The sequence below is a fragment of the Mustela putorius genome, unplaced genomic scaffold (genome assembly GCF_011764305.1).
Source record: "Mustela putorius furo isolate JIRA1106 unplaced genomic scaffold, ASM1176430v1.1 tig00003972_pilon_pilon_pilon, whole genome shotgun sequence".
NCBI classification, from domain to species: Eukaryota; Metazoa; Chordata; class Mammalia; order Carnivora; family Mustelidae; genus Mustela; species Mustela putorius.
The window spans coordinates 26,544,929-26,683,680 of NW_025422115.1; the positions used below are offsets into that span (position 1 = coordinate 26,544,929).

Genomic DNA, 138,752 nt, shown 5'->3' on the forward strand with positions numbered 1-138,752 from the left:
CCCGGAGTCCTGCCCACGTCCCGACCCTCAGCAGCCCAACCTGCACACTCTTCCCCTTGGACCGACCTGCGCACTCTTCCCCTTGGACCGTCGGGCTGTCCCTTGCTCACCGGTTGTGCTGACTGGGGGCTTCCCTGGAGGTGTGCTGACATTCAACCAGTCACGGGGCTGTGAGGGGCTGGGGTCTAGCTGGCTCCAGGACAGCGAACCCTTACTGGACCATCTCTTCCTCCAGCCGGAAGGCAGCCCCTGAGTGCTCAGGTCCCGTGCTGGCCTGAGCACATAGATGGTCTTCACCACCAACACCAACAGCCTTTGCTTAAGTGGGAGTCTGTGAGGATAGAGACTCAACCCCATCACCTGAGAGGCCAGCTTTGAGGCTTTCTGCTCTAGAGGAATGCTCTGGCAGGGCTGGGGCTCCATCTGACCCTCTCTCCTTGCAGTGGTCCATGCTTGGGGCCCTTCATGGCATGGAGAGCCCCACTTGGCCCTAGCTTCCAGGCCTGCCCCAGAGTCAGTGCATATGGGACTCCTGAGATGGGCCTTCGCTGCCCCACACAGCACCAAGGCCTCTCCCTGTGGGGGGCTGGACACGGGCCAGGAGCAGGCCAGCACCCAGAGCCGATGGTGGGAGGGGGGCCTCTTCTGGGGGTGAGAGGAGCTTCCTCCCAGCATCGGGGGAGCCTGGTGCAGAGGATGGCCAGGCTCGAAGCCAGGAGTGTCCAGCCGGGTCTGCTCATCTTTCCGAAGGGCACTGCTGGGCAGTGAAGAGTCACGGACAAGGAATGAGGCAAGGGAGACCCCCCCCCCCGCTCCCGCCCTCCCCCCCCCCCTCCTCCTGGGGGCAGCTGGAGGTCTGAAGCCAAATTCTTCCCCTGTCCCTGCAAGTCCCGCACCTCTTCACCTTCCAGATTCGTAGCGCAGGAACACGAGGTCCGTCCCCTCGGCAGCCTTTGCTCAGGGAGAGGTAAGGACTCCCCAGAGCCGATCCACCCCACCCCGGCCCATCTAGACCCGTCGCCCACCGGTCAGACTGGCCTGACTTTGTCTGGAGAGCCGCAGAGAGAAGGCGAAGTGGGAGGAGGGAGGGGAGGTCGGAGGCGGGGAGGAAGAGTCCGGGGGAGGGGAGTGGGGGGGGGAGGAAGAGTCCGGGGGAGGGGAGTGGGAGGGGGAGGAAGAGTCCGGGGGAGGGGAAGTGGGAGGGGGAGGAAGAGTCCGGGGAGGGGAGTGGGAGGGGAGGAAGAGTCCGGGGGAGGGGAAGTGGGAGGGGGAGGAAGAGTCCGGGGAGGGGAGTGGGAGGGGGAGGAAGAGTCCGGGGAGGGGAGTGGGAGGGGGAGGAAGAGTCCGGGGAAGGGGAAGTGGGAGGGGGAGGAGGGAGCATCTTTGGGGAGAGCCCCTCCCCCTCCTTGGTTTGGGCACCGGCGAGAGGAGGCTACGCCTTCCCCCACCTGCAGGAGGGGCTCATTGTCCGGGGGTCCCCAGGCCATTGTGTGCGGGAGGGAGCCTCATTGGCAGGGCTAGCGTTTGTGATTAACTGCTCCCCGGCCCTCATTGGCTGGATGCGAAGGAGGCTCCGCAGGGCCCCGGGACACAGAAGTTTGTGGAGCAACTTTTCCCAGCATGGTGTGACTGTGTGTCCAGGCTTCCGAGCGAAGGTGTGCCCGCCCAGCCAGGATGACGCTCTGCGGGACCTTCCTGGGTGCGTACTTTTCCCCAGCCCTGCACACCCCTCCCTGGGCCTGCTCACACATTTCTGCTAGGACACCGAGGGGACTAATTAGCTGGGTGGCCGTCAGCGCTCAGTGTTCTTTTCTGGCAGCCGCAGAGGTGATAGACAGTGCTCCCTCCCGAGCGAGGCCAGGGTCTCTGGCCTGACGCCTCTCCTTCCAGCTGACGGAGGAGTGTGGGCAGAGCCGCCAGGGCTGCCCTGTTTGTGGGCTTGCCTTCAAAGGTTGAAGGTGAGGACAGTGGGTGGGGCTGTATGTGCCCTGAGGCCTTGAGTTCCCGGGGAAGGAGGGGAGGCTTGTGTGGGACCAGGTCCGCCTGAGACTTGCTGTCACAAAGGGGCTATGACAGGGACGACTGCTGTTTGTGTTCCCCGCACTCGCAGAGCTGCCGTGCATGTGTGTCTGTGTTTGCAACGCTAAGGGCAGCAGTCTGTGTGCGAGCCCCACAGCACACTCCCAAACACACACGTCTGAGTCTGCGCGTTCACACAGTGTCAGCGGGTCGGGACGTTTGATGTCCCAGCATAAAACCACCCCTCAATATGGCCCAGAGAGTGTGCGTGTGCGTGTGCATGTGTGTGTGTGTGAGAAAGGCTCACAGCCCTGCAAGTGTGAGACGGGCACACAGAGTCAGCCCAGGGAGTTGGTAAGAGGGGCTCTCGGTTTTGTTTGCTCCATCTGCCAGAGCCTGCCTGGGGCAGCGGCCCCCGCCCTCAGCTGTTCCTATACAATATTAATGCTGACCATCTCGGCTCCACACACAACGGCCCTAATTGTCGTCTGCAGCTTTAAGGCGGGCGCCCATCTGCAGGGAAGCTTTCAGAAGGAAACAAGAAAACTCTCACCCCCAGCTGCTCACCGGAGAAGGCGCCAATTACAGATGCAGAAAGTTTAGACCAAAATTACTTGAAAGAGTTTTTATGAAGCAAATGAACTGACACTTGGAATGTCTGTGTGCAGATTTGCACAAGTAATTACATTTTGCTTGGAAGGACCAGCAAAGCAATCATTGAACCCGCCTCGCCCAAGTCCCACAAAGCACTTCCTCAGCAAGTGCGGCAGCCACAAGTCTGGCTTTGCAAATCTCCCCCTTCTCTCCCTGTACAGGGCTCGGGGGACCCTCCGGTCAGACTGAGGTTGTTTCCCTGTGTGTCTCCCAAACGCAAAAGTCACACGCAACTTGCCCAGATTTTTATGAAATAAAGCTTAAAGGAACAGTGTACTCCTTAGTCACGGAAAAGAAATCATTTTATGACTGAAAAAATCCTGACAGCTTTTCACCCTGTATCAGAAAGTTTTCGGCCACACCTTGCAGTTGTTCTTCCCGGCGTGGGTGGGAGCCTGGGTCGGAAACCGCTTCCCCCAGCCCGGAGTCCTCCCAAGACGTCAGTGTGCGGAGAACAAAGGGCCGGGCTCCGGGGGAGGGAGCGCTGTCCAAAGTGCTGATCAGACCAAGGCGCGTCCGCACCCACCGCCCCGGCTGGAGCCAGCAGCCAGACCCCAGGGAGCTGCCGGGACAGTCCCTTCCCTGCTCCGCACCTAGGACCCCTCTTTGTTCTCTAGATGGAGTCGGCTAAAGATCTTGAACCTTTACCCATCAAAACCCATCTTCTGAAACGGCTCATTCAACTGCAGCCTCTCAGTGGGAGTTCCCGGGGCTTCTTTCCAGGTTCTTAGAACAGGGACCGATTTGAAATTTCCAAGCACATTCAGAAATGCCCACCCGAGGAGCCTCAGGTGCCCGACCCCGACCACTGGAGCAACGCTCCCGGAACGCTCTGCTTGCTCCGTGGGGGAGGTGTGCAAGGCTGAGAGGCAGAGGTTTGCACAAATAGGATTTATGTTACCTGGAAAACGAATTATGTAGAGCAGGGCTGTGTGTTGTCCACATACTGATCTTCCCCTGCTGTCGCTCCTGCTAGTTGTTGTCCCCTAAGTTTGACTGTCACGTAGCTGAATTAAATACTTTCATGAAACACTGGGCATTGTTGGGGAATACGGCTGATTCAGCAGGGCCCTCCCTTTGATTCTATCTTCCTCGCGGAACAATGGCGTGCAAGGCTGCCTCAGCCTGCAGCCTGCCGATAAGAGTTTAATAGAATTTCTGAATGCCAAAGGTTTGGGATGTAAAATATCCCAGCACTCACAGTGTGTCCAGAGGAGACAGAAAAGAGCTTTTCAGGAGAGCTCTCAACTGAATATGTCCTTCTATGCTAATGGATATGAGCTCACAAAAGAATAAAAACAACGGTAGGCAGTCATTGTAGGAGCCTCAAACAGTTCTCATTTGGCTAATTAATATTTCATCCTCAGTTTGACCAGTGAACGCCTGTGTTTATTTCCTTTTACTCAATCTACAATATTGCCCTGAGCACATTGTGCATTTCGTGTGTTGAGAAGAATGTGTGTGTATGTAAAGAACTGAGCATACTTGCTCCCGGAACGAAGCTCGTGGGTTACATCAAATGTGGGCTGCAGCACTGCATGTTGGAAATCGTTGCTTGTGGAAGAGTTTCAGCTGATTTTTCAAAACATACTTTCTTAGAGGAAGCTATATATTTTAAGCCCAATTCATGCTTCTGGTGGCCTGAGCCGTTTGGCTGATTCAGTTGGGGGGCTTGTGTGCCTAGATAACATGGCAGGAAGCTATATTTACTGCGTTGAAATCTCTGCCCTGAACTTTGCGGTGCTGGCCTTCTTCTGCACTGGTCCCAGACAGCCGCTCGCCAGGGGTGTCCAAAACCCAGCCTGTGTCCTGTCTCACGGTACAGTTTCTGACAACCCGAAGACGAGCATAGACACTCGTTTGTCTGACCTATCAGGAAGAAAAGGAAGTTTGGAGAGCGAGTAAGAATTTCCTGGCTCCTAGGTACTCTTGCCGGACGGTCCTACATTTATCCCTGAAAGTGGAAAACAATCCGGCTGCTTGCAGTGTAGCTGGGCAGTTCCATTGTGTGCGTGATGCCTTCTCCTCCTCTCGATTTTCATTGGGTGGCCCCTCGCAGGCAGTTTAGAAAGGCTGAAAAGCCAGAGCCGAGATTTTGAGCCCTGTGTTTCCCTCTGGCTGGGATACACTAACTTAGAGGTTTTGGGGCAGAGAGGACTTGTGTCCAGGGCCTCACTGAGAGGGTTTTATTATTTTAAATCTTAAGCCAAAGAAAGAGTGTGTGATGAAAGATCTTTTTCCTGATCTCTCCTCCGTGTGTGTGACTTCAGCTTTGGGTCTGTGGCCATGAGCATCTTTTACGAATTGTAAAAAATATATGCTTGTCCTTTGAAGTCAGTGATTCTTGAACACGCAGATGAGCCACGGAGCACCCCTCCCGTTCGTCTGAGTAATAAATTCTGCAGTCCGTTCTTTATGATGGTGGGTCATATTCCTAACCACCAATAAATATTGTAAAGTACTTTCGCTGCAGCCGTGCTAACCCAGGGCATCTGTCATTCCGGTTGCTGCTATTAGGAATTATTGGACTGAACCACTGGTGGAGACAGCACGGGGGGGTGAGTATGGCGGTGGTGACGCTCTCTGCCCTTCTGTGTGTCTGGCATAAAAAAACCCCAATCGTGCTGCATATTAATTATGATTCGGTGTGGGCAAACACAGCCACCTTCTGTGGGCTGAAGCTCGGAGCAGGAGACAGGGGCTCTGCCGGGCAGGGCACCTCTCACTTTCCGAGTCAGCAGACCCATCTTTCTGATGCTATACTGTAAATTTATTTCACCTCGGAGAGTAAACAGATATATTGGAGCCCCAAGGGTTCATGGGTAGCGTATTTACAAAGGAGCCTCTCCGCCAGCCCGTGCCACCGCTGCTAATGAGAGCGGTCATTAAGTAAATGAGACGTCGCCTTTAGCTGGCTTAGGAGTCGCACACTAAGGGGAGAAGATATTTAATTGAAACCCGCACACAGGCTTCCCCACATGTGACCGCTGTAAGGGAGGCAGCTGCCTCCCCGCTGCCCCCCCCGTCCACCCTGCACCCCCCATGTAAATTTCATGATTGCTTTCCGTGATGTCATTTGGAAGGAGGACAGACAATAGCTGTGGGGAAAGGTAAGTCCGTGTCATGCTCTCTCGCTGACAAAGGCAGACATCCAAGTGCTTGGCTTTTCCCCTTGGACCGAGACAGGGAGAGGGCGCACGAGCAGAGTTGATTTCTAAGATGAAGGCGTTCTATGCGGGAAAGCAGGTCTGGGGATGGCTTTTTAAAGCTGCTCTGTTGGACTGAGGCTTTCTTCTTCTACTGGGTCTGCCCGTGGCTGTTTTCCTTCTCTTTTTCTGTCCCTCCCTGGCTGGTTCACGGGCTCGGCCTCTCTGAGAGTCTCGTAGACATGTAGTGCGTCGGACAGAAAAGACACTGGGGGGACCGTGTGCCGAGACAGGAAACTTTATGTGCATTTCTGGACGAGGAACACAAATAGATCGGCAGCCGTGGGACCCAGACGCTATGTGGTGGGGGAAAACGCTGCCTCCTTAAGCAGAAGACCTCTCTGGAGCGGGACTCCGAGCTGCTACCTCGCGCGAGCCCCCATCCAAGACGCGGAGGAGAGATGGTCATGTGAGCATTTTGTCTTTGCGTGTCACGTATTTCTAAACTTAAGGAACAGCGTTTAGGGTGCATGTGTCTGTGGGAGAGGCGCACAGAGCTAAATGCTGGCTGCTCATCTCCGCTGATTTTCCTGCGGTGACGCGGGTCACTGGTGTGGCTGTTTACAATCTTAGTGTGACTGGATTTGTGTATTTAAAGCTAGAGATCAGGCTTGGCCAGGATGATGGCAGAAGCTTCGGACTACATAATGTCATTGCCTGTGGGATGATGTGTTCTGGGGCTGGGGACTTTGTTCTGTCCTCTGGATTCACTTCCTTCTTTGTGAATCAGGAAGTAAATATGCCTCCGGTGGCTCTGGTGTGTGGGGGTCCCCACCACGAGGATCCTGTTCACTGTGTCGAGTCACAGAGGGCTATTCTGGTCCCACTACTACCTTTGCATCCGTGGGACCTCATCCTGGCCCACTGGGGTATGTAATTTCTGAAACAAACCTCCAAGAGGTGTGTCTGGTTGTGGCCGTCACACTGCAGTCCCTCCATGGTGCTAGTGATGGTGATTATCACTATTATCCTTTTGGGAGAGGGAAGTGAGAGATTTTGCCCCAGGCGTGTAAACTGCAACAACTACAACAGCCGGAGATCAGACACAGCCGAGGACGACTCTGAGGCTAGTGGTTGAGTGAACAAAAGACAGGAGGAGTGTTGGGACCAACCTGGAGGAGGTGAGCCTCAGTCTGGGTGAGAGGCTTGGACCCTGCGCCTTGTGATGCTGAGGGAGCTTGCCCAGCCCTCCCTCCAGCCTGGTGTGTGTGTGTGTGGGGGTGTCCTTGCCTGGGGCTGGGCAGGCGCTCGGGAGAGGCCCAGGTTCCTGGCCACCAGGGCTCCCTTCCCATTGGTCCTTGGCCGTGATTATCATGTCCTTCCATATGGCCCCGTTAATTAATGGTAAACAAAAGAGTGGGGGAGCCGAGACTGGAGTTTCGTGGTGCTGGTGGGGAGGGGTCACCCATAGGGCAGGACTCTGCCTGTCTCCCCAGACCTGCTCACTGTGCAGACGGGGTTGGTCAGGGTTAGAGGGTACTTTGTCTGCAAAGAGGAGGTGGCAGCTCTGTGACCCCGTCTGTGCCCTGGAGCTGGAGACGGAGGCCCCACAGCTGGGTGACCCTAGATCTCACAGGATGTTGAAGGATGGAGGGAGCTCAGTGGGGGCTGTGAGTGACATGGGGGGCCTGTCCATCCTGGAAGCACCTGAGCTCTGACTTCCTTGGACCATCGGCCCTGATGTGGGCCTGGGAACTCACCAGGGCAGGGGAGCTGCTTCTGGCTATAACCCAGGGGTCCTGGGGGACCCTCAGGCATTGGCCGCAAGTCTGGAGGCAGCCCCAAATATTCAGAGCCAATGCTCTGGGTGCTCTTGGAAGATTCTGGGCGAGGCAGCTGTCGCCCATCGCCCTGAGTGCTGCTGGAGCCCAGGGCGGGGAGCATGTGGGCAGAGACTTCAGGACTACAAGCTGCTGGGTTCCCGAGGTGGGGCAGCGGGTCACAGCAGCGTTTCTGGGGAAGACCAGTCAGTGCCAGGAGGCATCAGGGAGAGGCTGGCCGAGTGTGTGCTGCCGTGGGGGCCCTCTCTGGGCACTCGGACCCATCCCGGGCCTGTGGCAGTGCAGGTTTGCCTGGCCCTGGCTGCGGACTGCACTCTCCCTGGTGCTGCCCAGGGCCCAGACCCCTCCCCTCTGGGCCCCGTTATCCTCCTCTGGGCTGGGGTCGCTGAGTGGGTCCATGAGGACCCCCGGGGGGGGGCTCTGCGTGAGTGTGTGGGGTGGGGCGGGGAGGATCTGTGCTAAGTCTGGCTGGGGAGGCGAGAGTGTGTAACACAGAGCTGGGCCACCCCCACTCCTGATGCTGCTTGGACCAGCGCTGGAGCGGGGAAGTGCCCCCTGGGCCGCCCTCCACAGCCCAGATAGCAGTGGGCAGGCTGGTGGGGCTGAGCGGCTCCTGGATGGACTCCACGAAGAGGCGAGTCTGCTGGGTGAAGAGTGAGAAAGGGCTAGGGCTGCCCAACCCCCGCCTGCCTGGGGACGGTGGGACCCGGAGTGACCAGAACACCGCGGTCAGCCTGGGCCTGTAGAGGACCGGGAGGCAGGAAGCTGGCCTGGCCCGCTGGGCTGAGCCGCATCTGCCAGGCCAGTGGGGACTGTCAGTGGTCACCTGATCCTGGGGCAGGCAGGGCACCAGGCAGCCAGGCAGACTTGCGTGTTACTCAGGCATACGGGAAAGGTAAACCCAGCTCCTGTCCTGGCTCTGGAAGACCCATCCCAGACCTTGTTTTTTGTTGGCTTCAGAGGGTAGGACCCCTTCCTCCAAACCCCCACCCCCCTGACTTCTAGAGCCATCCGTCTGCTTTGGCCTTGTGGGCTCACTCACGAATAAACTAGAATCGGGTTGTCTATTGATGTAATTTTAACAGGAATTTTGTGGTGTGAGTTTACAGGAAAATGGTCTTTGGAGCCAGCAACATTTGGAGATTAGTCAGCTGGAAAGATGTTGTGTTTCCCAGAAGGACGGAGCACGGCTGCCGCAGGTCCTGTCCCCCCAGGTGGGCTCTGTGCTCCCTGAAGACCCCAGGACCTGTCCTCCCTGGGAACCCCTGACCAGGGGCCGCCCACTGTCCAGCCCACAGCTCTTGTTGGAGGCTTTGGTCTCAGGTTCTCAGGTACTTTCTGTCTTCCCCGAGTGTCACTTAAGAAAACCCTCAAAATGAAACGAGGGAGAATTTTCCCCCCTGACTTAAAATGTTTTTGCTCTCAGGCTTGTATCAAGCTTCACAGAGGAGAGAGTAACACTTGCAGTCAGTGTCCTTTTCTTGTCCGCGTTGCCGAGGCTGGCCGTGTGCCTCTCGCACACCTTTCCCCTTGTGGGCCCAGGCAGTCGGGAGCAAAGGCACTTTTCTTGGGAGAACGGGGCTTTGCCCCTGTTTCAACCCCCTTTCATTTTAAAATCTGCACTTAAATTAATGCAGTGTTATTTCAATCAAGCAGAATGAAAATAACTCAGCAGACTGTTCCAATCTGCCAAGCCGGACTGAGAACCCCTGCGTCTGTGGGGTTAGTCTAGAGGTTTGGGGGTCGGCGAGCAGGAACGAGTGTCCCAGACCTGTGGTTGCCTTCAGATGAGCCCTGGAAGCTGGAAGGGGCTGTGTGCCAGGGGGCTGTTACTGGGAGCCGGGGGTTGCTGGGGGGCTGCGCGTTGGACAGACTCTTGAAGGACCGGCTAGCTGAGTTTCCCTGCGTCGCTCATGGTGGTGGGCAAAATGTGAACGTGTGTGTGTGAGAGCTCGCGTGTGCCTATGTATGTGTGCCCACGTGTGCTCATGCGCGTGTACATGCGCTCTCAAGCATGCGCGTATGTGCGTGTGTGCCAACCTGCATGCATGTGTATGCGTGTCCTTGCAAGTGCATATGTATGTGTGTGTGTGCGCACGCCTGTGTGCATGCGTACATGTGCATGTGTGCCTGTGTGCTCATGTGTGCGCGTGTGTGCTCATGTAGTACACGTGTGTGTGCATGTGTACATGTGTGTGCCTGTGTGCTCACGTGTGAACGCCTATGTGCATGTGTGTGCACATGCATGCCTGTGTGCATGTGTACGTGAGCCTGTGTGCTCACGTGTGCGCTTGTGCGCATGTGCGCTCAAGTGTGTGTGCACGCCTGTGTGCATGTGTATGTGTGCCTGTGTGCTCACGCGTGTGCATGTGTGTGCATGTGTGTGCATGCGCACGCCTATGTGCATATGTGCGCGTGCGTGTGTGCTCATGTGTGCACTGTGTGCTCATGCGCATGTGCCCGCACATGCATTTGTGTGCACGCCTGTGTGCATGTGTACGTGTGCCTGTGTGCTCACGTGTGTGCGTGTGCGCTCGTGTGCATGCACACACATGTGCATGTGTACGTGTGTGCATGTGTACGTGTGTGCCTGTGTGCTCACGTGTGCAAGCCTGTGTGCATACGCACGCCTGTGTGCCTATGTACGTGTGTGTGCTCATGTGTGCGTGTGTGCTCGCCTGTGTGCATAGGTACATGTGCCTGTGTGCTCACGTGTGCACGCCTGTGTGCATGTGTGCACACGCATGCCTGTGTGCGTGGGTGTGCGCGCATGCCTGTGTGCATGTGTACGTGTGCCTGTGTGCTCACGTGTGTGCTCGTGCGCGTGTGCCCGCACATGCATGTGTGTGCACGCGTGTGTGCATGTGTACGTGTGCCTGTGTGCTCGTGCAGTGCACATGTGTGTGCACGCGCGTGGGTGCGTGACGCCTGTGTGCGTGCATGTGGTGCAGACGTTGGAGGGCAAGCGGACGCACCATATGGTCTGAGCTGCTGACAGATTAGCCTGCCCGGCTCCCACCTCACCCTCACGCCTGGCTTCACACCTTGATCGTGTTCGACATCAGTCCGAGGCTGCCGGCAGAAGCCATCTGGGTCCTCTTGTTGTTTCCCATTTTGTTGCCTAAAAACTACACATCAGAGGTGTAGCAGAAGGAAAAGGGTCCCAGAGCTCCAGGGCTGCTTGGCCTCTGTCTGGGAGGGAGGATCTGAGGTTCTCTCTGCTGGGCCGAAGCTTAGAGCTTCTTTAGGCCTCTGGTGCCTGCTTTAGGAGAGCTCAGATGTCGGGTTTGAGGCCCCGGGTCACAGGACAGCAGACCCACAGCTCTGAGGGCCCAAGGGACACCCTGAGTCCAAAGCACTTCAGTCTCTCCATCCGTAGGCCTGTGGGGTCCTGACTTCAGACGGCTTCTGCAGGCAAGCTCTGTGTGCCGAGGGGTTCCCAATGGGAAGGGAAGCCTGTTCTCCCAGAGGGATTTCGTAGACCCAGAGCATCGCCTGCCACATAAATAAGGAGCGTGGGCACGAGGGTCCCCTCGGCCCTGGGTTTCCTAGGGCTCCCCACACTTGGTGGTTCAAAGCGACCCGCTCAGTCATGGACTGCTAAGTGAACAATTAATTGGTTCGTTAATCATCGTTTTGTGCATGGAAAACTCCGGTTTTCCAAAGTAAACAGTGCCTCTTGTTAATATTCCCCCCCCTCAAAGATTTTATTTATGTATTTGAGAGGCAGAGAGCACGAGCGGGGTGGGGGGCGGGAGAAGCAGACGCCCCGCTGAGCAGGGAGCCCGACTTGGGACTTGATCCCAGGACCCCGGAACCACGACCTGAGCTGAATGCAGATGTGTCACTGATGGACACCACCCCCCCGCCGGTGGCCCGTGTTAGTACTTTCCGATGGTCTGACGTTGACGGTTCAGGTTTTCGTGGGATCTATTTTGTGTCCATGTGGCCCAGGCTCAAACCCCAGCCTCAGGGGCTTCTTGATGCCCCCTTGGCCCCGAAGCAGGTTAACGGGGCGGGGGAGGGGGAGGTGTTGATGCAGGTTAACGCTGTCCTCCCCATGACACACAGAAACCAGCAGTTTCTGCTGACCCGGAAGGGCCGTGGGCCTCTCATCCCACCATTCTGATGTTCCCTAGGGAAGGCCACTGGGGCCATCGGAAAAGCTCACAGAGGCCCCCAAGTGCTGAAGGCGTCGGGGGCCTAAGTGCTGGGCACATCCCCCGCCCCCGAGGGAGGAGAGAGGGGATCTGTTATGGGAACTGCATCCTCCTGCTGCCTTCATTCCTGGCTGGGGCCTGGGTGTGTGGGGGCGGCTACCACCCACTGTGCCTCTCCGGGGACACTGGGCGCCCTGGGGCAGGGCTCCCCCCCTCTCCCCCCCGGGAGCTCCTCCCTCCCCTCCCCCTGCGGCTCCCTGACAGGCTCCTGGAGAGCTGTCCTGTGATTTGGTGCGGAAAGTCATTATTACCGCCAGGCAGTGTGGCTGTTGTTTTTACAGTGTTGGTAAGGTTAAAAGAAATAATAATAATAATAATATAAGAAAGACTCAGCTCGCACTGCTGCAACGTGCTATTTGCATTTTTAAGGAAACACTTCTTTGAGACAGCCTGGGTGAAAGGTCACCATTTGCATATAAATGGAAGAGAAAGTGTATGAAGCTGCAAGTTACATCTGTATTATTTTCTCAGCAGTGAGCTGCTGTTGGAGAGAGTAAGGGACGGGGCTTGGATGTGGCTTTTATAGAATAAAGTACCAGCGAGGCTGACTCAGAAGCAGAATGACGAGAGAAGCGTGCAAGGCTCTGGGATTGCCACTTCCCTGCCCCACCCCCTCTCTCATTTTCACCTAAACTCAGCAAAAGCAGGTCGGCTTTGCTCCACTCAGCAAGTCTCCATTTTACTTCCCTCTGAATTCCAGCTAAAATAAAATAGGAAAGAGAGAGAGGAAAACTTGCCCTCGGTTCCCCTGGGCCCCGACTGTGTTTCCTGCCAGAAGGTGGTTCAGTGGGTGGGGGCTTCCAGACGCCCCAGACCCAGGGCAGAGGCCCCACTACAGTCGTGCTGTCTTCCCCAGCCCCGAGCTGAGACGGGCCCGCAGGGGCCCCCCCCAGGGGTGGGTGCTGAGGAGAGGTCGCTGGACCTGGGAGCTGCTGGAGGCCATGAGGGGTCTCCCGGGCGCCCCGCCTTCCCAGCAGCCCCTCCCTGAAATGTTCAGGGCACTGGTGCCTCCTCCTTTTGGATTTTCAGGGTTGTTAGACTCCCCAAGGGCCCACCCTGCCCCACTGTCCCTGGGCTCTCCTAGGGGACGCCAGGCCCGGCTGGGGCAGGGCTGAGTTGGAGTTGGCTTTGGCCCAGAAACGCTTTTGCCCTTGTGGGCTTCCCGCAGCAGCACTGGGGACTGTGGAAGGTGGAAGCGTGCAGCTGGGGGGGGGGGCTGGGGTCCTCCTCCTGGGTTCTGACTCGGACGCCCCCTCCCAGGAGCCTCCACTGACCACCTGTTACCGAGACCGCACCCCACACCCTGTTATTTTGAAAATGTACTTTGAAAGTAGCTCCAGCTCATGGGTACGTTTCAGATACAGGACAAAACCCATTTTCCCAGCCGCTTGAGAGTGCATTTGCCAGGTCTATGTCTGTCGCCCAGAGCGCTTGTTTGGGTGTTTCCGACGACGAAGGGCTTCTCCTCCAGAGTCACCGTCACGGTGTGGACGCCTAGTCCCTGGACTGTGTTCAGACGCCTCCAGCTGTCTCGAAGGACGGGCTCAGAACCCTGCTGTTTGGTCGTGATCACGACCTTCGCCTTCTGGAAGGATGCTTGTCTGCTTTGTAGGGCGCCCCTCGGTTTGGGTTTGTTGGCTGCGCCCGGTGACTGGACTTGGCGTATGTGGGACCAGTAGGAGTCAGGCTGTACCCCCTGTGCTGCGCGGTGACTTTGCTCGCTGGGTTGGGTGGGGCTGTCCACTCTTGCTGCAAGGGCACTGCTGTTTTTTTGCAATTAGTAAGTATTTGGGAAGGGAATTCAAAGCCATGGAAATACCTCATTTCTCATCAACTACCAATTTACTTGTTTTTATTGAAACCTGTATTGCCTCATGATTTTTTTCATCCAAAGATTTGTAACTGTTATTTCGATGCTTGTCACTGTGGGCCAGTGAGGTCACCCCAACTGGCCGCGCGCGCCCCTGCCTCCCTAAGGCTTTGCCTGGATTCTCGCTCAGCCCAGGCTCCTGGGCTGTCTTCCTGGCCGGAGCCTCGAGTCCTCCCCCAACGGCACGTTTCCGTGGGAGACCTGGTGCTGGGCGGGCCCCCAGCCTCTGAGTGGACCCGTGTGCAGACACACACGTGCACACGCTCACAGTTACGCGCATCGGTGCACCTGCGTCTGAACTGAAGTCTCCATTTTCTCTCAATATCAAGACTGCAAGTCTGCACAGATACTCCAACACTGTTCCCCCACAGGGTACATTTGAGGTTTCTGCCTTTCTCTGTGTGTAACTTCTTCCCCCAACAGTGAGAAACCTGGTTTCCATCATCCTTAAAATAAGCACTGATTTCATCAATCCCGGTTCCCACCTCATCCGCCCTCCACTTCAGGCCAGGCCTTCCCCAGGGCTGTCTTCTCCTGCTTGGGATCTGACATTAGGGGGACTCAGGCCTACTTTGCCCAGGCTTGCAGATCTGCAGGCTGTGCTCCAGGACAGACCCCATGCAATGGATTGCCTCACGACTGGATTCCTCGAGCTCTTACGTCGAACAACATCTTTGTTCTTTTATTTTCACTGCTGGGCCAAGTCCTATGTGCCAGGATTAATTCCTATCCAAGTTTTTGTTTTTCTTGTACATAATCACACACAACCCTGCCCCCTGGCTTACTCAGTGTCCAGTGGCTGGCACGGTTTTGTACCTATGTGTCTCCTGAAGTATTTTTATTCTGTCTGCCTTGCCTGGTGTTTTGTCTGAGCAGAGACAGCACCCTGGTTGATTTTCTTCTTCTTCTTCTTCTTTTTTAAAAAAAGATTTTATTTCTTTATTTGACAGACAGAGATCACAAGTAGGCAGAGAGGCAGGCAGAGAGAGAGGAGGAAGCAGGCTCCCTGCTGAGCAGAGAGCCCGATGCGGGGCTCGATCCCAGGACCCTGGGATCATGACCTGAGCCGAAGGCAGAGGCTTTAACCCACGGAGCCACCCAGGCGTCCCCTTAACGGGTCTTTTAATCTAAAACTATAATTTCCTTTAGTTCTGGCAAATTATTTTTTATTAGTTAATTCATACTTTCCCTCCCTTTTTTTGATTCTTCTTTTTTGGAACTCTGGAGTCAGGTGTTAGGTCTCGCCTTGTTCCTCTCCTTGTTAGTGCCCGTCTTCATCTCTGCCTGCCAGGTCTTGTACTGCATTCTCTATGTGCGCTTTACATTTTATTTCCAAATTGGGAAAGAGAGACACAGTGGTGTGAAGCCTTCCCAGGTAACTCATATCAGTCTCCAGCTCCCACCCCTGGCTGGGCCAGGCCATGTCTGCTTGTCTGGCCATCCTAGGCTCTGGCCGTCCTGGGCTCTGGCCGTCCTGGGCTCTGGCTTAGCTCCTGCTCCACCGTCCACCCTGTGGAGGACGGCGCTTCCTAAGACATGGACGTGTCTCTCTGGCACAGGTTCCTAGATGCACTCCCCTCGCCCCCTAGCCCAGGATTTGTGCACAGGCGTGGGGAAGGTCTTGGGAGCAGGGATCTGGGACGGGAATCTTTCTCTGAGCTGGAAGAGGGGCTCGACTGCCTCCTGCATCTCCAGGGAGCCATGGGACATGGGCCTCTTTAGGGCCTTGTCTTCCTGCCTCTGGAGGGACCGTCTGGACCTCACGGTTTTGGGTTTGGAGAGTCTCTGGGTCTAGAGGGTGGGATTCTGGGCTGCGGTCCCCCCAGGTGTCTCCTGTGACATGTGGTTGGTTTTCTGTGGGCCTTAACCTATGTCTACATTTTTATTCTAACCCTTTTCTTCTTGACTTCCTGGGCTTTGCCTTGAGTCTAAGCGGCAGGCAGGAAGACCTAGGAGCTGAGGGGATGGAGGAAAATCAAGATGAAAAACAGGAAAAATTCATTTTATTTGTTTATTTATTATTTATATTATTTATTTATTTTCATTCCATTTATTTATTTATTTATTTTTAATTCTTTCTGTTTTTAAAAGATGTTATTTATTTATTTATTTATTTGACAGAGATCACGAGCAGGCAGAGAGGCAGGCAGAGAGAGGGGGAAACAGGCTCCGTGCTGAGCAGAGAGCCTGATGCGGGGCTCGATCCTAGGACCCTGGGATCGTAACCTGAGCCGAAGGCAGAGACTCAACCCACTTAGGCCCCAGGCGCCCCATGTTTTTCCTTTTAAATGGCAAAACGTGTTCTTACGATTCCATGGCCCAGCTTTTCGGTGGATAGACTCTGTTCATGGCTTTGAGGGGATGTGGGAGACATGGGGAGGGTTAGGGCCCTGCCAGGGTTTCGATCTGCCTGAGGGCCGGGAAGCCAAAGGGGCAGCAAGGCCCTGGGCTGGCGTGGCTGGAGCTCGCTGGCCTGGGGCATGGAGGCCCCCGTGACACACAGGAAGAGGTGGGACGGGGCCCAGATGGGGGAGAGATGGACCGAGCCAGCAGTGGAGCACCCTGAGGGCTGAGGGTATCTGTGCCGCATCCGCCCCAGTGTGCTGCACAGAAGCTCCGGTCCTTCTCGCCAGGTGGCTGGGGGCTGCGTCTCCCGTCCTTGCCCTGCCCTTCATGGCCTCCAGCAGAGAGGGGCTGGGTAGCCCGGGCCCTACCAAGACATGGGCTCAAAGCCCAGGCCCAGGCTGGTAGAACCAAAGGCAGCCCACTCCAACCTCTGGAGCTGAGAGCCACGTGGTTTCACTGAGCTGGTTTTGCTGAGAGCCACATGCCTCCTGGCCAGGGGCTCACACATCACGGTGGGAGGCAGGGCAGCCCTTGTGGTCAGAAAAGTGCTTTCGATCTGGGCACAATTGTCCCCCTAAAGTTACCCAGGACGCATGAAATCCTCCGCGCAGGGCCCCTGACATGCGAAGTTGTCCTTACCCACCCCTAGCTCAGCTTTCCTCTGGGGGCTGGTGCTCGGTGGGGGCACCTGCTCCCCTGGCCACCCTCAAGATTCACGGCCCTGGGCTGAGCTGGATGCTGCAGAGGGCATCTGACCTGTGCAGGCCTCTCCTCCATTGAGCTGGCCATTGTAGCCCCGGTGGGGAGCCCTGGTGAGTGAGCGCTCCAGTGGGTCTGGGGACTTATTCCGGGGCCCTTCTGTGTGTGCCACAGGCTGCTAGAGGACAGCATTATGGGAATATAATCTACATATCATATCGTATAATCATATAATTCACCCATTAGAAGCACACAGCTCAGGGGTCTCAGCATATCGAGAGCTGTGCATCTGTCACCACGTCTCACTTCTGAACGAAACCCTGGGTCCACGAACCACGGTCCCCCACTTGCCCCCGCCCGGCCCGTCCGGCAGCCGGTCTCCTAACCTACTCTCGGTGTCTGTGGATTTCCCATTTCTGTAATGGGAATTCTGTACATTTCGTTCCACAAATATGGAGTTGTACAATCTGTGGTCCTCGTGTCTGACTTTGAGGTTCGCCACCTCGTACCGTGTGTGAGCACGTGCACACTCTCGCTGCCTGACAGCAGCCGTTTTATATCTCCCATTCAGCAGCTAAGTGCACCCTTGGGCTTTCTCCATTTTCCGACTAGTTGGAATAAAGTGAAATAAGTTGTTATGCACAAGACTTGGAGTGGACGATTGTTTCCTTTTCTCTCGGGTCTGTATCTAGGAGAGGAGCTGCTGGGTCATATGTTTTTCTGTTTAATATTTTGAAGAATTGCCGGGCTGTTTCCCAAAGTAGTTGTGCCATTTTGTGTTCCCATTGGGAATGTATGAGGGTTTCGTTTCTCCATATTCTCTCCAGCACTTGTTGTTGTCTGTTTTCTAAAATTATAGCCATTTCAGTGGGTGTGAAGTGGTGTCTCGTTGTGGTTTTGCTTAACATTTCCCTAATGACTAGATGTTGAGCATCTTTTCTTCCTTCGTTCTCTCCTCTCTCCCTCCCTCCTTCCTCTCTTTCCTGCTTTCTTTGGTTTGCCAGAGAGAGAGAGAGAGAGAGAGCGAGCAGCAGCACAAGCAGGGGGAGTGGGAGATGGAGAAGCAGGTTCCCCACCCAACAGGGAGCCTGACACAGGGTCGATCCCAGGATGCTGGGATTATGACCTGAGCCAGAAGACAGAAGCTCAGCCAACTGAGCCATCCAGGCGTCCCGAGCATCTTTTCATGTTGGTTGTTTACGTGTTGTCTTTGAAGAAATGTCTATTCAAATATTTTGCCCGTTTTTAAAGTGGGTTATTTCTTTGATTATGAAGTTTCAAGATTTTTAATGTATTCCGAATGAATTAACTACTCATTTGTAAACGAATTAGATATATGATTAGATTCATGATTTGTAAATATTTTCTCCCAGACTATGGGTTGTATTTTCGCCCTATTGATGGTGTTTTTTTGTCATGCAAAAGTTTTAAACTTTGACGAAATCCAATTTATCTATTTTTTTCTTTTATTGCTTATGCTTTTGGTGTTGCATGTACGAAACCACTGCCTAACCCAGAGTCAGAAAGAGTTACTCCAATGTTACATAAGAGTTCTAACTTCTACATTTATCTCTGTGATTCATTGTGTGTTAATTTTTGAATGGTGTGAGAGGGGTCTGACTTCATCGTCTTGGTTATCCTATGTTCCTTGAATTGCCATATGAAGTGTAGAATCAGTGTGTCAGTCTCTGAAAACAAGACAACAGCTGGAGAGGTCAGAAGTGGTCAGATTCTGCAGAGATGCAAGGGCAAAGGCCGGATTTGGGACCTGGAACGAGCCCCGTGCTCATGCTGGAGAAGCTGATGGCTGCGCTTGGGGAAGGAGAAGCAGGAGTCCCGTGAGAAGCTGATGCTGTGAGCAGGGATGGAGTTGGAAGAGGCGTCTGTGGGTTCCTCTGTGAGCGCGAGGACGGCAGAGGGAGAGTGGGTGGGGCAGAGGGAGCTGCACGGTGACGAGGGGAGGCTCGGGCGCAGGCCAAGTGCGGGAGCCCCCAGCAGACAAGGAGGGAGTCAGTGTAGTGGCGCACAGTGGGGCTGTGGCGTAGTCAGTGTAGTGGCGCACAGTGGAGCTGTGGCGTAGTCAGTGTAGTGGCGCACAGTGGGGCTGTGGCGTAGTCAGTGTAGTGGCGCACAGTGGGGCTGTGGCGTAGTCAGTGTAGTGGCGCACAGTGGGGCTGTGGCGTAGACATTGGTGGTGGTCGTCCGCCCACCGCTGTGGTGGAGGGCAGTAGGCGGAGGCCAGTTGGAGTGGGGAGTGAGGAGTGAAGTTAGGGGACTTCAGTCCCTTAAGAAACATGGCTGTGCAGGGGTGGAGGTGGCATGGTAGCAGGGCTGGCGTGTGGGGTCCAGACGGAGAGTGTTCTTGAAACGTGGATGCCTCAAGCCTGTTGAAGAGTTGAAAAGCCCCAGGAAGGGTTCGGTTTAGAAGCAGTGATCAAATATTCGAGAAGAATATGGCTGATACTCTAGGCACCCTTTAATCAGTCGTGGGAAGGAGGGGGATCAAGCCCAGATGCAGAGGTTAGCTCAACTAGCATGCAAGACCTCCCTCCCTGTGCTGGGGACAGAGCAGGGACAGAGAAGGGCTGGGGCTGAGGAGCTGGCATTTCCTCCTAAGTGGTGAGAACTTCTGATAAGTGTGTGTTGGTGCTGGGGGAGCGTAGGAGAGCCCGGATGTGGGCTCTCTGCGTGAAGACCATTCCCCCTTTGCATGCTTGCTGAGGGGTGAGCGCTGACACCCTCTGGTTCCAAAGGCAGCCCACGGTCACCAGAGACACAACACCTAGTAAAGACTCTAAAAACATTTTCACTTTTTGCAACAGCCCCCTGAACCCTTGCTCAGGTTTCTTGTCTTCTGTTCTTATCTTGGGGAGGGTCAGGGAGGTTTTGAACTGAGGAAGGTACTAGGCTGTCAGTGCTGAGGCAGGGCTAGAGGGAGAGTGGTCTAGGAGCCCACTAGGAGGACTTATCATTCTGTGTGGGGCCCTCCAAGAGTCTGTGGGGTTGGGAGTGGGCACAAAACACCGTGTCTGGAAGGAGAAATGGGTGCCCAAAGTTTCCCAGGTGGGCTTCCTGGTGGTCTCCCCAGATACGGGAAGGAGGGCTTCATGCTACATTTTCAGGGGCCTGGCTGGGCTCCTAGCAGGCCTGCAGTGTTCTGAGTTGGGGTGGGCAGGTGTCATTAGCAGACAGACCTGGGTCTAGCCTGGGTCACGGCTCTGACCCAGTGGAGGGAGATGCCAAGTGAACTCTCAGGAGAGTCTCCTTGCCGAGGACCCATGTGTATCTGCTAACAGGTCCTGGTTGCTTTCCAGAGCTTATCTGTCCACTAGAGTCCTGTCAAAGTGAGTTTGGGGCCTCTGTGGGGACAGAGGCTGAGCAGCATGGAGCAGGCAGGGTGTGGAGGGACAGGTCATGGCCAGTGTCCCTGTCCTTGCCACCTGCTCCAAGTGGCTTGTTTGCTGTTTGTGTCTACAGGCAGGGTTTCAGAAGAACCCACTGGAGACCTAAAAAGGGAACCTGTCTTGAGGAAAACGTGCTTTTCTCTTGCAACTCCGGATGATAAAGGAAGTGATATTCTCATGCATTCCCTGTGCACCTGCACGGGAAAGGTCACTTTGCACACATGCTCTAATCCCCAGATGGTTCTTTCCTCCCCCATTGTGTATGGATGGAGAAGGTAGCTTGCTGGTCAGACGTGGGGCCAGGAGCCGGATCTGCATTACCCCTGCCTCTCCGCCGCCACACCACACCATTACCACACCTCTCCGTCATGTCAGCTGGCTGTAGGACTTCTAGAAGTGGCATCTTGATGGGACCCCCATGTCTCTGGCCTGGGGGCTCTGTAGTTGTCTCGGGGGTGTGGGGGTTTCCTCTGTGCAAGCTGGAGTACTAGTTGCTCAGGACATGCCGGCAGGAGGGGTCTTGCCTGTGGTGGAGCCTGGCCACACACACTTCCCAGTGGGACAGAGGGCCGTGGGGGTGGGTCCCAGCAGCAAGCACAGCTGCTCTTTACTGGGCTCATAATGACTAGAGTTCGTTGCCGTTTCCCAGGAAAAGAAGGAAATTGCATCAAGGTATATCTGGGAGCTCATAAGAGAGGTTCTGGCCTTGGGGATGTGTGTCTTGTTTCCGTCTCCAACCCGGGACAGGGCACTAGTGCATCATGAGGGCGTCTGAGGCCATTAGACCCTCTGTTAGGAGGCAGGAGCTCTGTTTGGAGGTGGTCATGCCGGAGCAGATGTGAGCAGGTTGCCCGAGCTGCCGTGAGGCTCCGGAGCACCGGCTCTACCTGCTGACCCCCCGGGGCAGGCGAGAGGGCACACAGACAACCAGACGTCCCCTCACTGGCACTTGCAGCTCACCTTGGCTGGGCTCCCCAGGGAAGCAGGTGAGACCGAGGGCAGAAAGAGCTTTCCCCCCCTCGGCTTCTAGGGTGCCCTGCTGGGGTGTGAGGAGGAGGGAACTGTCCCGCTCCTGCTAAGATCTTAGGGCACACTTCCTCTCCTGGAGCTGCTGGGGAGACGAGCTGCAGTTACCTCGTGCATTTACCTGCGTGATGGTGACCGAACATTCCTCCCGCGCCTTGCAGCTCAGCCCCGGGGGTAGGTTCTTCCTGGGAGGCCCGTGTGGAAGGTCAGCCCCATGCACTCTGCAGCCTGGGGTCTCCCAGCTTCCGCCTTCTCCAGAGCTGACAGGGGAAACTCTCATCCCCTTGTAAGTGTGACGGGTGACGCCTGTGTCTCGCCCATGGAATTTCCTCCCTCCCCCACCGGGGGGCACCCCCTCTTCCCCACGCCTGTGGCATCTTCCTGGGGAGTTCAGGGCAACGCCCCACGTTTCCAGCAGAGGCTTGGGAATGTGAACACCCAGTGGGTGGCCTGGTCCCATTTGGAGCCATTGACTGCTGGGCACCCACCAGGAAGATCCACGCTGCTCACACTTCCCTGGAGGAGGCCAGTCCTCACAGGGTCCCCTGCAGGGGACTCAAAGCTCAGTGAGAGGGAGGCACACAGTAGGTGCACACAGTAGGTGTCAAATCCCGGTGTTTTTACTCATTCGTTTGAAGACCTTGCATTAGGCCATCTCCTTGACTACCAATCTGTTTCCCTCTGTGTTTGTGCTCCTTGAGGTCACAGGAGGCCCTTTAATGGGATAGAGACATTTTCAGACGAGAGGATGCTCTGGCCGGAGCCACAGGGCTGCCTGGGGCAGGAGTGGTGGAATTTTAGGGAAACTGCCTTTGGAGTGCGTGTCAGAAGCACGAATGATGGCCAGTGCTGACCTACCTGCAACAGGGCTCAAACTCACGTCTCAAGAAGAGCAGAGAGCGCAGCGCAGGAACACTCATTTCCTGTTTTTATTGTTGGTACTTAATGACCTTCCTTGAAACGCCACCGCCACCGTGGTAGAAAGCTAGTTGTCATGGAAACAGGGAGTGCCGTGCAGGGAATAGGCATTTCTTTGTCATGTCCAGCTGATGCCTTCAGCCTCTGCTCAGACATGTGAATTTATGTGTGGAATTAAATATTAACTGGAGACATTGCCCTGGAGAGGGACGAAAACAGGGGAAGGAAAGATGGCGGGGACCAGGGCAGAGGTGGAGGCCAAGTGCCCCCCACTTGCGCCAGCCCCCTGCTGCGGCAGCTGTTAGTGGAAACCACACCCACTCTGAGGCAGGTTCTCGGAAGACAGAGCAGGGGCACGGGATGCTGGGGGCCTCTGAGGAGCATCCCAATCGGAGACCAGTTTTCCTCAGAGAGCTCCTGGCCCTTGTCTCTGGAACCGACACAGGACCACGACCTTGCACATCCTTCTGGTGATTCCAGAAAGGGGGATTGCATAAATGCTGTGGAAAAGAGCAGTCCAAGTTTCCCATGTCCCTTCCACCACACTGAGCTGCCTTCATTAAGCTTTCTTTTTCTGACCCCTCAGAAAATGAGTTCCGGGGTGAGCTGCTGAGTCAGAGGTGGACACAAGGAGACAAAGCCAGCAACTGCAGGACCTCGAGGCTCCTCCTGGGCAGACACGGCAAGGTGAGGCGCTTGGAAGGCAGCCGCTTTCCTGCCACGGGCTCCCCCACCAGGGTCTGGGCAGGGGTCCTTCTCTCTTCCAGGCATGAGGCATGGAGGTGACTTTCTGTCTGGCCACCATTACTCTTGAGCAGATAGAAGGTTAATTGGAGGGTAGACCATCAGCGATCTGGTCATGGCAAACTTCAAAGAAGACCTCAGGCCAAGTCCCTGCTCTGGGTCTGGTGACACCTGGGCTGCCTCCGGAGCTGTTCCCCGCCGGACAGACCGAGGATCGCTAGGAGACTTTGTTGCAGGAGCTCCTGAGGTCTGTCGGCCTTGTTTATTTCCATCTTCTCAAGTGGAGGCAAATGACACACGCCTGCTCATACCTGCTTGGGTCTCACTGCTGGAGGTGTCTCAGGCTCCGTGCCTCGCCAGAAATGCTCCAAACCCAGGGTATGCCATGTGCTTACAGCCACACCAAGCCTCCAATTCTAAACCTCCCAGGATGCACTCTGGGTGAGGCTGGCTTCCCAGGGTCTGGTGACCTTCAGAGGTGGAGGGAAAGGTGACAACAGGCTTTTGGGCATTCCTTTCCAGACCTCAGAGTCCTGTCTCCATTTTCTTCACATGGAGATGGTCCTCATCAAGGATCCTAGCCCTGACGCAGGGCATGGCCATCCAGATGTGATGGCCCTGGGTGTGGACAGGAAGGGCTAGAAAGGCTGAGGCAGCAAGATTACTTGAGGATGTTTGTAGTTCCCTTTGAACCTGGTGACTAGAATATACTTTCTAATGGGCGTCTCCTGGCACCTTGTTAAGCACCTTCACTCCCACTTTTTTTTTTTTAAAGATTTTATTTATTTATTTGACAGAAAGGAATCACAAGTAGGCAGAGAGGCAGGCAGAGAGAGGAGGAAGCAGGCTCCCGCTGAGCAGAGAGCCCGATGCGGGACTCGATCCCAGGACCTCGAGATCATGACCTGAGCCGAAGGCAGAGGCTTCACCCACTGAGCCCCCCAGGTGCCCCTCCACTCCCACTTTTGTTCTTGTAGGCTTGTTGGCGTTCTACCATGTTGGAGCCTGAGGCAAAAGGAAAAGTCAGTAGTACCGATCCTATCTTTATTATGATTTAAAAATCAATAGATTTTTGGCATTAATTTTGATATTTTGAAACCGTCACTAAACTGTTTATCTTGATGACTGAGTTTTTGTTTCCCATCTTAAATTTACACCTTGGTGCAAATGCCTCACTCATCTCTTCCCAGTGTTGAGCGTTCAGACTGAGATTAGGAGCTCTGGATGACATGTCTTGACCATTGTTGGAGGTGTGTGATGTAGAGCGCCGGCTGTGAGCAGCCTGGTGGTCCATGATCAGGCTTTCCTGGCAACAACTGCTCTGTTACAGTCTTCCTTCTAGTTTCGGCAGATAGGGCCTGAGTTACTGTTCTGAGCAGAGACACTAAGAGGTCGGAGAAGGAGGGAGGATGTGCCTTTGACAGGGTGGGTTTCCAGAAGGACTGCAGGGCTGGCCCCAGTGGTATGAGCTCACTGAGCAGGCTAGGGGAGTCCAAAGCAGGAGGTAGTGGTGGCCACGGGAGAGCAGAACATCACATAGCCAGGGTGGGCTGACTTTCTATGGGGGCTTGTTGATGTGGACCTCTGTGTCTGGAGGGTGGTGGGAGTGTAGTAGTCACGGCCGGCGGTCGGCCTTGGGTTCAGCACCAGGCATGCGGACAGCTCAGAGGTGGGCGGAGAAGGGCTGAGCCGAGACCGTTGTGGGCTTGGGGAAAGTGCGGGGCATTGAGCTGTTTATTTTTATTTTTTAACTTAAGAAGAAAAGAAGTAGGCATTGATGGTAGGTCCTTAAATCACTTCTTGACCTTAAGAATGAAGCACTGGGGCTCCAATCATGTAATATTCAAAGGAGGAGTCCAGATACGAATCCAGGAGAAGGCTGACTGCATGGAGGCCACTGCATGGGGGCCACTGTGCATGACCTTTCTGGCCTGCTTCACTGGGTGTGACTACACTCCTATCCTCGGGTAGAAATCCCATTTATGTTGGAGTTTCAAACAGAGGGACCTGACATAGAGATGTTGTATCAGGGTGTCTACCACACAGCTGCAATTTCAAAAGAAAGATTTATTTATTTGTTTGAGGGAGTGAGAGCGAAGGAGAGAGTGCATGTGAGCGGGGGAGGAGCAGAGGCAGGGAGAGAGAGAGAGAGAGAGAGAGAGAACCTCAAGCAGACCCCCTGCTGAGCATGGGGCTCAACTCAGGGCTCCAACTCAGGACCCTGAGACCATGACTTGAGCCAAAGCCAAGGGTCGGATGCTCAACCAACTGAGCCACCCAGGTGTCCCTACAGCTATAATTTTAAAAAATTCATTAATTAGGGGCGCCTGGGTGGCTCAGTGGGTTGAGCCTCTGCCTTAGGCTTGGGTCGTGATGTCAGGGTCCTGGAATCGAGCCCCGCATCAGGCTCTCTGCTCAGCGGGAGCCTGCTCCACACCCCCACCCCGTGCCTGCCTCTCTGCCTACTTGTGACCTCTCTCTCTGTCAAATAAGTAAATAAAATCTTTAAAAAAATAAACATTTATTAATTAGATTTTAATTTCCAATACAATGAACACAGTGTTATATTAATTTCAGGTGTACAGTAGAGTGATTCAACAATTCTATGCCTTACTCAGTGCTTATCACGATAAATGTGCTCTTCACCCCATGACCGGTCTCGCCCGTGCCCCCAACCGCGTTTCCTCTGGCAACCACCAGTTTGTTCTCTACGGTTTAGAGTCTGGGTTTTTGTTATTTCTTTGTTTGTCTCGATAGAACTATCATTTTCAATTTGGGGTTGGAGTGAGCCCTAATCCCCTGCTCAGAGATGTTAGGAAAACCTCTCCCAAGACATGTGTTAAATAATACTCTCTGGGGTGTCCTTTCTACAAATCAGGGAGAAGCTCTATTCCATTGCCAGTGGGCCGAGCAGTGGGTGGAATGTCAGCAGAACTTCAGAGACACAGTCGGACTCCCCCCAGAGGGGGCAGGACTATCATTTCAAGGAGCCAGGGGTGCCGTGGTGGCCGCGGTCGGGAGTCAGGTGTGTGGGCATGCGGTTTAGCCTCATGGAGCAGGGAATGGAAAGCGGAATGTGTGCGGAGGGTTCCTGAGGTGGTAGAACTTGTATGTCTTTGAAGAAGAAGGCTGCCCTTCAGGCTGACCTTGACCAGGTTTGCAGGTGCATGTTCAAAAACTGGGAACCAGTGAGGTTGTGTAAGTAGACAGTATATGGGACTGGGGATGGGGGCTCTGAAGGGCTCCACCGGAATGCTTGGTGGGGAGAGGCAGCAAGGAGCACCCTTGAAGGCTGGGCCTAACCCCTTCAGTGGTGGGAACATGGGTCTATGGAAGGGCTTCCTAGCGGTGCTGTGCGAGTGGGCATTGCCCCTGCTCACACTTCAGAGAATCAAACAAACCCAGATGGCTGCTTCTCCCTCACCCCTTCCCTCTCTCGGAGAAAATGGACCCTGGCCGACGCTGCTGCAGCCAGCATGGTGGGTCACAGCCAGTTCCCTGCCACTCCTGCTATGTTCCTCTGCTTCCTCATCCCATGTCATCCTTCCTTCTAGGCAGGTTTGCGTGTGGTCTCCTGGGAGTCAGTGGATGCCCCCTCTCTTTGTCTAGGTCTTCCAGGAGGGAAAACACTGAAACTTGCCCACAGGAACTCTACAATCCTTAGAATCCTATGGATTTAAAAAAATGTCCTAGGTTCATTCTAATTTTCCAGCTATGCTAGCTGTTGGAACACTCTCTTTTTTCCTTTTTAAGATTTATCTTTTTTCCCTTTTCTTTATTTATTTGACACAGAACGAGACACACACACAGCGAGAGAGGGAACACAGGCAGGGGGATGGGAGAGGGAGAAGCAGGCTCCACACTGAGCTGAGCAGGGAGTCTGATGCGGGGCTCGATCCCAAGACCCTGGGATCATGACCTGAGCGGAAGCCAGACGCTTAACCACTGAGTCACCCAGGCATCCCCTGGGACACATTCTAAATAAAATGGAGCCCTAACCTCTTTTTCCTCCAGCCCAGGGCTGGGATGAATGTCCCCCATGGTCAGGGGTCTGGAACCCCCACCCAGCTTCAGGCTCTGGTACTTGTTCAGCCCCTTCTGATTGCTCCTGGCCGTGTTCCCCAGTTCCAGGACCTCAGAGACATTGCCCAGGATCACCATCTGTCTGTTCATCCTTACATGACGCGTACTGAGCAGTGAATGAAACTCTGTAGGAGGGGTGGTGATCTTGAAAACATGACTGGATGGGCTTGTTTCACACTGAGATGAGGACCACGCGGGAGACACACGGGCACAGAGTGGAGCCTGAGCGGGAGAGGGTGGGAAACGGGAGGCCCAGGCCACCCAGGGATGCTTCCTGCTTCCCAGGGCTGGAGCACCTCCCACTTGGAGGCCATCAGCCCTAAGACCCTCAGGCCCTCACTGACTCCCTGAGCCTCCTCACTCCCACCCTCTCCCCTGGGGTGCGGTCCCCGTGGTCTGGCTGCTGAGGCCAGGACAACCTCAGCATGAATTCTGTTCTTTGTCCCACTCTTAGTTGTCCGTGCAGAAGAGTAGGGACATGGCACAGGAGAGGATCTGTGAGGGCCTGGGAAGAGCCCCGAGATGTGAGAGAGGGAGGGAGAGTGCACGACAGAGGGGGAAGGGCCTCCAGACACCACGACGGACGTCCCTGACTTGGGGAGGGTGGGGGGTCGGGGGCAGACCTGGCCTTGGAGGGTAAAGGCAAAGATTGGCATAGAGTCTGTTGGGCCTCATGGAGCACCTCGCGAGAAATCTCAGCTGCAGGTTGTCGGACGCCGAGAATCTGTCCTCTCTGCCATCTTCCTGGCTTCTGAGTGTGTTTCTGAGAACTCAGACAAATCTATGGGTTTCAAGGCTGCATAATTAGGGCATTTCTTTTTTGGTTCCCGAGTTTGTAAATGTCCCACTTAGGGAACCCAGTTTTGGCAAGGGTGCTCCGCAGATGGGTTCGAAAAGGAGCTGGTCTTGGGTGTTGTGGGAACCGTTTGTATTTAAAAAGAGCTTCTGTGATGAATCTTGACCTTTTGAAAAAACGCAAAACAGAACAAAATAGTAACAGCTCCTGAGTGAGACCCGTCACATGGCACTAACAGAGCCAGTTAAAAGGAGGGCTGAAGAGACAAGTCTCTGGTTTGTGGCTGTGGCAAAGGGAAGTGTTTGCATCCTTAAATGACTCCCCTCTCCATACTTTTCCTGCTGAAGACAGAACTCGTGAAATATTAATTAGAGTGCAGTGGTGCTGTGAGGGGCACAGGGAAGCTGTAAGACGGGCTTCTGGCGGCAGGACGGAGGTGGCTCACAGACACAGCACAGAGGGCGCTCCCGAGAGAGATCCCTGCCCCACAGAGAACATGGGCATTGAGGCCAGCCTGGCTGTGACAAGGGGCCTTTTCACCCTCCAGGTGTAAGGTCAGTCAGTCCTCTCTGGGTCGTGCAAAAGCAGAGAAGTGATTGGGTTGTGTTTGGAAAAAGCGAGGGTCCTTTAAGTAAATCCGTAAAACGTCAGAACGTGTCAGTCTTTGTGCCGATGAGGGACCTGTCTTGGTGTGGTTAGGGACAAAAGGCCCTGGGGGGCTGCCAGGAAGCCAGGCAGTGCCATACCTGTGGTGGTGCGGTGGCCTGAACCCCTGTGGCGCTCACGCCGGGGCCTTGGTCTCTATCTACAACACGGGGTGGGGGCGAGTGGAGAGCGCACCTTGGCAGAGTGCTCCGCTCTCTGGGAAGGAGAACAGGGATGCGGAACGGAGCTGGTTTCATCGTGTGTTTGCCCAGATGCTCTGAGGCAGCCACCGCCACTACTTCCCAACAGCCCAGAAGTCAGAGTCTCCCTGCTCCATCGCCGATGTCCCTTGTCACCCGCTCACAGACTCATCTCGTGTTAAAGAGCTAACCTGTGTTTCCTCCTGGACTGGGCTCCTTCTTTCCTTTTAGAATCAAAGCTACACGCACTGAAGAGAACTTCTCACTCACTGACCATCTGACGCAGATAAATCGCAGATGGAAAGGTGCTCGGCAGAGTGAGTGTCCCAGCTCTGCGCTGCATCAGTGGGAGCGCCCAGTCGCGCCCCTGCAGCCCTTTCTGTTCTCTGCTCTTGAATAATTTATCTGCAGGAAATCCGAATTGCCAAGGCATGCTTTAACCTAGCAGAATGATTGCCAATTTCCCTGGGAAAACTGACAAAAAAAAAAAAAAAAAAAAAAAAAAAAAAAAAAGAAAGAAAAAAAGAAAAAAGAAAAAGAAAAAAACAATAGAAAGAAGGCTGCCGATTGCATTTCAGCTGAAAGCCGGCGCCAGCCATCAGACGCGTGAGCTCCATTGTGCGGCTGGCATTGGAGGGGTGTGCTTGGGCTCCGCGCAGATGACAGTTGAAGGCTCGTGATGTAATGAAGTCCCTTTGACACCTGCTCCTCTCTTCACTTTATATGTGAGTCATTGGCCCGTGGGGAGCCTCTGCTTTAAAAATAGAGATTATAGTGATTCCGTTCCATGCTGCCGGAGAGCTGTCACTGGTCCGGGGGCTCCGGACGCCGGCTCTGCCACCTGGGCCCGCAGCTGCGTGGATCACGCCCGGGTTTGAGTTCTGGTCCTTAACAAATCACATAAAATGTTGTGTGTGACCACTGCCTGTGGGGAGGCTCACTTTACAGATTTCATCTTCCTAACTGGGGGGATTCCTTCCCTCCTGCGAGGGGACTCCGTACCTCAGAGCTCAGGCTTTCCTCTCGAGGGCCTCCAGGCTTGGAAGCCTGAGTCTGTCACCCTTCCTTTCTCCCTTCTGCTGTTTGGCCTTGCCTTTGACAAGCCTTGGTTGTGGCCTGGGGACAGGTGGCATCACTCTGTCCCCTTCCCGACCACAAGGACAGGTAGTGAGGCCGGTGGGGCTCATGGGACACCTCCTGCCAGATAGAGGCCCCTGGCCCCCCACCTCAGAGACAAGGGACATTTCCACTGTCCCACCCACCTCCTACCGCGTCACTACCTGTCTGGCCAGATGTGTCATGGGTGACATCCGTCCAAGATTCTACGTGAGGACCTATGGCCCTGGGAAGATCCCCTCCTTGGGCTTCTCCATGATGCTTGTACCCTGGCTTCACCCTCCTGAGGGCTCTTGCTCGACTCCCCGACAGGACCATGTGGACCATGTTCCCCATGGGGATTAGGCAGGGTCGGGGAAAGTGGGGGTGCACTGATGGGCTCAGATGGGGCAGTCAGAGTGGTGAGGGGTCTGCACTGTGCAGGGTGCCCTGCCCCCTCAGGAGGACCCACTCACCCACTCCTGGGAGAAGGGACATCCCTGGGAGGGTGGCCTGTGGGTCCTGACCACGTGGCCCCTCGGCCTGTGTTCTTGCCTGAAGCTGGCTCCCACCTCTAGAGCCACAGTCTCCAGCATGGGGGCCATGGGCCCGACTCAGAGGTGCTGTGAGTCCAGCAGACATGCAGGGTCTCTGCGAGTTAGCACAAAACAGCCTCCCACTCAGAGGCTTTTCTATGGATTACTGTTGAAGTGACAATGGTCAGGTCAGGTAAGGTTTTGTATATTAAAATCCGTGTCACGCATCCTTTTACATTTGTAGTATGGTTGCTATCATGTCACTGTGCCTGACGTGCTCTCTGTCCCCACTGGGTGCTGGTGCCCAACTTCTGGGGACACACCCTCAGTGAGCACGTCCTGTCCCTGGGTCAGGCCACTGGTCCCTGGGCTCCCTCCAGGATGGCACACGGTAGAAATCGAAGTAATTCATTTTCTGGACGCTTTGTGGAGACCCGTTCCAGTCCCCGCCATCTGTTTCTAAAGAGGGTGACCCCAGTGTGTTGGGGCCCTCACGCCTGTGGGAAGCTGGGCTCTGGGGTCCAGTGGGGGACCGGTTGTGATGCCCAAGTGAGCAGGGGTGGAGCTCCCCAGACTGGTCAGGAGCCCGTGTGCTGGGAGCCCTACTGTCCACAAGCATCCGGCAGATGGGGCAAGGGCTCCTGCTGGAGGTTCCTGTGGGAGGGGGAAGGTGGGGGCAGTGGGAGGGCTGACTGCCGGGCCGGGAGCTGGGGTTTCCCCACTGAAACCCCTGCCCCACGCTTGCTGGCCTGGGTCTCAGGTCTTCTCTTCCTGCGAGCCTACCCCTTGTCTGGCTGTGTCACAGGCTCTCCGCAACCAGAAGAGCTGGGGCCCTGTGCGGCCCTCCAGAGGGGAGGTCCTGGGCTTGGCCTCCATTAACACCCCAGTTGTTTTTGCTTGCAGATGAGCTTAGAAAATGAGGATAAACGGGCTCGCACGCGCTCCAAGGCCCTCCGAGGTGAGTGCACCCCCTCCCAGCCCAGTGTGGCTGTGAATTCCAGGTCCTAAAGTAAAGACACTACGTTGCTCAGGAAAGCAGAAGCCCACATTGGTGGCCAGGCCCTGGGAGGCTCCTCCCCTGATGCTGAGCACTTGGGGTCTGTCCATGGTGTCTGGAGCCTGTGAGGCCTGCGGTGGGGTCCAGACCAAACGGCCTGGGGTGTGGGTGAGCAGGTAGATGGCCCCACAGAGTGCGGAAGGCCAAGGTCCTTCAGGAGACCTTTCTGTTTGGAGCTAGAATGCTTCCAGGCTTCTGTGACAGCCTCCTGCCCTCCTGGGAGGTCAGTCCTAGTGCAGGAGGACATGGTGGGGGGTGGGGGGGCTTGTCAGATTGAGCTGGCAGGGGGTGGGGGGGCCTTTGGCTGGCTCACCTCCCTGACTCCCTAAGTACACACTGGGCCGGGGCTGCACGTCTGGTGTGGGGAGGGGCCAGAGCGCCGAGCTTCCCACGTGAGCTGCTCAGCTAGACCCCGATGCACTGTTGCCCAGTGTGGCCCCATCACCAGGGACCAGCTGCTTGGTTCTCTCCGCCCAGGCTTCTCTGCTGGGTCAAGTTTCCTGTTGGAAGCTGACTTCCCATGGCAATTTGAGAAAGAGACACTGTCCTGGTGCTGAAGGCTTGGAGAGCAGGGACTGGTTGGGATGCCTGACCCCTCTGTAAGGCCAACAACGTCTCGCGGGGAGATCTGGGGAAAGCATAGGGGGGGCGGCAGCTCGCCCCCCTGGTCCCGCCACACATTCTAGGAGGTCAGGGAGGGATGGGGTTCCCTTCTCGCTGGGATTGTCTCCGCTTCTTTTCCGTTTGTGCCTTTTTAGTTCGGACTGCCATATGTGTTTCCCTGTTTCTCTCTTTCTCTCACTCAGTGCCCCCAGAGCCCACAAGTGCCGACCTCAGGTAAGAAAGGCTTTCTGCTAGCACCCAGCATTGCCCATGCCCGTGACCCCGAACACCCCACTGTCCCACACGGGGCACTTTGGATGGCTCAACCGCCCCCCGGGACCCCGCTCCTCCTTGCCACGAGTCCCGCTATCTTCCGCTTGCCTCTGCTCTCTCCCGCCTCTGTCCTGACCCCACCACGCAGTCAGCCTTGGCACAGGGGCAGAGCTGTGCTGACCTGTGGTCACCACCAGGCCTGCCTGTCCCCGTGGCCCCCAGCCAGCAGCAAGGTGTCACTAGGGGCTCTCAGGAAGGGTTGTGCATCTGCTGGCCAGAGGCCCCATTGGGCAGAGATGAGGAAAGGCCTGTGAGGTCCCCAGCCATCCACAGACTCCAGGCGCCGAGCGTGGTTGGTGCGCTGGTGATCTTGCGCTGGCTGAGCTCTGTGAATTTCCAGATTCTAGGTCAGGGCTTACCGGGAGGGGCATCCTGAGGAGGAAGAGAGGACAGCCCACAGCAGGGATTTGCCAGGTCCAAGCAGGAGGGGCCAGGTCGACTTGCCCCCACCTGCCGGCTTCTGTCCTGGGATTGGCCCCTGGGATGGCCAGAGAGGAAGCCCCCCCTAGTCCCGTGCGTCAGGGCTGTCCCAGAACCACCCACACGACCTTGGAACTTCAAACTCAGTGGGCCTGGGCCCTCAGTGTTGTTTTGCTTAGACAGGGCTGGTGATGTTCAGTTTCCAACAAGGAAAACCAGCCCTCAGACCCCCCTGTTTCCTGAGGAGGGGCAGTGCCAGGTGTCCTGGCTCTGACAGGAAAGGGGAAAGGGAAGTGGTGCTCATGGATGGTCCCAGAATGTCAAGGGGTGTCAGGGGCCCCCTTTAATGGCCACAAATTCCCCATGAGACGGAGCTGGGTTTGGACTGCAGCTGCGCTAACCTGCCAGAGGCTTGTCCTTGGGGGACAGAAGGGCTCCAGGCCCACCCTCATTCCCACAGAGCCCCCAGCCCCCAGCCCTTGGCCATGTTGGTGGGGCGCCGTGCCCATGCAGAAGGGCCAAGGGCGACAACCACACCTCAGTGAGGTTTCTGTGACCTTCTGGACTCCCAGCAGGGGACACACAGAACATTCCAGTTTCTGAGGGTCCATGCTGTCCCTGCCCTGCCCAACCCCCAGCCTGGAGCAGACTTTCCACGTCACTGCACATGTCCGGAGCTTAGGGGGAAAGAATCTTACCGAACGGAACAAGTCTGGGGCCGGGGCTGTCTCATTTCTCACCAGAGTGGCTGATGGCTGGTTTGCCAATCAGGTCGCTGAGAAGACCCCGGAGTGGGCAGCGTCCCTCTAACCTTTGAGGCTGTGAGCTGGGGACAGAAGGGAAGGGACTGGAGGCCCAGGCTTGCGACAGACTCTGCGTTGGCTGCCTGGCCTAGTCTAGCTCTCAGGAGACACGGCTGCTGCTGTTTTCACCCTGTGTGGGAAGTGGGGAAACTGAGGCTTGGAGGACTGAAATTTGACCAGAAGAGCTGGGTCATACGCACCCCAGGCCCCAGCCCAGCTCACGGGGAGAGAGTGGGAAGGCTACCAAACCAGACTGGGGAAAGGTCCACAGAATGTGCTCCCTGGATGGGTGGCCCGAGGCTCCAGGGGAGAGAAGGCCTCCAGGAGGAGGTGTCACTTCCTCTGGCGTGTGATGCTCAGCAACAACCTCTTCAGACCGTGAAGGGGAGGAGGCTGGTCACGGGAATCAAGGAAGCTCTGGGTTTTGGTCACAGCAGCTAATTTGGGCAACAGATAAAGTTATGGAGTGACTTGCGAAGGCAGATCCAAAGACCTTTCTCTCCTAATTTTGAAATAGAACAGAAATGACTCTGAAGATAGTATTGTTTTGAAGTGCTCTCAGAGAGGACCCAGCCATGAGAGGGTCCTGTGAGCACCTTCATTCACCGTGAGGTCTCAGCCTCCTTTCTCGGCAGTAGGGAGACTGTTGCCCGTGTTAGTGGAGAAACTAGGGACAAACGTGTTGATGACTAATGTTTTAGCAACAATCCTCGAGGTTTGGGGCTTCTTGGAGCTGAGTGGAGTCCTCTGTGCCAAAGAGACGCCCGTGTCCTGCCTGGGAGGTGCGGGTCACTCCTGTGCTCCTGGGCGCTCGCTGGCCTGAGCTATACCTGGGGCTGTGATGTGTGGTGGGATCGTGGCTCTCGCTCCTTAGCTGGGCACACCAACCACACGGGCACCTTTATGCTGTGAGAATGGGCAGACGCTGCAAGCCGGCACATCTGCCCAGCTCACCAGTGACTCTGCCCTGTCCTGGTGAGGCTTATGCTTTGGGTGCCAGCGCAGGGAGCCTGTGACCTGGAACAGGACATCACCGTATTAGATAAACTCATGCCCAAGTCACTGGAAGGGAGAGCCGAGTTAGGGGGAAGCTCTACGGTGGGACCCGCTCCATGGACGAGGGATAGAGGCCTCCCTGTCCCAGAATTCGGCCCACATCCCCTGTCCCGGTTTGTTTATTCCCAACTCGAGCAGGCCCCCAGGAGGCTGCTTGCTCTCAGGGGAGTGGCATGGCCGTTGTTAGGAGCTGAGCTGAACAGGAGGCTGACCGGGAGCCGCCAGGGCTCTGAGTGCCTTCTCCTGCCTCTGGAGCCCACGTTGCTTCTCTGTGCCCTGGGTTTAACGCTGAGCGCCCAAGAAAAAGCAAATGGACCTGGTGGCTTTTCCTTTGCGTCTGTGAAGAGTGGGAAGAACTGTGGGACACTTCGGTCTGTGTCCTGGTCTGGACCCGCCTGCAGCCACACGGCCTGGGAGGGGCTGTTGGAGGGGTTGGCTGGTGGGAAGGTGGGGAACCTGCTTCCCCCTGCAGATGCCTGCTGGGCCCCCTCTGGAGCACGTTTGAGGAGAGCCGCCCATCTGTCACACCTGCATCTGGGTTCCCTCCCAGCCCTGTGACGTCACCGGAGGGCCTCCTTGGAGCCAGTGGCCAGCTTCTGCCCGGGGGACAGATGAGAATGGAGAGGTGCCCCACCTGCCTGCAGGGGGCGGGAGGGAAGTCAGTCCTGTCCAGGGCTGGTAGTTGAGTGCAGGGCTCCGGCTGGGGGTCTTCCTGGCCTCAGCCTTGACTTCCCTTGACACCTGTAGCTTATGGTTGGATGTGCAAAGCTTTCACCGGGAGCCTGTTCAGTGGGGACCATGAGCAGGCTGTCTGCAAGCCTTCTGCCTATCTTCCTGTCCCTGCTGCCCTCCGGGAGCCACAGTAGGGAGCTTCAGGAAGAAACCCTGGCTTCGTCGGCCTCCTCCCCTCAAGACGGGGGATGCTGGTGCTGCTTCTTCACCCGGGCCTCACGCACCCTGGGGGCGCTTGTAAGGGAAATGGTGTGAGTGGTGCAGCCCAGGCGACGGGCAGGCAGCCGCTGGGCTTTGACTGGGTCTCCTGTGGCCACTGCATGGGGAGCCAGAGTGCAGGGGCTGCGGCTTCTAATCCCACAGTGGTCCTCACCTGCCCCAGACATGTGGGCTCCCCGCCTGCCCTGCTGCCCCCTGGGCTAGAGGCCAGGACGCTGGCAAGCTGGTGGCTGGAGGTGTGGCTCAGAGATGGTGATGCATCCGGGGGCAGGGCCAGCGGCCTTCAGGACTCCACAGCAGCTGCCACATAATTGCCTGATTAACTCAGTGATTAATCGGCTAATTGGGACCTCAGCTTCAAATCCCTAGTAACAAGGACCTTTTGTGAAAAGTCTCAAAGCTAGCTCTTGAGAGAGAGAAAGCAAGCGTGGGGCATAGATTTTTAGAGTAGACAGCGGGGGCAGCAAGTCCTGGCTGTCTGGAAAGGAAATCCACAATAAAACGGGGTCTTCCCTCCCCTCCCCGTCCGTCCCCCTCCTCCCCCCTCTCCCCCCTCCCGTGCTCCTTTCTTCCTTTTAAACTGAGACTCAGCCCTGGCCGCCTCAGCCTGGAGGGCAGCTGTTGAGCTCCTAGGTGGGGTGGGGCTTGCCTCTGTCCACTGTCTTGTTCTCCCTGACCCTCCCACGAGGGTGACCTGTGTGGCCTGGGGAGTCCCACAGCGCATTGCCGTTAGGCTGTGATCCGTCAAATTAGAAACCACCAGGTGTGTCTAGACTGAGGTCGCGGGCCGTGTCCCTTTCGGGGCCCACCCTGTTCTTCCCTCCCAGGTTCTGGGAGGGCCTGCCCAGACCCCCTGATGCCACGCTTGTTAAAAACAAGGGCTTCCCCTCTTGGGACGGCCCCTCCCTGGAGGAGCTCGGGCTCAGCCTCCCCGGGGTGACCTTCAATGCCTTCTCCCACTTCTCGGGACATTGGCTTGCCACTCCGGAACAGGAGGGCATGTCTGCTTCTTGCTGTCTGCGGTCTGTGGATGTGCGCCGCAGCCCATGGGATCCCGGCCTTGAACAGGGCTGACTCCAGGCAAACTGGGCTGGGTGGTAGGCCCCATGCCCATGATCTGACGTTTCCAGAGCTTTCCATGGTTTGGTTCCGTAGGGCGACAGATGACAGTGGCGGGGGAGGGACTCCTGAGTGCCTTGCCTTCCTCCCCGTGCACTTGCTGGCCCCAGGGTGCATGAAGCCCAGCAGCCCCCTTCCCTCCAAACCCTCCCCCCTACACGTCTACGGGTCAGCCCCGGGTCATAGGCCCTCCTGGCCTCACCTGTCTGCACCAGGCTGCGGGCCTCAGAGCACAGTGATGGCCGGCTTTGCCTCAGGTGCTGGTTCTGGGGGCTTCCCAGAGCACCCTGTTTCTTGGCTGCTGGGAAGCCGGCAGCAGTTTGCCTGCCGTCAGTGGGAAAGACTCATGCGCAGAGAAGAGAAGCCATCTAGGAGACACCGACATCGGAAGTCTTGATCTCATACATGCAGACCTTTAATTAAACACACTCATAAAATTGTAATGAGTCATTCGTTTACTTAAATGGGGTGAGTTATTTCATTAATTTTTAGTGAACTGCAAGCAGCCGTTCTGAGATGCACTGTTTGGAGACAGTCTCCTGCTCCCGGGGAAGGGTCTGGGGCGGGCAGGTCCTTCCCCGTGTGACCACCTCTGCTTCTCTCCCTCCAGCTGCCCCACCCCAGGATGCACAGGCTCAGGACACATCCGGGGCAAGTACTCCAGACACCGCAGGTAAGGGGGCTCCTGGAGAGCAGTGGGACTGCGGGGTTCCGGAGCCCCTTGCCCTCTCTGGGCCCTTTTGTAGATCTAGAACCTTCCATCTGTGCCTGTAGCTGCTGAGGCCAACACGGCTGTGGCGCGTCATGCCGCGGCCTTTCTGCTGGGGGCCAGAGGAGGGTGTTGGGAGGGAGTTCAGAGTGGACCTGCCATCCACGAGGGTGGCCTCAGTGAGCTGCCGCCTGGTCGTGGCTGCTGTCAGCTCGGCTGCAGTGAGGGAGGGTGTGCAGGGTCTGGAGGTGGAGAGGAAAGGCCCGGGCACCCGATGGCCTGCCCGGTGGGAGGAAGTGGGCGGGGACCGACAGAGGGCCAGTGCCCGCCTCAGCCCCGCAGGGCGCGTGCCGTGGACGGGGCCACTGAGGTTAGGGCTTGAGAGAAGAACGAAGCGCAGTTTAAAGCACGTGAGTTTTTAATTCACAGAAAACTTAAGTACATCAACCTGCCTGTCCTGAATGTGGGGCTTTTAGCTGAGGGCGAAGACGAGCTTTCACCACAGGGAACGCGGCTGCCGAGGGTGGAGTGCGGGCGGGTGGGTCCCAGAGAGCCTCGACAGGGCGGCCCTGGTCCCCTTCCCCCCAGTTCGCAGAGCTGCCCGCTGGCCAAGAAGAGGAAGCTGGAGGGCGCGCCGGCCGAGCACCTGGCGCCCACACGGAAGTCCCGGCCCCTGAAGCTGGCGCTGGACGAGGGCTGCGGCGCGGACACCGACGGCAGCGAGGACCCCGAGGTGAAGGACGCCTCTGTCTCCGATGAATCGGAAGGAACTCCGGAGGAGGACGAGGCTGAACTGCCAGGACAGGAGGAGATTCATCGTCCCGAGCCAGCTGAAGGTGCTTTGTGGCTCTTTCTCCCCCGAAATAAAGGGCGCTTAGTGTGGCCCTGGAGAATCACAGCCTGCGAGTGGGGAGGGGGCCCCACTCCGAGGCAGTGAAAGCGCCGCCGAGGAAGCCCTTCCTGAGAACAAGCGAGGTCTTGTCCTGACATTTGTCGGGGTTTCCTGGAGAGGGGCCGGAGCAGGGAGTTGGAGGGGCCTGTGGGCACATCTCTGGGAACGCTGTGGGTGTGCGTGCGTGTGTGTGTGTGGATGTGTGTGTGTGTGTGTGTGAGAGAGAGAGAGAGAGATGGATGGACAGATGGGCGTGGGCTGTGCCTCGGGTCGTGGGGGAAGGGGGGAAGGGGGCTCAGAGAGATCCCCTCCCCCTGGCTCCAGGGAAGGGCAGCTGGGGGTAGGGCGGGGGTCTGCTGGGCGTCAGGTGAGACTGTGGGGGTGTCCAGGGAAGCCTGGGGTAGGATGGGGACCCGAAGGGATTCCTGCCGAGCATTCTTCCCAGTGGGGGAGGCCCAGACGTCGGCAAATGCTGGTGTCAAAGTGGCTCTGGGTCCCGGAGGGAAGTGTCCATGCGCCCCCCCCAGCCTGGCAGACGTCAGTCCTGGGAGTGGGACTGGGACCTGAGGTCCTGAACCCCCAGAACAGCAAGGTGCTTGAGTCTTCTGGCCTCGCACGGTCCGAGACGGCATTTCTACTTCATTGTGGAGCCAACTCTCAGCGAGTGCCCTCACGCTCACCTCGCTCCTGGGGGGGTCTCTGGTCGTCTTTGCAGTGCTGTGTGGCCCAATGGGCTCTAGGGAGAAAGCACTAGCTTGCCAGCTTTCTTACAGAGGAGGGCATTTGGGGTTTGGGCAGCAGCCCCAGCGGGCCCCCCGGAATAGGCGCCCACACCCGGGGCCGGTGTGTGGGGAGCCTTCACCACAGCAAGGTCATGGCACTTAAGATGTGTACACGTGGGTCTTTTAAAAACATAAATTACTTTTCTCCTTTGTGTTTACGAAGCAAATTTTAGAATCTGTTGTATTAAGTGCCATTTTATGAAATGCAGGTTTACCCGATTTGAGAAAGTAGCCTTAAAGGGAGGGGCTGTTAGTAACAAGTATCGGAGAGTGTCCCAGCTTCAGAAGAAGCAGTGACCCCTTCTCCTCCTCAGATAAGTTCACCGCGCGTCTGCGGCCCAGCACAGGGGCAGGCATGCCCGACCACCTTCCCCTCTCTGGGGGTGTCGGGCTCCCCAGGCGGTTGGGCAGGGCGCTCGGGGGCTCCTTAGGCTCTTTCCACATGTTTCTGATTCTGTGCAGGAAGGAGCCCTGTCAAGTCCCACTTCGGATCCAAGCCTGTCGGCAGCTCTGCGGGCCCCGCCAAGGGCGGCTACAGCAGCTACCAGGAGATCATTGCCACTTCTCTCCTCAACCTGGGCCAAATCGCTGTAGAGACCCTAGTTGGGGAGGACTTGGGCCAGGTGGCCAAGCCGGGCCCTGGTGTTGTGCACCTGGTGCAGGAGGAGGCTGAGGAAGGGGCCACCAGTGACGAGGGGGAGAAGGACGTGTTCCTCAGGCCAGAGGATGCAGAGCAGGTGGTGGGAGCCACCAGGGAGCGTCCCCAGGAGCTCGGTCCCCAGGCCGTGGAGGGTGTGGCCAGTGAGGAGTCCAGCAAGAGGAAAGTCGCTCTGGGTAACGAGGAAGAGGAAGAGGAGGAGGAGGAAGAGGAGGAGGAGGAGGAAGAGGAGGAGGAAGAGGAGGAGGAGGAAGAGGAGGAGGAGGAAGAGGAGGAGGAGGAGGAGGAGGAGGAGGAGGAGGAGGAGGAGGAGGAGGAGGAGGAGGAGGAGGAGGAGGAGGAGGAGGAGGAGGAGGAAGAGGAGGAGGAGGAGGAGGAGGCCGCTCCTGAGGTCATCTGCCAGGAGGATGCCCCCCTCGGCCCCGGCCAGAAGGTCCCTGAAGCCCAGCCGCTGGCCTCGCCCAGCCCGAAGCCCGAGTACCCCGTCCTGGGGGAGGAGCGCTCCGACGACGGCCGGGACGAAGACGCGCGCTCCCAGAAGTCCGCGGTCACCGATGTGTCGGAGATGTACGACGTGATGACACGTGGGAACTTGGGTCTCCTGGAGCAGGCTATTGCCCTAAAGGCTGAGCAGGTACAAGCCGTCTGTGAGCCCGGCTGCCCGCCCACCGAGCAGGGCCAGCTGGGCCCCGGGGAGCCCGGGAAGGCAGTGAGGCCCCTGGATGCCCGGAAGAGCTACTGTAGCAAAGGTAGGGCTGGCGGCCGGGCCCACACACCCTCCTGTCCTCCCTCCCCCACTCCCCGCCCCCCCACCCCCTGCCGGGGCTGGGTAGCGCCCGTTCCCCCACCGTCCCCACTGGGCATGGAGAGGCAGGCTGAGGGACAGGTGTGTCCAGAGTGGAGGGCCTTACGGGCTGGAGGCAGGGCTGACAGGTGCCAACAAAGGGCACACAGACACATAACTACAGTCTGGCCACAGATGCAGGGAATGGGCTCACACTGCCCTTGTGGGGCGATCAGAGAGAGCAGCAGAGCTCCTGGGGTGGAAAGCGGAGGCTAGGAGGGGCAGTCAGCTGGCTCCAGCAGCTCAGCCGCAGCTTGGGGGCTGGCCGTGGTCATGGAGAGACACAGGCAGGCCCTGGGCGGACACAGCTGGGTCGTAGAGACATTGAGTGAGCTCTGGGGAGCCCCAGTTGGTAGGTAAGTAGGGACACAGGGCACAGATTTCCTAGGGAATCTCGATGAGATGAGCTGGGGGCAGACGCTGAGGGACACAGCTGAGGGGACCCAGATGAGGACGTTGTTTCAACCTGGAGGAGACCTGTCACCTTTCAGGGTGGCCCAGATGTGGGGACAGCTGCTCGAGAGCTCAGAGTCAGACTGGCAGGGGCTTCAGGGGACGCAGGTGCAAGAAGACCCAAATTTAGGGAGTCGGAGCTGCGTAGAGTGTCAGTCTGCGGGCAGTGGGCTTGGGGCTCACGGATCAGGGCAGGGATGTATATGGCTGGGCACACCGTGTATGGCTGGGGGACACCGGCTGAGTGATGGCCACAGCCCAGGTGTTAGGGTGACTCAGACCTGTGGGAATGGACACTAGTGGACCTGCCTTCAGGGTTGGAGTTGAGGGCATGGACCCAGGGGACGGAGCCTCAGGGTGAGGAAGATGGCCGAGCGGAAGCACCGGGCAGGGGCGAGACAGGGCTCACACCAAGGGTCGGATGCAGCCCGAGCCCCAGATAGAGCCCGAGTTCTGGAAGCAGGCATGGGGGATGGGTTGGGGACAACCCTGCCTGCTGGGTTGGTAGACGTCCAGTTTCCTGCTCATTTGAACGTGGAGATGCAGAGCCTGGGGCCCTGCACTTCAGAGCTCCCCCGGGTTTCTGCCTTGCCCGGGGGAGGCATTCTGGGTGTGGTTGTGTGACCTCTGCTTCTCCTGGAGGGGAGGGCTGCACCCAGAAATTTCTCTGGGACATCGGCTATGCTCTGGGGATCATTGTGTCCTGACAAGTGTTTCCTTCTGGCCCCTACATCCTATAGGGACATCTCCTGGCCCACAGAGCCTAGACTTGAGTTCAGCAACTGAGATTTGAGTTGAAATTTCTGTCCATGCCTTTATCAGTTGTGCGGCTTTTGGCAAGTTAACGTCTTTGTCCTCCCCCGGCAAGGAACTAGTTCCACTTTTCACCTCTCTGTGCAGAGGCTGGAGCTCTAGGCTCAGGGGCTCTGGAGGCATGCCCCAGCGCTGAAGGCAACAGGCTCCCACAGTGTCAGCAGGGGTGGACAGGGAGGGCGCCAGCTGCCACCTGCGTCCTCCTGATCACGCTGCCCATCCTGTTACATGGGAGGGTTTTCCATGAGGACGGCCAGTGTGGGCCACTGTCCCCAGAATGATGCAGCCCCGGTCCCTCCCAGGCAGCTGTGCAGTCCGGCCACTCTGCTCTGCACGTGAAGGAAGGAGCGTGGCTGTCCCATCCCCCTCCCCACTCGCCACCCATCATGCAGTTTTCTCCCTGCACGATCTGATGCATCTTGTGTGTTTAGATCCCTCAAGAGCTGAGAAGCGTGAGATCAAGTGTCCGACTCCAGGCTGTGATGGCACCGGCCACGTCACAGGGCTGTACCCTCACCACCGAAGCCTGTCTGGCTGCCCTCACAAGGACAGGATCCCCCCGGAGAGTGAGTAGCTGTGCACAATTCAGACCATCTCTGTTGCTTGGATGGTATTCCTGTGGAGGAGGGGTCACCCAGGGCCCTGTCCCTTTGGACCGGCTCTGTCCAGATGCCCCAACTCAAACCCTACGAGGCTGGGGATGTGCGGCATGCCCTGTCACCTGCCTTGAGACCGCAGCCCCATGCCAGGGCCCCAGGAGGCCTGTGAGGAGACAGCCAGTTGCCTGTCCTCCGACGGGCAGAGGAGAAGGCCTGTCCTCACTTCCAGCCTAGAGGCAGTAATTGCGAACAGGAGTCTCAAAGGCAAATCATAGAACCACCGGGGGCTTTGAGGGCAAGTTGGCTTCCGCCCCAGGGAGGCCGGGGCCACGGTGGGAGGGAGCGCAGCTGGATTGGGCTGAGGCCGGCGGGCCCTGCCGGCTGCTGCTCTCAGCTGCCACCCTCCCACAAGGTTGCAGACCTCACATGGGGCCCCTCCGTCTTCCTTGGCCGTGCTCAGCGTGTCCCTCCCTCTGGCTCTCTCGCAGTCTTGGCCATGCACGAGAACGTGCTCAAGTGCCCCACCCCCGGCTGCACCGGCCAAGGCCACGTGAACAGCAACCGCAACACTCACAGAAGGTACTCAGGTTGAGCTGGGCGTGGGGGGCCGGTGGGGGGGCAGGCTGGGCCTCGTGTGTGTGCCCCGGCCTGGGATGGGTGCAAGCTCAGGGCAGGCCTCTTGGTGGGGGGTCGGAATGACACCCCGAGGTGTGGTCCCTATGGGAGTGGTCCTGAGACACCAGAGGGTGCTGGAGGGATGGGTGTGTGCCCCCCAGAGAGGCCTCCTGACCTTAGGGAGAGCCAGGTGAGGCTCTCTTGGGAGGCCTCCACCCGCCAGGACCGAGGTCCAGGCTAGAGTGTGGGGGCCATGGCCCAGGCAGACCCGATACTCCCGGGGTGCCCTTGGGGTTCTGCGGTCTGCCATCCTGCACCGTGAGAGGTGACCGCACTCCCCACGTGGAGCGCCTTGTAGTGTGGCTGTGACTGGCTGTGTCCTTGCAAAGGCGGCTGCATGTCCCTGAGAAGAGGCCACGCTCCTGAGTGGGGCTGTGGCCATCCCTTGGGCAGCAGCCGGCCAGCCCGATGCTGACAGCTGAGGTTGCTCCCACGGTGTCTTAGATCAGGTAGTTGCCGGGGAGGGGCCTGGCCTCCAGGGTCAGCACCTGGCGTGTGTGGCTGTGTGGCCTTGGGACTCCCCATTGGCCGTGATGGGTCGGCCGACGGAGCACGAGCCAGAGACAGGTCCCGAGGGCTCCGCTCTGGTCGGCAGTGAGAGAAGGGCAGGCCCACTGCCCAGACCCGCCTCGAGCTGTGAAGGCATTGAGGGTCTGCTCTGTCTTCCCTGTCATTGCTGAGGGTTTCCCCAAACGGAAAGCGACGTGCACAGCTACTCTGAGGGCTCGAGGACAGAGCAAGAGAGACAGGAGACTTCCTGGGCTCTGGGTGGTGTTGGCGAGCTCCTGGCTTGGACAGGTCTGGGTCTGGAAGACAGTCCTTGCCGTGATCGTATAGTGGTTAGTACTCTGCGCTGTGGAAGACAGTCCTTAGCTGACCTCCACCTTTCTCCAGTTTGTCTGGCTGTCCCATTGCTGCTGCTGAAAAATTGGCCAAATCTCATGAGAAGCAACAGCCGCAGACGGGAGACCCTTCCAAGAGTAGCTCCAGCTCCGATCGGATCCTCAGGTGAGTGAGATGAGCCCCAGAGCCTAACGCGCCTGCCCCTCAGGGTCCCGCAGGGGTCTTCCCAGCATCTTTGGGTGGCCCACGCGCATGTGTGCGCGTGTGCTGAGGGCCCGAGTTGCCCTGGGGTTCTCCCGGGGGGACCTGGAGGCTAGATTCTGGGGCACATAGGACAGAGTCTGACAGCCGCGCACTCACCCGTGTTTCCGCTGTGGCACAAACCCTGCCTGGCCGCCCTGCCTTGGGAAGGCATCAGCTCTCCCCGCTGGGGAGCGCTCAGGGGCTGTTTGTGGAAATGCTGGTCCTGTCTCCAGAGACCAGACTACCCCAGCTGGCGGCCACTGGCGTCCAAACCCTCCAGGAGCTGCTCCTTCCTGCCTGCACCTCCCTCACCTCAGTGAAGGACCCTGAACCGAGGGCGAGGACGGAGGCACGTGGTGCCCTTCAGAGCACGGCCTGCTTGTGGCCCCAGAGGTTCTGAGGCAGCCGTAGGCAAGCGTGTGTAGACAGATGTCAGTGATCAGGGGCTCCCCAAAGGCCATTAAGAATGCATGTGCTTGGCATACTGCCACCCCTGTGACTCTGTGAAGGCAGGAGCCACATGAAGGCCACAGTGTCGGGAGCTTGCCCAAGACAGCAATTATTGGCGAGGGGGGCGTGGAGGTAGCTGGCACTGGCCCCTGGCCAGCCTGGCCTCAGATTCTTGCTTTTGGCCAGCGGGGTGGCTCCCCACCAAGTGCCCTCACTCTGTGGATACTCTGCTCCCGGTGTCTCTGAGGGACTGGGACTTCAGAAGCCTTTCCCTTCCCCAGTTCTTCAGATCCCAGTCCCGTGTCTGCCCCTCAGAGGAGAATGTTGAACAGGCACGAACCTGGGCATTAGCACAGACCCTGGTCTAGAGAGAGGCCCGCCTCCTTCCAGGGCCCATGCAGCCCCCTGTCCCTTCCCTGGTGTGTGCCTGCCAAGGTCTCAGCCAGAGAACCTGGCCACCCCCCTTGGCTTGCTCTGTGGGTCCCCTGTGAGGGGTCTCTGGGTGGGGCCAGAGCCGGGGCCTCACCCCTCTGCACTCTGCACTCCCATCTACGGGGCCTTCAGCCCTGCGTGTCCCGTGGGCTCCTTCCCACCTGCTGGCTGGCTCTGAAGACACTTGGAAGCTGCTTCTTGCTTCTATCCCATAACTATTTCTTCCAGCTTGCCATGCTACTAATCCAGTTTTTTCCTGCCTTGATCTAAGTCACGGGTAAAAGTCATACGAGCAGGCAGGCGAGGCCCTGGGAGCTCAGGGTCCGGGGCCAAGAGTCCCCCACGCAGTGGCTGTGCTCCTGGGAATCGGACCCCTCTTTGTTTGCCTGTGAAAGTGGATGACAGCGTTGTCTTGTGGACTTTGCAAATACCCGTGAGGCCTGAACAAGGTCGTGACATTTCGCCTCCCCAGGTCCTTGGTGCCAAGCTTCAGACAGTAGCTATGGAGGCCGGTGTTCAGGCTCTGCTCCTGTGGCGTGGCCATGTTTCTGGGGGTCGTCCCGGGAGGGTGGGGCGAGGCTGTGCAGACGTGTGCTGGCGTCCCAGACACTCCACCTGCTGCGGGATGGGGCCCCGGCCAAGGAAGCCAGCAACCCGAGCCGCCAGCTCTAAGCTCAGGGTTCTTCTCTCCGCTGGGTGGTGCCTGAGCACTCTCCGGGGACTCCCCTGGATGCTGCCTGGCCCTCTGCCCTCCTTGGGGAAGGGGAATGGACCTATGCTTGGGACAGCTGCTTTTCCAAGGTCCAGGCTCAGACCTGATCTCCTCAGCATTGCGGGGTCTGTCTCGGGGCTCCTGTTCCACCATCCCATGTCCCCTTCTTGAGCCCAGGCCGCAGTCGCTTGGTTGAGTCCGGAGCAGAGAGAGCTGCCGGGCCTCTCCTCTCCCTTCCCTTCTCTCTGAGCTGACCAGCGCAGAAGCCTGTCCCCACCCCGTGTGGGGGCTACTCCCCGCCTGGCTGGCCTTCCTGCCCGGCCCCGTGCTGTCTCAGCTCCTTTCTTCACGCCCCGTTTTGTATTTGCAACGCTGTGCGGTCTCGTAACCGTGAGCCAAGGCCCGCAGGGGCTCCCTGCTGTCAGCCTGTTCAGCCCCTCTGCGGCTCTTCTCCACGGATGTCAGGCAGAGAATAGTGCAGGGCTGAGGCCCTGGCCAGTCGAGAGCTGAGTCGGGCCCTCCCTGAGCCCGGTTCTCAGAAGCGCCCACATTATGTCTGCATGTCCCGTCTCCCTTCTCACTGGGCAGCTCTGTTATTGCAGCAGAGTTCTGTCTAGGGGTGGCTGGCCACTGTCCGAAGGACGCTCCTGTGGACTTGCCTGCCAAAGGCTCCCACTACTGGTAGCCAAACTCTTTGAAAGCGGCCTTCCTAAGCTCTGGGGGGACGTCTGAGGCCTGCCCTCCCCCTCTGATCTGCGGGGACACATGCCGTCATCCGCTCAAGGCTCATCGATTGCTCCTGGCTCTCCTCCTCGTCCAGAACAGGCCCCAGGCATCCTTTTGTGGGGGGACATGGGGGAGGGTCTCTGTGTACATGGGGCTCTGAGGGGTTCCTGCCTGGGCTGTAGGGTGGGGCTTAGAGTCCCTGGTCCTGTCCTCACGGTGCTACACCTCTGTCCTACACCTCAGGCCTATGTGCTTCGTGAAGCAGCTTGAAGTCCCTCCGTATGGAAGCTACCGGCCTAACGTGGCCCCTGCCACCCCCAGGGCTAACCTGGCCAAGGAGCTGGAGAAGTTCTCCAAGGTCACCTTTGACTACGCAAGTTTTGACGCTCAGGTTTTTGGCAAACGCATGCTTGCCCCAAAGATTCAGACCAGCGAAACCTCACCTAAAGCCTTTAAATGTAAGTTGGGGAGACCCACTCCTGAGAGGTTAGGGTTTGAGAGCGGGGGAGGGACCCCTCACCAGCACTCTCTGCCCCGGGGCTATCTAGGTGTCCCGTGTCTACCACGGTGGCTTTCCCAGAGTCCGTGTCTTCCTCATGTTACTGCCACCATGTTCCCCATCACACTCGATGTATCTCTTCCCTATTGGTGAAACGACACCCAGGTCCTTCACGGCGTGCGTGTCCGAAGTCTTGAGAATACGTTCCCTGATGTGGCCTGTCCTGCGGGGGCTCAGAGAGCCGCCACGCTGAGCCTGGGCAGGCAGAATCTGTTTGCCTTCCTGCCTGAGGACCGTCTCACTGGACAGTGTGTTGTGGCGTTAGCTACAGGTTTTCTGGGTACTTGTACTAACAAAATGTGTTCCTCTGAACTTTGGAGAACAACCTTTTCTATCTGTTTTGGTCACTGAATATACCAATCTGTGGGTTGCAAGCCCATTAGCCTGAGAAACACATATGAAATGGAGAAGCAGCCCACTGAGCCCGTGAGACGGGAGCTGGCATCTCCCGGGGGTGTCAAGCCCTCCGACGCAGCTATGAGGACTTTCTGTCACATTAATAATGGAAACACCAAGGGCTGACACAGCCGCCAGCATCAGTGTGGACCTTTGTCCCATCTGCTCGGTGCCATGACGCCCAGGGAGGACCTAGCGTGCACAGGGATCTCTCGGAGGTCTGGGGACTTACTGGTGCTGCCCTGACGTTGGAAGTGTAACCCCTGACGGCTGGTTTGGGGCTACAATATAATCACTAGCAGAGACAACATTTTATGCCCTCATTGGCCATGTTTATTTGAACGATAACATGACTTTACTGAAGTGGTATTATGGGGGCACCCAAAGTCGCCTTTTGAGATGCTGGGACAAGGGCTTTCCTCCCTGAGTCATGTCCCGGCCACTCCTGCTCACAGAGGTCTGTGCCCTCTGTCAGCGTCCCCAGTTGGCAGCGTCTTTGCTGGACGCTTCAGACAGGCTGGAATGACTTTGGAGGTATTTGTTCTCTCTGCCCAAATGTTAAACGAGCCGGAAATGGCCTCCTGGACGCCTTCTGAGGGGACGAGCAGGGTGTGCTGTGGCCCTGTGACCGGGATGAGTGGCCCTGCCCCAGGCCAGCCTCCTTAGAGCTGCGCGCCGTGCCCTCCCAGCCGGCCAGAGCTCCCCACTGCGTCCGCGCGGCTGCCTCCCATTCCAGTCGCATACCAGCTGCTGTTGTTCCCTTTTTGCAGCCCAACCTTTCCCAAAGGCCTCTCCCCCCAGGCACAGCCCCCGCACTTCACCCCCTTCTGCAGGCTTCGACTACACGCATGACGCCGAGGCCGCGCACATGGCTGCCACGGCCATCCTGAACCTCTCCACGCGCTGCTGGGAGATGCCGGAGAATCTCAGCACGAAGCCACAGGACCTGCCCAGCAAGGTGTGTGCGGCCCCTCTGAGGAACCCCTCTGAGGCAGCCACAGGCCGGGGGGTTTACAGTCGGGACAACAAGCCCCCACGTGACATGTGCTTAGGACACTCAGTGTCCATTGGACAGTGGTCATTCTTACCTTCTCTTCCTCCGGCTCGTGGCTCCTGTGACGGGGGGTGGCTGCGGGAGTCCCCTGTGAGAGCTGTTTGCTGTGACTAAGTGGGACTGAATGGCTGTGCACACGCATGTTCCTCTGTGTTCCCCTGAGTCTGAGGGTCACGCACATAGATGAGACCTCATGTTCTCCTGAAGCTCATGGTTGAGCACATGTCCTTGTGTGATCATGGTCAGCGCGTCTCAAGGTCTGGCGGGGTTAGCAGGACCTGGGAGAGAGTGCCCCCCCCCCCCCCACACATCCATCTCAGGAGCTGGCGAGTCAGGAAGCCTGCTTCTCAGAGACTCTCGTGTTCTGGTTTGGGCCTGCTTCCTTCCGAGGGAAACAGTGTCCTGGGCTGTCTGTGATGCTGGTTCGTGGACCAGAAGTCATCCGTGGGGTGAAGTCCCTAGCACGGATTCTGCCGTTGTGGTTGTAGGCCGTGGACATCGAGGTGGATGAAAACGGGACCCTGGACCTGAGCATGCACAGACACCGCAAGCGCGATGGCGCCTTCCCGGGAGGTGGCCCTGGCGGGAAGGCTCCCGACGCCTCCCAGCGCCAGAGCAGCGCCAGCGCCGCCCCCAGCAGCTCCATGGCCTCGCCCCCGTGCAGCCAGGCCTCCCGCCAGGACGAGTGGGACCGACCGTTGGACTACACCAAGCCGAGCCGCCTGCGAGAGGAGGAGCCCGAGGAGGTGGGTGAGGGGCCTGCGGGCTCTCATGTCTCTGGGGAGAGGTACTGGGGACCTGTCCCTGCACGCGGGGGGCCTGGCCACCTCTGGCAAGAGAGAACCTGGCCTGCCATCCTGGAGGGCTTTTCAGCCTGGGCCCATGCTGCGGTATTGTCCCACCTGAGAGAGGTCATTCTCCCGCTTCCATGGACTTGGTGATCAGTACCATCATGGGCCCCCGGAAAGCGTGGGGAGGAGGAGGGCTTCTTTCACATCCCATGGGACATATTCGGGAACGGCTCCAAATTCCTGGGTTTTGTGGCCTCCCCCAACCCTGAATTTTGCAGCGGTCCCTCCTGACCATCTGCAGGACATACCAGCCACCTGGCTCCTTGGACAGAGGAGGCCGTAGGGTGGGCAGTGGCCTGAGTCCCGAGACCAGCACCCCCTGTTAAAGAGCAGCAAGACAGGTGTATTTGTCGGAGCTGCAGTCTGGGGACAGGGGAACAGCCCTTTCTAGTCACTCTACCCTCCTGAAAGTGGGACTGGTTGAAAGCTCTTCCCCACAGATGTGTGCGTCCTGAGTAGCAGAGCCCCGCTGCGGGGGTGGCATAGACTCCCAGGGGCCTCCGCAGTGTGGGCAGGCCGGCAGGTCCCCTCATCCTCCCTCCCTGTCCCTGCCAGCACCCCCTCCCACCGACCCCGGAAGGGCAGGGGCCGGTCCCTGTGGAGGAGACCGCTCTGGGAGACAACCAGCCTGCAGTCCGGTCCTCCCAGCCCCGCACTCTCGACGTGTGTCTGCGTCACACGTGAGGGGGAGACTGGGCCCCCGGCTGAGGTCACTTGGCACAGTCCCGTGGCTAGAACTTGGTGTTAGGCTCCGGGAGAGGGGCGCCTCTCAGACTGAGCCCTGAGTGGGACGGGCTGGCCTGGGCAAGGCCTCTGGGACCGTGTGTTTGGTTTTCTTCTTGGCCAGTGGGAGCCCAGTCTGAGGCCAGATGCGGCCCCCACAGGGGGGACCCCCTAGTACAGTCTGCGCTTACCTTGCTCCAGTCCTGCTCCAAGGTCTAAGCCCCCTTCCTGGTGACTGTAACCTTCGCTTGACTCCTCCCTGCCCCTTTCCGTGACTGCCCGCTCAGGCTGACATCCCTGGCTGCCTGGTCCCTCCCCTTCTCCTTCCACACCCTCTGAGCCCCCCAAGACTCATGTCATCGGTCTCAGAGGTCCTGAGGTCCTTGCCCCCAGAAGCCCCCACAGTCGTTCTCCCCCCAGAGCCTCAGCTCGCTCCCAGTCCCTCCCTTTCCTCCAGCTCCCTTCTGGGCACGGGTGGGTCACCCCCAGAAATGCCTCCCTCATCCAGGCCTTCCTGGCCCTTCGGCCACGGCCCAGGACCCCCGACTCAGACTCCCCAGCTCTGCGCGAGGCTCCTCGATTCACCGCACGCCCCCACCCTTAGCCTCACCTCCCACCCTGGCCTCTGGCGGCGGCCAGAACAGTGTCCGGGCGCCTCGGGGACACCTCCCTTGCTGTGGAATGGCCTCCTCCCTGGGCCTCTGGGAAGCTGTCGTTTATCCTGGAGACCTGGCTTAAGTCCAGCTTGCTCAGGGGAGGGAACACTTGCCCCGTGCCTTGTGCAGTCACAGTCTCTGCAGCAGGAGTCGCAACCCCCACCCCCCCGCCCCCGGCATGGAGAAGTCTCACTGTCCGTCCTGGAGAGCTTCTGCCGCTCTGGGCTCTGCGCTCCGAGTCCCCAGAAATCCTGCAAGGGGCTGCTATTGTCTCCGGCTTGAGCGTGTACCACCTGGGCCCCAAGAGGGTGAACCTTTGCCTGAGACGCACACGTGCCAGCCCCGGGATTTGGACCGCGAACCAGCACTGACCCACAGCAGGGTGTTGGCTTTCTCTTCTTTTGTCCTTGCTCAGCCCTGTGTCCGTCGTGTCCTGCCCTCGGCTGGCTCCTAACCCCTCTAGTCCTCGACCTTGGGCTCGGGAGGGGCCTGCTGTGGCCAGGGCCTGGTGCTGGTGGTGGGGGGGCACAGGGGGTCTCAAGGCCACAGCCTGTAAGTTACTGCTCGCACTGTGCTGTCACCATCCTAGTATCTCAACAAGCGTTGTTCGGTGGTAGTGTGCGTTGAGCCCCGAGGAGCTGTGCCACGTGTAGGTTCTTGTGTCTGAAAGGTGGCCCAGCAGTGGTCAGGTGCAGGGGCACACAGACCCGAGGCTGTGGGAGGGCGGTGGGCTGGCTACCTTGGGCGGTACCCAGGCCTCGTTCCCAGGGTGGCCAGGCCCCTCTGGCTGAAGTGTGCAGCACTCTAGCCCCTCAGGGCTGCTGTCTTCTGTGTTTTCCGGGGAGGTAGGTAGGTCTTCCTCCCTCATCCGAAGGCAGGAGCCTCGGGGGAACTGTCTCTGCCAGCCCTATTCTGAAGGGCCCCTCTCCCTCCGCCCCGGGTCGGGCACCCGGCCCCCCGCCAGCCGGTTAAAACGTCTCCCTGCTGGTCTTTTGCAGTCAGAGCCAGCAGCCCATTCTTTTGCTTCTTCTGAAGCAGATGACCAGGAAGTGTCAGAAGAGAGTTTTGAGGAGCGGAAGTACCCCGGGGAAGTTACCCTGACCAACTTTAAGATGAAGTTTCTCTCCAAGGACATAAAGAAGGAACTGCTCACGTAAGTCCCCACCTGGGCCAAGAGGGCTCCTTGAGAGCCTTCGTACTCTGGAAGAAAGCGTGCCCTGGTCTGAGTCCCTAAGACCAGATGTGCTCAGCCCCAGGCCTTGTCCCTGCCCCAGCTTAGCGCCGACCGTCCTGTTGGCCAGAGAGTCTGGGTCGACCTGCGTGACGGCCCTCTCGCACACGGCAGTGGGTGACAGGCTTCCCGTTGTCGCTGTGCTGCACCGGATCTAACACATCCTTCTAGTAAGAGCAAGGGAGAGCCCGTGTTCGGGCCCACAGAGCAGCGTGAGGGCTGAGGGAAGCAGACCCTCTCCCAAGCCACAGCCATCTGCCCTGGCTCACAGAGCCCACTGGCACGCCCTGTGCTTTAGGACTCGGTGCCCTTGGCTCTGCCAGCCCAGCCAGCCGCCTGGAGCTGGTCCTCACAGGCTTCTAGCAGATGCTGCTGCAGACAGGGGAAGCTGCTGGCAGATAGGAGTCTCCCCACAGCTGGGTGCCACCGCACAGCCTCTGGTCAACCCTCCTCGAGCCCTGCTTCTCTGGCAGGACTGCGGGAGACTGTGGCTGCTGGCTGTGCCTCCAGGGACCCAGCTCTCCCCTGTGCTTGGTTTGTCCCCGAGCTTCCTCTTCTGCTGTCTATGAACCAGACCTGCAACTGCTCTTCCCGGGCTTTGGTCTGGGACCTTGTCCTCAGGGAGGGTCACGCTGCTGTAGGAAGGGCCCGCCGGCCCACATGTTCGCGGGCGCACCCGTGTGCGTCCCGAGATGTCCCCGCTTCACACTGAGCTGGAATTTTGTTCCTTTTTCCTCCCTGAGTTTAGTTGTGTGGGAGAAGCTGGCTGTCTGAGGCCCGTGGGGGGAGGAGTCTCCCCTTGGCTCGTGGGTGAGTCGAGGACAAGTGTCAGCCCCTCTCCCCTAGTAGGCGCACGCAGGGGGCAGGCCTGGCAGGTGTGCCTTGCTCTCTGTTCTGACACTCTTTTTCCTTTGTTCAGCTGCCCCACCCCTGGCTGTGACGGCAGCGGCCACATCACCGGGAACTATGCCTCTCACCGCAGGTTCGTCCCTGCTCGGGTCCAGGCTGGCCTGGGTGCTGTGTGGTGGGTCTTCCCTTCTCCTCCTCTGCTCCCCTCTGGCTCACCCCAATATCCCATCTCTTCTCTTTCAGCCTCTCTGGTTGCCCTCTTGCTGACAAGAGCCTCAGAAACCTCATGGCTGCCCATTCTGCTGACCTCAAGTATGTCTGCCTCCTGGCCTCCCTTCTCTTGGGCGGCTCCCTTGCTCTGCTCTCTCCTTCCATGAGGCTCTAGCCAAAGTCGGCCTTCTCCAGGGCTCCGGCCCTAGGGAAGCCCTTCCCAGCAGCATGGGGCAGAGAGACAGGCCATGGAGGGGCCGACTTGCTTGCCTGGGGCTCCTGCTGCTGCCGCCTGTGTCTCTCTGAGTGCTGCTGTCTGCCTGTCCCTTGCTGCGGGCTCCTGTGCCACCCTCGGCCCTGCCAGCTGCTATGAGGAGGGAGGGCCGGAGGGCCTTGCGATGAGCAGGACCTGCCTCTGGCCCCTAGTGGCCCAGCCCATCCTCCCTCTCCTGAGGACCCAGGATGGGGTTGTCCGGGCCTGCTTCTGTCCCTGCCCTTGAGGTGTGGGAGAAGCCCAGAGCTCGCCTTGGCTCCTAGGTCTTGCTGTGGCTCCGCGGGCTTCAGGCTGTGCAGCTCTCGTGAAGGGATCTGGGTGCTGCTGATGAGAGAGAAAACTCTTGGCCCTTCCCTGTTCCTATGACCGCTGCAGCTGCTTCTGTCTTGGCGCTGGTGATCCTCCCAGGGATGCCTCTCCATGCTCATCCCTTCTCTTTGCTGAGCACCCCCGCCTTCTGCTTCTCCTCCCTATCCCTAACACACAGGCCGGCCAGGCCCTGTGGGCACCCACTAGCCTGCTTGACCACCCCGCTCAAATGCAATGCAAGCACCGGAGGTTTCCCAGGTTTTCAGCATCCTCTTGGGGCTGGGTTTGGGGGCTGTAGTCGTCGTAGGTTTTTGTGCATTCAGGTGAGCTGCGGCCTGGCAACCACTGTGACCCTGAGCCAGGCCGTGCCAGTCCCGGCTCACAGGCCAAGCAGAGGCTCAGGAAGGAGGTTCAGCTCTTGTGTGCTCAGCTCACTCCCTTCCCTGGAGTGTCTGACCCTCCCTCAGGCCTCCACTTTGAGTGCTCCTGAATCTGGGCTCATTCTGTCTGAGGCCAGATAGGAGCCGGGGTCCTGGGGCCTCTAAGACGAGGGGCCGTTGCTGCCAAAGTCTTCCGGGGGGCCTGAGCTGATCTAGAAACAGGGCAGAAAGCTTTGGCTCTCTGCAGTGTCCCCACTCTGCTAGCCTCCTCTTTGTCACTCTGGGGGGGCTGTTCTGGTCCCAGGAGCCAGAAGCGTGTCATTGGCTGTTGTTACCAACGGGGCCTTCTGTTCTGGGCAAGGCTCACCACCAGAATCGCCCTTCGAAGAGTTACCAGCTGTAACGTGAACCTTTTCCAAGGCTCAGCTCGTGGCACTTTCACCCCCGTCCCCTTGCCTGTCCAGCCCCAGGTATCTAGTTGGAACCATCATCCTGTGGGCTCAGGGCCCTGGACCTCCGCTCCCTCCCCACCTCTCTTCTCTTAACGCCTCCCACGCTCTTTCTTCCGGTTTCCTTTTCCAGTTGAACAGTAATTAGCTCCCCTGGTTTTCCAGGTTGAGGGCCTGAATGATTTGAGAGCTCTAGGACTTTCTTCCTGCAGAGCAGGTGCTTGGGGCCTGGTCTGGGTCTGGAAACATGGCCTTCCAGGAGGGTTAGTGCTCGTTTACGACGAAGAGCCTGTGAGGAACCTTAACCCACACTTGCTTAGAAATAGCAGCAGGAGGTCTTCCTCGAGTGGAAACAAGTCACTCATCGGCTTCGGCAAGGTCTGGGAAGGTGTCCTGACTGGACCCAAGCTCTTTTCTGGACCCAGAGGTCTTTCTGTGGGAGTCAGTGCTGTCCTCTCAGGACACAGCAAGGGCTTGGGGTGGATGTGAGCAGGCCTCCAACGTGGTCCTGGCGTGCTAGCGTTTCCCTCTCCCTCCTCCCGTCGAGTAGGCATCTTGTAGAGGCTGTTCCTGACCAGTCTTGTGGCCATGATGGGGAAGATGACCTGTCCCCAGAGAGGAAAAGCCCCGCCTTGCAAATGGTTCCCTCGGTGGCCTCCCTCTTGACAATGGCTGCAGAGACAGTCTCAGATCGTGTGTTTTCTGTGCTTTAATCGAATCCCAAGGGTATTTGCTCTTCCCTACCGAGTGCCCGATGTGGTCAGGGGCTGGGGACGTTGCTGCTGTGGGCCGCTCAGCCCTGTCTATGTGTGGGGATGTGAGGTGCAGTGTGCATCCCCCGCAAGGCTGTGATGGGAGCTCTGGCAGGTGTGGGTGGCCTCCCCACACACGGGAGAGGGTGGGGCTCCAAGGCGAGGCCTGCTGCACAACGCCAAGATGCAGAGTGTCCCTTAGACACCGGACCCGTCCTCTTGCCCAGACGACGCACTCAGAAGCAGACGGCGGGAGGGTCTGCAACTGGCCTGGCGGGCCCTCGGGGCACAAGAGCGGTGGACGTGGCCAGCGCCTGCATTCCCCACTTCTCCACTCACACCTCGTCCTCTACGGGTCACGCCTTTTGGGAAAAGCGACTGACCCGGGCCTTGGCAAGGAGTGCTGGTGCCCCCTGCCTGGAGAAGGTGTGCCTCTGTGGGCACCCTTGTGCTGGGGCCTGGCAGGGACCCTCCCCATGTGCACACTCTCCTCTGCCAGCCTTACTCACAGGGGCCGTGGGGGCTCCACCAGAGTCTGGACCCACACACAGGGCATCAAGGCCTGGGGCTGCTGAGGGCCTGCCCACCACCTGTAGCATGGACCTGAGTTCTGCCATGTTTTCATGAAGCCGAAAAGAAATGAAGCCCCAGGTGGCCACCAGAGCTCCGGAGAGCAGGGACAGGGCTCTTGCTAGCGTGGGCCATGAGGGTGGTCGGCAGGGCCTTCTGGGCTGAGGAGGGGCAGCAGGGCAGTGGCAGGGCCTTGGGCTCAGCGGAGAGTTGTGTGAGGCGCACCCTGATGTGTCTGAAGGACTCCGTGCTGCAGCAAGGAGCCAAGCCCAGTAGCTTGTTCCCTGGGACCTTGGAGGATGCAGAGACACAGAGTGTCCCAGCAGGACCCATGTACCGGTTGGGCGTTTGTGTGAAAGGGCTGAGGCCCACCTGCACGGAGATGCTGGCTGGTGTCTCCTATCAAGCAAACACCCCCTTGATGTAATGTGGGAGGGTTGGGATGTGAGCACACCTGAGCAGACCAGGAGCCACCATAACCTCATGGGGTTTGAGTCACCCCTGAATCCAACGGCAGGGTGACTGGACTGGATGGTCTGCAGGCAGGCCGGGGGGCCTCCCACGTGTGGCCCACAGGACAGGAGGAAGAGGAGGGCTCGAGACAGACAGTGGGATTGGAGAAGGAGCTGGTGGGATGGGCATGCCCCCCCACCCCGTGTTGCTCCACCAGCTCTGTGCGTCCTCAGATGGGAACGGGCAGTGTGGTCCTGCTGGGTTCTAGGAGGCAGCTGGAGAGCCGTGGGGGGCAGCCTTTGACTGTGCCAGGAAGATCCTGAGGAAGGGTGTGGGCATAGCACAGGGGCCTGAGGCCCAGAGAGCTCTGCTGACTGAGAGGCAGACACCTGTGCACTGTATCAGTGGACGCAAGTCCCCATAGCCCTTTCGGGGCCACTTTCATATCGGGAAACGGCCTCAGTTCCCACGGTTTCTTCTCTGTGTGAGGATGAGGACTGATCAGTGAGACTCTGGTTGTGAGCCCCAGGGTCCCGCCCGGTTCCGCAGGGTCGGAGCCGCACCCTTCCACCGAACAAGGTACAGAGTGGCAGACCTGCTCCAGAGGTTTCTGGTGGACCCACATGCAGAACCGGGCAGCCCTCCCCATTCTGACACCAGCAGAAACTCACTCATTCTTCCACTGTGGACTTTCAGGGAAAAGCAATTTTTTTTGGAAAAGATTTTATTTATTTATTTGACAGACAGAGATCACAAGTAGGCAGAGAGGCAGGTAGAGAAAGAAAGAGGAGGAAGCAGGCCTCCCGCTGAGGAGAGAACCTGATGCAGGGCTCGATCCCAGGACCCTGGGACCACGTCCTGAGCCAAAGGCAGAGGCTTAACCCACTGAGCCACCCAGGTGCCCCAGGGAAAAGCAATTTAAGAAAACTCATACTTGTGTATTCAAGTGTAATTTTCACTTTCCATGAGATACATTTGTCAAACACTCTGGATGCATCAGGCTGGGCTTCTGTGCTGGGTGTCCCCTTCCTTACCCTGGGCAGTGAGGATCAGCCTCTGGCCCTGCGAATCTGGACTGACGGAGTCGCGCCACTCTAGGCGACGGCTCCGTGGGTGGTGTGTCCTGGGTGCCCAGCAGACAGCGGTTCATTGGCTCAGGCAGAGGCTGTCCTCCATGAAAACAACCCCCCTCCTCCTGGTCACATCAAGGAAGGGGAGCCCATCTTAGCTGTTAGGTTTGCCATTCTGAATGCTGTGTAAAGGCCCATATGTGTTCTGGAACCTTCTAGTCCAGCCTAGAACCCTGTAGAAGGCCAAAGTGGGAGCCCATCTTTCCTGCAGTGGAGATGAGCTCCTGTCTTGGCCTCCTTGGACCCCTTGGGGAGACTGGGTGGCACTGTTCTGAAGGCCGGGCGTCATGGCAGCAGGCCGGCCGGACACGCACGCCATTTCCGAGACCAGTGCCGAGGAGCTGGTGGGCCCACTCAGGGACTCGGGACAGAGGGGCCCTTTTCTGGTCAGGCATCCTCCCCGGCTCTGGTTCCAAATCCTCTGTCCTCCGCAGGTGCCCCACCCCTGGCTGTGACGGTTCCGGCCACATAACAGGGAACTACGCCTCACACCGAAGGTGAGCCGTGCCCCGGGGCGCCAGGACGGATCGAGTCGGGGTGGGGCTGTCTCTTCTGCAGACAGAGCTGCCGTGCTCCCAATGGGACAGTGACATTGCTGGGAGCTGGAGCCTGGTTCTCCATCCCTGTCTGTCTCTGTCGTCTGAACTGATCTCCTGAAGCCTGCTCAGGCCGCCCTGTGCTGCCAGACCTAGAGGGCTCATGGTGACACCTCCTGCCTCGGCCCCTGCCCTGGAGAGTGCTCCAGGACAGAAGCTCCCTGGGGACCCGCGGGGCTGCCAGTCTCAGAGTGAGAGGGGCAGGGCAGCCGGGCTGAGAGGTTGCTGTTCTGGGTTTTCACCGTGGCTTTTCTTCCTTTTTCAAAACTAGCTTGTCAGGCTGCCCTCGGGCCAAGAAAAGTGGAGCCAGGGTGACGCCCACGAAGGACGACAAGGAAGACCCCGAGCTGATGAAGTAAGTTGGGATCTTACTGACTCCCGTGGGGGCTTTGCAGAATTGGGAGGTTACTGTCTGTTTTAATTGTGAAAAGCTCCTTCTAGGCTCCCGTGTCATGAACACCGCTGGCCAGTGACATGCCCATTCTTACAGAAGCTCTCCTGCGGTGTGTGTGGGCACCTGGGAAGCTGGAGCCGTGCGTGTTGTATCAAGGACACGCACGGGCACTGCTCCTGTCTGTGCGCCTCACATCTGGGGTGGGGGGGTCTTGTGGGGCCAGGAGAGGCAAAGGGCCCTGCTGCCCGTGGACCTGGGGGCCCACCTGGACGTGGGCTCAGGGCATGAGGGGCAGCGCCCCAGAGCTCATGGGTACTGAAACCTGCCCCGCTGTGGTCTTCTGTGCAGGGAAACGACAGGTGCAGGAGTCGGGGAGGAGAGGGTGGTTGGTTAGAAAGATGATCCGTCTTCAGACCCGATGTGTCTGCACACTCACACACCAACGCAGGAGCTCGTATGGAAAGAGCAATCCGAGGAGGGTCACCCTGAGCCGGGACCTCGACACTCCTGTGAGGAGGACCAAGGACATCCTGGGCCTTACATGCTCAAAGTCCTTGACACCCTCTCCTGGCCGTCTCCCTGGGGGCGTCTAACTTGTCATCAGGGGCTGGTGCGTGAACACTGACTCCGTGAGAGCCCCACTTGGCAGGGCTTGCATTGCTGCAAGTGTATGCTTGCAGAAGGCCCCCTGAGCCTCCCACTTTCTGGTAGGGGCAAGGCTGGGCCACAGGGGCACACAGAGTGACCCATCATTCACATTTCCCAGGACTTTCAGAGCTGACAGTGGACAGAGCAGTCGGTCCCCTTGCCAGCCGAGCAGTGGAAAGGAGGGGTTCCGGCTGGTGCAGACCTTGGGGTGGGCTTGGTCAGGACATAGCCAGGCAGGTGCACAGAAAGCCCGGCTGCCTGGTTGTGTTGCCTTTGGGCCAAGTGTAGCTGGATGCCCACCGCTGTGGAGGGGAGCAAGCAGGACCAAGTCAGTGGCTCCTCCTTGGAGCTCAGCCCAGCTGCACCCAAACATCTGCTTGGCCTCAGAGGATAGACCCGAGTGACAACCACCACACCCTTCTAGGGGGCTGGCCCCACCAGCTGTTAGGTGTGAAAAGCTGTGGCTTGTTTCTTTAACTTAGTGTTTACAGTAAAACTACAATGGATGCTAACACAAAAATGCAAAGTATGTGGACATTGGTGTCATGAATGCAGCCACTAAAACGCTAGCACGAGGAAGAGCATCTGTCTTTCTGGGAAGCCGTGTCAACGCAAGCCGCTCTGGAGGCAGACAGGGTCTGCTGGCGGGTCGCGCGAAGGGACTTGGGCTGCATTTGCAAATGATGAAAATCACGATCAGCATTTTTCAAGTTAACGGGAAAAAATGGTTTTCCTCCTGCTAATGTGCTGTCAACTTTGCTTTTTAAATATCAAGATTTTTGCAGCCAAGTGGAGAATATGACTTAGAAGCAGGTGGAGAATGGCTGCACGGCAAGGCGGGGAGGGCCTCTCCCCAGCCACAAACCCTCACTGTATTTACAACTGAATGCCATCTTGAATCAGGTCCTGCAGCCTGAGGCTTTCCTGGGCTCGGGCTTGCTTGGGTCACTGTGGAGGGCTGGCGGGGGAAGCGTTCCCTTTCAGGACACCTGTGTCTGCATCGTTTGAGATTACGTCCTGTCAGCACATGGAGTAAATCCCTTTGGCCAGAATAAAGTCAGCGGCCGTGCAAGTCTGTGCGTGTGCCAGGGTGGGTTGTCGCCGGGGCTGGAAGAGAGCCCCCGCCCCTGCCACCGTCCCCAGCCACATCTGCAGCTAACAAAGAGGGGTCCTGGGGGTCCCACTGCCAGCTCACCTGGGAGGCACAGAAGCTACCTGACCTGGCGCCCCACACGCATCTTGACATGAGCTCACCTGGCAGCTCAGAAGGACTGGACACTGGATGTGGAGGGAAAGCAAAGCAGTGTTACTGTCGACATGTCTGAAGCGGTCACTGTGAAGGCGTTCCCGAATCTCTCCTGATGAGGAGGGTTAGGGTTTTGCAAAGAATATGAGTAAACAGAATTCAGACTCAACCGTGTGTTGTAATCTCGAAGAGCGATCTCTCATCTGGTCTCTTGATGCTGTGCTCTGGGGGGCTCAGAGCTGCGTCAGGGTCCTCTGGGCCCGCACAGCTGGGCGGTGTCCAGGTGTGAGGGGCACACATGGAGCGCAGCCTCCCTAAGCACCTTACTGGGCCCGTGGCAGTGTTTCTACTCTGGACTGATTGCTGAGATGACCCTGACCGGCTCTGTGGCCATCCTGCCTGTCTGAGGCCCACGTGGTTGGGAAGAAGAAGAGAGAGGGACGGGCACGGAGAGGGGACAAGTAAGAACAGATCCAGGCCAAGAGGCTGCGAGCGGCCAGCTGGGGAGCCAGGCCACAGTGCAGGGGCCACTTCTGGGCAGCAAGGCCCTGTCCCTCACCTGCCGTGTCAGGGGCTCTGGGGCGGCCGCGCCCCGCAGAAGACTTCCTGCCTTTGACCTTCCCACCCCAGGGACCGCGTCTGAACTGGGGGAACGTGTCCCTTTTCAGGGTCCTGTGTGTTTGACAGGCCTGCAGCCCCTACGAAGTGGGTAAAACCAAATGGCCAGTTACAAAGGCCTCGTTTGCCGGAGGGAGAAAACTGAGAACTTGCAGGGCAGGATCTCGTCTTCGGGCAGTTGTGGGTTCCTAGGAGGTCCCAAGCTCAGAGCCCACGATCCTGAAATGCTGGTGCTCGGAAGGTATGGCGGGGACTTCTGGTCCAGGTCTTTCCTGAAGGCCATGAGGTCGGATGCCCGGAGCCCCCCACATTAGTCCGTTTTCTGTGGTGCACGGATCCCGACGGCAGCATGGCGAGGCGGAGGTGGTGGTGTTCACTCTGAACCTTCTCCAGTTACCTCACCGGTTCCTGGGACCTGTGTTATTTCCTCAAGGGCTTCTCTCCCTGTCCCGGAACAGCCTGAACAACAGGAAATGCCATTACAAGCCGGCCTCGGGCAGGAGTCACAACGGAATGTCTGAACTGAGTCTTTCTTGCATGAGCCCGGTGGCCTGGCTTCTTCCTTCCAGAACACGCATTTCAGATGTGGCAAAGCAAAGCTGGGACATCTGTGGACATCATGCCACAACAGTCTCATTCTGGGGTGCTGTGGGGTGAGGGGCCCCAGCTGTCCCCACATTGCGTGGCTGCAGGTGCACTGGTGACCTTCTGGGACCCCCAGGATCCCCCGGTGCTGTGCCTGGTGCAACCCCCAGGAGTGGCCTCCATGTTGCTGGGGTGATATAGACTTGATGTGGCAGCAAGGTCTAGGTGTAGACCCAGAGGCTCCAGAGAGCTAGCCCAGGGCCCAGGGGCATCACGGCTCCTGGGCGCTGGGGAGAGAGGGTTGCCGGTCACCTTCCAGGGGTGCAGGGGTGCGAGGTTGCAGCTGGAGAGGGAACATGGCCCCTGCTGCTCTCCTGTCTGGTTGGGACGGCTTCGGGAACCGCTCGGGCAGGGGGAGTTTATCCAGGAGCCCCCAGCAGTCTCAGCGTCCGGCTTGGGAGAGTCTCTGGGCTTTTCCCCCCTTTTCCAGTGCCCTGTGCTCACCTCTGACCCTTTCGTGCCAGGTGCCCTGTTCCCGGCTGTGTGGGGCTTGGTCACATCAGTGGCAAATACGCATCCCACAGAAGTGCATCTGGCTGCCCATTGGCTGCTCGGAGGCAGAAAGAGGGCTCCCTTAATGGCTCCCCCTTTTCCTGGAAATCACTGAAGAATGAGGGGCCTACCTGCCCCACTCCGGGCTGTGACGGCTCCGGCCACGCCAACGGTAGCTTCCTCACCCACAGGAGGTAATGGCCCCACATATCCTGGGTCTCGTCGGGCAGGCTCCTTGGGATGGGCCAGACTAGGGCTCAGTTGTGGCCTACAGTTTTTCCAGGGAAAAGCAAGGCCCAGCCTGGTAGCCGACTGGGGAAAGCCACGGACGATGTGTTGGGGACCAGACCATGGTGTTTGTGACACGTGTCACCCCATGAGGCTGCTGTCAGGAGTTCCCCTGGCCCCATCCCAGCAGCATCCCTTCAGCAAGAGCAAGCAGAGCCCTGAGTTCAGTGCGCGTTCTGGAAACAGGCCGCTGGCTTCTCACGAGAGGCTCTGTCCCCTCCCGCTGGGGCCTCTCCTTGGAACTTTGGGTTGAGGCCTCTGCCTGCTGTGGAAGAGACATGGTGACAAGAGATCTCCCTGCCTGGGCTCTCGCTTGTCCCCCAATACCTGCTCCAGGGCTGGGGGGCCTCAGAGCCCCCATTCTCCTCCTCTGGGTGCCAGGCAGCTGAGGTGTTGACCAAGGCACAAGGGGTTCCCACACCGTCCTGCTTTGTCTTTCTTTCGTTCTGCCCTTGCCTCTCCGCCTAGAAGATTAATTAGCTCATTCGTTCCACAAGCCTTCACAGGGGTCCACACCAGGCCCAGGCCCTTAGACAGAGCCGGGAACAAGGGTGGATTTGGGCCAGGCGGGTGGGGCCACGATTCTAAGCGAACGATTGAGTGAGGTACTGAGGACGGCGGAAGGGGGAGGTGCTGTGGGGAGGACAGAGACCAGGAAGACCGAGGAAGGCCTCTCTGAGAAGGGGATAAGGAGCTGGCCCCCCACCATCTGGGGACGAGCCTTTAGGGCTATGGCCAGAGCTGGGAAATGCCTGGATGCTGAATAAGGAGCGTATAGCTCGGGGGCTGGAGCCAGGGAGCAGAGAAACAAAGGAAGTCACTGAGAAAGTTCCAAGCCAGGACCCTACCAGGCTGCCAGCCAGCAAGGACTTGGCGTTCTTTATGACGTGTCATCTTGGACGGGACCTTGGTGTGTGACTTTGCACTGGTTTTTGGTGTGTGACCTTTGCTTCCAGCTTGTCTGGCTGTCCCAGAGCGACCTTTGCTGGAAAGAAGGGAAAGGTCTCAGGGGATGAGGGTCTCAGCACCAAGTTCAAGACAAGTGACGGTAAGTCCCTGTGGCTCCTCCGAGGGACCTCCGCGGCCCGGGCAAGGAGCAGTGGGAGGGTTAGGGAGGCAGAGTCCCTCCTGAACGAGTGGGGACAGACCCCTGACCTGAGCGACAGGTCTCCCAGCCTCAGCTCTGAACCTTTGGCTGCCTGGAGTCTGGGCTCCTGACACTCAAGTGGCGTGCCTGCTCTCACCTGGGTACTGGTAAGTGTTGGTGTCAGAGAACCCTGATGGCAGCAGCAGCAGCCACGTTCTCGGGGTTTGTGGAACTGTGAACTCAGTTTCAAGGAAGAAGGAAGCTGAGGAAATTCAGCACCACCTGGAAAACTTCCATCTTCCTCCTCGTGATTAATACCTGACAGAGAGATTAATACTCTCCTACCCATCACCTAGGGTCAGGGCGCAAATGTAGACACATGGCCACTAGTCTCCAAGACCAACTTTTCTAGCATAACATGTAGGATATGAGCTGCCCAGCATGCTAGGCTGGTCGCCTCTGCTTGGAGAGGGTCCTCAGTTCCACCTAGAAAACAGGCCTCCACTGCACCCCCACATGCTGGCCTGGGGGTAAAGCCAAGAGCCACAACCAAGGTTTCTCTCTGGAGCAGTTCTGGAGAATGATGAGGAGATCAAGCAGCTGAATCAGGAGATTCGTGATCTGAACGAGTCCAACTCTGAGATGGAGGCCGCCATGGTGCAGCTGCAGTCCCAGGTGGGTGGCATAGCTGCAGGCCCAGGTGCAGTCCCAGTGGGTGATGCACCTGCAGGCCCAGGTGCAGTCCCAGTGGGTGATGCACCTGCAGGCCCAGGTGCAGTCCCAGTGGGTGATGCACCTGCAGGCCCAGGTGCAGTCCCAGTGGGTGATGCACCTGCAGGCCCAGGTGCAGTCCCAGTGGGTGATGCACCTGCAGGCCCAGGTGCAGTCCCAGTGGGTGATGCACCTGCAGGCCCAGGTGCAGTCCCAGGTGGGTGGTGTTGCCCACCTACCACCCCCTCAACTCAAGGGGTCCTTGTCCTCTCAGCCTCCTCTTCCATGAGGCAGGAGAGCTGAGCTCCTCATCAAGGTCACTGTTAGGCTCAGGGACACTCAGAACAAGCCACACCTGCCAGCTTCGATAGCTCTTCCAGCAGTAGGGGTCCTGAGGTGCCCATGCTGGGGGTCCCGTTGGCTGGGGGGTCAGGGTTGGCTGCTGGCCCTGTCCGAAGGAATAATATCATGGGGTGGGTTCTGAGGGCTGGGCCGGAGCCTGATTCTACCCCAAGACTGCCATGTAGCAGCCTAGTGACCTGGCAAACCTGTTATCAGTCTTTACCTTGATGTCCTTACTGGTAGAATAATAGAAATCAACTCTGTGAGGTTGTTGGAAGAGAAACGTGTTTCTATGGGAATGTGTCTGTCCCTGAAAGAGTCACTATTGCTGTGTGATAAGGTTACAAATTACTTCGAGTATGTGCAGCATATCTTTGCGATTTCCCCAAAATGAACACTGGCCATCAGGAAAAAAAAAAAAAGCAATGAGGTTCTTATTTTGGAAAGAAGCCCCATCCTTAGCTGTTGAGTAGGGGCCAGAGCAGAGCTGGGGCACAGAAGGAGGGGCCCCACGTAGCTCTGTCCCCTATGGCAGTGACCGAGGGACAAGGAGGTGACCGGACCCTGCAGGGTCTGAGGGCAGAAAGGACAGATGGGAAGGTGGGGAGGCCCTTCCCAGAGGCTGCAGTGGGACATACTGGAGGCCCACGTGTCTTGTTATGCTGTTCCTTCTACTGGCCAAGAGGCTTTTATGCTGGACTTGGAAGCCTAGATAAAAATAGCGTCAGCCCATGGAGATCAGGAAGGACTTTCATTCTGCCATGCATCATTTTCCCTCAGGCTCACAGGCAGTAGAAGCAGAGGAGTTCCTGGGGCATCTCTGGGTGCTGAGACACATCACTGTGGAACCGTCACCCTCTGTCTCTCACTGCTCTCTCTCTTCCCCAAGCCTTGGGGGCAGCTGCTCTGATTTCTTTTCTTTTCTTTTGTTTGTCTTTCTTTCCTTTCCTTCTTTTCTTTTTTCTTTTTCCTCCCCTCCTTCCTTTTCTTTTCTTTTCTTTCGCTGATTTCCACCTTTTTATTCCCTAGCATTTTTTGGACCGACTCAGAGCCCTCTTTCCTCTGGAGGGAGTTTTCAGTCCTGTCCTCTGCAGAAAGGCTCGGGCAAGGAGAAGGCAGACTCCTAACTCCTACTCAAACTGTTTTAAGCCAAGGACTTGTTACCAGGCATTGAAGCATGATGTTTCCCAGCCACGTGGTTGGAAGAAAGCACCCCACTCCCTGCATTGTCCCCTAAAAGGCAGCTCACCTTCCTGCACCTAAGGCATGGTGCAGTGAGTCACACTCAGCCACTGCTCGAGCTCCCTTGGGATGCAGTTCGGTTGGGAGCTGCCCGCCCAAGCAAGTCTTCTCCAGACCAGGCCCCAGGCAGGCTTCCCACCTTCCCCACACCAGCTGTGAACCTGGACCTAGGGTTGCGCTGACCCTGAGATGCCCCAGGGCAGGCAGGACCGGCCATGACTGTCAGCCTTGTTGTCGCCTTCCCTTCGGGGGTGTGCTGGAGGGGTCATTGAGGGGCTCTGCTCAGCTAGGACCGGCAGAAAGAGAAGCTTGCCTTCCACAGCTTTGTGAAGGCGTTTTGTTGGTCTTTCTGGTGGGAGGAAGACCCAAAGGTGGCCAGACCCCCACAAAATGGATGCAGTATTCCCATTACAGACAAGGAGGAAGAAACATGGTGAACTTTAATAGCACAGCGGGTGGTGGGCTGGGACGTGAGCCCAGGGTGCTTCGGAGTCTGTGTTCCTCCCTGACCCTGCAGGACAGAGGTGGCTCAGAAGGCTGTGGCTCTACACGGCCCCTGGCTCCGTCACCGCAGCCCTTCCTCCATCCGGGCACCAGGGTCCCGGCCTCTTTGCCCGCTCCCAGAGAGGCATGAAATGTGACACAGATAGCTGGGTGTGTCCTGGGAGCACGAGAGGGACGTGGTCCGTGGCACTCCCACGGCAGGAGGCATTTCCCGTCTTGGTCTGGTGCAGATCTCCTCCATGGAGAAGAGCCTCAAGAACATCGAGGAGGAGAACAAGGTCATTGAGGAGCAGAATGAAGCCCTGTTTCTGGAGCTGTCGGGCCTGAGCCAGGCCCTTATCCGAAGTCTTGCCAACATCCGCCTTCCGCACATGGTGAGCAGGACGTGGCCCTGCGGGCACACTGCCGAGCTGGTGGCTGAGCCCCAGGACTCTGGGGGAGGTGAGGAGGGCAGGGCACCTCTCTGCATCTGGGGTCCTGCCTGAAGGGCCTCAGTCCAGGCGCTCGGCCCCCCAGGCTGCCGGCCATGGAGGCTCTCCGTCTCCCGAGGGCTGTGGGATCTGCAGCCGAACACTCATGTTTGTCTCAGCCCCAGGGTGCCGGTGGTGCCCCTGGAAGGCCTGGGCTTGTCTCAGGGGGCGTGCTGTGTTCACCCATAGATTGCTGTGGCTTCTGAAAATCACGGACCCATTGTACGGATGGGGCTTGCTGACCCACTTCTGTTCCCCAGGAGCCAATATGTGAGCAGAATTTCGATGCCTACGTGAGCACCCTCACTGACATGTACTCCAACCAGGAGTGCTACCAGAACCCCGAGAACAAGGACCTCCTGGAGAGCATCAAACGGGCTGTGAGGGGCATCCAGGTCTAGAGCTCACCATCCAGAAGCCACCCCACCGATCAGGACACCTGGGGCACCCCGACTTGGCTCCATCGATTACCTCCCTTGCCCTGCCCCCGCGGTGGAGACGCCCAACTGGCAGCGACCAGTTGGCAGCCCAGGGCAGGCTTATCCAAAGGGGTGCCTGGAAACCCGTGTCTTTCTCACCGGGCTTGCCAGGCTGGAGGCCTCGACCTCCCCACACGAGTGCAGGGCAAGGCACGGCGTATTACAAAGCGATTTATTTTTGTTTTTTGAAAGAGATCTGAAGGACAGCTCCAAGTCTCCAGTGGAAGCTCATGGACAAGGTTCTCAGGGAAGTTTCAGACTTTGCAACCACAGTATTCCTTTGTCTGTCGAGGCTGGGAGGGTAGCCGTGGGCATGGGGCGGGTGGTGTGGGTGACACGTCAGCCTGGAGCACGCGGCCAAGGATGCGTGTCTGCTCAATGAGGTCCATGTGGCAAGTGTGTTTTCTGTTTTCATTTAATTTAGTTTTGTCTTAAGGACGGAATAAAGCACCGTTCCAGTGGGTTAGAAAGAGACCGACAGCCCGTGGTCACCGTGAGGGCTCCAACCTGGGATGCGCCTGGATGTTCCACAGGAGAGCACCTCACACATCGGGGGGCTGGCACCTGCACAGACACGTACAGCTCGGGGTCACGCTCCCCCTTGGGGCAGCAGCCTTCAGATCCAGGGCTAGGTCAGGGCCAGGGTCTCCGGCTCTCTGTGTGTCCACCGTGCCCGTGACCTGTCACTGCCGCACTACCCGGGTCACGGCCACGCTCGAATGAGATGGGGACAGCGTCAGCAGGGTCAGGGATAGATCCCTAATTTAGAGACCACCAAGATTCATTTCTTTTAAGATCCATTCATTCAAGATGAGAAAAAAATTGTACTAGAAAGTGTTAAACGCAATGTCCCTAACATGTAAATAGAGTCCAGATCGGTTGTGACTACAATTCAAGTTAGTATTTAAACGTAGAGAATTGCACTTCCTGGAAGAAATAAAAAAGTAGTTAGTTTAATTATTCTGTAAATTATTTAATTTTGTCAAGATGTAAGTATTTATATTCACAACCTCTTATGTTAACATTTGCTATTTATTTAACCTTTTTATTTATTAATTTTGTACTATTACAACTAGACCCCATGCCAGGACACCACGAGAGGGAAATCCATGAAATCAAGGCAAAATCCATGATCGGACTATATGAAAGGTCACAAAAAAAGTCTTGCTCTAACTTCTATATATAGAAGTCTTCTTATAATTTTGATGCAACCTACTTATTTTTTATATATTTTGTTATTTATTCTTTTAATAATGGAATTTTTAAAAAAGTATTTTGTAACTGAGGAATTTTGATAATTTGGGGATATTTTTCCCAGGGTCCAATGGAAAGAAAGACTTTGTGGTTTTCTTTGTCCCTTTGGTTCCTTTTGTTTCAGGCACGGCAGCAGCCAGTGGCACGCTGTATTGTTCATTTATTTCAGTGTAGCGCAGGTGTGTGTGCTCTGGCGTGGTCCTCGTGTGGCGTCTGTGTGCTGGTTCTCCAGGGCCGAGTCGCGCTGCTGTGAAGGAGTGCTCGCCGCACGTGGCGCCGAGCAGTTCCCACTCACGGGCTCCCTGTCCCTCTGGCAGCTCCGATACTGTGCTCCCCTTCCTCAGGAAATGCGTGGAACCCACAGCACAGCACTTCTCGGCGTGTTTGCAGGGTGATTTCCTAATAAAAGTCCACTCTGACTGTACCCAGGAGCGTGTGTGTGATGATGCCGGCCTCTGTCTCTCGTCTGGTTCTCTTTTTGCTCCCCCATGTGGCACCAACATCTCTCCCTTGAGGTGTGGTTCTGAGAGGTCTAAGTCACAGTGCCCTGCCCCTTCCCACGTGACTGAGCACCTGCAGTGCACCACTTTCTCTTGGGCTCAGAGCGAATTCTCCCCATTGAGGTGGTCAGACGGGGTAGGGGGTTGGGGCGGGATGGGGGTTGCCACAGGCCATCTCTTCTGGCCACAAAGAGGAAGCCATCTGCAGTAGGAGAGAGTCTGGACATTCTGGAGGGAAGCAGAGCTGAGAAATGGGGAGATTCCTGGGGAGGTCAAGGAGGATGAGAGAACGCTTATCCTTCCACAGCTCCTGGATCCAGCCGTAACTGAAGGTTGCCCACCCTTGCACTTTGCAGTTATGTGGAGCATGAACTTCCCCTTCCCTCCTCCCCACCTCCTCTTCTTCCTCCCCTCCCCCCTTCTTCTTTCCCTTGTTGCTTAAACGCTTGTGTTTGGCTTTTTGCCCTTGTGTGGCCGCTCACCGTCTTCCCACTTTAGTGTTGGGTGGGGCTCCGGCTCTCACAGGGCGAGCCTCAGGTTCGGAGCTTCTAACCTGACTTAGGTTTGGATGTTCAACCTGATCTGTCAACCCCTTTGGCCTCCCTGGGAATCTGGCCCTGAAGGCCCACCTGGAGCTCCCATCTGACCTGACAAAGGACAATGCTTAGACATTCTGAGCCTGATTTCCAAACCCGGTCTGAGTCAGACAGGGTCCAAGGTACCTGGGGACATCTGGTGTGTTTGGAGGGCAGCTAACCCTTAGGAGAGACGTCGTGGGCCTTCCCTGCTCCCCAGACCCATCTCTCCACCCCTGCTCCTACTGTCTTTGCCTCTCTCTTGCCTCTTGGGTCTACAATATGCAGGCCTCTGAAGCCTGGCCTCTTCTGGAAACTTCTATGGCTCCGTTCTCCCTTCCTCCACGGGGCCGCCTTCTCATCTGCCTGTGGTCCCTTCCTGGTTTCTGCCCCAGCCTGCACCTGCCCCATGGATGCTGGCCCCCGGTGTCCTCCTCAGAAGCTGCCCCAGTCCACATGCTGGCCTCCCTTCTTCCCTGAGCCAACATCCCCACAGCTCGGGTCGGCCACGTGCCGACAACTCCCACACTGTTTCCCAAGCCTGCTTTTCCCAGTTGTAGCACTTTCTGGGACTCCATCTGAATGTCCCATAGGCCATAGGACATGTACCCAGGTGACCACATTAGCCCACTGATGGCTCCCACCCTGACCCTCCCCAGGCCCGGTGAGATACGAACCACCTCCAGCTGGAGAACTCATGACCACATGCAAGCTACCAAGAGGGGCCGTCACATGGCTGTCGGTGCTACCGTGGAACCCCGATCTGGGCCACCCATGGGGCCTATCCTAATGAAGGCAGCGTGTGACTTGAGGGAGAACAGGTGGGGATTTGGGTTACGTGTCTAGCTGAGAGGGGATGCAAGATTATGGCCCCAGCCATGCCCTGTCTTTCATAGAGGACGGTGAGGACACGGTGACTGCTGAGCGCCAGGGGAGCCCCTCCTACTAACTGAGGTGTCCGCTTGGGCTGGTTCTGGCTCCTGAGGGCTGGCCACCCCCCACAGCAACATCTTGAGCCAGTATAGGTCTTTGGGGCACCCCGGGAGCCCTACAGGACTGCAGGAGCTGGTAAGGTCTCAGCCACTTCCAGGATGAGGGGTGGAGGGGGAGGGGCAGGAAAGCCCATAGACCCACCCTGCTCCCCACGTGGGACCGTAGAGGAGGAAAGTACAGCTCCTTCCCGGCACCCAGCCAGCGGACACCCCTCATCGGACCTGCCCATCGCTGCTCAGAGAGTACCTCTGCCAAATTGGACACATTTCTGCCCATGTCTTTCACACGCTGTCAAAAGTGTTTTCCTTGTCTTTAATTCTGTCGCAGTTCTCTCTGTAGAACTTGTCAAAACAGCAAAGGAGAAATGTGGTGCTGTTTATGGAGAGACGGTAAGGAATCCACCCGAAGCCTACCTGCCGTATCGCAAAGACCAAGCAGAAGTGCGTTTAAGTCCTACACCATGTCCCCGGGCTACTGGCTGGGACCCAAGCAGGGCTTGACCACCCAAGACCCCATCAGGCACCAAACCTGAAAGGTCTGTCAGTCTCAGCTGAGTCACCGCACACAAAACCCTGCCTGGCTCAGCCCTGAGCAGGTACAGGAGGGAAGTAAAGACAAACCCCTTCTCAACACCGAGGCAGAAGGTTAGGGTTGCCCCCATCATACAGACCGGGAGACTGAGGCCCAGGAGGCTGCCCAGGGTCACCCAGAGGATTGGCTACCCAGTCAGGACTGACATCAGGCCCCTGGGCCCTGGGGTCTGTCCTTCTCAGGGTCAGCTCAGCTGAGCTCCATGGAGCAGTCAGACCCAGCGGGTGCGGAGGAGCCGGAGGAGAAGGCAGGAGCCCCCAGGAAGAATCTGTCCAGGCAGAGTGTGGACAGACAGGTCTCCTAGTCTTGGAACAGTCGGCCTCGTGGGCATCACGGCCTTCTGGGAGGCTCTGACCATTCCCTGAGGTCGCTGGGACCAGATCTAGACTCTGAAGTCTCCTCCAGGTAGAGGCAGGCTCTCCCCTGGTTCTGTGGCTTGTCCTGCCTGCAGAGCTGAGTGGGGTGGAGCATGTCCCTGCAGGGGGCTCTCCTTGCCCCCATCAGCTGGGTTGGGCTGCCTGCCTGATTCACTATCACTAGAGCCGGCCAGGGCTCTTCCACAGGGTAGTCAGGCTTGTGCAAGATCCTTTTTCTAGGCAAGGCGGTGTCTTCCCCTGCACACATTTCTGTCAGTGACACGGCCTTGGAACGGGGCCACAGTCTCCAGAACATTCCTGGTCCCTCTCCAGCCTCCGGCACACTTGTGCCCTCTTGCTGGTCCCAGAGGGCATGTCAGCTAGCTCCCTGGCCCTCTTCCAGGCGCTGGTGCTCTGGAGGGTTTCTGCTGAGCTCAGGTCTGAGGTGGAGCCTGAAAGCAGCTCTGGGATCACTGGGAGAGACCCCCGAGCACATTTCCTTCTTGCGGTGCTGAATCCAGGGGGGCCTTTCTGGGGTTTGCAATCCTCTGACACTGTTTGAGAAATGATGTGTGTCTGTGCCCGGGAGCGGGATCTGTTTCCTGATCTGAAGCCCTCCCATGTTCTTGAGCAGTGAGGGAACTGCCTGACTCACAGTTCCAAAGTGTCCTATGAATAGGACACTCATTATGGGCTAGGCCATGGGAAGCTGACTGTCTCTGCTGCCATTTCCCTATCTGTTCTCATCCCCTCGGGGCATGAGGAGAAGTGAGACCTGTGCATTCCCCACAGTGGGGACTGGGTCATTCTGGAACAGCGGAAGTGTTTGGATGCCCCCACTCCCCACTAGCTCGAGGTCCCTGGGAAGCTGCCACAGGGGCATCCGTGAGAGGATCCTGTCACCTTGGTGGTCTGCTTCAGGCCCCAAGGCTCACTCACCACTCGCTACCCCCAGCCACGGGGAGGTGTCCCGGGGCAGCTTGCAGCAGCGCCCTGATGCCTGAGCAGCCAGCGCCGCGGGAGGAGGGCAGCTGCCCGGCACGTTCAGGCCCTCAGTCAGGACTGGGGACCTTCCAACACTGTTCAAGCTCTTCCAGCCTTTACGTGGAGAGTCCCACGGAGCCACTGTGCTCTTCCGGCCAAGGCTGAGGGTCAGAACTGGTGTGGCCGAAGGGAGATGCCTAGCACGTCTGGGCGGCCCCAGTCAGATGCTGCCTCAGAGCGCCTAGCTGCCCCATACAGAGCTGCCCCATACAGAGCCTCAGAGAGCACACGGGGGGAGAACGCCAAGCACAGCATGTGTGCTCTCTGCGGGTGGGGGGGCAGGAAATGTGTCTGCGTGGATGAGAGTTAGGGGTGCTGGGCACGTCCCGTTCATGGGGTCCCCTGGCTTCAGACACTCTGTCTGTCAGGGGCCACCTCACAGTCGGAGACAGGTCATTTCTAGTCTCTGCGCTTCGGTTTCCCTCTCTGTAAAGGGGTCTACAACACATAGTGGAAAGCGCTGGCCCAAGCCCCAGGGCAGACACCCTCCCCTGACACTCTGAGGACAGCCTTGAACTCCTCCCCCTTCCCTGTGTCTCCCCACGTACACCAGCCACCGCTCCTGTCTCTAAGGTCTGCTTCTGGTGAGCTGCCTGGCATCCTGATGTGCCACCACAGCTGCCAGGTAAGGCCTGGGCTTGTAGGCACCTCCTGTTTGCAGCCCCACGTCTGGGGAGTGGAGGTGAGTACCTCTGCTGCTCCCACCCTGTGAGCAGCTGGCCTGGCTAACGGCTGCAGTCCGGCGTTCCGGAGTTCCGGAGATGGGTCTCCCCAGACTGCCTCCCTCCTCCAAGGCTGCCGCGCACTCATGTTCTCCCCTCAAGCCTTTCCTCTTGTAGGTTACAAGCTAGGGAGGCAAGTCTGAAGGGATGGCCAAGGGCACGGGGAACCCCAGGAACCTTGAACTCTAGGACTCGCCGCTTAAGAAATGTGGGGGTGGCACTCGGGTGGCTCTGCTGGGTTCGTGTCTGACTTGGTTCTGGCTCTGGTCATCACCTTGGGGGGGTGACACTGAGCCCCACGTCAAGCCTGCTCCAGACTCTCCCTCTGCCCCTCCATCTCTAAAGAAAGGGGGGTGTCAGCTCCTGGGGTGCTTCCTCCCCTGGTACTGTGTGGGCAGGGCTCCGGGCCCTGGTCTGCTGCTACTTCTTTGTGTCCCATGTATGTAAAATACACACACGCACAGGAAGCGGGGTGGCGAGGGGCTGTATTTTGTGGAATTGACACACTCAGCTGGGGAGGCTACATCTGAAATCTGCAGGGCAGGGGGCCAGCTGGAGACCGGGAAGGGCTGCGGCTGAGGGATGTCAGGCTTCACTCTGAGGGTCTCAAGTGCTTGGGTTAAGACCCACCCACATCATGCAGGGCAATCTGCTCTACTCCGTGCTTGCTCATTTAAATGCTAACCATGGCGAAAAAATACACTGGGTGTGGTGCAAAAACAATGAATACTGTTACGCTGAAAAAATACATAAATTAAAAAAAATGATATGCTATTCATAACTTCAAAAAAAAAATGCCCCCGGCAGCATCTAGATCAGCGATTGATGGAACAGCTGGGCACGGAGCCTAGCCAAGCGGACACAGAAACGAACCATCACAGACCTCTTCCCGGAGCCCACACATCACTAACTTCTTACTAAAGTGCTTTAAGACGAGAAATTGCTCTCAGTCACTTGTGGTACGAATGCCCTGGAGTTCACCGGTGCTTTTAGGTGACATCACGCTGCACTCACCCGCAGACTAGGGAGAGCCCATGAGCGTGCGACGCGTCCAGAGAAGGGCTAACTCTGCCTGCAGAAGGAAGAGTTCTTCCTCCTCACGAGGCTGCACAGGGCTTGTGCGGAGGAGGAATTCTTCCTTCCTTTCTGGGGGACGGGCTGCACCGGCTCGCCCGAGCCGCGGCCCAGGGGCGACGCCTGGTGGTCAACGTGGTGTCTTGTAACCTGCCGGCCTCCCCCTCTTGATTCCTTTGTTGGGGACAAGTCTTTGTTCTCTGAGGGCTTCAGATTTCTTCTCTTTATCATTGGTTCTGAGCAATTTGGTAATATTGTGCTTTGGTACTTTCTTCCATGTTCCCGTGCTTGGGGCTCATTGAGGGTCAGAGTTTTCATCAAAGTGGGAGAGATTCCAGCATTTCCTCCACTCTAACCCTTCTGTCCCAGCTTGGGCCCCTTCTTTCTGGGACAGTCTCTACTGTGTGTCAGGCCACATGAGGTTGCCCCCCTCAGCCCGGTGCCGTTGATGCTGTTTTCACATTTCATTTGGGGTAGTTTCTGCTGCCGTGTCTGCAACCCTTTCTTTAGCAACATCCAAGCTGCTGCTGATACCATCCACGGTATTTTTTTCTATTTCTGGAAGTTAGACTTGGGGTCTCTCGATGTAACCGGTGTCTGCACTTACGTCCTTGTTACGCTCTCTCCTTTATGACCCTTTAGAAACTCCTTTTAGCCTGGATGCTAGACATTGTGAATTTTACCTTGTTGAGTGTTGGGTATTTTGTATTCCTGTAAATGGTTTTTTTTTTAATTTTTAAATTAATTTTTTTATAAACATGTATTTTTATCCCCAGGGGTACAGGTCTGTGAATTGCCAGGTTTACACACTTCACGGCACTCACCAAAGTCCTGTAAATGTTCTTGAGCTTTGGTCTGGGTCACAGTGGCCAGGAAACATTTTGATCCTTTTAGATCTTTCTCTGATATGGTAAGTGGGGTCTGAGCAGAGACCCTCCTGCGTACTCTTCCAGGCACGGGGATTCCACGAACCGAGAATCTTTCCAGTGTGGCTGCTGGTACCTGTTGCCTCTCTGCCTCGCGCAACCACAGGCAGCGTGCCGTCTAACCCTTTTGGATGATTCTTTCCCTGGCCCTGGGTTGTTTCTGCACACACACGTGGTCATTAGTTCTCCACTGAACCCTTGAGGGAGAGCTGCTGCAGGTTCCCAAGTCCTCTCTGTCACTTTCTCCCCAGCTGACCCCTGCCCTGCGCCCTCCAGCCACCTTGGTCTCCCTGCCCTCCAGGTTTTACCTCCTCTCCTCAGGGAGTCCTCTAGGCTCTGCGTGGGATCCCTCTCTCGGCCCCCTCTGAGCCCTGGGAGGGCTCAGCCCCTTGGTCTCTCGTCTCTCAGGAGTCCCCGAGCTTTGTTGCACAATGTCCAGGTTCTAAGAATGCTTGCTTCACATAGTAGCCCACTTCTTGGTTGTCTCAGGCATGAGAACAAATCCAGTCCATCGTGGTCAGAGTTTCAGAATTTCTTGGCACATTTCAGTTAGTGATGATGAAAAAATTTCTGGAGATGAATAGTGGTGATGTTTGCACAACAGTGAGAAACGTACTTCATGCCACTGCATGGCACACTTAGAAATGGCTAAAATGGTAAATTTTATGTTATCTATTTCCACAATAAAACCATTTTTAAAGGGCCATCTTAGCCGAAGGAAGTCTTTATGCAGCACACTGAAGACAGTGACCCAATCCACCGCAGGTAGCTCCAGCCACAAGCACCCAGGCACACACTGACCTCAGGCGTCTACACGACTTCCCCCATGCCTGGGCTCTCCTCCTCCAGATATGCCAACCACGAGCGGCCCACACGTCTCCCAGCCCAAGCCCATACCCTTCAGCAAGTCTCCCGACTCCTGTTAGAGACGCGCTGCTGCCCTCCATGGTGGGCTTGCTACTCACAGATGAGACAAATGAGCTCATCCCGTGCTGGGTGTGTCCACTGGCCTTTGGCTGGGCACTGACACTTCCATCTGACAGACAGGGAGCCTCTGAGCAGATTGGGTGCTGTTGGGGAGCAGGGACTTCCCAGGGAGTGGTCTCTGTTAGGCGGGCAGGGTGGAGGGAGGCTCCTCTGCAAGCAGATGCTCTGTGCACCCGCCCCCCCAGCTCTGCCCCAGGGGGGCTCCTCTGCAACTGATGAAGGAGAAGGAGCAGGGCTCACTGCTGTCGGCTGGGAGAGAGCATGTCTGAGGGTCTGTGGGTGACTCACGGACCTTGTTTTTGTCTGTGCTTGGGCACAATTATGATGTCTTGTCTCACTGTATCACCATGTGGTGCCTCTGCAAGACTGTCCACATCCAGCAGGAGAGTCCATGGCCTTGCTGTGAGGGCCAGGCTAGCGGTGTCAGACACCGCTCCTCTCATTCTCTGAGATCATATTAGTATCCACGTCGCAGAAATAACCCACATAAAGTGCTTCCTGTGGCACTCTACAGAGATAACCCTGATGGTCTAAGGCTGGTGGCGCTGACACAGAGGGGGCGGGGAAATAACCGTGGAGAGCCAGGCCCATGGGCCCTAAGGGAAGGTCTAAAGGACTGATGTGATCAGACTGTGCTTTAGGAAGATGACTTGGCAGAGCCCAGGGAGGGGGGTGGCGAGAGGGTATGCAGGAGGTCAGTGAACATTATCCTGGCAAGAATGAGGGATACAGGGCCAAGACAGAGCAGAGTATATGGAGGGTGTAGGCGGTGGGGACAGGGTCAAGGGTGGCCCTACGACCTCTGTAATTTGAAACGGTCACAGATAACCAGAGGTACGCAGGTAGGAAGGACTCTGAGAGGCAGTGTCAAGGTCATGAGATTGGTGGCAAGCCTTATCCTCCCCAGCAGCTATGCTCGTAGCTGTTGTAGAGATGGGGTAGGGGGGCTACTGACACTGTGTTCAAAGAAAGGGTTCTGCTGCTAAAAGCTCATTTGGAAAACCACAGGTAAGGCCGGACTGAAGTGAAAGGAAGAGTGGGGTAGAATTTCACCAAGTCTGCCAGGTGGGCTGTGCAGGTGGTTCACAAAGGGATACGTGGCATGTGCGCGGCAGAAGCTGGGTCCCTGGGTGCCGGGGTGCGGTGAGGGGAGGCAGCCTTGAGGACCTGATCACAGAGCCACAAGGTCACTTTTGAGATGGGAACGACCTTGACTGATGCCCAGCCAAGGTTTCTCAGACCAACCTCCCCTGGAGGGTGGCGTGTGCAGGCGCCACGTGCCTGGTCAACATCTCAAGCCTGATGCTGTCAGCACAACTTCCCTGCCGCAGATCAGGTCTAACATGAGCCCTTGGGGACTTGGCCTCCTATGTGGTGTCCCACAGGCCGCCGAAGCTTCGCTTGGCCAGCTTCACTAGGGCAACCAGAGCAGACATGTCCTGACTCTGCACTCTCTGTGTGGGACATACGCGGGGGCACACATACCCCAACTCCTCCAGGTCTGTAGGACCTTCCTCTTGCCACACAGCATGTCACCCCCGCCCCTGCCCCCGCCCCCCCAAGCAGTGCACTCCTCCTAGAGGCAGGCGTCTCCTCCTTCCTCCCCTGGATTTGGGAAGTTCTTATCTGCATAATGTTCCATTTCATATTATTCCTATTCATATTATTCAAAACCAGTTCTCTTTGCCTTGTAGGACCCAAAGAATTGTACCAGCCTGCCCCTTGCCCAGACGCCACCATCCTCTAGGAATAGAAACCTTGAGAACCCAGGCGCTGGGTCTTGTGTCACTGCAGGTGCCTGCGGCTGTCTATAGCGGAGACGGCTGGGCACACCAGCTCCACGACATGGGATGGACGGGTTCACGGTTCACTCTGTGGGGCAGATCTTGGATGGGGTCTGTTCCAAGTCTGTGTTTCTCCGCCGAGGCCCAGAACAGCGGTGAAGGGTCTGCGCAGAGGCCGGTGTCCAGCCAGCGGAAGCGCAGGACGGGTGGGGGCTGCTGTGGCCTCCTCTCGGGTGTGCACGGCGGGCGCTGCGGCTCCCTTCCCCGCTCGCGGGGCCGCAGCCATGGGGCCCTCTCTTGGCACAGATGGACCCTTCTTGTCCCAGCACCTTGGCTCGGACGTCCGTGTCACCCAAGCCAGAGCCACTGCCGAGAGTTACTGTCCGTCCCGGTTTCTTCCTTTCTCACCTGTTGGCCCTCCTCCCTGGGTCCCGGCTCTGCTGGTGCGGGGAAGCCCTAACCCTGGCCTGCAGCTGTTCTCGGGTCGCTCCCGCAACAATACCCCGGAAGCGTGCGGGGCCTCCCACGCGCCTCGCCGACCGTCCGCACCGGGGCCCACCCGCCGCGCCGTCGCCCCTTTAAGAGCCAGGCCCGGGCGCACGCGCAGTCGGGCCGTTGCGCGCACAGGCGCAGTGGGGCGGCGGATGTTTACGGCGGCGGCGGTCGGGAGGCGCAGCCGGGCTGCGGGCGGGCGAGGGGCGCCGGACGGGCGAGGGGCGCCGGGGGAGCTGCAGGTCGCGGCCTAGGCAGCCCGAGCTCGCGGGCCGGCCGAGCCCGGAGGTAGAGCCGCCCCCGCCGCCGCCCTCAGCCCGGCCTGTGGCGGGCGGCGGCGTCGCTCCCCCTGACCTCCCCCCGCGACCTCCCCCCACCTCGGTCCCGAGCGCCGGGACCCTCCTCCGGGGCCGGCCCCCCCGTTCCGGCGCCCCGCCTCGCCCCGCCTCCCCCGTTCCCGGACGTCCAGCTCCCCTCCCCCCACCGGCGTTCCCCGGCCTCCCCCGCGTCTGCCCGCCCCGTCCCCGGGTCCCCCTCCTGCGTGTCCCCTCGTCCCCCAACCCTCCCGGGGCGCGTGTCCTCTGGAGCGCGGCCCCGTCCCGTGCGGCGCTCCGGGGGTGTGTCGGTGGGGGGGGGCGTCCTGGCTGGCCCTGCGGCTCCCCGGGGCCCCCGCGGCCTCTCCCGGGGCCCGTCGCTGGCGCCCCTGGACGTGCCGGAGAGACGCGCGGCCCGCGCCGGGCGTGCCGAGCGGGGGACGTTTGCGGGGAGTCGCGCGGCGCGTGCAGGCGGGTCCGCGTTCGGAACCAGTGACCTCGGGCCTTTTCCGAAGGCGACCGTCTGGCTGCACCCGCGGGCGCTGCGGGTGGAAGCTGCCCCTGGCGGTCTTGGGTTGCGAGTTCGGGCCCGGTGCGCGTAGGGAGGACGGAACTTCCAGTCTCCGGGGCGGAACCGCGGGGGCAGTTGTTGCCCTTCCGACTGAGAAGTGGCTCAGAACCCCGGGACTCCAGGCCCCCGGAGGAGGTGGGTGGTTGGGGAACGCGAGCTCGGCTGGCCTTGGTGCCGGCGCTTCGGACTTGCCGTGCTGACGTGTGCTCCAGCGTTGCCCCTCGGAAAAGTGACCCAGATCCCTGCCCGCCCCTTGGTTCATCACTGGCCTGTCGTGGTCGTCTTCTTTCTTTCCGGCAGGGCAGTGGTCGAAGTCAGCGGCTGCGATTTGGGTGTCGAGTAGACAGTCAAGAATCGGTGCAGTCAGCCCAGAACTTGGGGCTGTGCTCGGGGGAAGTAGAGCTTTAGAGGTGCCATGAGAGGGGGCCTCTGAGGGGATGGGGTCCGAGCCTAGGCCTCCTGGCGCCCACCTCAGCTCGTACCTAACCTGGGCCCTCCCTGGGGGAGACAGGCTGTGGAGGTTCTAAGAACAGGTCCGTGTTTGGAATTCTGGTTGTTAGCAAGCTTTTCTGTGTCGAGTAGAGATAATCTTCATCTAACGTGTTCCACGGATCCAGCTTCTGTCAGCTCCAGGAATGGTGTACACACGGCAGCCTTTCTAGTGTTGGAAGAAAATCCCGCTGTAGGAGTTCTAGTTTTCACGGCAAGTCTCTGTTTCTTTTAATTCTTCTGCCAGCAGGAGGTGTGGCTTTGGTTCTGTGTTCTGCTGGTCTCCGTGACCAGCGCCAGCCCCTGCAGTTCCTGTAATCCAAGACAGCGTTCAGGAAGAGCCGGCAGGAAGCGGAGGGAAGAGTAGCGGGTTATTACCTACAGAACCTGGAAAGTTGACAGCATACCTGGGGTCCCACAGTGAGGTGGGGCCGTGAAGAGAGTTAGGGCTAGTTTCTGCTGGCATCGGGGTTGAGGGTGGAGCCTAGGGCTTCTCGGGCTCCCTTTTTACTGCAGAATATTAAGACAAAAGAGGGAATGTGAAGCGTGAGAAGAGAAAAATGAGAAGGGAAAAGACAAGTGGCCCAAAAGGACTGTTACGGAAACCAATTAAGAGCTGATTTCAGACATGGTTGGCAGAGGTAAAGTGTTTATTCCTCAGCAGTCACAGCTTAAGTCAGGCCCTTGCATTACAAAAAAGGCAAACTTTTCAGGGCTTGCAGGACAGGGTCCTTCCTCCCACATGAAATTACCTCGTCCGTATTTCCCTGAAGGAGCGACACGCGGGGTGGGCCGTGGCCCTCCGTGTGTAATCTGACAAACGCAGTGTTGACTGGAACCGCACACCCCCATGATCGTGGCTTCAGGCTGGTTGACCTGGTTTTAGCCTCCTTGGCTCAGGACTGGGACCTTCCCATGGCTGCTGCTGCTGCTCACCTGTCTTCCTCACTGCCCTTTGGCAGTTGGTTTTGGAAGGAGCAGTGCGAGAATAAGGTGGTCCTGTTGGCCCGTGACTCCGGAAGAGTGAATTATACTGAGGATTGCGAAGTAGAATCAAGTACAGCATCCAGAAGTTACTTCTCATTACTTCCAGCAGTTGGATTTGACTAGATGGTAGAGCCATTATTGGGTTGGGCAAGAGTATCTTTGAATCTGCTGTTGGTGTTTGGGGTGGTCAGGAGTAAGCGTGATTGTGCGCAGTGTGAGGAGAGGCAGAAGAGCGGGCAGAGTCAGTAGTCTCAGACCCTGCTGATGGTCACACGCTTCCTACCGGCGGCAACAGAGAGGGCTCCCGCATCGTCACAGAGTCTGCCATTTGGGGCAAAGATTACCAACATGTTATGTGTTAAATAACGTTTTTTTTCTTTGAGAATTTGAGAATGTAGGCCTTCGGCTAGATGGTCGTGGGTTTGAATTCTAGTCTCTTCATGCACTGGTCTGTAATCAGGAGTAAAATGACTACTCGGTCCCAATTTGCCTCAGTATGTTGTGAAGCTAACCAGACCCCTGGGACTGGTGGGTGGTGCCTGTAAGATTGTAGCTCTTTTTACTAAAATGCTAGCTTTTCCATGTGAGTAAACTTTCAAAGTGAGGTGACGTGGAAAATAAGTGATAGATTACATGGTAGAAAAAATAAAGTGTACCCAATATAGAGTTAGTGTTTGCTTTCTGAAGGTAGAATGATGGCACTGAGATAGGATGGTAGGACATTACGTAGAGAGTTCGATCCACCATGGAAGATGTGTGGTTTCCAGGCCTTTTCCCACATAGACATTTGGGCAGCAAGCGCAACTTCACTTTTAAGCAGTGACCTAAATTTTAAGATGACTGTCCTGGACTAGGGATGTAGACTGTAGCCTCAGAAGTAAGTAGCTTATTGAAGATTAAGCTTGACCTCATTAGCAGTCCGTCCAGTTGGCTAAGTTAACTGGCCATGGACCCTAACCTAGCAAGGGCTCCAGAACATTTTGAAATGGGGTGAAAATCTAATAATTGGGCCATCCTGGTGATTTAGAAAGCTTAATGTTCAGGTCTAAAATTTTGATGATGAAGATGAGCTGTTCCAACTGTGAAATGTTAGAGCGTTTATACTAAGCCCTAGGTTTCACATATTTTGTGTATTTGTTGTGAGAAGCTGAAGATTTATCATGAGTTCATTTATTTTTATTCCTGGGAAAACCTCTCCCACCACAATTGCCAGTAGTGTGCGTGGGGTATGTGTATGGAAGCTGTTCCCCCAGTTTTTATGCTTCTTGTTCTGCTGTTAGAAATCCAGAGGATTGGGAGGGGGAAAGCAAAGATTAACTTTGTAATAATAAATTATAGTATGTTATTATGGAAGTGAATTAGAAAATGTGTCAGTCTTTGTGAAGTCTGGTGCTTTCTGTCTTCCCCAACAGTTTACATCAGGTGTTTTGTAAAATGTTACCATTTTATGTGAAGTAAAATAATTCTTTCAGAAAGAGTTACATGGGGTGCCTATAAAATTGGAGAAGATATTTTTATGGTGACGGTCCCTGTGAGTTAGATGGAGGCACATTGTATGTTAGCAGGTGGCTAAGAAGGGGTCACACTGTTGCTTTTTCTTCTTGAAGGCAGTTGGGAAGAAGGAAAGCCATGTACCTTTCGTTAAAGGGGTAGAAAGGTTGCATTACGTACACTTCCAAAGGGGGAGTAGGAGTCCTTGGAGCAGTTGTAGCTTGAAAACAGATTTTGTATTTGTTAAAATATCACCATTCATCCTGTAGTATTTTTGCCTGGAATTTGTACATCCGAATATCCAAATGAACAGATTGAGTGGATTCCTTGACTTGATGTGTATGTGGGGGTGTAGAGGTGTCAGGTAAAATTTAGGACACCAGTTAAATTCAAATTTCAAATAAACAGTAACTTTATAGTATGTGTTGTTTACCTTTATTTCTTTTGTTTGCTTTTAAAGATTTATTTATCAGAAGTGATCTGTAGTACTTGAAGTATTCAAAGCGAAGTTGGTAGTAGTGTAACTTTTGTAGACACATCTATATTCTTTTTATGCTTCTATCCATTGACTCTGCCATATGTGGATATATCCCTTTTAAGGCAGATCCATATTCAAGATAATTTTAACCCTAAATACCTGACTTTGTAGATTGACGACTTGTCGTAAAATATCGAGTTCTTTCTTCAATGCGGTTTGCAGCTGTTGGATATGTGTTAGGTACCTCCAGTTCATTTGAATGCATTTGAAATTGTAAATTACAAGTTTCCGGACGGTTATAATGGGATTTCATCTTTGGCTTTTTTTCTTTCTGAATTTGGAGGGGGTGGGGTGGGTTAGGCAGTTGCTGATCCAATATATTCCATCTGTGATATTTTCAGAATTCAGAATTTGACCCTAACTGGTGTGCTCTGGCCTTTAATGTAGCTAGCCCTTCAGAAACGCCCTAACTGGTGTGCTCTGGCCTTTAATGTAGCTAGCCCTTCAGAAACGTCTGTCTTTGCAGCGTTGCCCGCGTGCGATCCGGAGGATGGGAGGTGCGGTGAGCGCCGGTGAGGACAACGACGAGCTGGTGGACAACCTGAAGGAAGCGCAGTACATCCGGACCGCGCCGGTCGAGCAGGCTTTCCGGGCTATCGATCGCGCGGACTATTACCTTGACGAGTTTAAAGAAAACGCTTACAAAGACTTGGCGTGGAAGCACGGCAACATCCACCTCTCGGCTCCGTGCATCTATTCGGAAGTGATGGAGGCCCTGGACCTGCAGCCGGGCCTCTCCTTCTTGAACCTGGGCAGCGGCACGGGCTACCTCAGCTCCATGGTGGGGCTCATTCTCGGTGAGTCCGGACAGAGTGCAGCAGAGCACCGTCTGTCTCCTGGTGCCGGGGCAGTGTCTCCTCTGTAGGGCCCTCGTCGGAGCGCCTTCTGAGCAGTCTTCTGCTTTGGTTTATGCACAGTCTTGGGGGGCTGGAGTGTCCTGGAGGGACCCTCCTGTTCCCTTCCCCCTCCCACCTGTGCCTCCACGGTCTGTTCAGCGCACCCTCCTTCCGCACAGCAGAGGGCCATGAGAAGTGGTGTAAATCAGGACCTTACGGTGATTTTTCGTTTTACGATACAGTCACCCAGCCTGCTTTGTCACTCTGTAAACAGAGACCAAGTTTAAAGTTCCCTGGAAGTTAAAGTTCTTCCAAGAAGTTTTGTTTTGTTTTGTTTTAATGCTCAAAAAGTTAGTACCTGTACGGTGTTGTTTGTCAGTAAATTCCCGGGATGGGAAGGACTTCACAGGTTTTGCCTCTTTCCCCAAGTAAGTTGTGAGACTGCACGTGGCGATGGGCATTTTTGTTCTTGAAACGGCAGTGTCCAATAATTGAGGGTTTAGGTGTCTGTTTTTACTCTGAGATAGAACGGTTTTGCCAGAGGAGTAATGGGGGCTGCCCTGCCCTTGGAAAGATTTCTCTGCGGAGGAGGCGGGGCTGGGGCTGCTGCCGCACCGGCGAGGGAGCGCGGCGTCTGCACCACAGCGCAGTACAGAATGTCTCCGCAGGGACAGTTGATTTTGTGGGTGTGGAATGAAATTTTGGGTTCTTTATATGTTCCTAGAGTTTGGAATTTGATGAAGTTTTGAGACTGACCCTTTGACTTTAGGCCACAGATTGCTATCCTCAAATTTTTAAGTTTGTTTTTGTTTTGTTTTTTGAAGCGATGTGCTTTTTGAACTTAATTTGTCTTGGATCAAGACTGCTTTGTGAAGAGCCCAGGTGATGTATCCTTCTGGAATTAGTGAAAGGTCCTTCAGTTCAGCTGAGAAACTGGGGGAGCTAAGGGTGAAGATGGTGTTTGGTGGAGAGAGGGATGGGGCATCCAACGGACTAGGTTAGAGCTGCTCTGGAAAGGAACTGAGATGCTCGGTTCTTGTAGTAAGCCAGACGCGGCCTGTTGCACTTGACATGCCACAGAACTTCTCAACAGCTTCTCTTCTGGGAGCTCCCTGTTTGCTGGGAATATGATCAGATGTTGGGTGGGGAGAGCTCTAAAGGAAGGGAGGCTTCTTGGGGGTCGCATTGGGTACTCCGTGCTGCTGTGATGCATGTGAAGGAGGCGACTGGGCGTTTGCTTTCCTGGGTTGACACCTTGCGCTGGCATGGCCGATGCCTCTGTGTGGACCCCGCGGGTTCTGGTCAGCTCAGCCTTCAGTGTTGCACACCACTTCAGGGCTGAAAACCGTGGTGGCCTCCCGGAGCCCGCAGCCATGAGTTCTGGAGTCTTTCATCCGACTCTTCTCTAGGTCCGGCTGCCTTCCTGCCTGGCCCTGAACTTCATCCCTTTGCTGCTGCACTTGTGTGCAGGGGCCTGAAGGTGCTGTGTGATGAGGGAGTGGGAAGCCCTCCTGCAGGGGTGGGAGGGCTTTTGGGCTGGCTTCAGTGCCATGCCCTTGAGGACTCAGTCCTTACTCCTTCTGTGCCCTCCGCCCCCTCAGTCAGCTTTTTATTGGGCTGAGTCGGGGGCTCCGTGTTACTGCTCTGTTTGGTGTTAAGCTCCTTGGGGTTAGGAACTATGTCCTCTATCTGTTATGAGAATTAAGTGCTTAACAGGTTTTGATAAAGGAGGAGGCTAATGAAACTATGAAGAGTGCGGAAGTAAAGGTCTGCTTGGTTTCTGGCGCGAGCTCCTAGCCAGAGGGCCGTGGGGAGGGAAGTCTGTGGTTTGGCAGAGGGGCTTGAGATTGGACAATTTGAATTTGATGTAATTATTGAAAATGCTTCTCAGGTAGGTTGTGTTTCAGTGAGAATCATTCAGCAGCAGCTGTGCATTTGACAGACATTGGGAGAAGAGAGCCCCAGGTGAGCTGTCCAGGTGGAGGAGAAGGAGGCCTTGGCTTGGGGTGGGTGTTGTGCTGTCAGGGGACCAGGAGAGCCCAAGTGGCAAAATGTGAAGATACGGGTGCGCAGATGGTTGCTCATTTTTCAGTATTTCTGTTGGGCCGTAGGGTTAAGTGCTGCACTGTGACTTCGGTATGTCCACCCAGTAAATAAAGTTCTTCATGCCCTGTTGATTTTCCCATGGAGATATTTAAAAATGGCTGTGTAAGTTAACCTACAGTAAATGAACACGTGTGAGGTGTGGAGCTTGGTGACTTTTTGTGTACGTGTTCAATTTCATGCAGGTACTACCTAGAACAAGGTATGGAGTAGGACCAGCGCCCCAGAAGCTCTCCGGCTGTCCCTCCCCACGTAGAGAGGAGAGAGGACCCTTTTGTCCTCCGTCATCATAATAAGTGTTGCCTGTTTTTGACCTTCGTATAGGTGAATTCCCAAAACAGAGACTCACCCAAGCTGTCTGTATCAGTACATCTGACCTAGAGGCAGTTTTATACAGAGGGAATAATACGTTTATTGTTAAGTGGGCTTATAACCTTTCTCACAGCTTTATTTCCAATTGCTGATAAAATTCCTTTGATATAAAAAATGTTTCATTGTGATTTGGTTATAGTTTATTTAAAAAAGATTTTATTTATTCATTTAAGAGAGTGAGAATGTGTACGTACACGAGTGGGGGAAGGGGCAGGGGAGTGGGAGAGAGCGTATCTGCAGCAGACTCCGCGCTGAGCACAGAGCCTGACATGGGGCTCAGTCCCAGGACCCCGAGATCATCACCTGAGCTGAAATCAAGAGTTGGACATTCAACCGACGGAGCCACTCAGGTGCCCCTGTTACAGTTTTATTTTAATGATGATCAAAAGCTATTTGTGCCCATGTCTGAGTAGTTGGGGCAACCTCTAGTGGAACACAGTCCTGAGTCCAGTGTCATTTGGAAATAATGTCTTTCTTCTTTAATTCATTAGTAAGATCTTGAATTCTTGGTTGCAGATCTTGGCTTTTTTACATCTTCAAATAATTCTTCAAAGGTTTGAGAGCAGAGCAACCCAGGCTTTGGAAAGCTGTGGCGTCGGTAATATCAAAGAAACAAGTATTTACAGTTATTAATATTTACAGTGTGGTGAGCATAGTCTACCCTGCGTACTTAAAGATTTAGCTTGGGTGATTTAGGCCTGGTAATGTGGTAAGACCTCTAAACCTTGCAAATTTCTTCATGTAATTATACATGCTGAATCTGGTGCGTTGCAGTGGATAAAACAAAGAGTAAGCGTTCTTGCCCTAGTACTAAAAATTTTTTTATTCTGGAACATTTTAGGTCCTTTTGGTGTGAACCACGGGGTTGAACTCCATTCGGATGTAATAGAATATGCAAAGCAGAAGCTGGACTTCTTCATTAGAACCAGCGACAGCTTTGACAAGTAAGATCAAATACTACCCTTGGGTTGCTGTGTGAATTATAATTTAAACTTGATTAGACGGGAGAGAAAAGTTTATTAGTGTTCATATAACATGATTCAGTTTTGGCAGGAGAATTGGGTGTATGCAAAGCTGTTCTAATTATTTTCTTTTTAAAAAAAATTAAAAAAAAAAGAAAGATTTTATTTATTTATTTATTTGACACAGAGAGAGAGATCACAAGTAGGCAGAGAGGCAGGCAGGGAGAGAGGGGGAAGCAGGCTTCCCGTTGAGCAGAGAGCCTGATCCAGGGCTTGATCCCAGGACCCTGGGATCATGACCTGAACTGAAGGCAGAGGCTTAACCCACTGAGCCACCCAGGCGCCCCTCTAATTATTTTCTTAAATATTTTGTGCTTTTGAGGGCTTTAGGTTTTTTAATTATGACGCCAGGGAAAGGTAATTCTTCTCTAGTGTAATAGGAGAGGGAAATAGAATGTTCATTTTGCCCGATTTTCACGTTTCCAACACAGATAATAATTTATCTCCTAATTCTTAAACAGAATTATTGCATTTGTATTTGGACAGTATATATAACTACCTCTTGCCATTTTTAAATAAGGCATTAAAGTTTTTATTTTAGGATTTAACATTTTTAGAAACACCAAATGTAGTTTTCTTTCATTTTATTGGTTTTTATGTTTTATTTTTTTAAAGATTGACTTATCTGAGAGAGAGGGAGAGAGAGCGAGCGAGCGCATGCTTATGCACATAAGTGCGGGGGGAGAGGGGATCTCACATGGACCCCACGCTGAGTGTGGGACCCGAAGCAAATGGGGCTCCGTCTCACAACCCTGAGGTCGTGCCCTGAGCTGAGACCAAGAGTCGGACACTTAACCGACTGAACCACCCGGGTGCCCCTCATTTTGCTTGTTTTTCTTAGATCTTAAATAAGGTGATGATTTGTAAAGACAGAGCAAAGACAGTGGTGATGGGAAGTTAGATGATAGAATTCTGTCTGTCTTAAGTTTGTGGCGTTCACTTTCATAATATTTTGTTTGGGATTTCTAGGGTTCAGTTTATTAATGATACAATTATTTTGGGGGTCTGACTTGCAGCTTCTAACTCTGTCAGTGGTATTTATTATGTGCAAGGAAAACGTAACCTGTGGGTAGGATAGATTTACTGTAGAGACTTGCTACAATGTGATATATTCAGTTACGGAAAACATTTTTTGCTTTTAGATTTGACTTCTGTGAACCTTCCTTTGTTACTGGCAATTGCCTGGAGATTTCTCCAGATTGTTCTCAGTACGATCGTGTGTACTGTGGGGCTGGTGTGCAGAAAGAGCATGAAGAGTACATGAAGAGTCTTCTCAAAGTAGGGGGCATCCTTGTCATGCCACTGGAAGAGAAGGTCAGATCCCTCTCATAACCGACACGCTTAACTGTTGGCCCAGGTCTGTTCCCAGAAGTCTCCATGTGTTTTTCCCTGTTTGCTTCATGACAGCTCCCTCCGTTTCACAGATGAGGGCACAGGCAGGGACAGGTCCTAAAGACAGCCCAGCTTGGGCCAGGGCCTGACGCAGGTGGGCACCCTGGAGCCTGCGCTGTGAGCCTCCCCTCCCTCGTCTGTCCGCTCTCCCCCCTCCCCCCCGCCCCCCACCCCACCCGCAGCTGCTCCAGTACGCTTGTTCTGGTGTTAGAATGGTGGGCAGACGTCCCTCGAGTCCTTCGGGTCTAACTGCTAGGTTCTGTGACAGCGAGTATTATACAGGAGTCTCTTCCTTCGGAGGAGTCTTGTCTCCGCTGTTTGGTCGTGTATGTGTCTGTCTGTCGTCACTGTTGTGCTTCTTTGAGAAAAACAAGTTCTCACGAACAAGCAGATTAATCAAAACTGAATTGGTCATCAGAGAGAATGTCTCAGTTACAAAGAACTAAGGAAAAATGGAAATGATAAAAATTAGGAGATTGTGCATTTTTGTGGGATTTTCTGCAATTTAAAAATGTTAGCATTTAATTTATTTTGTTTAAAAAGGAATCATTCATTGCTGAACATCCAGAACATACAAAAATGAAGAAAAGTCACTCACAACCTTACCTTAAGCCCTGTTAGTGTCTGACGCTTGTAGTCAGTACCTTTCTAAGGAATCATTGCGCGTACTGTTGAGAAGTTATGATGTTTTCCTTAACTGATGAGATAATTTTAAGCCATTTAATATTCTGTGTCATCATGTTGCTTGTATTGTGACCTGTGGAAATGTTGACCATAGTGTGTCCTCTGGCTGCTGGAATTGCCCACGGGGCTGTCTGTATAACATTCTGTTACTTGCTATTATATACAGACTGCAGTGACTATCGCCAAGTAAAACAAAATTTTTATCCATAAATATTTCAAAGTGTATTTATAAAAGATAAGGACTGTTTTTAAGGATATCACAAAACCGTTATCAACATAAAAAATCACCAGTAATTTCTTAGTATTTTAAAATTGCCAGCTAGTGTTCAGATTTTTCTAATTATCTCAAAATTTGCTTGAATAGTTTATTTGAATGGATCTCCATTTAAGATTTTCTTAAAAGTTTTATATTTGAGAGAGAGAGAGAGCGAGAGAGAGTGGAGAGGTCTGAGGGAGAGTAGACCCCCTGCCGAGGACGGAGCTCGATGCAGGACTCGATTCCGGGACAGGATCCCGGCACTCCAGGATCATGACCTGAGCCGAAGGCAGTTGTTCCACCAACTGAGCCCCCCAGGCGCCCCTCCATTTAAGATTTATATCTTCTCTTTGGTTGATTCTCTTTTTATTTGTTGGAAGATTTTATTTTTGAGTGATCTTTGCACCCACCATGGGGCTTAAACGCGTGCCCCAAGAGCAAGAGTTGCTCCGCTCACCGACCGAGCCAGCCCGGCACCCCATCTCCTAAGTGTTTTTTATCTAGAGTTTCTCTTTTTTTCTTTGCTTCCCCCGCTGCTCCTTTTTCCTTGAAATCAAGTGGTTTGTCTTACAGTTTCCTGTAGTCTAGATTTGGAGACGACCTATCTCTGGGGTGATGTTTAACATACTCTTTCTGCTCCTCATTTCGTTACACGTTGTTAGTGGGACCCAGAGACTTGCTTAGTTTCCAGCTGAGGGTGCGAGAGCCCTCACGGCGGTACAGAGCCCGCGCGTGGGCAGGCCCGGCACGCCTGCTGTCTCGTTCTATGACGTGGGCAGTGCGGCTCTGGCCTGGACCCATTATCTCAGGGGCTGTGGGACAGTCTGATCCCATCACGTCTCTTCAGCTGGCACCTTTCACCCTTGTCTTCTCTTGAATTGGATTCCAGCGCAGTTAGCATGTGGTGTCCCACTAGCGGCAGGTGTGCGTTGCACCGCCCAGGCTCGGCACCGCCCAGGCTCGGCACCGCCCAGGCTCGGCACCGCACCTACACTCTGTCTCCTTCCCATGTCCCCCATCTTCTCTGGTGACCCTGGTGGTTCCTTAGGAGTGTTTTTTGGTCTCTTTTTTCCCTTTGGTCAGTGACTGTGTTCTCTAAATCCCACATATGAGTGAAGTTCTGTGGTATTGGTCTTTCTCTGGCTTGTTCAGCTTAGCATGATGTGCTCTGGCTCCAGTCGTGTCATGGGAAATGGCCAGATGTCATTCTTCTTTATGCCCAGTAATAGTCCATCGTGTGTGCCGTATCTTTGTGTGTTCGCCTGTCCGTGGACACCGGGGCTGCTTCCGTACCGTGGCTGTTGCGGATCGTGCTTCAGTAAACAGGAGGGTGCAGTGTCCCTTTGAGTTAGGGTTTTCGCATTCTTCGGGGAAGTACTTCGTAGTGCAGGGCTGGGTTGTAGGGCAGCTCTGTTCTGAACTTTCTGAGGAGCCGCCGTACTGTTCTCCAGAGCGGCTGCACCCGTTTGCACCCCACCAGTGCAGAAGGAGGTTCTTTTTTCTCGTGTCCTCACCACTGCTTGTTTCCTGTGTGGATTCTCCCCTTTCTGACGGGTGAGGTGGTGTCTCACTGCGGTATTTTTTTTTTTTTTTTAAGATGGATTTATTTTAGAAAGAGAGAGCACGAGTAGGAGGGACAGAGGAGAGGAAGAGAGAATCTCCCGCACACTCTGTGCTGGGTGTGGAGCCTGATGCGGGGCTCGATCTCACGACCCCGAGACTGTGACCTGAGCGGAGACCGAGAGTTGGGTGCCCAGCCAGCTGAGCCACCCAGGCGCCCCTCATTGTGCTTGTGATCTGCTTTTCCGTGATGAGGAGTGACGTGGAGTGTCTTCTCGTGTCTGTGGGCCATTCGTATGTCTTCTTTGGAGAAGTACCTGTTCGTGTCTTCTGCCCACTTTTAAATTGGATTATTTGGGTTTTGGGTGTTGAGTTGTGTAAGTTCTTTATGTAATTTAGATACTAACCTTCTGTGGGATGAGTCACTGCAAATATCTTCTCCCATTCATACGTTGGCTCTTAGTTTGCTGGTTGTTTCCTTGGCTGTGCAGAAGCTTTCTGTTCTAATCCCAGCAGTTGATTTTTGCTTTTGTCTCCCTTGCCTGAAGGGACCTATCTAGAAAGTGTCACTACGACCAATGTCGGAGACATTACTGCCTATGCACTCTTCTAGGATTTTTATGCATTTAGGTGTCACATTCAGGTCCCCAGTCTGTTTTGTGTCTTTGTGTCAACTTCAGTTTCTTTCATCAGTGTTTTATGAATTTCAGAGTAGAGATTTCACCTCTTTTTTAAGTTTATTTCTAGATATTTCATTATTTTTGGAGCAGTTATAAATGGGATTATTTTCTTAATTTCTCTTTCTGCTGCATCATTAGCGTATAGAAATGCAGTAGATTTCTGTACATTGATTTTGTATCTTGCGACTTTATAGTACCTGGAATACTTACATGAAGAGAAACACTCCTACCAGTTACTTGGTTACCCTACGTACATGTTATAAGGAGAAGCTGGATAAATTCTGATTCTTAAGCTTTGTCTATCAGTTTCCTCAGTAATCTGGTTCTCTAGCATTTGTTGAAAGTGGTGACTCGTAAGATTTTATTTGGTTTCTAATGGCGGTGTGAATTCATGGGTATAGATGTACTTAAAATTTTAATCATCGTATGATTCTTATTGAAACTTAAAATGTCCAGTCCTGGCCAATAGGCACCTCTCCAGGTTGGCTCTTGGACTCTGATACACCCTCAGTAGTCTTTGATGGTTTTCTTACTTTCTGGTAAGAAAAGATACTCCACACTAATTTTTTGTAATTTTTACCACAAACTTAGATTTAACTGTTTCTGAGGATCTCTGTTAGTTTTAAGTTCATTGGGAATTGGTGTTTAGAGAACACAGGTGGGCCCTTTGTCGGAATCTTTGATACCGGGTTGGTTTTCTTCAGTGGTATTCTGGAGCCAAGAAGTCCCTTTCCCCCCATACGTACTTATATTTCTGTTGCTTTGGCTTTCGGACACCAGAACACACTATGGGTTTATACTGGTGCTTCCTGCTCAAAGTCAGGGCCAGAGGGTTTTCCTGACTTCTGCGCAGGTGCTGTGTCCCATGCTGGAGGCTCCCTGACGGCTGAGTTTGCTCTTCTCCTGGGGATGTACCAACAAACATGTTTGAAAGTCCCTGGAGATAATGCTTCCCTGTGTGGTTGTGCCGCTAGCCCGACTTAGAGCTCATTTGTTTGTTTTTAGGGATTGCATTTAAGGTGTATAACCTCGTAAAATATTTATGGGGTTTCAAGATGTAAATAATGAATACTCACAGAATTTTTTTTCCATGTATGTTCTTCTCCACTTCACCTGTAGGTAACCACTTTGTTTGTTCTTAGTTTATCTGTGTCCTCAAAAAATATACAAGCAAACGTACTTTTTCCATGACTTGACTTCAGTGAAGAAAGGCACATTTTTTTCCATTCTGTCTATTCATCCAGACATAAGAAATAGGAGCGGATAATTTTAGGTTTTACACGTTGCTTATTGTTCATTTTATGGGTTTGGTATTTGGATTTGGTGTAAGTGGAAATTCTTTTCTGTCCCTGTGTTGTTTATTCAAAAATATTCTTTCCTGGTGTATGAAAATGTGTTTTTCTGATGGGCACTTGGGTTCTTTCCACCCTTTTGCTGTTTGCAAGCACTGCTGCTGTGCAGAGGGTGTGCAGGTGTCTGTGGGTGCTCTCTGGCTTAATCTTCGTCTGCATGAAGATGATACACTATACTTCCCGGTGTAGTCTCAAGAGCAGAAGTGTTGGATCCGAGACTCCGTATTTTAACTTTGGCCAACTGCCTTAAAGGAGAGGAGCCTCCCATGCCCTTGCTGACTGCCGCCTGCTTATTGCTGTCATCATTGTGGATAGCAGGGTGACGTGTCCCCATTTTTGCTCTTCTTTCTGAGAATATTGTTTTAAATATTTATTTTTTATTTATAAAGATTTTATTTATTTATTTTATCAGACAGAGATCCCAAGTAGGCAGAGCAGCAGGCAGGGGCAGGGGAAGCAGGCTCCCCACTGAGCAGAGAACCCCCCCTCCATGCGGGGCTCGATCCCAGGACCCTGAGATCATGACCCGAGCCGAAGGCAGAGGCTTTAACCTACTGAGCCACCCAGGCGCCCCCAAATACATCTTTATTTCAATTGCTATTATTTCTTAAAAATATTTGAGAGAGAGAGAGAGTGCTCGTGCAGGGGCGGGGGGGTGAGGGGGACTGAGGGAGGCTGCTGGAGCAGACCCCCTGCTGAGCACACCTGACCCAGGCTCTCGGTCCCACAACCTGAGCTGAAATCAAGAGTCGGCTCCTTAACCGGCTGAGCCCCCTAGGCTCCCCTTTATTTAAAATTACTTTAGTAATCTTTGTTGTATCAGAAAAATACGTCAGTCCTTTTATTGGAATTGTGTTATCTGTATACTGATTTGAGGATTGTAGCGGATTTTTAGTATCCGTCTCCGTGTCTGGACCATGGAATATGGATTTACAGTTTTCCTAAATGGTTCACACATTATTTATCGATTGTATTTAGATATTGATGTTCATTATAACTAGAACTTCTCCTTTAAGAAAATGTTTTTAAAAAGAAGTTTTTGCTTGTACATAAGAGTGTGAGTGACTTATTGATGTTTACCTAGTACGTGGCTACTTAATGCTTTCACTTCCAAGGTTCATGATATAGAATCTTAGTTTTTAAGAGGATTTGCTGGCTTGGATATTTTAAGAGAAGAGAGTATATAATCTTAGCATGTCAGAGCTGAGCAGAAAATAGCACTGTGACCTGAATAGGCCTTTCAGAAACGGGCACCATCACACAGAGCACACAGGAGGGCTGTGTTGTCTAATCAGGCTCTTCTGCAGGTCTGTGTGTCGTGGCGGTGACGTCACTCAGAAACTCTGCTGGAGCAGGGAGAAGCTCGGACAGAGGTGGCCGTGAGCCTGCAGCACTAGCTGCTCTTTGGTGTGTGATCACAGTCACACAAGAAGGTCATGGTCGCAAGTTCTTCATGGTTTCTGTCCTCTGGAACAAACAGCCTGGGGTCCGGTCTAGACTGAAGCATCATTGCAGGTTGTCGTGAATGTCTTTACTGACTCAGACTTGAGAATGTCTGTGCCTCCTGCCTGCCCCTTACTAAGCATCACCCTCAGCCCTGGCCCAGGGAAGTGGTCTCGTCTGACGGACTCTTCTTTGATTTCTTTTCTCTAACGCACGTATTTCTCGTAAACAGGAATTAGGTCTGGAGGCTTTGAACATGCCCAGGCAAAACACCCTTGCGACAATATTAATACTTCCTGGGTGCTTTATGTCACATCATGTTAGGGGCCTCTGTGCTCAGGTTATTTCATTATCAGTATCTCTGTGGGTTTTTTTTTTTTTTAGTTTATGTGGAGGAATGATTAAATATAAACCGACAGTAGCCACATCTTGTGAATATTCTCATTTTCTCTTTGGGGCAGTTGACTAAGATAACGCGAACTGGCCCTTCTGCTTGGGAGACCAAAAAGATTCTGGCAGTTTCTTTTGCTCCTCTGGTCCAGCCCTGTCATTCGGAGTCTGGAAAATCAAGACTTGTCCAGTTACGTAAGTACAAAAATCCTTACTTATCCTTTGGATCTTTAAAAAAATCTCATTAGAATTTGAAGAGAGAGACAAATTGTAAGGAGCCTTTTAATATTTAGGAACATTTTTCTACCCACTGAAACCTTAAAATGTTACAAATGATTTTTAGATATTAAAAAAAGTAATCTGTTTTCAGCCCATTTTAGGTTGTTTTTGCCTTCTTTTAAATCTCCAGGAATTCTTTTTTTTGTTTGTTTTAAAGATTTTGTTTATTTATTTGACAGACAGACATTACATGTAGGCAGAGAGGCAGGCAGAGAGAGAGGAGGAAGCAGGCTCCCCACTGAGCAGAGAGTCCGATGCGGGGCTCGATCCCAGGACCCTGAGATCATGACCTGAGCCGAAGGCAGAGGCTTCACCCACTGAGCCCCCCAGGCACCTTCTCCGACAATTCTTGCTGGCCGTGCCATTGAAGGCGGGAGGCTCTCTTGAGAGGGAGTTCGTTCTGCTCTGTGGCGAAGTCTCACAGAGACAGCGTGTTGCCAGCACCGCTGGGCCAGGGGCTCTTGCAGAGTCACGGGACCCCTCCCTCCTCGGGGCGCCTCGTGGGCACACGCTTCAGGTGGTGGGAGGCTTGCCATGGAGATTCATTTGGCTAGCCCTCTGTCTTCAACTCCTTCAGGATGGGGAATCAGAAAGAGCTGACATTATCCATATACTGTTTTATCATTTACACAGAGATTTACACAGCAATGAGAATCCTAGTGATTTATTGAAAATAAAACCGTTCAGCATGGATTCTGCATTCTGATCATTTAGAAAATTTGGAAAATGCACCAAAAAAGGGGAAAAAATAACCGTAATCTCAAATCCAAAGATGATACATGTTAGCAAATTCCTTCCAGAAATTTGTTTTTCTTAAATTTGTGAGGAGACATTTATCAGATAGTCATGCACTGCCTCGGTCTCTGCTAAGTGGAGGTCACCTGCCACAGACACGGTCCTTGAAATGTGGCCGTGAGCAGCGGTAAGATACAGAAAGAGGCTGAGAGGGCCAGGGAGGGTTTGACAGAGGGTGGGACATTTTGGGTGAAAGTGAATTCTCTGAGGAGAGGAGAAAGGGAGAAAAAGCATGAGCAGAGGCTGATGGGGACTTTCTACGTGCACGCCCTTCGGCATGGTCCGAGTGGGAGAAACGAGCCCACTGCGTGAGTTAGACTTGTCCTGGAGGCCGTGGGAGCCACCGTGTGTGTGAACTCAAAGATGGGGTGCTTCTGTCTTTTCGACGACCCTGTGGCCCGGCAAAGGCTGAGTTAGTCCTGTGCATGCGCCCTGGGACTCTCCCCCGGAGAGGCTGGCGTCACTCACAGGCAGGGCACGGCCTTCCGCAGCGCTGCCCGAGTGTTGGAAGGTGAGGGCTTGTTGATGCGTCTGCAAGGCCTCTCGGGGGTTTGGTTGAAGACAAGTCTCGTAATGTGAGGGCTTGACCGGGTCTGGGTAAGAACTGCGACAGCATGGAGGGCACCCCAAGAGCTTGGTTTTGAGACCAGAGCTCTGGAGTGAACGCTGGCTGATCAATAGCCCCGTGATGTTTTGGGCTCCCGAAGTGGACAGTTAATTGCAACTCTGTCTTCCTGGGCCAGAGTTTTCTAAAGTAGCAAAGGTGTTTCCATGGAGACGGTGGCCTCTGAAGCCGAAGGGATTCGGGGGCAGGCACATAGGCTGTTTCTGAAAAAGGACGTGGGCCTTGAGGTGTCCGGCATCTCTTGGGGATGTGGGTCTGGGGGGCTGCTCAGGACCCTGGTCAGGAATGGAGCAGAGCCCTGGGAGCCGCTGCCCAGTCTTTGTTCCTTGAACCATAGCATGGATGTCAAACCAGGGATTGATAGGCACATAGAGTGGGGGAAATGGTAGAAATCAGCCCCTGAGGGAACACTGCTGGCTGTGGTGGAGAAGGGGCTGGCAGGAGAGACTTGGGCTAAGTTGGTTCCCTTCCAGCGGGACCTTGGGGTGAGCTAGAGAAGGAGTCCGTTCAGCGGACTGAAGGGAAAGACAAGGAAATGTGGGTGTGTTGAGCAGAAAGTCATGATTACGGTGTTGCGTAGCGGGGCCCATGCCGGAGCCCATCCTGGACAACGGGGAGGAGACTGTTGAGCGGGAGAGGAGGCCTGGCGTGGACCCAGGGAGGAAGGTGCTGAGAGCCTGGGGCTAGGGGCTTCCCCGGGGTCCCGTGGAACGGGTATTCACGGGATTCTGCACAGGCCGCTCTGATTTGGGTAGTAAATATTACAGACAACCTAAGAACCTTCCCCGTATTGTAGATCGTCACCTTTCGGGGAAGAATTTAGGTCTTGGAAGCTTGCATCTTCCTCGCTTGCTTCCCTGCTGTGACCTCTTTCTCTGTCAAATAAATAAATAAAATCTTAAAAAAAAGGAGTTAGGTCCTGGAGGGAAAGAAGTGGTGGCTTTCAGTGTGAGGTATCTGAACGCACAGTCCTTAAGTCCTCCCCCTTGAAGAGAAAAGCTCTCCTGTTGCCATACGCGTGCATTAACCTGAGCTGGACTTTGATTACCAGATTCGGTGTCTCCTCGGTGTGCGCTGGAGTTTTTGTACCTACTTAGATTTGCTTTTCTCTATTAAAAAAGGAACAGATACTCAATTTGTAAAGTGCCGTGGAAATGTAAAGATAGACGGAAGAATTCTGGAGCCCCACGTTCATGGAGTTCCACCGGTGAGGTAGAACCGGGAACGAATACCGTAAACAGAGTCATGAACCCAGGTTCGTCTTCTGCTCCGACTGATGACACACACGCCCGTGCTTCCTTCACTTACAGGAGTTCGGGGTAGCGCGTTTGAAAACACCGTTTGAGACGGACACATGCGTGCGCCTTCGAGCTGTCACTGTTTGCCGGGACAGCGGGACAGCGGGCGTGGGTGACCGCGAGGGACGGTTTTCCAGAGTTAGGGCTCTGTGCCGTCTGGGTCCCTCACAGACGAGGCTGACACGTCTCCTTCTTTGCCCGCAGCGCCGCTGGCCGTGCGGAGCCTCCAGGACCTGGCTCGAATCGCCATCCGTGGGGCCATCAAAAAGGTCATCCGTCAGGAGACCGCGAGCGGCAGCGGAAACGGACTGAAGACCACTCCCCGGGCCAAGAGGCGGAGAGTGCGCCGCCGTCGCATGGAGACGATCGTCTTTTTGGACAAGGAGGTATTTGCCAGTCGGATCTCCAGCCCCTCCGACGACACCAGCTGTGAGGACTTGGAAGAGGAGCAGCGGCGGGAGGAGGACAGAGCCCCGCCGGAGGCGAAGCCGGCCCCGCCGGTGAACTTCCTGCGCGAGAAGGTCCTGAGCCTCCCTCTGCCAGACCCCCTGAAATACTACCTGCTCTATTACCGGGAGAAGTAAGTCTGTGGGCACCGGATGAGGTGCAGCCCGAGGCCGCCCTCCCACCCCCACCCGGGCCCTCACGGGGTCACCGGGCACACGCCGTGGGGAAGGAGAGTGCGGTCCTCTCCACGTTTCTGTGTTCAGTTTGTTCTTGGGTTTCCTCTAGAATTCCATTCGTCGGTATCATTTCAGTAAACGTAGTCTTTTGACAAGGAAAGTGCATAGGGGAATGTTTTCTCAAAAGGGAGAGAATCTCCAGGAGAAGCGTGTTTGCTTTCTGCTCTGGTGAAACTCTGACATCTGCACGCAGAGACCCAGCCGAGACACATGTGTGCGCTGCCCGTGAAGCAGGGCAGTTGAAATTAACCCACGTTGCTCCTAAAATGTGTAAAAGAAAGCACAAGTTTGCAAGTGTGTAACCTCTTTCCCAGATGTGAGGCACCTGTGTCCAAGTTGGAACTTGACGGTACCAGCCTGTTGAGCACCGGCGCTGACCTCCGCTAACCTTTTCGTTTTCTGGAGGGGACCGTTATTGAAAAGCTCTCCCTTACTTTAAATAAATGTGATTAAATCTGATGTGAGTTGTCGATTGTGATTTTAAAGGAGGGAAATTGTCACGAGGGAGGAAGAGTGAAAGTGTCAAACTGCTAGATGGCTGTCCGGAATCCCAAAGTTATTTGGACTGTTTTCCTGACAGCTTTTCTTACCTTCAGAAGAATGAGTGTCAGATAATCCCTTAGGGGATACTCAAGAATGAAGCAGGTATTGTGTATAATGAGCTACATTACTTTTACCCCAAGGGTAGGGATGACCGTTGACCCAACCTTGAGTATGCTAGTGGGTGTCTAAGGCACGGACGTGCTCAGTTCTCAAAACAGGGGGAAAGTGTTTAAGCTGCAGGAAGTACAGTGGGGACAGTGTTACCGACAGCCTCTGCTTTTCTTTTTCTTTTAAGATCAGTTGGCTATTTTTCTGTAGTCCTATAGGTTTTGTCTTTTATAACTCTGGGGAAAAAGACGTGTTAGTTTTCTAATTTTTCTTAATAACAAATATGTGTATTTTAGTAGCTCCATTGCATTAAAGGAATGGTCTGAGCACCAGTGACTTGTGAAGTCTCCCTTCTCCAGGCCCTTTGGGTTGAGCGCTTTCTTTTTTTGTGGGGAGGGGTTGAGCGCTTTCTGTCGTTACCAAGTTCTGAGTCTTCAGAAGGCCATCCTGTCAGATGGTAGAGTGTTTTCAAGTTATTGGTCATTCCAAAGCATCGGTTCTTTTCAAACTTATTTTTGTTCTGAAAGAAAAGAATGGTATAAAATGTTAGCAAGGGACCCGAACTCAGAGTGTTGATGTTGGATGAGTCGTCTGGAGTTAATGCCTAGTTTTATCCCTGAGCTTCTTGGGGGTCAGAAACCTCTTTGTGTTTCACCAGCTGAACCGAGTTCTGGTCGTTTGTTTCTTTATTTAATTTCTTCTTCTTCTTCTTCTTTTTTTTAAAACTTTTCTTCTTTTTTAAGTAACTGTCATTTTTTTCACAGGATACTGTGTGCATGCATAGCTGGGAAACATGTCTGTTGCCGTAGATTTGAAAATGTAACCCTTTGTAAAGACAGTTACTTCATAGTCGTTTTTAACCTGGCATTTAACTGAAGGTCAAGCATTCTCGTCTCCGAGGCGCGTGGTTCACGTTCACGTGCGGTCACTTCTAGCGTGCACATCTCTGCTGACATCATTCCGATCGATGCGTAGCAGTCTCTGCAAGCGTGGACACTTGAAGCATAATGTCACATCCACGGTATTTGTGAAATCTGTTACACCAGGTGGCTTGACTAAGGTTTTTAATTGTGGGTGATTTTATTTTTTTTAAACCACATTTTACTTTCCACTGTAAAAACTTCATAATGCATAAGCCCCGTTTTTCCCTACATCTGTCAAACCTTTCTTAACATTGTGTTTGTATTTACATGTTGTCAGTTTGTGATGTTTAAACCAGAATTTGGTTAAAAGTATATGTAGATATAATATATGTGAGATAGTTTGGTGTTTATCTTACACACCTAGAGAAGAACTGTAAATGGGTTTTCCTGGGCTAAAGTGTTCCTCACTAGAGCCCACAATGACGCACTCCTACTGTCTGCTTCCCGACGGATGGATTGTGTGTTACCTGTAGCCTCTGTACTGTAACCCGCATTCTAGACAACTGCTGACTTGTATGTTTTGAGGAATGTGTATTTCTGTATGTGATTTTCGTCTTGAAAGTAGGAAAGCCATAGACACGTGCACAGGAAATAGCAAATGTGCGAATACCGAGTAGGTAATGTGAACACCCACTGTGTGTGTAACGGCGCTTCTGCAAGTCTGGACCTTTCAGGGAATAAATGCCAGAAACTTGTAACAAAAATTTTAGTGAGCGGATATACATTGGGTGAACACAGAGGGTATCAATAAATATAGTTATGGCACTTGGGCCTCTTAGCATGGCTTGTGTTTCCTGTGTGGGATTGAAATTCTTGAGTACATATTTTCCAAAAATCTTCAAAAATAAACTTTTTCTTTATTACAAACAAGTGTTTTCTCTCACTGTGTTGTCACCTCATTCTGTACCATGCTAATCTGCTTTGGGAAGACATCGTTATTTGTTTGTAAAGATTGATGTATTAGAGCTCGGGCACATGCACAGGTCGGGGGAAAGGCAGACGGAGAGGGAGAGAGGCCCTCAGACTGTGCGCAGAGCATGGAGCCTGACACTGGGCTCGACTCCACAACCACAAGATCACAAGCCCAGCCAACACCCAGAGTCGGGGCTTAACCGGTTGCGTCACCCAGTTGGCATTATTTTTAGCTAAAGACACTTAGTTTGGCTCCAGGAAAGAACATGCGTCTGTAGTTAGTTTTTGGGCACAGTTTTTCCATTTCGTGATAATTGGGTAACAGATAAGAGTTCGGTTTCAGGTTGGGTTTGGGCAGTCAGGGACCAGGTGCCAGGGCCATGCTTTAGGATTGGGGTCTGGGCCCAGGGTCAGGGTGAGGGCCAGAGATCAGAAGTAAGGGCTCAGGATTGAGGGACAAAGTTGGGGATAGTGTTTGGGGTCAGACGGGTTGCTGATTGTTTCGGCCCGTCCGGACTGCTAAGGCAAAACCGCTGCATTTTGGGTGGCTTGTGAGCAGAAGTTCATTTCTCCTAGTTGCTGAGGCCGGCAGTCTGAGCTGAGGGTGCTGACGTCATCGGCTGAGGGCCCTCGTCGTGGCGTGCTCCTCATGTGTCCGTAGGTAGGGAATAGCTTAGGGTCTTTATAGGGGGAGTAATCCCATTCACGAGGACTCCGCCTTTACCACCTAATCAGCTCCCAAAGGCGCCGTGTTCTAGCATCATCACATCTGGCATTGGGATTCGAACATGTGAACTTGGGGGGAAAACAGACACTCAGGCCACAGCACTGGACCTTTTTTGTATTAACCTTTTTAATAAATCCCTGTATTTTCCCAAAGTACTGGAATGATGGGCTCTATTTCAATTGGAACTTGCTGATTATGGCACTGAATAGTCAGAACCCTGACTTCCAGGGATTCATTGGATGTTCCCTGAGGGTCTAAACCGTGAGTGGGATGTGTTCTGTGCTGCAGCCCAGTGGGCAGCAGGGTGCCCCCTACCCTGACTCTCTGACCTGAGGGAGAGCATGCGTATCCTGGCCTCGGAGTCAGCCCCACAGCTCGATGAGGACATGAGTGGGCTTGAAGATAGACCTGCGGCTTCTGGCCTGCAGCTTGGGGGCACTGAGGACAAAGCTAGGAGATGGCTTCCGTTGATAACCCCAATGAACTTGAGCTTAGAACAGCCCTCCCCAGCGTCCTCCTAAAACCTAGTAAAAGCTGACTTTCACTTAGTCTCTTTGAATGTGGTTCACCATAGCTCACTCGTCCCAGACTGCAATTCTGCTATTCCCAAATAAACTCACTTTACTGCTAACACAGCTGGTATTTTACCTTTACATTAAGAGTTTCTATGTGGTACTGTCTGTATGCATATTAAGCCGAAGAGTTTATACAGGTGTCTCTAACCCAAATACTGTAATTCTCTTTGCTCAGTGGTGACGTAGCACTCTAGCAGTGATGGAGTGGGCTCTTATCATTTGTCACTTGCTCCATTCCGTAGCACAGATGTAAGCGCTTCAGCGTCGTTGCCAATTGCCATCACGGGAAGGGACTTTATAAAACAGGGTCCACTGTTTATGTGACTTCAGTCTACACATTCCGTTTCCGGAGCTGCTTAGGTCAGCACCTTGTGCCCCACCAGCTACGGCGAGTTTCTCCATACATTTCTAATATGGTTAGATTACCAGTCATATTCTGTATTCTATGCTGTGACATTCCCACACCCTAAATAATTCAATTTGAATACTTAACGATGTGCTCTTAGGCTGTAAAGAACCCGTGAGTTGTGACAGACGCGTGGTGGTGGGTGTGCATCCCCAGAGTATTGCATGCAGAACCTGCCACCCTAACCGTGATCCTTTTGTCATCTCTTGTAGTTTTGCCTTTTCCAGAATGTCCCATAAATGGGGCTATGCAGTGTGTAGTCTTTTCAGACTGATTCTTTCACTTGGCAAAATGCGTGCAAGGTTCACCCATGTCTTGTAGGGGTCAATGGTTCATTTCTTTCTACTGCTGAATGGTAGTGCATGTATAGGTGACTAAAAATAATTTTTCCATTATTCTTCTAGGTTCTAGACCGCTTCTAGTAGTAAAAGATGAACAGGAGAAAACAGAAGCTTAATAACGTGAAATGGCCCTGAAATGGCCCAAGTAATCACTTTAAATACCATCTTGAGCTGAAGACAAAGGTTTTGGGTGGTGAGAAGGCCAGTCAAGGTTATCAGACCAAGGACAGCCCGTAAGAGTAAGGTTGCTATGCAGGGTTAAGTTCAGGCCTTCTCCACTGATAACGAGTTTCTTGAGATTGGGTCACCCTTCCATTTCTGGTGTAGAGAGGGGGTATACTTACAGATGGGGATTTCCCTTATAACTAAATTCTGCTCACTACAGAAAGCTTCTCCTTGGTTTTTAGAGAGTCTCTTTTGCCCTTTCTCTTTTTTCTCTTTTTTTTTTTTTTTTAAGATTTTTTATTTATTCATTTGAGAGAGAGAGAGCACAAGTAGGGGGAGCAGCAGGCAGAGGGAGAAGGAGAAGCAGGCTCCTTGCTGACCTGGGAGCCTGACATGGGGCTTGATCCTAGGACCTGGAGATCAAGACCTGAGCCGAAGGCAGATGCCTAACCATCTGAGCCACCCAGGGCCCCTCTTTTTTTTTTTTTTTTTAAAGGTGATTTACTTATTTGTTAGAGTGGAGAATGCGGGAGTACAAGCACAGGGCGGGCAGGCAGAGAAGCAGGAGCCCGCTGAGCAAGGAGCTCTATGTGTTGCGGGGCTCCATCCCAGAACTCCGGAATCATGACCTGAGCAGAAGGCAGCCAGTCCACCGACTGAGTCCCTCAGGCGCCCCTGTCTGCTGCTGCTTAAAATTAACCAGACCCACCTAACCCTTGTGCTAAGGAGACATACTGTGAGGGGGAGTGTTCTGCTTCTGTCTCATGGACGCGCCACAGTTTGATTACGGACTCATCTGCTGAAGGATATCCTGATTTCTTTAAAATTTTAGCCATTAGGAATAGAGCTGCTGTGCATAGCTGAATGTGAGTTTTTGTTTGGAAACAGTTTTCCAAAGCAGTTACCCAAATAGCTGAAGTGTGATGATGGTTGGATCCTAAGTGAGACTTATTTAGCATTGGGAAAAAAAAATGCCAAACTGCCTTCGCTAACCCTTAAAAATGGAATTGCCGGTTATTTTACCAGGAAGAATGAATTTATTTGGGAGTAGTTGAGAATTTCAGTCCAGGACAAGCAAGCTTAGGTGAAACCACAGACAAGTACGCAGAGCAAAGCAGAGGGTTGTGCTCTTTTACAGAGGAAAGCAGACGTTAGGAGGGGCTGTCCTAACCAGCTGTCCTAACCGGGGGCTCAGGTGTAGTGGCTTCTCACTGGCTGAGCTGTTGCCTGGGAGGAGGGAACCTTTCTTCCTTCTGGGGTAAGAACACGGCACAGACTGGGCGAGGTCTAGGTCTTCCTGTTGGGCCTGTGATTGGGGTAAACTTGGTGCATGAGAATCTCCCCGATGGAACCCTCCCAGACTCCGTTTTTGTGAGATTTCCCACGACCAAGTCTCACTTCCCCAGCACCTGTACCTGCGTCCCCCCAGCGAAGGAGAGCTGCTGCCATTCTGCCTCCAACAACTGGTGCTTTTTTTTGTTTTCCTTGAGTGTAGCAGTTAGCCGGTGTGTAGCAATCTGTCATTTCCTGAGGGTTTTTGTATGCTTATTTACTCTCTGTGTATCTTCTCTGGCCAGGTGTCTCCCTAGATTTTTACCCGTTTTCATTGAGATTGTATGTTTTTGGATCATTGAGTTCTGAGAGTTTTCTGAGAGTTCTTTGTATACTTTGGATCCAGATCCATTACCAGACGCGTGTTTTGCACATATTTTCTTCAGGCTGCGGGTTTGTCTTCTGATTCTCTGAGCACGGCCCTTCACAGAGCACTTTACATTTGATAAAGGTTGTGCTACCGTATTTTTCTTTTGGGAATCAAGGTTTTGGTGTTGTGTGTCAAAACTCATCACCACATGCAAGGTCATGTAGATTTTATGTTTTCTTTTTGATATTTCAGTAGTTTTGCACTTTAAATTTATCTGCAATTTTTAGTAAATTTTGGAGTCAGTTGTAACATTCGGGCCTCGATTTCATTGCATTGCATTGTGTGGCATGCTGTTTCCCACGAGCTGTTCTTAAAGTATTTCTGGAGAAGTGAGGGGATACTGGGCTCCATTTGTTTGAATTTCCAAAAGTGAATGGATTCAGTCTGACTGGAGAAGCCACGTGAGTTCTGCACTTTCCTCCACTGCCCGCAGGGGTTTCCCGACCCAAGGGAGGCGGTTCCGTCAACCCCCTCGGTTCTGCCTGCACCTGCCTCTTCAGGGCCGGCTGTGGAGGGCGCGGGGCCGCGTCCACGCCGACAGGACCCGCTGTGGAGGGCGCGGGGCCGCGTCCACGCTGACACGAGTCCAGCCCCCTCAGGCCCGGTCGTGGGGGAAGGTGAGCAGAAGCCGCCGGGGCGTGCACTGCCGACGGGGTGCGGAGTTCGCAGGGCTCCGTGGAGGAAGGGCGCGCTGTGTAGACGGTGCGGCTTCCGCGGCTTTGTGGGCGGCGCGGTGGTCCCGCAGGGCTGAGTGCGGGGCTGTGGGGTCCCCCGGTCCGGGCTCGGATGCGCCCCGGGTCGCGGCTGTGTCCGGGCGCGGCGGACTCGGCTCCTGCCGCCCCCTCGGGGCTCGCGCTCCCCCCGCCCCGCCCGCCGCGGTCCGCGTCCACACCTGCCGCGGGGCCAAAGTCCGGGTGAACGGGAGCGACAGCGTGGGCTCTGCAGGCGGCGGCGGGGACGGCGGGTGTTTCCCGGCGCGGTTCGTCCCCGAGCCCGAGCGTCTCCCGTCCCCGCGCGTCCCGCTCCGTGTCCGTCGGCGGCGGCGCGCGGCGTCGGAGCACCGGCCTGTCCCCGGCTCGGTGGGTCCCGGACAAGGCGCGGGAAGCCGGGAGGGCTGCCGGGAGGGCGCGTCCGTGGAGAGAGGCGGGGGCCGGGGGGACGGAGGTTCCCGCCGCGGCCTCCTGCGAGGGCGAGTGGCCCGTCCGCGCGGGGGACCTGGACCGGGCGGGCTCGGCCTCCCTCCCGGAGCCCGACGTCGGCTCTGCTCCTGCGACCTGGTGCTGCGGGGGTCGGGAAGTGCCGCGTCCTCTGCGGTGACCTCGGATCTGCGGGTCTCACAGAGACGCTCATCCTGCACGCAGACCCCCCGCCGTCGCTTCCGAACCGTCGGTCGTGTGACACGGGCTGCGTGGGGCGTTTGACCCCAAACAGCGACACCATCCCGCGGAACCCCCACGGAACCCCAGGTGAGGAAACCCTGATGGCGCCCGCAGTGGTCCCCGGACCGCAGGCCCACGTCGCCGGTCACCGCCCGCCGCCCCGTCCGCGGCGCCTTCTCCGGTCCCGACCGGTTTTCTCCCTCCGGAGCCGCTCCCGAGAGTCCCCCGTGTGCACGACCCGGACGGGCTTACGGAGCGCGGAGGGTCGCGTCTGAGGGGCATTTCCACAGGGCTGTGTCCCTGGGGCCGTTCCCGGGGTCCACGCGCGTGGTGACAGGCGTCATCCTTCGCGTCCTCACGGCGACTAAACACGACGACACGGCCCGCTTCAGACACGGCGGGTGGCAGTTCGCCGCCCCGGCCGAGGCCACATGCCGCACGTCGTTCTCCGGAACGTTCTCGCTGTCCCCGAGGGGACTGTGCGCGCGACCCACCAGCTCCCCGGTCCCCTCCCTCGGTCCCGCAGCCGCGTCCGACCGTGAGTCCCGGACGCCGCCTCCGAGTGCGGTCCTGGGGTCTGTCCCTCGGTGGGCACCAGCGTCCGCCCCCGTTCCGGACTCCGAGGGGAGCCGGCGGCCTTCAGACGTGCGCGCCGTGTTCGCCGGAGATTTACGGGAAAATGACCCCTTCTTCCTGCGTTCGTGAGAGGTTGTCTCGGCAGCAGACGTGGATTTGGGTCAGAACCTTTAACGCGTCACTTAGAGACCGCGTGGTTTTACTCCCGCACTCATTGCGCCGCGCAACATTGTTTCACTCTGTTGCACAGCGGGAGACGCCTGGGAACAGACACTGGCTTACGGCGCACGGCGGGGCCGCGAGCTCTCGGTTTCGCAATGTTCCTGACCAGGATCCTCACATTTGCTTAAAGAAACGTATAGGACTGCATTTCGCTGATTTTGTGATGATTTCATTGGGGTTGGTATTCGTGGTTAGGATGGGGGTTAGGGTTAGGGTGGCCTTAGGGTTAGGGTCTCCCTGTCCTCGCCGGCACAGAGCCCGTCCTCCTCCAGTAACCACAGTGATCTTTCTGGAACATAATCTTCGGGCCTCTCTGTGGTTTGCTCCCCTCCTGCCCCCCTCCCAGCCTCACCTCTCCCACGGGGACCCCCCCCTCGGTGGGCACCCCGGAGTGTGGATTCCCACAGGTGCCTCAGGCTGGAACCCAAGCCTTTGCCTATGCTGTGCCTCTGCCAGGAGCACCGTTCCCTCCTCCTGCTTCCCGTCCGGCTTGTTTCCCCATTGGCTGAGCCGCGATTTGCCCCCTGATGACCTGCCTCATGCCTGCTGTGTGTATGTGAGCTTCCCCCCCAACTTAAATGTAGGGCTGCATGGGTTTCCAACCTTCTAAGCCTTAGGGTCCCCTTTGTAAGATGGGGTGATGGCCCCCATCTCTGGGAGCAGGAGGCAGGGAGACCCCAGGGGCAGACTCACTCAGGACAGGCTGGGAGAGTGACTGTTGCTTAAAACAGCCCAGAGCCTGCCCCCTTGAAGAAGGTGTACATGTTCATGGCCCCCAGCTCTGGGGTCCTGCTGCCAGCCTCTGGCAGTGAACCTTCTCATGCCCTGTCCCCTGTCCCTATAGCTTCCTGGACCTGTTCTTGCAGACAGTGGAGAAGCCCTCCATGGTGGGACACAGGGTCACCTACTACCTGCTGGCTGCCGGGTCCATGTGCCCCTCCAGGAGGGCTGAAAGATAGTGGTCTTCATGGTGAGACACAGGGTCTACATCTTCACTGACCAGCTTGCTGCCGGGTCCTTGTGTACCCACCAGGAGGGCTGGAAGGCGGTGGTCCTCCAGGTCTGTGGTGCTCCACACTGGCAGGATGTGTCCATGGAGCACATGGTGATGGTCAGCTGCTTCTACGAGCAGCACTTCCTCTGCGAGGTGGACGACTTGGTGTGCAGGTGTAGACCTGAAGTTCTGTGACCACATGGGTGTGGAGATCCTGTCCCCCGTCTTTGGCACCCTGTACCCCAGTTCCTACTGCGAAGCCTGCAAGGACTTTGGCTACGGATGCCAGCTAGAGTCCCAGGCCCACATCCCCAGGGATCAGGGCAACATTTACTACCTGGGGGCCTTTTTTAGGGTATTGGTGGTGGAGGTTCACTGACTGAACTTGGCCTGTCACCATGCAATGGGGGTCGACCTGCCCAATGGGATGGAGGCCATATGGCATGACAAGAGCCACCGAGCAGGTACCTGCTCAACCACAAGCTCACGAAGATGCTATCCCTGGAAGACCTGTGGGACCTGTAGTGGCTGGGTTGTGCCCTGGAGGACCTGTGGGACCTGTGGCTGCCACGCTGTCCCCTGGAGGACCTGTGGGACCTTCAGATGCTGGGCTGTCCCTGGAGGATCTGTGGGACCTGAAGCTGCTGGGCCACCCTCCCCCCAATCATGGAGAAGCTGAGATACATGGCTGTGCCCAAGAATCACCTGGACGCCAGGAACACATGAGGGGCTGCCCCCCTTTCCATCAGGAGATGCTGCCAGTGGAGCCATCAGAGCAGGTTCCTTTTTCTGTCTCCTTGAGGGAGACCGTGAGGCCCAAATGTCCAGGACCTCTGAACATCTGGGGCTGCACCTGCATATGAGATGTCAGCCTGGGGACACAAGTTTCTCTCTTTGTGGTCACTGCATTTTGATAACTTCTGGGTCCTTGGCAGCTGTGAATGGCTCCAGTTTTATGTCAGACATTTTTCTGTGTCAATGCTGAGCAATCATCTTTAAAAAGAACAGTCGAGAGAAAAGATTTCCTCCCTGGTTCTAAACAGACACATCTTGGTGGGGCTGGGAGTGGCCCTGCAGGCGCTGTGGAGTCAGAATGGGCCCTGGCTGGGTCTTCCCTCCCAGTCCCATGGGGCTTCAGGGTCGAGGGTGTGCCGAGCCACCTGCCAGACCCCCAGTCCCCTGACTGCCAGAAGCCTTGGCTGTGGCCGCTAGCTCATCCTCCAGGAGAATGGAACCCTCTGGGTTATATGTGGTTCCTGCCTTGGTTTTAAGTGGCTATTTCTGTGCTGGTATTTGTAATGGCTCCGCCGGGATGTGCATCCTGTTGGGACTCCTCAGTGCCCACCGGTGGGTTTGCACTTGTGCCCCCATCTGCCTGCACTGTGTCTTCGCAAGCATTCACTGAGTGCCTACTGTGAGCTCAGTCACCAACGAGGGTCAGAGTGTGAGAGTGAGAACTAAGATACAGGATCCCTGCTCTAGGGCCCTCCTGGGACTCATGATGACTCAGACCTCCTGACTCACTTCTTTCCTACTGTGGCGTACCAGACATATAACCGACTCTGTTAAGCACATTTCAGGGTCAGCTCAGTGACAATAAGTACATTCGCTCTTCTGGACCTGCCACCGCCATCCACTGCCATAACTTTGTCCTCACCCCAAACCGAACTCTACTCACCCTCACCCTAACCCTCCATCTCCCCTCCCCCGCCCTGGCACCCACTAGCTCCTTCCACCTCTATGAACCGGTGCTCTCCGTCCCTCACAAGTGGGGTCCTTCAGTATCAGTCCTTTGGGGACTGGCTTATTTCATGTAGCATAATGGCCTCAAGGCCTGTCCCCATGAGCCTGGAGCTGATCCACTTTTCCCCCAAAGGAGTGGCTCAGCCCTTTCCTGTCTACGCCGAGCCTCCTCAGTCCCCTCTGTCCCCCTCATCTTCCTTCTCAGCCTGAAAATGATCCCAACCGATCGGCAGCTTTGAAGACGTGTTCAGTTCAGATGCCAGGAATATCCCCCAGGGGTCTCAGGCCTCACTTACCCCATCTGCCATGTCAGGCACCTGCACTCCCCACCAGCTGGCGACCTGTTCCTCCCACAGGTGTCCCCATCTCAGGAGAGGGAAACACCAAGTCCAGACCTTTGGAGTCCTCTGTGACTTCTCGCTTGCCACCAACTCTCCCAGTGGTGAGGTGGCTGCCTTCAGATGCTCCTCAGTTACTCCTGTGCCTCTGGGGTCATCCTGGAACCCTGACCTGGCTGTTCTCAGACAGTTCATCCAGCGGTACCTGCACTTTCCGGGCAGGGGATTTGCTGGAATCCGCAGTGTGTCCTGCTGCCTCACCTTTTTGAAGGCACATTGTCTGGGCTGTCTGAGGACCCAAGACTGTGGGTCTGTGGCCTGGAGGGATCTAAGCAGAGCTGGTGGGATGCGAGGGCTGCAGGGCACCGAAGCATGTTTCAGAAAGCTTTCCACGGTCCCAGGCATCCTACTGTTTTTGAATCCAAGCCCTGAGATTTTTAAAATGCCAGCAGTGTTACAGTGTGGGCCAGAAAATCACGTCTCTGCACCCAACACCACCTAAACTATTGGCCCTTTTTTGTCACGAGCTGAATACAAAAGATTGGGAGTGGGAGCTTGAGGGGAAGTCCTGAGTCAGACTATGTGTTTGGGGCACAAAGGCCATCCAGACAAGCTAGTGCCAAGCCCGAGGAGGGGGTTTGTGTGGAGAGCCCAGCTGCAGACACTGCTGTCTCCTGATGCCTCCTCAGCCCACCCCAGTGCACCTGCTGCTGGGAGAGCCCCTGCCCCCTCCTCTCTGCGGAGGGCTCTCCTGCTCTCTCCTGCTCTGTGGCTCTCTCCTGCTCCAGTGGTGCCTCCTCCCCTGCCAGTCACTGCCAGCCTGCAGCATGGGAGGGTAGATACCCCGACGACCTCCAGCCCTGGGGACAGAGCCAGTGCGGGTGGGGTGTGGTCTTCCAGCTGGCTTGAGCGCCAGGCCCCCAAGGTGCTCACTCTCCTGGGGGCTCAGTGGACTGCGTCCTCCCTTAGGCTCCTTAGGCCCAAGCCGTCCCCTCCTCAGGGACCATTCTCGGCCCAGGCTCCACACGCTGGGATTCGGAGCAGGTCATCTGGACCTTCTGGACTCGTGCTTCCATGCCCATGACATGGGCATAGGCTGGCCTCACAGATTCGTCAGAGGAGACCCAGTGCAGGAAGATGCAGGCCACTACATGGGAGATGCCAAGTGACCCCAGAGGGAGCACCCAGGGCTTGCACAAAGCACCGGGCTCAAGGGACCCAGTGCAGGACCTGGGCACCAGGCCACAGGGCATGGGGAGTCCTGGTTAGGGAGGCCCTGGCGGGAGTAGGGGTCCATGGAAGTGTCCCAGAAGAGGCAGGAGACAAGGAAGGCAACAGGACCGAGCTTCCCCGGAGGCCGATGGAAGAGTCAGAGGCTCACACAGACCTTTGGGTAAACTCAGAGGCCCTGGAGATGTGGGCTGAAATGCTGTCATTTGGTCAGAAAAGTTGTGTTACAGACCCTCAGTTAACATTGAATGAGTTACTCTTTGTTGCTTCTAGGAATCAGTGTGTATGGGCCAGTAGAACTCACACTGCATGAAGTCTAGGATATATTTACTTTTCGTCATTTCTCAGGACTAGGTTTTTCTTGAGGAAATGCTAAGCATGTGTCTTTCCAACATTTTTTGGTGAAATGGGCCTCTGTTTTCAGGGGCAGATTCCTGGTGCTCATCACTGCTGCGAGCCCTGAGGACGACCCCTGTCACCTCCCACAGTGGATATGACCCCTTGGGTGAGGGGGGCGCACTGATGAAGCCCCAGTGCTCAGGACAGAGCAGGGACCCCAGGTCCTCCACTGAATGAGGGGGGACATGAGAGAGGCTGGGGGTGACGGAGGGCAGAGAGGGAGGGAGGGGGGGGGGGGGGGGAGCATGCAGTCAGGGAGGGCAGGGAGGGGTGGAGGGGAAGGAGAGAGGGGGAATGAGTGATGGAGTGAGGAAATGAGGGAGGGAGGGAGGGAGGGAGTGAAACCACAGAAGTCGGTCCACACATCAGGAGCCGGTATTCTGGGTGAGACCTGAGGGAATCACCGCTCAGGCCCCCGAGCCCTGGTGGCTTGGGGCTGGTCCATCTGTCCCCCCAGTGCTGACCTTCCTTGTCCTTGGCCCTCTGTCATCCTGGATCCTCTCTACGTCCTCCTTAAACTATTATGAATGTCCCCAGGAGCAGGGTGGCAGGAGTGGGGTCTCAGAGGGGCTGCCGCGATCCTGTGCCCCAGACAACACTGAGAAAGGAGCCCCAGGACATTGTGTCATGAGGACTGGGATGAGGATCCCCTCCATCTCCTTGGGCACGAACACTGTTCCATTCCCTGCTGTCTCACCACTGCTGTGCCCAATCCTACTGAAAACACATCCGTGGCCAACCGAGCCAGAGTTTCTGGGGGTGAGTCCCAGGCTGAGCCCTGCTAGGTGACAGGTGCACCTGTGGCCTGGGATGGGTGCCGCTCATGGTTGTCTCAGACAGGGGTGCCTGTCCGCCTTCTCTCCAGGGGCCCTGCATCGGACCTCTGCTTCCTCACGTTCTCCCCAGGGCTGCTGGTCCCCAGAACAGACACCTGCCAGTCTGAGGGTGACCAGCATTGCCTCCCCAGGGTTTCCTTGGCCTGAGTCCTTCCCCGGGAGCTCCTGCATCTCCTGACACATACTCCCTGTGTGCCTCTCCTCCCCCTTGAACTTGCACGTGTCTAGTCTCTGTCCCTGTGGGACCCAGTGACTTGGACCAGGAGGGCTTGGGCTCAGGGTCTCGTTTGGGGAAGGAGGTATCCTGCAACGATGTTCTGGGGTGTGGTGGCATAGCGTTGGGAATGCACTTCATGCTCATGACGTGTTCAAGGAAAACAAGAACTTTTATTTAAAATAAATAATACACGGCATAGAGGAGATGGACGGCGACGAGAACGGTGACTCCATACAGGAGAAGAAGAACACAAGGGGAGGGGATGAAACATTCTGGGGGGATGTCAGGTTCAGGGGATGGAACTGAAGGTATTTGTCTGGGGAGATCTCCCCACAGAGTTGTGGGCTCTGGATGCGGGTCTGGGAGTCCCGCAGGAGAAGGTGTTGGGGTAGGGGTTGGCCTGGGGCGAGGACAGGGTCAGCAGTAGTGGCCGGTGCAGGATCCAGAGCAGGAGCTGGGTCAGAGGCAGGAACAGGAGCACAGGCAAGGGCAGGGAAAGGAGCAGGAGCAAAGGAGAGGGACTGGGTCTGGGGCGGGAACAGGGGCCTATGCAGGGCCAGGGGAAGGGGCAGTGGTCCTGGCAGGGCCGGGGAAGGGATGGCGGCAGTTGAAGGGGAAGACGCAGGGGCAGGGCCTGTGTCTGGGGCAGGAACAGGGGCACAGGCAGGAAAAGTGGAGGCCTTCCTGGCAGGGGCAGGGGCAGGGGCAGGGACAGAGTCAGGGGCAGGGGCAGGGGCAGGGGCAAGAGCAGGGTTAAGACTTGGGTCTGGGGCAGGTGTAGGGGCAGGTGCAGGGGCAGGACCTGGGTCTGGGGCAGGTGCAGGGGCAGGTGCCGGGGCAGTGGCCCTGGCAGGGAAAGGCGAAGGCATAGGGGCAGGGGCAGGAGCTGGAGGGGGCAAGGGCAGGGGTGATGGCCTGGGGCGAGGTCAAGGGCAGGAGCTGGGTCTGGGGCAGGAACAGGGGCCCAGGGAGGGGTCGGGGAAGGGGTGGGACCAAGGGAGGACCTGGGTCAATGGCCAGAACAGGAGCCCAGGCAGGGGCAGGGGAAGTGAGAGTCGCTCTGGCAGGGGCAGGGGAAGGGGGAGCGGCAGGAGCAGGGGTGGGGGGGCCGGAGCAGGAGCCAGCTCTCCCTGGACAGCATCAGCATCTCCGTGGGCAGGCGCCCGGACACCTGTGGGCTCCCGGTCTCCTGCCGAAGTGACTCCAGACACCATGTGCCCCTCCGGAGTTGCTGAAGTTGGGAGTGGGTCTAGCTCCTTGGCTGGAGAAGCTGGGAGAGGAGAGAAGGTCACCCGCGGGCCTGCCTCTCCCTGTGGCTTTGCAGAGACAGAGCCCAGCCCGGGGCCTCCCGGAGAAGCCGCAGCCACGAAGGAACCCTCCTGGGGACATCTCCCCGACTGCAGTCCACCCCCTGGGTGCTCCGAGCCACGTCGAGGCTCCTGGCCCCACACTGGCCTGTGGGGGCTTCTCCCTGTGGGGCCCAGCACCGACCCCTCCCCACACAGCCATAGGCACCCCACCCCAGCCTTCTCACCCTCGGACTTGGCCTCTGTGCGCTCTGTGTCCAGGATCACAATCCAGTGGAGTACCATGGGCAGTGGTCTGGGAGGTACCGGAGGGCCTTCCCAGGACCAAGGACTCCGGGGTCAGGGAGGAGTGCGTGTCTTTCCCGCCTCCTTCCTAGTTCATCCGTGGCCTGCCAAGGCAGAGACGGGGAGTGTGCAAGAGGCGTCAGAGCCCTGCCCGGCCATACCCACCGTGCTCCTGCCCAGTGCCCCTGCTTCTCCCAGATCCCATGCAGACCTGTGCGTGCACAGCCCTGCACCTGGGTCAGTGATCTGTCCCTGCAGAGTCTCAGGATCAACCCTGGGCAGAAGGGTGCAGCCCCCACACTCCGTCCCACCTAGCCAGCCTTAACCTGGGGTGTGAACATGACCTGCCCACCAGACATCTGACCCCTCATCAGCCTGCTCCTGCTCCGGGCGTCTCCACCCCCGATGAGCTCTCCTTTCACACACACACACACACACACACACACACACACACACACGGAGGAGACCTAGGCCTACACGGTCGGTCAGAAGGTGTGGGGCTACCTGACTCTGAGCCTCCCGGTGTCACCTTTTGATTCTTTTTGCCAAAGGGCCAGAGGCCTCGGGGAAGCCTGACACGACCTGCCCAGTGAGGGGACGTGTTTTGGCGGGGCGAGCTCTCCTCTGCCTGCATCCTCTAGGCTTTGGTAGGCAGCAGCAGAACATATCGCTTCCTTCAGGATCTGCCCAGAAATGAGCTGGGCAGGGGGGTTTTTCTTTGGAATGTGGGTGCCTGGATACGTGGGTTCCAATTCCATTGGGCTGTGTCGTCAGGGAAGTGAGGTCACCACTGCCTGGGGGCTCCTTACCGGACTTCCTGCTCCCACCAGAGCTCCCTGAGGGTGCCCCTCCCCCAGCTGCTCAAGGATCCCCCTCCACCCCATGCCCTGTCCATCTAGTGACCCCCCACAGCCTCCCCACAGCCCCTGGGAGGCCTGGGTGCAGCTGTTGTCCCCGCTGGGAGGGCACAGAGCTGGGTTCAGACCGGGCTCCTGCTCCTGCCCAGGACTGTGACCCTGGACACACCCTGTGGCTCTCACACCTCCCCAGTCTCCCTGTCTGCACACTGGGGGGTGTTCTGGCTTCTACTTCTAGGGATTCCATCAGGGGTAGGACCCCTGCATACGTTCCATCCCCGCTCTCCCAGGAGGCTGGTGCACACACTTGCAATGCATGGGTGAGCCAGGGGCTGGGCAGGGGCATGGAACACAGCCCCGAGGGGCCTGGATCTGCTCTGGGATCCAGGCAAAGCGACCCTCCTCCTGCCTGGGTCCCATCACCTGTGGCAAGGTTGCAGTGCATGGATTCTGACCTTGGTGACACAGACTTCCTGGGGCTCCCATTAGGTTGAGGTCCAAGGGCCTCTGCGCCCATGTGCTGGCCAGCCCCCACAGGGGTCCCCGGGCATTCCTGAATCCGTCCTCCCAGGCTGGACGGCCCATGTGGCTGAGAAGGGGACACAATGTTTGGCTGCCATTTCCCAGCTGATGGAGGAAAGTCTGGGACTTCTCCTGGTTCCCTCTCTCCTGTGTTCAGTGTCTGTCTTTTGTCTCTGTATCTGTCTCTGTTTGTGTGTATCTCACAGGAGCAGGACCTGTGGGCTGCAGGGCTGAGGGGGAGAAACCTCCGAAGTCTCCCTTGTCCCTGTTTCCCTCTCCTGGGCTGGTGCTCGCTTCCTTGCTAAGTAAGGCCTTCTCACCCCGAGCAGAGCTCTGACTCTGGAACCTCTTCCCAGTGGGGACCCTGCGGCCGCAACAAGGAGGGTCCTTCCCTGGGTCCCCAGACCAGGGGTCCAGTGCTCTGCCGCATTCTGCAAGCCCACAAGGTCAGCCCCCCGAGCCCCCAGGCTGTCTTCTGCTCAGAAGGACCTCAAGGGAGTCCAAAGCATTTTCCCAAGACTGGGGAGCACAGTGGGTTAGGGACAGAGATTCAAGGCCAACAGGCTCTTCTGCAAGCCTGAGGGAGACTAGGGACACCCTGTCTCTATGGCCCCACTGATAGAAGAGGAAGGGGAGGCCTTCGGTGCTGTAGCCCTGTCCACACTGGGGGGGTGCCTCTTCCTACTTCCAGTAGTCCAGGGTTGTGATGGACACCAGGCCCCAGACCCTGTCCCCACCCAGTGCCCTGGCAATCAGCCTGTTCTGTCTCCCCTTGGCCATCAGCCTGTCCTGTCTCCCCTCCCCATGCTTTGGATCTCGGTCCTGGCCAGGAGCCCTGATGCCCCCGACCCCATGGCCCAGCTGTCTCCAACCTCTTACTTCTTTCCCCCTAGTTACCCACCATTTTCCCAGGGTGTCTCCCCCTCTGACCCCTTGCTGGGCAGAGCGGCTTGTGTGTGTGTGTGTGTGTCTGTGCATGCATGCGCTCCAACACATATGCCTCTATCTGTCTGGAGATGCCCGAGGTCATGTCCCCACATGGGATGGGGTGGGTAGCTCTCCCCAAGCATCTGAGAGGCTCTCACCCTCAAAGCAAACCTCATGGGAGGGTCAGGAATTGCCTAGGCCTGGAGCGAAGCTCTGCTCCTTGGACTCTGTACCTGTCTTTTGTCCTGGGCCAGTCGCTGCCTCTCTTGAGCCCAGGTTCCCAACTGTCCCTGAGGGTTGGACATGGAAATGCTTGAACCTGGCTGTTCCTCCAGGGGTAGGTGGAGGTGGAGGAAAGGTGCACCAGGCACACAGACCTCCATTCCGAGAGGGCCAGGTGTGCCTAGGAGACCTGCACACAGCACCTGTCCCCTGACCCAGCCTTGGGGTGGATGCGGACCCACCATGGCGCTGTCCCCGACTGGTCCCCCATGTTCCCTCATCACTGCCAGGTGCTTTGTGGCCCCGAAGTCTGCTGAGCACCAGAACCGTGCCTACCCTGGGAAGCAAGCCTCAGGGTGCAAGGCCAGGTCGCATGGACATCTGGGGATGCGAAAGTCACTGAATTCCCCCCCCACCCAGCTGGCCTGGAATTCAGACTCCATTACAGGGCCAGCTAAATGCGGGGTTGAGCCAGAGGACTTGGCAACATCAGTGGAGGCCAAGTCAGGGCAGGGAGATCAGTGGGCCCCTTCCAGTTCTCCTCCCCGCCTTCTGCTTGTCTTCCCTGGGACAGAGCTCTAGCCTGTCCCTGGATTCAGCCCTGGCTAGAGTCAGAGGGGTGGGAAGGAGGGCAGGCAGGAGGGGGTCACCACCAGGATGCCCAAGTGTGAGGGGGTTGTTACCGTAATGAGGGGCCCTGTGGACACGCATGGATTTTCAGCCCTTTTTAGACATGAGCTGTGGCCCCAGGACTCGGCCCCTGCCCCCTCCTTCACCTTCCATGAGGGCCGCATTTCCCCCAGCCCAGTCCTCGTCTGCAGCCAGACTTCCCTCCAGCCCCAGGAAATTCTGCTGCTCCAGGAGGCTTGAAACTCATTCCAAGCTGGAGCCGCGCCAGCCCTATGGGGCCTGATTTTAGGTCCTGGAGTCCCACAATGAGGAGAGGTTATGTGGCACAGGAGCAGGGAGAGGGCAGAATGGACTCTCCCTGGGTGCCATGGCTCCCTGGTCTGCACAGACCCTGTTGTGTGCTGGCCCCTAGGGCACCCATACTCCAGCTCCCAGGCAGGCTCTGGGAGAGAAACCAGAGTGTGGCTTGTGCTAGCTCAGACTGTCACTCTGTCCTATAGCTACAGCCTGTCCTGCCAGTTGGACTCCCTCTCCTAGTTGGTCAGCAACACCCTCAGAGCCAAGAACAGCCCATCATCCAGCTCAGGGGCCAGTGTGTGGCTGGGCAGGCAGGGGAGAGCTCTCCCTGGGCTCAGGGAATCCCTGGCTGGGCTAACGGTGGCTCGGGAGGGCTGGCCTTCCAGCCCCTCTGCTGAGCAGCCCTGTGACTGGAGTCATTTGCCTCCCCTCTCTGGGCCTCACTCTCTGCCTCTGTGCAATGCAGTGATCCCGAATGATCAGTCACTCCTGTGGCAGGAACATATGGGATGCTGATGATTGACCTGTTGTGGGCACAGAGTCTGGATTGCAGAGTGCTGCGGGGGATGGTGCACAGTGTTGCCAGTGAGCACCCCTCCTCCCAAAGCCATTCAACCCTTCCACGCAGCTGTCAGGCCCCTGAGAGACCACGTTCCTGACACCAGGTCCCTATGTGTGGCTCTTCCTCATCAATGGGACAGGGTGGGACCCTGGAACATGGAGTCATCTCCTCACACTGAGGGCAGGAGAGCAAGGAAGACTTTCCCTGGGGTTCCCCAAGGCCATGTAAGAGGGGAGGTGGCTGCTCCCAAGCAGTACATTGAAATTCTGCTTCTGTTAGAACCTGAGAACTGGGGTTTGGTTCTTTCACTTGCTGGGCTGACAAGACACACACGCTCTCCATGACTCCTTGAATGAAGAGCTCTCGCAGGGTCCTGGACATCCTGGACTTGGGAAGGGGGAGGGACCAGTCCTCTCTCTGGCTCCTGAAGAAGACCCGTCATCTCAAAGACAGGATTGTTTCTAGTCATGATCCTGAGCCAGAATGGGAGACAGCCCTTATGGCTCCTGACTCTGGGGCTGAGGGGTCCTTTCTCAGGTGCAGCAATGCCCACCGAAAGTGGGGGTTTCAGGAAGAACATATGCCTGGACCAGGTCCTGCCCCAGGGTGGTGGCTGCCTTCTCCAGCTCTGGAGAAAGAGGGATATCCTCTGCTTCTCTGGGCGTGGGGTCCTCTGACCCATGAGCAGGCACTGGAAGTTTTCCAGTCTGACTCTGGAAGTGCACCAGTGGGTCAATCACTATCCACACATGAACATGGACAACATGCTAAGGAAGTGCCAGAGGTGATCCTGTGCCAATGGCCTGTGGTCAGCGGGGCTGGTAGCTTCAGTGCCCTCCAGTGGGGCCCCTTTACCCTGGATGGGAATCCCCCTGAAGACTCTGTCTTCAGCGCTCTCTTCCTGCTGGTTTCAGGACTAAGGGTGAGACTGTGGTGTGGCTCAGAAGGCTCCACATCTGCCTCCCTCCTTTTGCATACATCACTGCTACCCAAGAAGCAGGGGCTGCTGCTCCCACACTGCCGCACACAAGGCTGACTTAAGGCATTCATTCCCTCCATGCCCAGCTGCTCTGGCTCTGTCACACACACAGTGGGCACAGCTTCCTTACCAGGCCAGGAGTCCCAGCGGAGCTCTCCCTTTCGCAGGATCAAGGTTCATATTCTTAGCCAGAGAAGGAAGCCCCATCTGTCCTCTGCTAGAGAAGGTGAATTCCTGGGTCAGGTGGACCTCAGGTGCCTGAGGACAGGGGGTCTCCTGCAGTTCCCCTGGAGAGAAGGGTGACGGACACCCCTGTCTGGGAGAATGGTGAGCAGCACCCTTCCTAGGCCACAGGTGCACCCATCACCTGGCAGTGCTTATACTCCGACTCACCCCTGGAAGCTCTGGCACAGTTTTTCATAGATGTATTTTTTAAAAGATTAATTTATTTATTTGATAGACAGATAACAAGTAGGTAGAGGGGCAGGGCAGGTGGGGGAGAATTAGGCTCCCTGCTGAGCAGAAAGCCCGATGTGGGGCTTGATCCCAGGACTCTGGGACCATGACCTGAGCTGAAGACAGAGGCTTTAACCCACTGAGCCACCCAGGTACCCCTCATAGATGTATTTTCAACAGAGTTCAACACAGCGGTGGTGGAGATAGCAGTGGAGTAAACAACGCCAGTGCCTGTGGAGGTGGATGGTGGCTCAGTTAAGCCACAGAGTCTTGATTTTGGCTCAGGATGTGGGATCGAGCCCAGTGTAGGGTGTGTGTTCAGTGCAGTTTGGGCTCATGATTCTCTCTTCCCCCTCCTGCCTGTCCCACCACTCATGCCCCACACACTCTCTCTCCGAAATAAATGAGTAAAATATAAAAATGGCATCGTACAGAATGTACTTTTAAAAAATTATAAAGAATTGAACATTGATTTTGCCATTTTTAGCATTTTCAGTATAAAGTTGGCAGTGTTAAGTGTGTTTACACTGCTGTGAAAAAGATCTTGAGAACATTTCATCTTACAATCTGAACTTCTGTTCCCATTGTTACTTGTTTTTCATGTAGAAAGCAAATTTATTTATTTATTATGCTTAGTTAGCCACATATAGTATATTAGATTTCAATGTAGTTTTCAATGATTCATTAGTTGTGTATAACACCCAGTGCTCATCACAACACATGCCCCTCTTCTTCTTCTTCTTCTTTTTTTTTTTTTTAAAGATTTTATTTATTTATTTGTCAGAGAGAAATCACAAGTAGATGGAGAGGCAGGCAGAGAGAGAGAGGGAAGCAGGCTCCCTGCTGAGCAGAGAGCCCAATGCGGAACTCGATCCCAGGACCCTGAGATCATGACCTGAGCCGAAGGCAGCGGCTTAACCCACTGAGCCACCAGGCGCCCCGACATGCCCTTCTTAATACCCATCACCGTGGTACCCCATTCCCCTCCCTTCTGTAAGCCTCTGTTTGGTTTCCAGAATCCAGAGTCTCTCATGTTTGTCTCCCTCTCTGATTTCTTCCCATTCAGTTTTCCCTCCTTCCCCTGTGGTCCTCCATGTTATTCCTTACGCTACTCGTATGAGTAAAACTGTATGATAGTTGTCTTTCTCTGGTTGACTTACTTCACTCAGCATAATCCCCTCCAGTTCTACTCATGTTGATGCAAATGGTGGGTATTCATCCTTTCTGATGGCGGGGTGATATTCCATCGTATATATGGACCATATATTCTTTATTCGTTTGTCTGTTGAAGGGCATCTCGACTCCTTCCACAGTTTGGTTATTGTGGACATCACTGCTATGAATATTGGGGTGCACATGTCCCTTATTTTCATTACACCTGTATGTTTCAGGTAAATACCCAGTAGTGCAATTGGTCGGTTGTAGGGTAGCTCTGTTTTTAATGTCTGAGGTACCTTCATACTGTTTTCCAAGGTGGCTGTACCAGCTGACACTCCCGCCAGGAGTGTAAGAGGGCTCCCCTTTCTCCACACTCTTGCCAATATTTGTTGTTTTCTGTCTTGTTAATTTTTGTCATTCTAACTGGTGTTAGAATGTGGTGGCATCTCATTGTGGTTTTGACATGAATTTCTCTGATGTGGAGCACTTTTTCATGTGTCTTTTGGCCATTTGTATGTCTTCTTTGGATAAGTGTCTGTTCATGTCTTCTGTCCATTTCTTGACTTGATTATTTTTTTTGGGGGGGTATTGAGTTTGATAAGTTCTTTTTTTTTTTTTAAAGAGTTTATTTATTTATTTGGCATAGAGAGATTACAAGTAGGCAGAGAGAGAGAGGAGGAAGCAGGCTCCCTGCTGAGCAGAGAGCCCGATGCGGGACTTGATCCCAGGACCCTGAGATCATGACCTGAGCCGAAGGCAGCGGCTTAACCCACTGAGCCACCCAGGCGCCCCTTGATAAGTTCTTTATAGATCTTGGATATGAGCCCTTTATCTGTAATGCCATTTGCAAATATCTTCTCCCATTCCATGGGTTGTTTCTTAGTTTTGTTGACTGTTTCCTTTGTTGTGCAGAAGCTTTTCATCTTGATGATGTCCCCCAAATTTATTTCTTTTCTTGTTTCTCTTGACTTTAGAGACATGTATTTTTCTTTTTAAGATTTTTATTTATTTATCAGACAAAGAAAGACACAGGGAGAGAGGGAACACAAGCAAGGGGAGTGGGAAAGGGAGAGGCAGGCCTCCTGCTGAACAGGGAATCTGATGTGGGGCTTGATCCCAGGAATCTGGGATCATGACCTGAGCTGAAAGCAGCAGACGTTTAATGACTGAGCCACCCAGGTGCCCCTAGAGACGTGTCTTTAAAGAAGTTGCTGTGGCTGAGGTCAAAGAGGTTACTGCCTATGTTCGCCTCTAAGATTTTGATAGATTCCTGTCTCACATTTTGAGTTTATCTTTGTGTATGGTGTAAAAGAATGGTCCAGTTTCATTCTTCTGCATGTGGATGTCCATTTTTCCCAACACCGTTTGTTTAAGAGACTGTTCTTTTTCCACTGTATATTCATTCCTGATTTGCCAAAGATGGGTTGACCATAGAGTTGAGGATCCATTTTTGGGTTTTCTAATCTGTCCCATAGATTTATAAGTCTGTTTTTTGTGCCAATACCATGCTGTCTTGATGCTCACGGCTTTGTAATACAGCTTGAAGTCGGGCTTCGTGATGTGATGATCCCAGCTTTGGTTTTCTTTTTCAACCTTTCCCTTGTTATGTGGAGTCTTTTCTGGTTCCTGTTTGTTCCAGCTCTTTGAAAAATGCCAATGGTATTTTGCTAGGAATGACACTGAACATGTAGATTGCCCTGGGCAGCATAGATATTTTAACAATGTTTATTCTTCCATCCCATGAACATGGAATATTCTCCCATCTCTTTGTGTCTTCCTCAATTACTTTCATAGTGTTCTGTAGTTTCTAGAGTATATAGCCCTTACCTCTTTGGTTAGGTTTATTCCTAGGTATCTTATGGTTTTTGGCGCTGTTGTAAATGGAATTGATGCCCTAATTTCTCTTTCTACAGTTACATTGTTAGTGTATAGAAAAGCAACTGATTTCTGTGCATTGATTTTGTATTCTGCCACATGACTGAGTGCTGTATGAGTTCTAGTAATATGGGGGTGGAGTCTTCTGGGTTTTCTACATATAGTGTCATGTCATCTGTGAAGAGAGAGGGTTTGACTTCTTTTGTCAGTTTAAATGCTTTCTATTTCTTGTTGTTTTATGATTGCTGATGTTAGAACTTCTAGTACTATGTTGAAAAATAGTGTCAAGAATGGGGCAGCTTTGTTGTGTTCCTGAGCTTAAGGGAAAAGCTCTCCGCTTTTCCCCATTGAGAATGACATGTGCCATGGACTTTTCATAGGTGTTTTTTATGAAATTGAGGAATGTTCCTCTATCCCTACACTCTGAAGAGTCTTAATTGGGAATATATATTCCATCACAAATGGGCTCATCCTAGAAGGGCGCATTGAAGGTCTAAGAAGCACTATCCACTCCATGGGTGAGACCAGAAAATGAAGTTCTTCCCACTTGGAGCATTACTATTTGGGTCTTAAGATTGTCTTGGAAATGTGGGAAACCATTGCATTTCCTGAAGCCCAAGCCTCAGAAGGTCTGAGAACAGCTGACCTTGTCAGGAGCCAGGCACAACTCCTCAGGAAGTGTTGGCGCAGGAAGGGAAGGGGCAAGGCTAGAGGAATCCGGGGAAGGGGCCCTGTTTGTGGGGGCCCCGCCCCAAACTCCGCCAATGCCTGTGCGGCCCAGCCAGCTGCAGCCAGCTGTACAGGTGGGAAGGACCTCCAGGACCACCTGCAGTTACAGGGAGGCACCAGTATAAGTTCTGGTGCTTGGATGCAGGCAGGTGTAGCCACCAATGGGCTTGGGGCCCCACCCTCCCTGACCAGTCACCGTGTTTTGTTGGGGGTGGAGCTACTCTCTCTGTGGGTGGGCCCCCAGCTGCCCCTGGATACAGCAGTGAGGCAGGAGAAAGCGAGATTGACCTGTGGGGGTTCCCTGGTGGGTGAGTACACGCTGGGGGCTGGGGTGAGGACCCGGGTGGGGTGGTTGAGCTCCACGTGGGAAAGGGGGGTACTGGAAGGGGGCATGGAATGAGCTAATCCTGGGAACTCAGATGAGTTCTCCTTTTTCCATTGAAAGTCCCTTCAGCCCTATATCCGTTAATTAGCCATACCCCCCAGATCCTTGAACTCTAGGACGCCCACTCACCCCTGGTTTTGTGGGATGAGTTGTGTTCCAGTGGAAGACTGCATGTAAGGATGGCACACAGTCCCCACATCAGTGGGTTGCACCCTGGTCCCTGACACAGTGCAGGTAATGGACCTTGAGCAGCACCTCCAGCTCAGCAGGGTCTCCCTGTTCAGGCACAAGTGTGGCAGCACCAAGCCTCAGAGCCATCCCCTAACTTCAACATTGTGCCCTGTGTCCCTTGGAGATGGTGGTAAAGGCCCGCAAGGATCATGCAGGTGGGTCCTCCAGGTTCCGGTCTCCCGCCCCAGGCACCGGTGTAGTGGAAACAGCCCCAGAGGCATCTCCTGATTTTAGCATTTTTCCCTGTGTCCTTCATGGATGGTGGCAATAGGCTGTCAGGATTGTGCAGGAGGGTCCTCCAGGTCCCTGTTCCCCCAGGCACAGGTGTGGTGGCAACGATCCTCAGAGTAGTCCCCCAACTTCAGCACTGTGCCTCATGCCCTGGGCTTGGTGGTCATAGCTGGTCAGGATCCTGCAGGAGCTTCCCCAGTTGGGGGCCTGGAAGCTGTATTAAAAATGTATATGTATTAGACTGGTGACTAGAACAGGGTCACCCATTTAATATTGGGAGTATCTTGGTCTCTTAGAAGAAACTGCCTTTCTAAATTTTTAAAGAATGAAGAACATATTTAAGGGTAAAACACAATGAAGGGATGGAAACATGCCCGTAAATGTGAAAAATTTTTTTTTTAAATTTCTAAAAAAGGAGTTGATATAGTAAGTTGGTTAGGAGAATAAAGAAAAAGAAAGTGGAAAGAATTTGCTTGGGCTGGAGACTAGAACAGGCCTGGAGCTAGATTTAGGGTATATTTTGATCTATTAGAAGAAGTTGTACCCCAAATTTTTTAGAAGAAAAAACCGTATGTGTAAAAAAAATAAAGTTAGATACAATGAAGGATAAAATATGACTATAATAACAAAGGTTCAAAAAGATTATGATTGGGGCGCCTGGGTGGCTCAGTGGGTTAAATCCTCTGCCTTTGGCTCAGGTCATGATCCCAGGGTCCTGGGATCGAGCCCTGCATTGGGCTCTCTGCTTGGCAGGGAGCCTGCTTCCTCCTCTTTCTCTCTGCCTACTTGTGATCTCTATCTGTCAAATAAATAAAATCTTTTAAAAAAAAGAGATTATGATTATCTTTTTTAATGAAAGGTATTGTTAAGATAAACTAGTCAAAAAACGTTAAAAGAGGAAAGGGTAAAAGTTAAAAAAATAGCAGAAGAAAAAAAAAGAAAAATTTAAAAAATTAATTAACTGCAAGACTAAAGAATCATGGGGAGAAAGCCATGAATTCCGTGCTTTGCTTTCTCCTCCTCTGGAATTGCGCTGTTCTCCTTGGTAAGTGAACTTGGTCTTGGCTCTATTTCTTGCTGATCTTCTGGGGTGGGGGGCTGTTGTAGTGATTCTCAAGTGTCTTTGCCTGAGGCAGAATTGCACCGCCCTTAGCCGGGGCCAGGCTAAGTCATTCGCTCCGGTTCGCTTTCAGGAGCTTTTGTTCCCTGAACGCTTTCCGTAGAGTTCCGGAGGACGGGGACGAAGATGGCGGCCTCCTGGTCTCCAGCCTGGAGGAGCCGAAAGCCCGGGGCCCCACTCCTCAGTGCGCCCTCAGAGAAAAGCGCGCAATCACTCCCGTCTCCCTGGTCTCCAGCCGTGTGGAGCCGAGCTCACCCAGCCTGCGACCGGTCCAAGGTAACCCCGAGCTGCGAGCTCACTGTCGGCTCCGTCTCTGTAGCCGGCTTCCCCGCTCTAATACCTGCGAGCTCTGCGACACTCAGACATCCCGATCCTTCTGTGACCCCGCGGGACCTGGGGCCACGCTGACCCCGAGTGGGCTTCACCCAGGTTAAGCCTCTGGAGCGATGTCCCTCAGTGGAGCAGACTTTTAAAAGTCCCGATTTTGTGCTCCATTGTTCCGCCGCCGCTTGCCGGGAGCCGGCCCCTCCCACCGCGGTCTATCTTCCTGTGCTTTGGATTTGCTTCTCCGCAGGTCCTTCCTTTCAGAAAGTGGTCGATTTTCTGTTTCTAGAATTGTTGCTTTTCTTCTCTTTGATCTCCTGTTGGGTTTTGTAGGTGTTCGCAATGGTTTGACAAGCTATCTAGCTGGTCTCCTGCTGCCGATGTCGTCTCAGCCTGTTACTTCTCTGCCATCTTGCGCGTGTGTGTGTTTTTTAAAAGATTTTATTTGACCCAGAGGGAGAGACATCACAAGTAGGCAGAGCAGTAGGCAGACAGAGGGGGAAGCAGGTTCCCTGCTGAGCAGAGAGCCTGATGCGGGGCTCGATCCCAGGATGCTGAGATATGACCTAAGCTGAAGGCAGAGGCTTAACCCACTGGGACACCCAGGTGCCCCACACATCTAGTGTTTTATTCTATCCTTTTTTCTTACTTCTCTGAAGGGAAAGGAAGTGGTGACTGGAGCCTGGTTTCTGATTTGAAGAAATGGGAGATAAGAGATTTGACAGAGCAGTGTTCACGCTGACACCGGTCCTCAGTGCACAGTGAACAAAGGTTTGAAGCTTGGACTTGGAAGTGTTGGTGTACAGGGAGGATGTTGTCCAAGTTTCCAGCACGCAGAGTCACTTGGCTGGTCTTTCTACTCGGACCAGCTCCTGCCTTTATAAGGGCAGCTTTGAAAGTGGCTTGAAAACCCTAGGGCACTTGAGGAATGATGGGACACCTGGGTGGGCCAGTGTAGACAAACTCAGGGAATTCCAGAGCTAATGATGATTACATTTCTGAGGCTGGAGTTTGCTTCTCTGTGAGTAGCATTGAGCCGGGGTGGAAAGCAGTCTCTGGATCTTATGACTCATCGTGTGAGCAGGTCTGAGCCTGGAAGCATTGTCAGATCAGATATCTGGGAGATTGTGAGGCCGTGGTGGTGGACCACTACTCTTGGGGGCAGGCCATCCTGCTCCAGGGACAGGGCCAGCCCTACTGTTGCAGATGTACCACGAAAGCTACTTTCTCTTTGGTTCTCATGCCCTCGGCTCAGCAGGGTGGTTGGTGGGAAGCAGTCCACAGGCAACCTTATTGATCCTGCCCGGGTGCCCCTTGCTTTCTCAGACGAGGTGCAGCAGGTGTCCTCTGCTGGTGCCTATGAATTCAATGAGCAGAAGAACTTCTTCCAAAGCCACACCCCTGAGAAATCCTCCACTTTCCTGTGCTATGTGGAAGAGGCCAGTTTTCATTTGGAACTGAAATCTCAGCTCCTGTTATTAGGTTCCAAGGCCACACAGCACACCAGACTCCAGCAAACTCTAGTTCCGCTTGGGGCCTGGTGTGCAAGGCTGAGGCCAAACCTGGGCAGCCTGCTGCTGCTGCTGCTGCTGCAGGGTCCTTCCTGAAAACTGTGCACCAAAGTCTGGTTTGTGATGACATCCCAGGAAAGAGGGAGAGGTGCAGTGCTCTGCCTGACCACAGGGGGGCGCCGGACGTCCGTCACAGGTAGCTGGTGTAGGGAGAGCTGTCTGTTTCCCGGGATGTGGGCCAGAGGGAGATTGGGGCCCTGGGATGCTTTCCTGCTCAGTTTTCTCAGGTGAGCTCATCAGGCAAGGGGAGGAAGTGTGTGTGCTCACCTGTAATCGAGGAAGGTGTCTGGTTTCAGGTTTCATGTGCAAGTGGATTCCCCTTATGGCTCATTTCCCTGATGGTGTGGAGGGTGCATTAGGTGGACTCCTTGGCCCAGGCATCCTGACTGTGCAAGAGCTCTGGTCACCTTTTCCCCCAGGGCTCTGGAGGAGGAAATTAGAATGAGTCAGAAGTGAAACCCTCCATGTAGGCCTCTGTTTCTCCCTTGCCAAGATGGACTGGTGACTGTGATAACTGCTCTGGAAATATAAAGCAGGAGGCATGGCCGGGGTGATGAAAGGGAGGTGGGGTGGTGGGTCAGTGTTCACATGGGGGAAGGTGGTATTTTCACTAGGAAGGTGATACTTGAATCAAGATCTAAAGAAGGTGACTGATATCACATGAAGAGCCTTCTAAATGGAAGGGAAAGCATGTGCAAAAGCCCTGGGACAGGAGCATACCAGGTATGTCCAGGAGCAGCAAGAAAGCCCTGTGGCCCACACGAGACAGCTTAGGGACGTGACCTCCAGGAGGTGACAGTAGGGTGAGAGAAAGCCAATACAGGGCTTTGACCCCATGGGACTTTGTTTCACTGGGCCATCCTGGCTACAGTGTTGAGAACACAACACACAGGGTTGAGGATAGACAAGGGAGGTCAATAATGAAGCTTTTCTAGGAACTCAGGCAAGAGATAGGTTCTAGTGTGGACCAGACAGGTGGCCGTGGAAGGAGTGGTTAATCCTATTCTGGGTACATTTTGAAGACGGAGTTCACAGGATTTGCTGATGGCCTGGATATTGGGAATGGGGAGAGAAAGGAGGAATTGAGAGAACTCCCAGCTCTTGTTGGTTGCCCCAAGTGAGGGGAAGGAGGAGGTTTCTGGGAGTAGGAGGGAGTCTGTGTTCCACATGCCGAGGAAGGTGCCTTTCACAGTGGACCTGCCGATGTTCGTGTCTGGGAGAACTCTGAACTTCTACCCCATCAGCAACTTTCAAGTACAAGTCTCCCCCACGTTTTCAAAGTTCATAGTAAGACACTTGGCTCTTTTGAAAGATCTACGTTTTCACCCAGCTTCAGTAGCAGGAAGAAATCTGAAGAGGATTTCCTTCTTATGAAAAAAGTCAAAGAGTGGACATTGCGTTCAGCATCTCTTTTGTGGGGAACCCGCTACAGAGGCAGCATGCACCCCAACCTGGGCACTGCTCTCTGTATCCAGCCACCAGTGCTTTGAATTGTGTCTGTGAACATCTGTTGTGCTTTATCTCCATTTATCTTGGGTATCCATTAGGAAGTTGTGTCCTGAGGCCGAAGAAAGGCCAAAGAGAAGAAATTTTTAGAGTCCGATCATACTCCCTAATTTTTCTGTACGTTTTAATGGTAATTCCTTCTGTACACAATTTCTGCTGCTGTGAAAGGTTTCCTAGGAAAAATGTACTTTCAAAGAACAGGGGAACCTGGACCCCTCCCGCAGGGTTAGCTTTAGTCTCCCAGTGACACAGAACGTTCCATGACCTGCAGATTTTATCACTCAAACATTGTGCAGGGTTAGCTTTAGTCTCCCAGTGACACAGAACGTTCCATGACCTGCAGATTTTATCACTCAAACATTGCACAGGGTTAGCTTTAGTCTCCCAGTGACACAGAACGTTCCATGACCTGCAGATTTTATCACGAAAACATTGCGCCTCTGACCACCTCCATCTGTTTCCCGCCCCCAGCTTCCCTGAATCTGGAAACCACCAATTTGTTTCCAGTATGTATGTGTTCATTATGTTTTTGTGCCCATGTGGACTGGACATGAGAGCATCTGGTTTGTCGTTCTGTGTCTGCGTTCCTTAGCATAATGCTCTCAAGGTTTGTTTCCATGTCTGGTTATTGTGAACGATGCTCCAGTGAACTTGGGAGTGCATCTCTCTTTTTGAGGGAGTGTTTTTTTGTTTTCAAAGAAATATTTGATAGAGCAGTTACTGGGTCTCATGGGAGTTGTGTTTATTATTTTCAGGAACCTCCCTACTGTTTGCCACTGTGGCTGCAGCAATGTACATTCCCACCAACAGCCCACTGGGTCCCCTCATCTACACATGCTTGACCACACCTGGTGTCTGTCTCTGGGACAATTGCTGTTCCAACAGCTGTGACAGCTGACTCCTGTTTTGACTTACAGTTCCCTGATGATGATTAGTGATGCTGAACAACTTTTTCTGTGTCTGTTGGCCACATGTATGTTATCATTGGAAAGTATCTAGTCACATAGTCTTCCCATTTTTATTTAGTTTTTGTTTAGATTTGTATGTGTGTTTTGTGTCTTTTGGATATTAGCCTCTTCTCACACGTATGATTTACAGATGATTTTGTCACTGGCTGGGTTGCCTTTTAAGTTTTTGTTGGTTTCTTTTGCCGTGAAGAAGATTTCAGTTTGTTGTTGTTCCACTTGTTTATTTTTGCCTTTGTTGCCTTTGCTTTTGGTGTCTGATCTGAAGACTTTGCCAAAACCAATGTCAAGAAACTTACTACTGTGTTTTCTTCTTGGAGGTTTATGGATTCAGGTCTCATGTTCAAGTCATTCATCCATTTAAAATTTCTGTGTGCGGTGTTGTGATCTGGTTACATTCTTCTGCATTTAGTGTCCAGATTTCTCTGTATCATTCACTGAAGAGACAGTCCTCTCCGCATTGTACATTTTCTGCTCCTGTATAGTAAGTTAGGACCATATATGTGTGGGTTAGTTTCTGAGCTTTCTATTTTGTTCTATTCTATTCTGTGTATTTGTGTTTATGCCAGTACCATACGGTTTTGATGATTATAACATTGTATTCTAGTTTGAAATCTGGGAGTGTGGCGACCGCAGCTTTCTTTCCCCAGATTGCTTTGCGTATTTGGCATCTTTTGTGAATCCATTTGAATTTTAGAACTGTCTTCTATTTCTTTGAATAATGTCATTGGGATTCGGATAGGGATTTCATCACATCTCTAGATTGCTTTGGCTATGATGAACATGCTAATGTCCAGTTAATGAGCATGGCATATGCTTCTGTTTATTTGCATCATCTTCCATTTCTTTGACCCATGCATTTCTCCCCACCCCAATGCACACATGCACTTCCTTTATTTTCCACCATGTGTTCAGTGTACCAGGTCTTTCTTATTCTTGCTTACTCTTATTCCTAGATATTTTTTCTCCATGCAATTGTAAATGGCATTGCTTTCTTAGTTTCTCTTTGTGAAAGTTTGTCTTCAGTATATAGAAACACAACAAGTTGGGGCACCTGGGTGGTTCCATTGTGAAGCATCTGCCTTCAGGTCAGGTCATGATTCTGGGGTCCTGGGATGGAGCCTCTAATCGGGCTCCCTGCTCAGTGGGGAGCCTGCATTTCTCTCTCCCTCTGTTGCTCCCCCTGATTATGCTCATGCTTCCTCTGTCAAATAAATAAATAAAATCTTTTAAAAGAAGAAATGCAACAGGTCTCTGTATGTCAACTTTGTATCCTGCAGTTTTACTGAATTTGTTTTTTGTAACAGTTTTTTTGGTGGAATCATTAGGGATTTTTATACCCAGATGGTTTAGAGTTTTATCATAAATGCATATTTAATCTTGTGAGAAGTTCTTTCTGCATCTATTTTAACAACCATGTGATTCTATCTTTTATTTGGTTGAGGTGGTGTACCCCACTGGTGGATGTGCAGACGTCGAACCGTCCTTGCCTCACTGGAATCAGTCCCACTGGACCATGTTGGTGGATTCTTCTGACGTATTTTTGAATTCAGTTTGCTGATTAATTTTTTGAGGATTTTGACATCTCTGTTCATGAGGGATATTGGCATTTCCTTTTCTTGTATGTTTCTGGAATCCTTTTCTTGAACTGTTTTGGTAGCAGGATAATGCTTAGTTCCTAAAATGGGTTTGAACGGATGCCCTCCTCTCCTATTTTTTAAAGAGTTTGAGAAGGATTTGTATTAATTCTTCTACTGTCTGGCTGAACACCTTAGTGAAAATTTCGGTCTTGGACATCTGTTTCTTGGGAGATTTTTCATTATCAAATCAATCTTTTTTACTAGTGATCAGTCTGTTCAGATTTTTCCCTTTCTTGGTTCTGTCTTTCTAGGTTGTTGGGAGGGACTTACCCATTTCTTCTAGGCTGTCCAGTGTGTTGGCCTCTACTTGCTCATAGTACTCGGATGATCCTTTGTATTTTTGTGGTATTCATCGTCATGGATCATCTTTCATTCCTTTTTTTAAAGTTCGTATTTTTTTTTAAAATTTAAATTCAATTAGGCAAAGTTATAATAAATCGTTAGTTTTTGATGTAATGTTCAATGATTCATTATTCATGATTCAATTAGTTCCCTGATTTATAGAGTACAACAGCCAGTGCTTTTCACCACACGTGCCCTCTTTCATGCCCATCACCCAGTTATCCCATCCCCCACCCGCTTCCCTTTCTGCAACCCTCTATTTGTTTCCCAGAGTCAAGAGTCTCATATGGTTTTTCTCCCTCTCAGATATCTTCCCATTCAGGTTTCCCACCCTGTCCCTATGATCCTCTGTGTTATTCCTTATATTCCATATACGAGTAAAACCGTATGATAACTGTCTTTCTCTGCTTGACTTATTTCACTTAGCATAATCCCCTCCAGTTCCAGCCATGTCCATGCAAATGGTAAGTATTCATCGTTTCTGATGGCTGAGTAATATTCCATTGTCTATATGAACCACATCTCCCTTAAAAAAAAAAAAGATTTTATTTATTTATTTATTTGACAGAGAGAGAGAGAGAGAGAGAGAGATCACAAGTAGGCAGAGAGGCAGGCAGGGAGGGAGGGGGAAGCAGGCTCCCCACTGAGCAGAGAGCCCTATGCAGGGCTCGATCCCAGGAACCCGAGATCATGACCTGAGCCAAAGGCAGAGGCTTAACCCACTGAGTCACCCAGGCTCCCAGCTCTTATTTCATTGATCTTTTGTCTTTTTAGTCTCCATTGAATTATTTCCACATTCCTTTTTGTTATTTCCCTATTCCTACTGATTTGGGGATTTGCTTTTGCTTTTTCTCCCCCCTCCTTTTTTTCCCATGGATGTGTATTGGAGAGCCTTCTTCTGGATTGACAAGATCTGAATTTCTATGAATTTCCCCCCTTAGAACTACTTTTTATTGCATCCCATAAGTTTTTGTAGGTTCTCCTTTTTGTCTCAGGGTACCTCTAAAATTTCTTGATTTCTTCTTTGACAGTTGGTTGTTTAGTAGCATGTTGTTCAATCTCCCCATATTTTTGATAGTCCCATTTTCTTTTTGTGAATGATGGCCAGTTTCATATCATTGTGATTGGACAAGATCTGAACTGGAAGGTGAAGGGAGCATTCAGATTAAATGTTTGTTTCCTGTTTTTTTTTTTTTTTTTTTTTTTTTTTTTTGTGTCTGAGGGAAGAGCATGAGTTCTGTGGGGACAGAGGGAGGTTTTGTGAGACTGGAGTCGGGGTGGGGGTTAACCCTCATTAGAAGTACTGACTACCATGCAGGCTGTGCATCACTGTTCACAATTTAGTCCTGATGGACGTGTACTTCATTAGAAGCATTTTATATGAGGTGCAGGGGTGCCCTTCTCTAACTGAAAGGTGCCATGTGAGTTCATGGCATGGGCCCCAGGTCAGCAACCAGGATGTATGGTATTGTGGGGGATTAGAACTAGGCTTTCTGTTGAAAGTGACTGAAAAACAGGTGAGCTTCATGACAATAGCTGAGATCCTGAGTGACCCACTGGGTGTTGGTGGTGGGTGGGGTTGCAGGGCCTATGGATCTGTCTCATCATGTCCTGTGGAATTCAGGGACACCCTCCTGTCTAATGAGTTGTGTGGAGTCAGGTAGACAGCAGGCCCTGGCCAGGCACAAGGGTCACACTAGAGTGCCACTAGAAGGGCAGTGTGTGGGGAGAGCCACTATTTGACTTCCATGAAAGCTGACTGGGATCTGGGGACTGTGATTCCTACGAGCAACAAGGGGAGAGGAGGGATGTGGTGGTGCATACTTCCCGGGATTGTGGTCAGGACTAATCTGGAGCTCACGAGGTCAGTCATGCCTGGCCAGAAGGCACCCAGTCACTGTAGCTGTGGACACTGTGCCCATGGTACTTTTGTGCCAGTGGGCTCCCATGCTGTCGCCTCCTACTTTTCATCATCTTCATGGTCATGACCCTCTACTCTTGCCCTCTTGTCCTTGACCTTCGGGGTATTGCTTTCCCTCCATTTGGTCCTCCTCTTCTGCTCTGTGAAACCTGATGCCAGGGTAGCCTTCTAAAGAGGCAGCCCTTGTCAGTACCCTCATGGAACACTTCCTCCCCTGTGAGGTGAGGATAATACCTTGCCCTGAAAGGGGGCTGCAGGTCCCCAATCAAGAGAGCCATCTCCCTTTTCAGCCTGGCCTGCCCTCCCCTCAGTCTTCCTCAGGGATGTTCTCCCCACTTCCTGAGCTTACAGCTCTGAAGTTAAAAAATGAATATTGTTTTCAATTTCTCATCACCCTGGTTCAACCATGCCACCTCTTTTGAACCTGTTAGTGGGTTTTCAGCAGTCCTGTAGGGCTGTCTGCTCAAGGATGGGATGACCTCAGAGGGGAAACCTTCCTTCTCCATTCCCTCAGCATGTCCCTGAGCCCTGGAGCCAGCTTTCCCACTGATGGTTGCAGGACCTGAGCCAGCCCATCCTGAGACCAGGATGCGCCATCTGTGTAGACTGATGTGGCCAGGAGTGGTGGGCAGCTGGCATGGGCCAGTGGAGGGGCAGATACTTTCTCTCTATCACTCTTTACCCCCTCTTCTTCCCAGAGTTAGCTCAGAGCTGCCTCCAAGCCCCGTATCTCGAGAGGCCTTGATCTGTGCTCCTGCCTTCAGCTGGTGACCTTGGTGTTTCACACATTGCTTCTGCCTCCTGTACCCACACTCATGGCATTTACTCCATCAGGGGAGGGATTGTACCCTGGTATGTACTTGGTTTTCTGTCGGAGGCAGGCCCCTGGCCAGGGCGGCCTCCGCCATTAAAAGATGGCGCCTGGCTAGTTGCCAGGTTAGGATTGCCTCGTGAGACTAAGCAGAATGCCCAAAGAGGAAGTAAACAGCATTGGTTGCTAGCAAAGTTGTTCATTTAGGTGCACAGCCTGATTCGCTCCCTCCTGTACCCTGCTCACTGATTGGTCATGTAAGCGTATGTAAGTGTGTAGACTTGCGGAAATAAAGAGAGAGAAGATGCATCCGAACTGGGGCTTCTTGTCATCCTTGCGGGCCGAGGGCGATAGTTTTCTTCCTGTCCTGCACTGAGCCCATCCACAGATAATCACGTCAAAAAATGGGCAGAAGACATGAACAGACACTTCTCCAAAGAAGATCTACAAATGGCTAACAGACACATTAGCCATCAGAGAGATTCAAATCAAAGCCACTTTGGGATACCACTTTATACCAATTAGAATGGCCAAAATTAACAAGACAGTAAACAAGTGTTGGAGAGGATGCAGAGAAAGGGGAACCCTCTTACACTGTTGGTGGGAATGTAAGTCTGTGCAGTCACTTTGGAAATAAGTGTTCAGATTCCTTAAGAAATTAAAAATAGAGCTACCCTGTGACCTTGTAATTGTGCTACTGGGTATTTACCCCAAAGATACAGATGTAGTGAACAGAAGGGCCATCCATACCCCAATGTTCATAGCAACAATGGCCACAGTCGCCCATCTGTGGAAAAAGCTGAGATGCTTTCAACAGATTGATGGATAAAGAAGATATGGTCCACATATACAAGGGAATGTTATGCCTCCAACAGAAAGAAGAATACCCAACTTTTGTATCAACAAGGATGGGACTGGAGGACATTAAGCTGAGTGAAATAAATCAAGAAGAGAGAGTCAATTATGTGGTTTCACTCACTTGTGGAGGATAAGAAATAACATGGAGGCCCTTAGGAGAAGGAAAGGAAAAGTGAATTGGGGGAAAACGGAGGGGGGAGATGAAGCATGCAAGACTGTGGACTCTGAGAAACAAACTGAAGGTTTTGTAAGGGAAGTGGTGGGGTTTTAGGGGAGCCTGGTGATGGGTATTAAGGAAGGCACGTATTACATGGAACACTGGGTGTGGTGCATAAACAATGAATCTTGGAACACTGAAAAAATAAAATAAAAAATAGTATAAGAATTCAACATAATTTGAATCCCAAGAGTGAATAATTATTGTAGAGTAAATATTCCCAAGAGGGCTTAGGAACATTATGTAGTGACAGCTCTTTCAGATAGGTTATTGGAAGAAAAATCTTTTTCTAAAAATTATTTATTTTAATTCCAGTTGAGTTAACCCAGTGTTGTATTAGTTTCAGGTGTACAGTCGTGTGATCCAGTAATTCCATATATTACTCAGTGCTCATCAGGAGAAGTGGACTCTCAGTCCCCTTCCTCTGTTTCACTCATCCCTCCAGTCATCTCCCATCTGGTAACCATCAGTTTGTACTCTATTGTCCTCTCTCTTTCTCCTTTATTTATGTATGTTTGTTTCTTAAATTCTACACCAGAGGGACATCCTATGGTATTGTCTTTCTCTGACTGACTGATTTCACTTAGGATGATACTTTCTAGCTCCACCCATGTGGCTGCAAATGGCAAGATTTTATTCTTTTTATGGCTGAATAATAGTCTACTGTCTCTGTGTGTGTGTATGTGTATATGCATCTATCATCTCATTTATCGCTTTATCAACAGACACTTGGGTTGCCTTCATATTGTGATCTTGTAAATAATGTTGCAAGAAACATAGGGGTGCATGCATCCTTTTGAGTTACTGTTTTCATATTCATTGGGTAAATACCCAGTAGTGTGATTGCTGGATCCTAGGGTAGCTCTATTTTCCACATCTTGAGGAACCTCCATACTGTTTTCCAGAGTGGCTGCACTAGGTTCATTCCCACCAACAGAGCATGAGAGTTCCCCTTTCTTCACATCCTTCCAACATCTGTTGTTTCTTGTGCTGTATGTGAGCCATTCTGACAGTATGAGGTGATATCTTATTGTACTTTTGGTTTGCATCTTCTTGATGATGGGTGGTGGTGAACATCTTTTCTGTCGGCCATCTGTATTCCTTGGAGACATGTCTGTTTGTATCTTCTGCCCATTTTTCAACTGGACAGTTTGGTTTTTTGGGTGTTGAGTAGTATCAGTTTTATATATTTTAGACAGTATCTCTTTATTGCATAGGATATCTTCTCCCTTTCATAGGTCATCTTATTATTACTTTTTCATTGTTTTACCACTGTGTGGAAAACTTTTTTTATTTTCATATAGTCCCAAGAGTTTATTCTTGCTTTTGCTTCCTTTGCCTCAGGAGACAGTCTATAAAAATATTGCTATTCCAGGGGCGCCTGGGTGTGGGTTAAGCCGCTGCCTTCGGCTCAGGTCATGATCTCAGAGTCCTGGGATCGAGTCCCGCATCGGGCTCTCTGCTCAGCAGAGAGCCTGCTTCCCTCTCTCTCTCTGCCTGCCTCTCCGTCTACTTGTGATTTCTCTCTGTCCAATAAATAAATAAAAAATCTAAAAAAAAAAAATATTGCTATTCCATGTCAAGAAGTTACTGTCTGTGCTGTCTTGTAGGGTTTTTATGGTTTCAGGTCTCCCAATGAAGTCAAGAAACTGTTTTGAGTTTATTTGTCTGTATGGTGTCAGAAAGTGGTCCAATTTCATTCTTTTGTGCAGAGATGTCCAGTTCTCTTTTTTTCTCCAACACTATCTGTTACAGAGACTGTCCCTTTCCCCTTTGATATTCTTACCTGCTTTGTGGAAGATTAGTTGGCCTCATAATTGTGGGTTTATTCCCTTGGTCGTTGTATTTTTGTGCCAGTACCACGCTGTTAGGATGACTACAGCTTTGTAGTAGAAATTGAAATCTGGAGTCGTGACTCTTCCAGCTTTCTTTTTAGTCTCAACATTGTGTTAACTATTCAGTATCTTTTGTGGGTTCCATACAAATTTTTAGGAGTGTTTATTTGAGCTCTCTCTGTTTAATTTAAATTTAATTAGCCAACTTATAGTACGTCATTCGTTTCCGATGTAGTGGTCAGTAATATATCGGTTGTGTATAAACCCCCGGTGCACATTGCATCCTAAGCTCTCCTTCATGCCCATCACCCAGTGATCTCCTCCAGCAACCCTCAGCTTGTCTCTGTAGTTAAGAGTCTCTCATGGTTTTCCTCCCTCTCTGATGACTTCCCATTCATTTTTTCCTCTCCCTTCCCCTATGATCCTCTGTGCTGTTTCTTATAGTTCATATACGAGTGAAACCATATGATAATTGTCTTTCTCTGATAGACTTATTTCCCTCAGCATAATTCCGTCTAGTTCCATCCAGGTCGATGTGATGGTAAGTATTCATCCTCTCTGATGGCTGAATACTATTCCATTGTAGATATGAACCACATCTTTATGCTTTCATCTGCCCGTGAACATCTGGGCTCTTTCTGTAGTTTGGCTATAGTGGATATTCCTGCTAGAAACCTTGGTGAGAAGGTGTAACCATTTTTCACTAAATCTGTATCTTCAGGGTAAATACCTAGTCGTGCAATTGCCAGTTCGTAGAGTAGCTCTATTTTTAACTTCTTCAGGAAACTCAATACCATTTTACAGAGTGGCTGTATGAGTTTGCATTCCCACCAAAAGCGTAAGAGGGCTACTCTTTCACTGCATCCTCGCCAACCGTTGTTGCTCCCTGTCTTGATAAATTTAAACATGCCAAATGTTGTAAGCTGGTATCTAATTGTGGTTTTGATGTGCGTTGTCCTCATGGCCACTGATGTTGAGCACTTTTTCGTGTGTCTGTCAGTCACTCGAATGTCCTCTTTGTGGAAAGGTGTGTTCATGTATATACCCATGTTTTAAGCTGGGATGGGGGTAGGCCCAGTAGCATGAAAGGTGTGATCTGTTAGGTACAGAGACCTTCACAAGCTCTGAATTGAGGTGTAGAGATAAGGAGAGTATGAGTCTCCATATTCTGG

The 138,752-nt window shown here is 54.3% G+C and overlaps 2 protein-coding genes and 1 pseudogene across 7 annotated transcripts; all 3 read left to right on the forward strand.

Moving 5' to 3' along the window:
• The first annotated feature begins 5,343 nt into the window (after nt 1-5,343).
• Nucleotides 5,344-68,701, forward strand: MYT1 (myelin transcription factor 1). 2 transcript variants are annotated; one of them, XM_045070631.1, is made up of 23 exons: nt 5,344-5,783; nt 22,730-22,830; nt 31,146-31,200; nt 32,106-32,136; nt 37,195-37,257; nt 37,882-38,129; nt 39,430-40,374; nt 42,167-42,301; nt 42,823-42,913; nt 43,904-44,017; nt 46,659-46,873; nt 48,204-48,328; nt 48,913-49,170; nt 51,653-51,807; nt 52,805-52,867; nt 52,978-53,046; nt 57,696-57,758; nt 58,129-58,212; nt 61,873-62,094; nt 63,145-63,236; nt 63,847-63,950; nt 66,305-66,448; nt 66,805-68,701. In XM_045070631.1, the coding sequence occupies exons 3-23, from the start codon at nt 31,146-31,148 to the stop codon at nt 66,943-66,945; spliced, it is 3,417 nt and encodes a 1,138-aa protein (XP_044926566.1). In that variant the 5' UTR covers nt 5,344-5,783; nt 22,730-22,830; the 3' UTR covers nt 66,946-68,701. The 2 variants fall into 2 exon arrangements, with proteins under 2 accessions (XP_044926566.1, XP_044926567.1); XM_045070632.1 differs by lacking the exon at nt 5,344-5,783 and adding an exon at nt 5,802-6,288.
• A 9,760-nt stretch (nt 68,702-78,461) lies between these two features.
• On the forward strand, nt 78,462-98,940 carry PCMTD2 (protein-L-isoaspartate (D-aspartate) O-methyltransferase domain containing 2). Of its 5 annotated transcripts, none has more exons than XM_045070758.1 (7): nt 78,462-78,609; nt 79,789-79,909; nt 83,178-83,508; nt 86,864-86,966; nt 88,187-88,358; nt 94,873-94,996; nt 98,003-98,940. In XM_045070758.1, exons 3-7 carry the CDS (start codon nt 83,202-83,204, stop codon nt 98,380-98,382), a joined length of 1,086 nt encoding a protein of 361 aa, XP_044926693.1. In that variant the 5' UTR covers nt 78,462-78,609; nt 79,789-79,909; nt 83,178-83,201; the 3' UTR covers nt 98,383-98,940. The 5 variants fall into 5 exon arrangements, with proteins under 5 accessions (XP_044926693.1, XP_044926692.1, XP_004760149.1 ...); XM_045070760.1 differs by lacking the exons at nt 78,462-78,609; nt 79,789-79,909 and adding exons at nt 80,343-80,808; nt 97,622-97,755 and having other exon boundaries at nt 98,003-98,060; XM_045070757.1 differs by lacking the exon at nt 79,789-79,909.
• A 9,087-nt stretch (nt 98,941-108,027) lies between these two features.
• LOC123389323 lies at nt 108,028-108,579 on the forward strand (annotated as a pseudogene).
• Nucleotides 108,580-138,752: the final 30,173 nt, after the last annotated feature.

Bases quoted from the DNA above. Each gene is read 5' to 3' on its own strand.
- MYT1 (XM_045070631.1), top strand. From the start codon at position 31,146: ATGAGCTTAGAAAATGAGGATAAACGGGCTCGCACGCGCTCCAAGGCC. The intron at 44,018-46,658 runs GTGAGTGAGATG...CCTACACCTCAG, and splicing joins AGCTCCGATCGGATCCTCAG to GCCTATGTGCTTCGTGAAGC. The intron at 58,213-61,872 runs GTAAGTTGGGAT...CTTTCGTGCCAG, and splicing joins GAAGACCCCGAGCTGATGAA to GTGCCCTGTTCCCGGCTGTG.
- PCMTD2 (XM_045070758.1), top strand. From the start codon at position 83,202: ATGGGAGGTGCGGTGAGCGCCGGTGAGGACAACGACGAGCTGGTGGAC. The intron at 83,509-86,863 runs GTGAGTCCGGAC...GGAACATTTTAG, and splicing joins CATGGTGGGGCTCATTCTCG to GTCCTTTTGGTGTGAACCAC. The intron at 94,997-98,002 runs GTAAGTACAAAA...CTTTGCCCGCAG, and splicing joins ATCAAGACTTGTCCAGTTAC to CGCCGCTGGCCGTGCGGAGC.